The sequence below is a fragment of the Colossoma macropomum genome, unplaced genomic scaffold, assembly GCF_904425465.1.
Source record: "Colossoma macropomum unplaced genomic scaffold, Colossoma_macropomum, whole genome shotgun sequence".
Taxonomy (NCBI): Eukaryota; Metazoa; Chordata; class Actinopteri; order Characiformes; family Serrasalmidae; genus Colossoma; species Colossoma macropomum.
This window is the reverse complement of record NW_023494793.1, coordinates 15,045,248-15,189,426: the sequence shown is the minus strand read 5'-3', so window position 1 is coordinate 15,189,426 and position 144,179 is coordinate 15,045,248. Positions and strand designations below refer to the sequence as shown.

The 144,179-nt window shown below is 38.7% G+C and overlaps 1 protein-coding gene and 1 long non-coding RNA gene across 6 annotated transcripts; both read right to left on the bottom strand.

Moving 5' to 3' along the window:
* Window positions 1-10,127: 10,127 nt before the first annotated feature.
* Window positions 10,128-12,793, bottom strand: LOC118812900. The gene is made up of 3 exons (XR_005007588.1): window positions 12,749-12,793; window positions 10,826-10,895; window positions 10,128-10,334 (listed from the first exon to the last, which is right to left on the bottom strand). It is a non-coding gene; the product is annotated as an uncharacterized LOC118812900 (long non-coding RNA).
* Window positions 12,794-46,454: 33,661 nt separating this feature from the next.
* gapvd1 (GTPase activating protein and VPS9 domains 1) lies at window positions 46,455-114,603 on the bottom strand. 5 transcript variants are annotated; one of them, XM_036578617.1, is made up of 29 exons: window positions 114,286-114,603; window positions 102,369-102,582; window positions 100,287-100,554; window positions 99,520-100,095; window positions 93,154-93,240; window positions 92,848-92,982; window positions 91,792-91,984; window positions 91,005-91,085; window positions 87,422-87,579; window positions 84,847-84,976; window positions 84,424-84,549; window positions 82,997-83,170; window positions 71,528-71,665; window positions 68,621-68,755; window positions 66,727-66,846; window positions 66,357-66,434; window positions 61,941-62,290; window positions 61,548-61,635; window positions 61,192-61,224; window positions 60,600-60,671; window positions 58,006-58,140; window positions 55,155-55,281; window positions 54,826-54,938; window positions 53,043-53,202; window positions 52,711-52,898; window positions 52,376-52,589; window positions 52,172-52,244; window positions 51,426-51,623; window positions 46,455-48,771 (listed from the first exon to the last, which is right to left on the bottom strand). In XM_036578617.1, the coding sequence occupies exons 2-29, from the start codon at window positions 102,551-102,553 to the stop codon at window positions 48,631-48,633; spliced, it is 4,476 nt and encodes a 1,491-aa protein (XP_036434510.1). In that variant the 5' UTR covers window positions 102,554-102,582; window positions 114,286-114,603; the 3' UTR covers window positions 46,455-48,630. The 5 variants fall into 5 exon arrangements, with proteins under 5 accessions (XP_036434510.1, XP_036434511.1, XP_036434512.1 ...); XM_036578618.1 differs by having other exon boundaries at window positions 66,357-66,431; XM_036578619.1 differs by lacking the exon at window positions 61,192-61,224 and having other exon boundaries at window positions 114,286-114,601.
* Between the last annotated feature and the right edge of the window lie 29,576 nt (window positions 114,604-144,179).

Genomic DNA, 144,179 nt, shown 5'->3' with positions numbered 1-144,179 from the left:
TTTATTTACGTGAGAGCACATATTGCATACAAGTAGTATGAGGTAGTTTATAACAAGAGTTTAAACATAACAAGGAACAGCAGCAGTATTTACAGTCTGAAGTGCATAGTATAAGTGTCATTACAGTAGTGGTTATGATATATTGCACAGGGTGTATTAAAAAGAGAGGTGATGTAGTGATGTGATTCAGCACAGTTCAGGCAGCAGGAGGTCAATACCACCACCTCTGCAGGAAGAAGACTCGTTGTAGAGCCTTATAGCAGAAAGATCTTACCCACTGCTATAAGGCTTTATAAGAAGTTTCCTTACTGCAGCCTAGCAACTGCAGTTTTAATTTTAAATAGAAAACTGTTTCTCATTTCTCAAACTGAAGACAGAAGAGGAAATGTGTAAGGTCTTCGTTAATGGAAGACTGTATTACCATTTCAACTAGAACAGAGCATTTCCAGAAGAACTGTTAAACCAAACTTTTGTTACCATTGAAGCTAGCATCAGTGCAGCTAAAGTGAATGAGTTAGCAGCCAGCCAACATGAGACCCCCTGAATACAAGGGGTTTTTTTCACACACTGTATCAAACCATTTATGTGCATGTAAACACTGATATAATGTGCAGTTCTACAGTCTGACTTTTGCATAAGAGTCTTGAGTCTTTGAAATTTCATAACACCTCTTTAAAATGCATTATATATTCTTATGAAATGTTAAAACCTTCTTGAATTGTGTGCTATATAGACAATGTTAATGAAGTAATTAAAAAAATGATAATACGCAATATTAATACTATTATATGAGAATCATATTGTGGACAGCAAGCATCTTGGACATGAAAGAGTTAATCAAAGGGCAAATTCGTGTAAAATTTGCAATGAACAATTTCTTAAATAATTGGGACCCAACTGAAAGATTGATTGCATAAAAGCTGTTTTCAGTTGAAAATCCATTAGTGGAAGCCATTTCTCCTGCACACTTTGACATCCTGTGATTTTATTAATTTTTATACCCAAAGATGCATGATTCTTCCACTCTGGTCCTTTGCCCTTTTGCAAAGAGCACAGCAGAGAGAGAGGGAGAGAGAGACAGAGAGAGAGGGGTAGCGAGAACGAGAGAGAAAGAGTAACCAATGCTGTCAATGCCGTCATTGAGCCCTAGAATATAAAAAGCCCTAGAATATAAAAAGTCTCCATTTGAGAATTGAGAAATCTCCATATGCTTGCCTCCACTTGCTTATGGAGCCTGCTGCTTGATTCACATTAGTATGCATTAATATATTAACTGTTGAGGTGGCAAAGATGGTGATTGAACGTGAAAGCTAAGGTGTATCAAGTGGTCCCCATGGCAAAGAGAGGAAAATTACAGAGACAGAAGAGAGAGGGGAGAGAGAGAGAGAGAGAGAGAGAGAGAGAGAGAGAGAGAGAGAGAGAAAGAGAGAAAGAGAGAGACAAAGAAAAAAAACAAGGAGGGAAGTCACCTATTACCTCTTCTCTTCATCACTATGGGAATTAATGGTTTGTGTACCATAATGACGCTTAATTGGCATAATGAAAAAATGCCAAGGTATTGGCACCCTAACCAAATAGATTTTTTTAAACGCCTGTAAATATAATTGTCTGTTATATATCTAAAATAAATAAAATAGATTTGCATTCATGGCTTTCACAGAGGAACATCTCAGCGGTTTTGGCCAGAATCATTGTTAGGGCTAATTTACTTTGTCATTACCAGTGTCACCCTTCACAATTTATAAATCAATCAAGAATAGGCCTACAGAAGGGATGGGTAATATGGCAAAAATATAATATCACAACACATACTTGAAGATATTTTCACTATACGCGATAAACAATATTTATTTTTTCAGTGCCAACTATGGGTGCAATGATTTTTGTTCTGTGTTTCATACACTGCCCTATACTAAATGTTTCACATACTGCACTACAGTTAAACAGACCAGTTCTGCTCATTTTTTAATAAAACCTTAAATTGCATTTTTTTTATGAAAAATGCAATACTTTAGGCACTGACTGTATTCACAATATGCTCAAGAAAGCATACTGTGATTTAAGTTATCATGATAATATCATCATATCACCACCCCTAGATGCAGTGACATTTCTCCATTCATGAGTTTAATCCTATTCAAACTTTTGCTTGGGTTATTGGCAGAGATGTCCAGGTTTGACTTTCAGTAGCAGCTTTTAGCATTTGTTTTCAAACACCAACATCATTTGTTTTCACCTCTCAAAAAATGTCATTTTAAACCTCTCTGTGATAATATGTGAAAGGAGGTGTCTTCGCTTAGAGATGACCCCTGAACACACATTCTGATGATTAATTTAGCATTCCAGTATTACTGATTAGCTTGAGTAAAACTCTTATTAAAACCTGAACTGCCTAGTAGAAGTCACAAATTGAGACCCCCTCCCCACCCCCCACCCCCAAAGCAGCTGAAGCTCTTGCCATCTTGCGGCCCCCGTCTGTTGTTCTGAAGGGACGGGGGCCACGACCATCTGTTCCCCATCCTCCTCCTCCTCCCCTTGGCTTCAGCCCCCATGCCTGCACTGCTCTCCCTTCCTTTCCTCACCCCCTCCATCCATCCACCTCCCCGACAGCCCCTCCACGCACATTGTCTTTGCCTTCTCCTTGTAGGTCATGCAATATTCAGACATATCTCAGCAATCATGGACTACACGCCTCTCCACTTTGAGGCCGACATTTGGCATGTTGGTAAGATGTGAACTTGAGGAACGAGTGCTGCAACTCACATCGGTCCCACCGAAACAGTTCATTTTTTCTCAATTTAACAATATTGGGAAAAAAAAAGTATGGCCTGTGCAAATGGCACGTTTAAATCACGTTTTATTTTTTTCCAGTATGTTAAACAAGCAAATAAAAAGAAATTGTGCACTTTAAATTGCTATAACTGCCATGTTTAAGTTTAGAGGATATGCTAACTTATTTTTCTCTTAAAAAATTAACAAAGTATGTAAATTGACCAGTGACGTTCAAAGTTTTGCATACATACTGTCTATTCATGTTGATCAATGTTGAGCTAAACAAACTTAATAATCTTAAAGGGAGTTATTTTGCCAAAGCTTATAGAACATTAGCCATTCATGGTGAAGTGCTAAAGCTGAAATGATTGTGTGACAATTGTGTGTTAAGATTTGTTTTGTTAATATTTTTTTAAATGCCATTTTCTAATGATTTTTTTTTTAAATTGGAGTGATATTTGCTTGTTCTGGTGGGGGAGGGGATGCACTGATCAACAACAAAATTTCTCTATATGGACACATAAACATAAACTGATCTAAGAGTTGTTGAGTGCTACTTAATGTGAAACAAATCTTTCAAAACCAAAAAAATATGGATGAGATAATATTCAGACCATGTAAGAACTATAACTTTATATTTTACCTCATTCTTTGGCATTTTTACACAACTGTGATTTTGTCAACATTAGTTCAGAAAGAAGCATATATTTTATTAAAAGAGCATTAAAATTGAATTTGTTTATTATGTAATTATGCATAACTCAAAGATTAAAATGACAAACAAATTCATTCAGAGTGATGATGTGAAATACTGAATTGGAGAGAAACTTATCAACTCTGATTTCTTTAAAATAGTAGTGACAGGAACAAGGGATTACAACACAACCATAGCCACTTTATGTACTATCCAAACTGACCAGTGAACCTACATGCGCCCTCTAAGTTTTTATATACATATAATATGTTATGGTTGATAATGGCAAAATAGTGGTAAATTAAAAAATAAAGTTTTCTTTGGGTATTATTTTGCCTGGCAAAATTCTTGCAGGGACGTCTGGTTCCTATCACCACCACTGTTAACTATTCTAACTGAAAAGTTTCTCCAGAATGAAGCATTTCAACTCAAACCACTCTGAATGATGTTGTTCACATCTTCACTATTTAATTATCCAGAAATGTAGAAAACCTGATCTGAGTATTCTGTAATAGTGTTAAGTGAAGATGGTTATGAGGTTGTATGCTAAAATCTTTCTTTCTTTCTTCTTTTCTTTCTTTTCTTGTTTTTTCTTTCTTTCTTTTTATCCAGGGTATTCAGGCAAAGAAAATGTGTTGGACACTTAGCAATGAAATGACACTATATATTGATTAATTGATCCTCTCTGCTGTGTTTATTTTGTGAATAACTATGGGGATTGTAGAGGTCAGGAATGTCCTGGTAAACATTAAAATTTTATCTGGCTATGCATATCTGACAGCAAAAAAACGCACCGCCTTGCACGTGTGCGTGAATATAAATTACTCACGTAGCTTTGCATAAACCGAACCTGAAAAGTGCACTGGGATGCCATTAATAATAAAAGCAGCAGCACTCCATTTATTAAAATAGTGAAAAGTCATGTTTTCTCTGATGTGGCCTATTTAGGAGGCAGCAAAGCTGGGAATAGCCCAAACCAGGCCCAAACCCTGAGAGGAAGCCAGAGAGAGGAACTAGTGAAAGGAGATTCAGCATCGGGTAGCACTCTGGAGACATGTAAAAGCCAAGAGAGCATCGAAGAACAGTTTCAGTTCAGAGTCCTCAGCTTTATCTTGTCTGGAATACAAGTGCTCTCTTACTTTCTCTCTTTCTCTTTCTTACTCAGCTGCTCTCTCTCACGTTTTCTCTCTCTCTAGTTTCCCTCTTTCATGCTTGGATCCAAGATTTTATTATCCATGAAAATATTCTGTATATTTTTATGCCTGAAGCTATAAAATGTAATGAAAGAGGAACACCCCACAGTGCATAAAATACCCTTGAGGTTTTTTTTTTTCCTGCAGCACTGTGTATAGTGTTCTTGGATAGAACGCCAAAGGCTTTGGATTTTATCTTTTGATTTTCATATTAACCTTCCATTAAAAATTATCTATATTATCATCATCTCAAATTTGGACTCATAAATCGCTGCTTTATGAGCCATCCTAAAAGGGAGAATTATCATGATGTTATAGTATATGTAACATATGTTCCACTTTACTGACATCTTAGTTTGATGTGACACCAACCATCCATTCTTATGGTGGTACTAAATTGACCCTGTGGAGTTTTATTTTATTGAATTAATTAATTTATTTATTTTTGCAATCAAGCAGCACATGGCACTGGAAATTAATAGCCCACGGCCTTCATGATAGAGACACAGCCAAATCCAGCTTTATCCCAACATTCATTCCCATAGTCTGTCCCGTATGGTGCCCATTTTCTATTCTATTTTTTCTTATTATTTTGAAATGGCATGTTTGACATTTACTTATATTGTCATGAAATATATATACGACTTAGTTTTCCACAGTTTTCAATCTGTTTTCTTCATGCTCAGAAAAATAAGATTATCTTCAGTACAATAGTGCAAAAATATGTTTAAAAAGAAAACAAATTAAATAAAGATAGTATTTATAGTGATATTAATTGATAAATAATATTGTAATTAGCCATTTATTAGGGATGCACAAATATATCAGAATCATATTAGCATTGCCAGATAAGTGATTACAAATAATTACTAGACAAATGTTTAAACTTGGCTGATATTTCAAACTGATATTTGATGACATATTTATTGTACTTTGAAAGAGCAGAACATTTAGACAACTGCGCTAAAATGGCTGCATTTTATTAATTTTACTGCTTTTATAACCCCATAGAAACAAAATAGTTTATATATATATATATATATATATATATATATATATATATATATACATATATACTCCTTGTTTCTACGCTCATTGTCTCTGTGAGGGTACATGGGGGTCCTGACCACTAGCTTTTAGCCAATTGTTTGAAACCTGTGAAGTGATACAGGACTAGCATATTACTTTAATTTTATACATGTATCTGCAACCAGCCTTCCGCCCAATGACTGCTGGGATAGGCTCCAGCTCCCCCTGCGACCCAGAAAGAAAAGTGGCTTAGAAAATGTGTGTGTATCTGCAATTGCTTTGGTTTTATATTATTGAAAGCATTACAAACTTTTGGATGTTAGTGTAAGTATTATTAACTGAACAATACTGCATACAAATAAAAATCTATTTGTAATGGGGAATCTGAAACTAGCAAGGTTAGGGGGTTCAAAGGTTGGAGTCAACCCTGCCTGTTTCTCTGCCCTAATCAGCCAAGCAAGACAGAGGGATAAGAGAGCCAGTGAGGTAGGCATGAAGTGGAAATAAACCCTTCTCAGACAGCTGCAGCAATAACCTGAATAGATGTCGTCCCCAAGTGCAATTAAAGTCTCCCTGATTACGCCTCTCTAGCTATCGATTGGAAACTTTCACTTAATAACCACCAGCATGGTCTCTTATCGTAACCTCAGGGCCAAGGCTTCAGAAACCAGACTACTAGAGATTTATGTTTAAAGATTTAGTCACTCCTGGGGGAGTCTGTGCCATTTCTGTATTCCACTGTGCAAAATAGTAGAAAGCTAGCTTTTCACAATGTATTGTTAAGAGCTAGAGGACCTTTGGAGCTACAGCCAGTAGCAGAATACTCCATTAGATGGGTTATAATCAGAGGTGGGCAGTAATTAGTTGCAATCACTCAGTTACATACACTCAATAAAAAAGTGAGTATTTTTAAGGAATAATGTTTTTACTTCTAAAGAGGGAGTGCACAACACCGGGTTTTGCACACACCTGTTCTAAAGTATATTTGAGGCTATAACAATCTACCATTTTAGTTACATTTTAGTTATTGACAGCATCTGGTGCATTTGTGCTTCTGCTCAAGTTGTTTTTAATAAAGGTACTTTGAATGTTGCTTGAGTTACTATTTCACAAAAGTAATTCTAGGATACTCTACCCACCTCTGTTCAGCTTACAGGTTTGAGACATAAAATTAAATTCATTTTTAGGATAGAGATAGGAATTGGTATCAGGCTGATATCAGTAGAAAACACCTGAATTGCTTATCACTGGGAAAAAAAGAATTAATATCATCCAATTTGGAAATCTAGCCTAAAATAGCACACACTCTGACTGTGTAATGTTAAGATGTTAGCTGTGTATTTCTTCCTGTGGGGTAGTAGAGTGTCTGAGTTGTTTGAGCATGTTATTCTAACTTAAGTACTTATCTTAAATGAAGTGCTTAAATTAACAATAGCTCATTTTAAAGCTTATAAGTTTCTAAAGAAAAAAATATTAGATTGGTGTCAGATGAACTTAAGGTTTCGGTATTGGTACCAATATCGGAAAAGAAGAAATGGATCATGCCATCTCTAATTTAGGGTATTGCAAATAAATTTTTGTTTTTCAAAGTATTTCAGTCAGTTATTCTTATTGAAACGTACGTTTACTCAAACTGCTCAGTGAATTGATCTCAGCCATGAAGATATCATGTAAAGAGAATGGATAAATCTGCATTTAATTTCATGTAAATTCAGCCTCTGCACTCAGCTTTTTTACTGTGGACTTGTGAGATGTGTAAATGTATGCTGGGTCAGGTTCAAACAGCGGGATAGACTCCAAAAGCAGGGCTGCATTGACGCAAGAAAAACTTAGCCTTCGCAGCCTGCACCTTCTCGCCGTACACCTGTTTGTTTGAGCATGCCAGTGCGGTTCCCCGGACCGCTTGCTGCTCACTCATGTGAGGCGAGCACAGGTTGTCCACACCGCTGCCCTCGGGCATTGCAATGTGTTCACAGGCTTGGCTGGGGAAATAGAGAAGAAACAAAGGGGGGTGGGGGTGGTACAGGGTGGGTATAAGGGAAAAAGTAATGAAACAATGCCATGGCATTTCTCTCTCTGTCTGTTTCTTCTCTCTGTTTTTGGGGAAGGAGCTTTTAAGAGATGTTCATGTTTCCAAGCTAGTCACATGAAAGGGGATGTGTTCCTTAAAATCCCAGGCCTACATACTAAGGCTTACTTTTCAGTAACTACAAGGACAACAATGCAAACCGGAGGTACACTTGCCAATTGCTATTGTGTCCTATGCCAATAAAAATAACAATAACAAAACTATTGTGAGATCATCACCTCCTTGAAATAAAGTTAAGTTTGAATATTATAAACTGAAATGTTTCAAACTAGGTATTTTGCTAATATGCAGTGTGGAGAAAAGAGGGTTGAAAGATGAGGAAAAAAGGACTGCACTAAAGAGAACTAGACTTCTTTGGGTAAGGCTTGCCCTTTGTGCATGAGAGTAATACTGGCTCCTCTTGTGTCGGAGATGCTTTTCTTCAGCCTGGCAGTCTGGAGGCGACTGCTGCATTTATCACGAGGATCCATGGAGAGGGGAAGACAATAGCTAATGAGAACTTGCTCCCCATTGGGCTGGGGATCCAGACAATGCAACAACATCTGTGCTGGCGTGCTGATGTGCCCCTTCCCCAGAGTCAGACGAGGACAGGGTTGGGGGGATGCAGACTCACCTGTCCTGCTCTTCCAGACACCCTCCACCTCCCCTATCCTCCCTTTTTCCATCAGCCTACTGAGTAAGGAGCCAGGCTTGTCGAGGGGACTCCCAGGTCAAACCCATAAAGCATCTCCCACCAAGGTCACTGCTTTAACTCGAAACTTGAATCCCAGAAAAGAAACATTTAAAATGTCAGGAGTTTGAGTTAGCACTTCAAAGAGAGAGAGACGGCCAACAGAGGGAGAGAGAGAAGGGAAAACCAGGTGTGGACCTCACTTCAGCTTACAGTGATGTTTAATGAATGGGTCTCCAGGGTGGTTTAACACATGAAACCATGAGGTAGTATGTTTCCTTTTTCCCGTATAGAAATGTGCTGGACATGTACATGATTCAGAGCCTGTGGAGTGAGCGCAGTAAACATGTCTGCTTCTTTCACAGTTTAAGGATAACTCATAAATCTCACTTGGAAGAATGTCTACAATTTGTACTGTTAGTCTCAGCTGAAATGTAATGTAACATAATTTTCAGTTTGACCACACAAATTCTCATTGATAAAACGTTTGACAGTTAAACAAAGTCAACTAACTAGTTTTAGCAATCATTCTACCTAGAATCTGATGGATCCATCTCATCCATTCATAAATGGGTAATTAATAAACCTTTAACCTCAGGGTACACACTTACATACAGGCCATGTTTGGGGTGGTCCATGAGTCGCATGCTTTTGGTGTGTAATCACCTGTGCTTTTTACCATTTTATGCACTTTACACACACACTGGCCAAGTTGATGTGTGCAGCGTTTAACGACTGCTCTATGCACTGCTCTATTTATGAGCTTCACAGTAAGCCACTCAACCCCTTGCAGTATACTAAAGTAGTGCTAACAAACTTATATACTTAAGTCATGTGAGTTTGGATCCACTGAATTGTATTAAATCACTACTAATATGTACTTGATATTTAAGCTATTCTTTATGTATACTAAGTATACTAGTCATGTGTTATTTTCACCACTCTTATATAGTATAATACAGTATAATTTATCTATACTAGTGTGTACCACCCAATTGAACTCATTAAACTGTACATCAAATGTACATCATACATTTAAACTGTGACAAAAGTATGTTTGTAATACTAACTACCAATAATTAATATATTCAATATATAAATAAGTTATATAGTTATGTATATTTTATATAGTCCCAGAAAATAATTAGTATATTTACAAATACAGACAAGTATATTTGCTGAATCCTCCTTGTGCTCTTGCAATACTGGTTCAGTACACTAAAGTATGTACTTTAAGTATTTACTAAGGTGAACTCAAATACATAATTAGCATTCTGTGTCATTTATCTCTAATATACAAGTATTTTACCTGTAGTACGCTATAACAATATTTGCAGCATTATATGTGTAACGTTCTAACACTACTTGAGTGTACTGGAAAATGTAGTTCAGGTGTCCAACCACTCTATTCAAATGACTATTTATTTTATACTTATTTGTAATTTGTAATTTGTAATACAGTATGGTCATAATGGTTAAATGGTTCAAGGCTTTTTAAATATTTTACTTAATGTGTTAACAGTAGTGCAATTACTGTATTAACAACACATAAATAATATTTCTTAAAAACTTGTAGGTAATACACTTAATATATTAATGTAATCTTGCAATACTTTTGAAATACATTTTAAGTATTTGAAATTTGTTTTAAAATCACAATGGTTAAACCACAGTCAGAGTTTCTTGATTAGGAAAGCTTCTCTGGTGTCAGAACACCATCAGGGGTTTGATGCCTTGACAAATGTTAAAGTGTGTCCAGTATGTTTGAAAGTCTTTAACATGGTTGGTCCTGGTGCTGTGCTGGACTGTCATGTTGTAGTCCATGTTTCATGAGGTCTCTTTTTCTACAAAGGGCAGTGCTGTAAACTCTGCATGAGTGCTAGATTACTGAAACAAGAGAAAAAATAGAAAAATAAACTTTCTCACCTGTATTCAGGCATGCAAACAAGTAATCAAATCAGAAACACAGGATAGAAAATACCTACATAGTAAGAAGTTAATATATTAAAAATGTTCACACTACAGGATGTTTATATATATATATATATATATATATATATATATATATATATATATATATATATTGCACACAGGAGCCGATTGCTAAAGGCACTTTATCAAACTGCTTAATACTTAAGTAGTGCATAAAACTGCTACTGAAAAAATAGCAAAATTAGACAACGTCATGCCAAAGTAGCAAAACATTCTGTACTGAAGGAAGGGTTTTAATGAATGTAAGAGAAACAAAGAGATAGCTTGGATGAAGGAGTTAGAGGGATGGACAGAGTGGCTCTGGCCACACCTGATAGATAACTTGGCTGACAACCCAAATTTTCCTGCATTTTCCCAAATTTCCTGAATATAATTGTTCTACTTACCTGTCTGGGAGACTGGCAAACTCAGTGCACATTTTCTCTTCTCTCTCTCGCTTTCTGGATATCTTGTGCACTGATTATAACAGAGTAAAAAAAATAGTTAATGGTGTGACTTTTTTGCATTTGTGCAGACATTCTTGTCTTTCCAGCAAGTTAATGAGGTCAGAGCTGGCTAGCAGATAAAAGTGTTCCATAATTACATGAAATCCAACAACGATCCAGTTTTCATCATTCAATCAGATGCTGTCAATCAATATAAGAACTTCCAAAAGCTCATATAATTTGAATAGCTTATTAGCCAACTTGACTTAAAAATATAAAATTATCTAAAAAGGTTCTTTAACTGTGGGTTTTTGATAATTCATCATTTTGTGTTCATGGTCTTTGGAACCTTTAAGGTAGAATTATCTGGACTCTGGACACTCCATTTACACAGTCTAGAAACAACACTCCATGGAGCACAGAAACATCAGGCCAATAATTCTGAATGTGAATGAATGCTAAACTGTCTAATTTCATTACCCAAACCAGATGAGCTGCTACCATTTCATGTCTCTGAATAGTGCAATGAAGATTTCAGTATGTAAAGTTAACTGGTGGGGGAAAAAAAAAATGAAAAACAAAAAAACACAACCATTATCATTACTAGCAGGAAATGTACATAAAAGTATGTTATTAGAAACATGCTATATCTCATTACTGAACAAGTGCACACAGTGTCTTTAGCTGGGTTTCCATCCACCTATTTTTATGCACATTTTGGCATATTCAATAAAAAGGCTTCATTAAAATGGCAAATTGTTGAATGGAATTACCAATAAAAGGCATAAAATGTGCATGCTTTCTAGAGGTGGATAATTTTATTTGCCTGGAAAAGAAATGTTTATTACAATGGAAACACATATACATAGTTTATTTGGCACATAAGAACAGTATAAAATCATATAACTGATCATGTTTCAATTTTTGTACAGAGCATGTTTCGCTCTGAAACATGACAGAAAGTACAAAGTCCTGATTATAAATTTCTTAAAGGGAAAAAAACAAACATTCTTAACACATTGTACGAAGTACATATTTTCACATTTTATAAGCAACTATGAATAGAATTTTGCAAGAGGTGTGACAAAGTAGGCAAGCAAAAGTATTACTATAGCATATGAAGTTTCTTAAATGAAATAATTACTCAACCAGAAGCCTAACCTAAAAAAAAACAACCTCAATAGGAGGGGTAAAATGTTTTACTATGAACTTCCAAAAGTCTTAAGAACTTTAAGTATAATTAAATATTAATTGCAGAACTGCAATTGAATTTAATACATTCAGCATTTATCAGTTTGTTAGATGTTATTTTCTATTTAAGATCCTTTTGGTCAAAAATGAAATGTTAAAGCTCTAAAGTGAGAGGTGTGAGCAACAGTAAAGCAGCTCAGGAACTGACCCTACACAACAGAATGAAAACCAGAATTAAGATTTCAGTGTGAAGTGCTGAGTAAAAAAGAGACTGTTTTCTTCACACATATAAGCTACTTAAGTAACTGACCTTTGAATTAACTCAAATAATTTCAAATCCATAGATTTTCTTTTAGGTACATTCAACTGAGTAAATGTAACTAACACTCTTTCTGTAACTAAAGCTAACTGGCTAAGCTTTGAACAGCTCAATAGATTCTCAATTAGAGATTTTTCAGCATTAGCAAACCAGTATTGTTAATACTGGTAATCTTTATACTTGGTAAAAGAAAGCTGTGTCTGACTTTGTGTTAGCTAGCTAGCTAACAATCTTAGCTTATTTGAGCTGGGAGACTTGGAAGCAACGCTAGCAATACGAAACTGGATATTTAGATTTTTATCGATGCGAAAAACAGCTGGATAGACAGTCAGTAGAGAGTTTCATTACATATACTTCATTGTAAGATAGCTTACCATCAAGTCCTTCTACTTCAGCGGTCTGAGCCGCGATGGCAAAACAGAAAACAGAAACTCCCTCACAGCGTTGTTTGAATTCCTGCAGTGTTAGATTACAAGATCATCACGCACTGCAGCACAGACTGTTCACTTATAATATTTATAGTCCACTTAAATGTAACTGAAGGTTGGCATAATTTTATGCATTTTTCTGAGTCCACTGTGGTTTTATTGTGTTGCACACAATACTATATTTTATGTAAAGCTAAAACATTTCCAGCTGATTTCCATGAGTGACATTTGTTGAGCCAACACAAATGCATTGAAATTCCTTAGAGAATATAGAGATTATTATTGTGATGAGTTGGATCAGGTATGTTAGGAGCAGAAAAACTATAAAGTGTGCAGGGCAGGGTGTTCAGAGTTACTCCAATCCTGTTATTAACGTTGTCATTAATGTGCACTTAGTAAAAGGCACAGTGTACTACAGTGTAAGTTGGTATGCTAAGCATGTAATTGAGTACACTGTAGTATGAGTAACCACAAAATAGTTCTGCAAAAATATTTGATTGTACAGTGTTTGCAAATATACCAATTATGTACTGGGACTATATGAATTAAATCAATATATAAAGTTATTAATTATGTGATTAAAGTGGACATGGGTAGTACTACAAAATAATTTTAGAACACTTTTTAATATATTTTAGAGTTCAGTTTGGCAGTACAGAGAAGTATACTAAAATTATATGTTATATATATGAGTGGTGACAATAACACGTGAATAGTATACCTAATATACATAAAGCATGATTAAATATATATGAAGTACACATTAGTAGTGATTTAGTACAAATTAGTGGTTTCAAAATATATATTTATTATATATATTACATAACTTCCATATATAACTTTTTAAGCATTACTTAAGGGACAGTCATGTTACAATATTTCTGGTGGTGTAAAATCTATTATTTATTACCTGTAACAGCATGTTACAGATGAATACTCTTTGATGTAAGTATTCTTACATCCTACTGACATGATGTGATGTTTTTTTCCACTGTTAGAGCTACATTTGAAATAAAATTGTATACAATTAATTTGAAGTGTACTTTTATTTTATATTTACACTTTCAATATGGCCACACATCACATTTATCAATAATAATACTGCTAATACAGAATATTTAATTGCAAGTGTTGTTTCAAGCACAAGTCACTGCAATATAGGTTTAACATAAATTATCCATATTGTTTAGAAATATTTTGTTAAAGTATAATTTTGGTTTAGAATAAGCACAGTTTAGTGTAAGCATAAATTGATAAAGCATCTTTTCAACACAATATTCACCTTTCTCAAGTATACTTTTTCAAGTAAACTTCTAAAGCACAAAAATTCTCTTTTTTGTGAACGTGTAGTTTAAGCATCAAATCAAAATATTATATCAGTGCCAAATTAAAGTGAAGTATACTAAAATATAGATCCAGGAAAGATATAGATATAGGGAAAAAGGTTAATTATAAAGTCAAAAATATACTCCCTACATCCTGTACATAGTATAAGTAGACTAAAATAATATTAAAATATATGGCTTTTACACAAGGGACACTTGGCTATGACTGCAGCAAATTAAATCCAGTATGAGACCACAAAAAAAGTAGTACATACACATGTCTATATCTTAAAATTAAAGGCAGTCAGTCATTTATTACCTTAGCTAACATTACTAACCTAGTCTCTTTGTAATTTATTTCGCATAGTATCTTTTAGCTCCAAAATATGAGTTTGTGAAGAGTTTTTTGATAACAAACATGATAAATTCACTAAATGATGTTGAAAGTTTTATACCATTAAATTTACACTATATGACCAAAAGAATGTGGACATCTGACCATCACAGCTATATAAACCAGGGAGAACAGAGTGCTGGATCTTCTGTATGCAAATGTTATGGATGCAGTTCATCTGCCCCTCCTCCACTGGGAAGATTGGACCACGACCTGGTTCTACTAACTCCAACATACCAGCATGTAGTCTTAAGACAACCAGTGACAAAGAAGACAATAAGGAGGTGGTCACCAGAGGTAGAGGAGGCTCTGCAGGTCTACTTTGAGACCACAGACTGGGGGGTCTTATGTGAATCAGCTGGTGAGGACATTGAGAAGATGACAAACTGCATCACTGTTTATATCAATTTCTGCGTGGACATTGTTCCAGTCAGGCGGGTACATTGTTTTCCCAACAACAAACCATGGGTCACCAAGGATCTGAAGGAATTGTTAAACAAAAAGAAGCAGGCTTTTAGACTGAGGGATAAAGAATTACGAAGGAGTGTGTAGAAAGAGCTGGAGGTGAGACTGAGAGAGAATAAGGAGGCCTACAGAAGTAGCTGGAAGGAAGACTTCAGCAAAACAATGCAAAGGAAGTGTGTGCTGATATGAAGAAGATCACTGGCTTCAAGACAAAACTGTGGGGGGCAGTTTTGGAAACAAGATGAATGTATTGTTTAACAGGATCAGCATGACACCACCCCCCTCCATTAGCAGCAACATTCCCCCCTTTCCCTTGCAACCTCCACAACTTCCATACTCCTATTCACACCTCCTCAACCCCCGGCCATTATCAATCAGCCCAAGAGTACTGAAGGTTTGTACCACTCAGCTATGTGGGATTCTTTAGCATCTCTTCAACATGAGTCTTAAGCAAGAGCATGTGCCTGTATGTGAAACATCCTGCCTGGTTCCTGTTCCAAAGAAGCCATCTACCTCCTTTTTCAATGCCTATAGACCAGTGGCCCTGACATCCCACATCACGAAGGTCCAGGAGAGACTAGGGTTGTCACATCTCAGACCTCAGGTCAACCCTTTCCTCGACCCCCTGCGGTTTGCTCATCAACAGCAGGTTGGCGAGGATGATGCTGTTATTTATCTACTGCAGAAGACGCATTCCCATTTGGACCAGAACAACACCACAGTAAGAATCACTTTCTTGAAGTGCATTCAATACCATCCATCTGGGGGAGAAGATGGATAAAAATCCATGGTTGCCTGGGTCTTGGACTACCTGTCTGGAAGACCCCAGTATTTGTATCTGGGAACCTGCCATCCTGATCGTCTGGTCAGTAGCATTAGAGCATCACAAGGTGCTGTGCTCTTACCCCCTACCTCTTCACCATGTCTACCACTGACTTCCAGTACAGGTCAGACCTCTGCCACCTTCAGACATTTTCTGACAACTCTATGGTAGTCGAGTGCACCAGGGATGGGCAGGAAAGAGAATACAGAGACCTTGTAAACTTCTTTGTCAAGTGGTGTATAAGGAACATTCTGCTTCTCAGTGTGACCAAGACCAAGGAGATGGTGTTGGACTTCCGAAATAATAGGACCACAATCAGTTTAGTTACCATCATGGGTCAGAACGTCGAGCTGGTTAACACCTACCTGTCCAGTTTGTTGTCAAGCAGGACATCCAAAGGCGGTGTACAGGAAGTGGATGGGCAGACTCCACTTTCTGAGAAGGCTCAAGTCATTTAATGTGTGCAGCAAAATGTTGGTGATCTTCTACTAGTCTGTTGTTGCGGATGCTTTCTTCTTTGCAGCAGTCTGTTGGGGAGGCAGCATCAGAACGGAGATGCAAAAAAGCTTACCTAAATAATCCAGTGGGCTGGGTCAGTTTCAGACTGCTCACTGCATGGTTTTGAGGTGGTGGTAGAAAGGAAGTCACTGGATAAACTCACTACTATCCTGGACAACACATCACACCCCCTCCATGACCTACTGGTCAGACAGCAGAGCACTTTCAGCAACAGACTCATTCCGTTCTACTGTAGTAAGGAACAGAGATGACATCTTATGACATTGTCACAATTAAAGTCACTGAGCTTTTCAGTATGGCTCATTCTACAGCCAGCGTATGTCTATGGAGACTGCATGGCTATGAGCTTAATTTTTTCGACCTATTATCAATGTGTGTGGGAGCATCACCTGAACTGAATAATTCAAAGGAGTGTCTATATACTTTTGGCCATAAAGTGAATATGAGCAGATTGAGCTTGATGTTTATCAGTGCCTTTCTGCAACACTTCCTAGCTGTGCTGTGTACTATCTATTGCTATGCCACTGTCACGCATCAGGAAGATTAGGACTTCATTTCCCAGCATACATGCGGAGATCACGTGTCAGAACAACTTCCCTCAGACTCGGAAACCGTAACGGACTCCATTGCCCACAGTCCTTCAGGAGATCACATGACATCAGACAATCGCACGCGCACCTATCAGCGCTCCCAATCGCCAGAATACTAATTTTGTGCACCTCTGTATCTTGTCATATGACCATATTAGTTTAGTATATAAGCCCGGGCTTTAGGTTGAGACATTGCGAGGTATTGTTTCTCTAAGAACTTACTGAGCGTTACATTCTGATTGTCTTTGCCTGTTATGACCTGTTCTTTGTTTCCTTGACCTTGTTTTTTGCTTAGCTCCTTTGTACTGCTGCCTATCATTTGTGGATCTGTGTCTGGCCAACACCCAAGTCTGTCAAAGACCTGCAGCAATTTTTGGGTTTTGCTCATTTTTATCGTAGATTTATTAATAATTTTAGTAGTATCGCTTGCCCTTCTCACATCATTGTTAAAAGGAAACCCCAAAAGAATCACATGGAATGCATAAACAGAGAAAGCTTTCCAACGACTCAAAGAGGCGTTCACCTCCGCTCCTATTCTTAAACACCTTGATCCTGCCCAACCGTTTGTGGTAGAGGTGGATGCCTCGGAAACCGGCGTGGGCGCAGTTTTGTTCCAACGGACTGGCTCTTTTCTAGGTTTCGATTCAGCATCACATATAGACCTGGCTCTCGCAACACTAAGGCGGATGCCTTGTCCCGCCTTCATCAGGAGGAAAATACCACACCAGGCCCAGAGGACCCAGAACGCATTCTGCCCCCTGAACTCACCATATCTTCCATTCGATAGGAGATAGATGAAGAAATAGAAAAAGCCAACAGCGGTCTAGACATACCCAGCCACTGCCCCCCAGATAAGTTGTATGTACCAGAAGCTTTCCGCACACAGCTTATTACATGGGCTCATTCGTCTTTGACATCAGGACACCCAGGGGAAACCCACACACACAAACTCCTCGCACAATGCTATTGGTGGGGCTCTATGACCAGAGATATACATTCCTTGGTTTCTTCCTGCTCCTTTTGTTCTCAGTGCAAGACACCTAAAATGTTACCTGCAGGAAAGCTAATGCCATTACCCGTACCTCACAGACCGTGGTCCCACCTCGCTATAGACTTTGTCACTGACTTGCCAGAATCACAAGGGTTTACCACCATTCTTACTGTGGTAGACCGCTTCTCCAGAGGGGTACAGTTCGTACCTTTCCCAGCTATTCCCAGTGCCTTTCAGACAGCTTTAACCTTGTTTCAGACAGGTTTTTTGTAATTTTGGAATTCCAGAGGACATTGTGTCTGACAGGGGGCCTCAGTTCACCTTTCAGCTATGGGCAGCGTTCTTTGAGCAGATTGGGGTGTCAATTAGTCGTTCCAGCCATGGATGAATGGATGAAACGAAGTGAGCAGGTATGGGAGGATACCCATCAACGCATAGAAAACGCACTTCAGAGACACAAGGAACAAGCCGACTGTCATCGAGGACCGACGCTGCTATACCAGCCAGGGGATCAAGTGTGGTTGTTCACGAAGGATTTCTGTAATCCAGAGAAAAGTGGTAAAAAACTACAGCCCAAATACATTGGTCCATTCAAGATAGTTAAACACATTAATGATGTAACATATAGATTGGACTTACCCCCTCGCTTTCGAGTCTCACGATCCTTTCATGTATCTCTTCTTAAACCTGTTGTTACAGGGCCCTTGGACGAGGCTATGCCAGACGTTGCACCACCCCCACCGGAGGTGATAGATGGGACTCCGGTATACGCGGTCCGTAGGTTGCTGGACTCCAGGAGATGTAGCGAGCAGCTGCAGGACCTGGTGGGTTGGGAGGGGTATGGCCCAGAGGAACAATGCTGGGTGTCTGCTAAAGACATACTGGATCCAGCTCTGGTTGCTGACTTTCACAGCTGACACCCACAGAAGCCAGCTTCTCGCCCCAGAGGTCGCCCGCGTAAGCAGCTCTCTTCCTACCTGTCTACGAACATCTCAGGGAGAGGATCTGTTGGTCCAGCACCTCGGCCCCTGTTCAGAGATCCGGTGGTGCGCGTGGTGGTCATCCTGGTCAGCCTCCCGGTGGTCCGAGGCCCCCCCGGACTTTTGGGGGGGGGGCGGGGTTACTGTCACGCATCGGGAAGATTCAGACTTCATTTCCCAGAATACATGCGAAAATCACGTGTCAGAACAACTTCCCTCGGACTCGGAAACCGTAACAGACTCCATTGCCCACAATCCTTCAGGAGATCACATGACATCAGACAATCGCACGCGCACCTATCAGCGCTCACAAACACTAGAATACTAATGTTGTGCACCTGTGTATCTTGTCATATGACCATATTAGTTTAGTATATAAGCCCAGGCTTTAGGTTGAGACATTGCGAGGTATTGTTTCTCTAAGAACTTACTGAGCATTACATTCTGATTGTCTTTGCCTGTTATGACCTGTTCTTTGTTTCCCTGACCTTGTTTTTTGCTTAGCCCCTTTGTACTGCTGCCTATCGTTTGTGGATCTGTGTTTTTGACCTTTTGGCTTGTTTTTTGACCACAACTTTTGCTTATTCCCTTTGTTCTCGTCTGCCTGGTGTTATGATCACGATTGTGATCTGGTTGGCCTTTTTGGATTTGACCCACGCCTGTTTTCTGACCACAGCTTTGCCTGACGATAATAAAACTACTGTTGCACCTTTTATCTGCGAGCGTCTGAATTCTGTTGATTCGTTACAGCCACGCTACACATCTTGTCCAGTGTGCGGTAGCATGTATTCCTCCAATCACTGCTTAGCGACCTTTGCAGTCTGCCATTACTTTGGTATTTCAGCATTTACCTTCAGTACTTTTTTCAGTATTTCAGCTTTCAATTTGTCGATTTGTGAACCTCAACATCAGCTGAACACAAAAACTTTAACAAAGAACACCAATGTCTGCATGTCTCTTGATATGAGGGTTAGGCTATTTACAACCCCAATTCCAAAAAGTTGGGAAGCTGCGTAAAATGTAAATAAATGTAAATAGAAACAGAATGCAATGATTTGCACATCCCATAGACACATATTTTATTTACAATAGAACATAGAACACATATCAGATGTTGAAAGTGAGACATTTTATCATTTCATGAAAAATATTCAAATAATAACTCATTTAGAACTTGATGGCAGCAACGCATCTCAAAAAAGTTTGGGACAGGGCCATGTCTACCATTGTGTAGCGTCCACTCTTCTTTTAACAACGGTCTGTAAACGCCTGGGAAGTGAGAAGACCAATTGCTGGAGTTTTGGGAGAGGAATGTTGATCCATTCTTGTCTGATCTAGGATTCCAGCTGCTCGACAGTCCTGGGTCTTCTTTGCCAGATTTTACGTTTCATGATGCACCAAATGTTTTCTATTGGTGATAGGTCTGGACTGCAGGCAGGACAGTTCAGCACCAGTGATGGATGCAGTATGTGCAGCATTAGCATTGTCTTGCAATTGTTATGCAAGGCCTTCCCTGAAAGAGATGTTGTCTGGATGGGAGCAAAACCTCTTCTGTTAAGCATTGATAGTGCCTTTTCAGATGTGTAAGCTGCCTATGCCATAGGCACTAATGCAACCCATACCATCAAAGATGTAGACTTTTGAACTGTACAATAACAACAAGCTGGATAGCCCCTCTCCTCTTGAGTCTGTGATTTCCAAAAAGAATTTCAAATTTTGATTCATCTGACCACAGAACAGTTTTCCATTTTGCCTCAGTCCATTTTAAATGAGCTTTAGCCCAGAGAAGACAGTGGCGTTTCTGGATAGTGTTGACATATGGCTTCTTCTTTGCATGATACAGCTTTAGCATTTGTGGATTGCACAGCGAACTGTGTAAAATTTCACACTTTCAACATCTGATATGTGTTCTATGTTCTAGCATGAATAAAACATGGATCCATCAGATTTGCAAATCATTGCATTCTGTTTTTATTTACATTTATTTACATTTTACACAGCATCCCAACTTTTCTGGAATTGGGGTTGTATATTGTACTGTGGTATCCACCACAGGCAACACAGCCATGAGGACCTTAGGGTGTGGCCATGCAAAGTGGCTCTTGAGAGGAGCTACACTCCTGGCATAAGAAGAGACATTTGTTGTTGCTGATGCTGTCATTGTCATTAGTGAAGTAGTTGTTGTTTAGTAATTGTGTCTGAGGAGGGTGGGCTTTGTAGTGTAACTAGTGGTTAGAAGTGTCTACCCTCCTCAAATGTTGCATCCTCCCTCATTACCCCTCCCTGTGTCATCATTTTGGGATAGCTCGGGGCTGGGCATATTTGCTGCCTGTTGAAGCGCCTGTTCAAAATTAAAAAAAGCATTTGACTGTAACTACATGGCTATAAGCTTAATTTTATAAATCTCTTACCAATGGGTATGGGAGAAACACCAAAAATAAATAAATAGTGCCCACATGTGCAATGTTTTCTGCACCTTTGTGTATGCTGTCTATGCTGATGCCACACTGGTGTCAGTAGGGGGATGTGGCAGCCATGTTTCAACAAAACATATTATTTGACCAGGGATGTTCAAACATGCATACGACTGTATGTACATGAAATATATGGGCATTAGCCTAAAATTCCTATTCTATTTTTCAGTTCTCCTTACAAGCCACATATTTCTGCACAACCATCTTCCTGTCAGATTTGTCCAGCTTTTTCTTGTGTACATGACACCCAGAAACATGAAGGTGTTCTTGTGTCATGGTACTATGGAGCCATGTTTTCAGCCTCTGAGGAACACTGAAACGTTGATCAGTCTCAGTTAAGGAAAAGGAACAACAGAAGCAATCTGACTAATGTTTCTACCTGATTAAACACGGCACATACTTTTGGACACATATGTTGAAGAATATTTGCTACTTCACTGCTGGGCTGTATATTATACTTAGATCTGAACATTGGTATTTGTACTTCCAAGAATGCTTTCTCCAGTTCTGTGTACATGTGCACCACATCATCCTCCACTCTTGTTAATGACACGTTTCCTAGACTCCTTATCATATGTAATCCTTCCTGCTCAAATCGTTCTCTAAATTGCATATCCACAACATCAAGTACTATAAAAACTCTGCTCTGTAGTACTCAGATGGTGATGAATGAAACAACGTTATGTTTAAAAAAGCATTCAATTCTCAGAGTCACTGGCCAAGAATTGACCCTGACTCCCAGCCACATAAGAGTCAAAGAATTGATTCTTTTGGAGTTGACACCCCATCGCTAGTAGTAGTCAGTGAATTTTCGAGCAAAGCAAGCCTTCCTGAAAAATTTGTGCAAGACTGAAGTAGCACTATAGGTACACATCCTGCTGCAGAAATTAGAGTCAATCAGCTCACCAGTTAATCACAAACATATGGTGATAGTCCAAAATCAACCTTTCAAACTTTTTAGCTATGTAGCCCAGCTGGCCATGCTATCTGCTCTGAGAACACAAACCTATGGTGATGGTCCAAATGTAGAAGCTGACACATCTCTGATTGACTTTATACCAGAAGAAATTTGACATACACCTACCTATTTGTCAAGCCAAATCTGCTAGCCAATTTACTCCACTCTCTCAAAATCCCACTGACTCCCATTGCAATGTGTTTGTTCCGGTTTGTCCTACACTGCTAAATTGTGATTGGCTGGGTCACCGTTTAATTTCCAAAGTGCAAAATTACCCACACCTTTACAAAATGCTGTTCATTTTAAAAGGATGTTTTACCCTCAGTAATTTGTGATTGCCAGTCATGACTTCAATTCAGGAAAGGTGCAATGTGCAAAAAAGTGTGAGTTGACTGTGAGAATGCAGGGGCCATGTCCTCCACCTCCCCCACATCTGCTATGCCCTTGGGTGGTGGAGCGACTGGTATGCTGGCAGTGCAGGAAGAGTTAATACCACACCCTGAGCTGGTGGGGAGATGGAAGCCAGCCAGGAAGAACGGCTGTCACCATGGACTTTTGGTCAAGTGCAGCATAGACAGGAAACAGTTCAACGCCCTCAATGACCCTGGATTGTTGGTGTCGCTGCTGAGTCCAGGCATGCAACGAGAGCAGGGCACCGGCCAACTGGTAAGTGACACCCATCTAACTCAAGGCAGTCACAAGTGGCTAAATTAATGTGAGAGGAAGGAGGTGGCTCCCAGTTGTGGTAGAGGGCCTAAGCTGAGTGCAAGAGTTCTGGCTTGCGCCTATGCAAGATGCATGCATTCTTAGTTTGGAGGCAGCCGGGACCATGCTTGACCTCAGGAAGGAAACGCTTGGCTTGCAGACAGGACAAGAGAAGCTGGTTTAGGCATCTAGTAGCAGAGCTGAGAGTTGGGGTTCCCTGGCAGCATGGCCTTCATTCCAAGGGGGGAAGCTGGTAGCTCAGGAGAGCTGAACATGCAGCGTCAGAGCTGTTTGTTGATCTCTGGGGGCAGGGAGCACCATCAGGTCGAGGGCACCATGTCTTTTCACAGGTGAAGCCACCAGTGCTGGAGGAGCTGAACATGCAGCGACAGCGCCAATGGAATGATCCCCGAGGGTAGTGGGCAGTGCACAGGATGCAGTGGACGATGGAGAAAGCGGAAGTTGGCTAAGACTGGCTAAGAGTTGGCTAAGAGCAGACAACCCTCGGTATCTGTGCTGGCCAGGATGGTGGACAGGCTGTGACCTCACACATCCCAGAGACTTTGTTTAGGCTGTGTCAGTTCCCAGGAGGGCTAAATCTTGAGGGGGGGCTGTATTTTGTATGCCATGGGCTGGTGAACCTTAGAGGGTGTGGCCATGCAAAGTGGCTTTTGAAAGGTGCCACACTACTGGTATAAAAAGAGACATCTGGTGTTGTTGATGTCATTGTTAGTAGTGAAGTAGTCGTTGTTTAGAGTAAAAGTGTCTGAGAAAGGTGAGCGTTGTAGTGTAACTAGTGGTTAGAAGTGTCTACCCTCCTCGATTTTGTGTCCTCCTGCTTTACCCCCTCCCTGTCCTGCATGTTGGCATAGTGTTGAGCTGGGTAATTCTTGTTGCTTGTTTTGCCTTTATGTACAATGTTTTCTGTGCCTTCTTCTATGCTAATGCTATAGTATGTCACCATTATTGTGGTTTTGTTAACAGCATTTATCAGACATTTGATCAATCGAAATGGACAGTTTGAAAGGTCTGTATTGGTGAACTGAATTAATGTTTCTCTCATTACATGTAACCAGATGTGGTGTAAATATCATTGAGTTACAGTAATAGTTCTGTACTTTTCATATGATTGTTAGAATTTGAAAAATGCTTATTGGGTTTTGTGTTGTTGTGAGTTCTGTACTAGTACTGATGTTTAATACAAAGACATTGGTTTATACTAAAATTTTTACCATTATATCATAATATCCTTGGCTTCATCAGGTCTTGTTGAATGGGCCTAGGGATGGTTTGTTATGCCACTATGTACCACAGATGCTCGAAAGATCAGGAGAAACTGTCAAACCTGTAAACCTTCAAACACTAATCACACTCTCTCTCTCCTTCACTACAGACAGAAGCACACAATGACCGCTCTAAAGGACATAGGAGAAGTGACTGGTAATTAAAATGCCATCTCTGCCACCCTGGCCCCCTGGAGCGGACACTTAGAGCCAGTGGTGCTGCCCGGGAGCCCGAGGGCATGAGGTGCCACCTGCCCAGCCATGCCACCTGCGCCCATCTTCTTCTTTCACTGAGGTGAGTATTTATACCACTTCTTCTGTTGCCCCCACCCCTTCCCCGCAACAGCAGGTTTTCTGTGTGCCCTAGTAAAGTGGCACTTTATTAGAATTAATGCGGCACTGCAAAGACGAACAGGCAGGCCGGGAGTGGAGGTGCCGGAGGAGAGAGTCCCCAGCTCCTGGGCTGTCACATTGAATAAAAACGGCAGGGCAAGCCAAGTGAGAAGATGAGCGTGGACGGCCACATGACAGCACCGTTCTCTATGGGGCCAAGGGGAAAGCAAAGTATTTTTCCTGTACAATCTGCTCCCATGCGCATGATAAGCTGTTAAGTGTGCACAGAATAGATGACGGAGCAGCATACTGTGGGGATATTTAACAGGATGTATTGGGTGTAATGTCAAAAAGCTTTGAATTGACAAATGGTGTTGCAAGAGTGAAACTGAAATAACATTTAGATTCCAGTGTTCTGCTGAAAAGTAACACGTCACTTAAGTACAATTATCTTTTTCTTGAATATTCAGATGTCAGACCTCTTCATGACAAGACTTCTGGTTTTTACTGTTAACATTAAGGATCTTATCTCTGAAGCTCAGACTAAGAGAACTGATCAATGATCAAATCCCTTTATCTATATCATTTCATTCATTATTAGATCAAAAGCCAAACAATTGATAAACCAGTACTCTTGTATAGAGAATGTATGAATACAATCACAGCCTTTTGATGCTACTCCAATCACCATGTACTGTGATACATTGGATGCATATCAGCTTGCAAACAACAAGTGCTACTGAGATTTCACTCTAAAGATTTGAGAATCCTCAGTGTGGTGATTGAATTTGGGGCACACCAAAAAAAAATAAGAGGCCAAATTACAACCACATTTCCAAAAAAGTTCGGACACTGTGCAAAATGTAAATAAAAACAAAATGCAATGATGTGCAAATCATTTAAACCCTATATTTCTTTGAAAATAGTACAAAGACAACATGTCAAATGTTAAAACTGAGAAATTGTATTGTTTTTTGAAAAATACGTGCTCATTCTGAATTTGATGGCAGCAACATGTCAAAAAAGTTGGGATGGGGGCAAAAAAAGGCTGGTAAAATTGTGTAATGCTAAAAAAACACCTGGTAGTTAATTGGCAACAGGTCAGTAACATGGTAGGGTATAAAAAAAGCATCCCAGAGAAAGGCTGAGTCTTTCAGAAGTAAAGATGGGGAGGGGTTCACCACTCTGTGAAAGACTGACCAATCAAATAGTGCAACAATTCAAGAGTATTATTTCTTAATGTAAAACAGCAAAGAACTTTTGTTTTTCATCATTTACGGTACATAATAACATTAAAAAATTCAGAGAATCTGCAAAAATCTCTGTATGCAAGGGACAAAGCTGAAAACCAGTATTTGCTGGTCATGATCTTTAGGCCCTCAGCTGGCACTGCATTAAAACCTCTGTAGAGGAAATCACTGCATGGGCTCAGAAACACTTCTGAAAACGACTGTCTGTGAAAACAGTTCATCTCTACGTCCACAAATGCAAGTTAAAACTCTAAAACGCAAAGAAAAAACCATATATATAACTATATACATATATGAAACTGATATATAAACAGGATCTAGAAATGCTGCCAACTTCTCTGGGTCTGAGCTCATTTAAAATGGACTGAGGTGAAGTGGAAAAGTGTCCTGTGGTCTGCCAAATCAAAATTTGAAATTCTTTTTGGAAATCATGGACACTGTGTCCTCCGGGCTGAAGACCACTCAGCTTGTTATCAGTGCACAGTTCAAAAGCCAGTATTCATGATGGTATAGGGGTGCATTAGTGCACATGTCATGGGTGACATGCAGATCTTTCAAGGCACCATTAATGCAATTAAAGCAGAAAGTGTGAGAGAGGGTAGAATTATTTCAAAGACACTGTGTCTGCCCTCTGTCTACTATGTGTTGTTTCTTGAAGCCATAATGATAAGTATGGCCCATATCAAATGAAAAGATCACAGAAGCTGAATCAATTCCGTACTCACCAATAAAATACTGTATCTTTGTGATTGCCCCTGATGGAACAGTGAGATTATGTGTCAAATTCCTAAAAGACGGAGACCATAATCTTTCCATTACCTCCCAGATATCAATCAAACATGTTCAATGAATTTAATGTATTATTATTCCGGGTGAGTATGTACACACTATGGAGGAAATGTTAAGGATGCAGTCCTACTATTTCATTGCACTTCATTTTACCCTCAGATTATGGGCTGTTTTAATGTTATGGGCTGTTGAAAGTGATTTACATGGATTCTGTCTCATGCTAAAAAAGCTTGGTCCATCTCATCCCACAAATGTCTGTTTGAGGGGTAGACCACTGCATTGAAAAGCAGAGTAGTCACTATGGCTATTTTTAAATATCAGAAAAAGCTGTGTGATTCCAGAACACTGAAAAAATCATAGCTTTTTAGAGAAACAGCAGAAAAAAATGCACCAGTAACACCATTGGTCTGCATTAAGCAGAGAGAGGACTCAACTCCCAAGAATCAATGCAGCAGCATGACAAGCATGGTTCAAAAGAAGTATAGACATTTTTTCAGCACCATATAAAACATCTCTTAAAGGTTCATGGATTAATGGGCTTCTAAAAGGTTTCACTACAACTACTGTTAATTAGCTGCCTAACACACAGTTATCCAAGCAAGCTTTTCAACAAGGCAGACAAAAAACCAGGCCAAATGTCAAACTCTTGTCAAAACAACCATTTTTGCAACAGAAATACTAAACTGCCATGTTCATAATAGAAACCAGTTATGTTTCTAAGACATTGGTTATGTTCTCATATATTAAAATATCTAGCTAACTCGCAATGAATTGGTGACAATAGCAAGCTAGCTAGCTAGGTATCAACCATCACCTTCCATTTGAGTCACATTAGTTAACAATTGTGGACATTTTAAAATGAATTCACTGAAAGTTTCAAAACTATTTGTAACAGTTAGTAGACTAGATATTCAAATAGTGCCAACAGGGTTTGAAACTGCCACAACATGTCAGTTAAGGTTGAATTTGAAGCATCCTTCAGATGTGGCTGAGAAATGCAGATTAGACTTTGGGACACACCTAATATCTAGCTGGCTCTAGCAGAGCACCAAGGCACCAAGGCTTGTGCACCATGGCACTGTGTCAATTTGTTATCTAAAAGATGGGCAAAACTCAGACAGGTCCTAAACTGTCTTACTCCATTCATTTGAAGTTGTGATCATTTGAAAAACATTTTCTAAGTTAGAGAACTGTAGTATCTTCCTGACTGGTTGCCCTGCTGTTTACACTGCCCTCCTGTTAAGTTCTGCGTTGACTACAAGGGAGTGCTTATGACATTTAAAGCCATTAAAGGCCTTGTTGAAGCATTATAGCCTATTCAGACCGCTTTACTCAGCTGAGACAAGCTTACTACAAACCCCTAGGATCACTCACAGCTCAGTTGGTGGAAAATAATTTTCTTATATATTGTATCTCCTAAACTCTGGAATAATGAGAATATTATGAGAATATTACACTTGATAGTTGTCCAGCCAAATTCAACTCGTATTTGTTTCAGCTAGCATATAAATACAGTATTGGGTTTCGTTTACTTTTGTTGTTTGCTGTTATTTAATTTAAACCATTTTTTTTCTTTCCAATGTTTATAGTCACAAGTAAAGCAAAATTTGCAACTAAATGAAAGGTTTTATATAACAATTTTCTGTTAGCTTGGCATTATTATTATTATTAGTAGTAGTAGCGGCAGTCATAGTAGTACTGTTGTAATGTTAATAAGTACTTTCATGAACATAATGTGAGATGTTGTAAATAGAAAATATTTTTATAAGTAGATATATCAATTCATTCACTCTGTAGCCTAAATAAAACATTCCCCATTGGTACGTGAGCACGTTCATTTAATCAGTAGCAGGACGCAGGTGCAGTGTTGAAGAGTTTGTGAAGTGACGCTCCTGCTGTCCTTTCCCACAGAGGCCCCGGGGCCATTCCGCTGCTGTCCCCCTCCGCCAGGCGCCGCCAACTCAGCAGAGAAAAAACGGCGCGTGATTTGTGAACTCTTGCCCGTCTTTGTAATTTCATCAGGGTAATGGAATTATATTTCAAGTCATCGCTCCTTCCTTCATTATGCCTCTAAGCTGCTCTGACAGACAGAAAAACTTGAATAAAATGTGCGCTGCAGAAGCGCTCAACTTTGCCCATCGCGTGCACTTGATTAGACAAACAGCGCGACGGTCGCTGCGCTGGAACAGGGCTGGGGAAATAATGTGCTCATTTATTCATTTTTGCCGACGAGTCACAATAGATTTTTAACGACCAGTGTCTGACCTCCCTTAGGTCTCCCGTGCTTAGGAGGGTTAATAAAGTTGAGCAGTCTGGTGCTGAGAGGAAGCGCGTAAGAGAGCGGAGGGGAGGGAAGGACTAGCGCAACATAAAAAAGGGAAGGGAAGACAAGGGCCTTAAACAAACCCCTCCTTCCAGCGACCACCACCCCCCACCTTCTGTCGGAACCAGCATCAGAGCTACCCTAGAGAGGCAGAGGAAAGAAAGAGAAGGAGGGAGAGACCAAGAATAAGCTGCTATTCCACTTAGATTCCAATTCTAGCGGTCTCCAAGGGACAATTAAAGACAGTATGGTAGAGGCAGAGTCTTTTCCGCACGCTCTCTGGCGTGCATATTAAAGCTGTCCCCATGACAGTCCCAACACTGAGGCAGAGAGAGAGAGAGTGAGAGAGAGAGAGAGACAGAGAGAGAGAGAGAGAGAGAGAGAGAGAGAGAGAGAGAGAGAGAGAGAGAATCAAGACAAGCAATAAAAGTTTAATAGAAGTTAAAGTTGGTAATTTTTTTCAATAGACTGCAAGGCAAGGGAAATTGCCTAGTGATTGTGATGTGTCTTGGGCAAACTACACTTAGATTAGGTATATGTGCGTGTGCGTTTGCTTAAATGCATAAGACTTGTCTAGCGCACCCTCTCTCACTTTTTTGTTTCAGTTTGATATCAGTCTCTGATACCTTGGGGAGTTTAACTATCACATATTTTTTTCTTGGATAATGCTAAGTGTCGATTGGAAATGGCTTGTGATTTGGACACAATGAACTTTAAAGGCCATTCATGAATCAAAGCCCATCTCCAAACTGGCAGCAAGTGTCCCAGCATGCCTACTGAAGCACACAACTGGAATTTCATCCTGGCAGTCATGGCATTTAGCCATGTTCATAGGCTAATTCTGATGGCACTGTCCCTACATTTGTTTTCTTGGTGGCAAAGATGTAACTCACATGATTCTATCAACTCTCTGTAGTCCCTTTTTGAATAACGTCCATTTGCTATGTATTTGAAATAAAAATATAGAAGAATATGTTTAATTATGGTGCTTTTTGCTAGATGACAGGAAGAAAAAATAGGCACAGTTAAGAGAAATAAGTAATTTGATATAAAAAAATACTCTTTTAGAAAGACATTTAAAAATGTGCTTGAAATGTATTAAAACTTGTCATAAATACAAATTTTGTTTTAATTTTTTTTTTTTTAATTCTGCAATTTAGACCCTAAGGAATCATAATAACATGACACACCAATTATCTTTATAATCCTTAGATTTTGTCTTTTTCATTAGATATGATGTGGCCAACTGTAAAAAAATAAGACTTTAAAAGTGCAGGTTTGTGGTGCACTGAAAATTTGGTATACTGTTGAAAGAAAATTCCACCAATCTTTCAAATTTCTGCATTGCTTAATTGCTGAAATGTAAACAGAGTGATTCAGAGAGTTTGATGTGAAATGCTGAATTGAAGACAAATATACTGACTTTGAGTTCTTTATGGTTGAATTGATAAAATGGAAAATGTAGCCATTTTATTTGTTATCCATAACCATTAGTGAACATGTTTAAATAAGAATATATTTCAAAGACACTGTGTCTTATATAACTCTATCTCTTAACTATTGTAAGACAATGTCTCAGGCAGGCTGTGTAACCATTTCATGTAGTAACTTCTGTGAGATAGCATTTAGACATTAAATGTTTCAGACATCTGATTCCTATCACCACTACTATGAACAATTCTGACTCAGTATGTTTCTCTAAGAATGAAGCATTTCATATCAAACCACTTAGAATAACATTGTTTTCAGTCTTTATTATGCAGAATTTTTTTTTTGAAAAATTAGTGGAAGTCCCCTTCCTCTTTGAGAAGTAGTACATAATATAATCAAATTTAAATCTACAAACATTGATCAAAAAAGGAAAATATATGACAAACTAGATTAGACAATAGGTAATTTAGACTCAAAGTGTTCATCATACAAGTTTGTATTTAATTTTCAATGAAGTTCGGATAGAGTCTAAACAAAAGGCTAAAAATTTGTCGTTAATATCTTCTGTGTTCCCCATGCTCTCAGTTAAGAGCTTGCCTTTCATAACTCCTTCACCTCTGAAGCTCATTCATGCCAGCCATGACATGATAACAATAAGTGGTTCATGGGCAGTCAAGCAGAAACTAGTTGAAAAATGAAATCTATCCATGTACACTTTTTTTAACTCCACCTGCATTATTTTTGTCTAATTGTTCACTCTTTTCCTGCAGCTCTTTGTCAGAGGCCACATGGGAGAGAAGAAAATTACAGACTACCTGATAATTAGCAAAGTTCAGAGCCAAACTCAGATCTGAGCTGCGCAAGCAGCTCCCCGCCACCGCCAGCTTTCTCTTAGCAACTAATTAAGGCTGCCTCAGAGGGCTCAGGCTGTGGAGGAGCTAGATGCTGCAACAGCACAATCAAAAAAGAAAGAGAGAAAGAGTGAGCAAAAGAGTAGCTTAGTGTTTCTGCCTCCCTCAGCTTTTGAACAGAAGCTTAAAAATGACACTGCCATTCCTAGAGGTTTGTTATTGTTTCACACATGAATGGATTTTTCCTAATGGAAATAGCAGTGGTGGTCACCATTACATGCCACTCCAAACAACAAGGTGTGCCTGGCTCGTAATAGACCTTCATTATTCTAATGTCATTATCCATATGCAAGGATGTGGCAGGACAGAAAGAACAGCAGAGCCTAATGAGTATTACATACTGGTTTTAAATCTTCTCTGATTGAAAAAAACTTCATTGCAAAGAGTTTTTGATTGTTTTCAATGCTATCCTCAGCACTAGAGCACATTATCTACCAGGACACATCATTACGTGCCGGGTGGTACCATAATCGTTTTTGTTTACAACCCAATTTCCAAAAACGTAAATAAACAGAATGTAATGATGTGCAAATCATTTACACCCTTTATTTAATTGGAAATGCTACAAAGACAACATATCAAATGTTGAAACTGAGAAATAGCATTGTTTTTTTTTTGTTTTTTGTTTTTTTTTAATGTATACCCATTTTGAATTTGATGTCAGCAACTTATTTCAAAAAAAGTTTGGATGGGGGCAACAAAAGGTAAAGTAGTGTAATGGTAAACACCAGATGGATCTCACAACTAGATTAGGTTAATTTACTAGATTAACCTAACTAGATTAGGTTAGAACTAAATTAGGTAAATCGGCAACAGGTCAGTAACATGATTGTTTATAAAAAGAGCATGCCACATAGGCTTTCAGAAGTAAAGATGTGGACGGGTTCATCACTCTGTCAAAGACTGCACAGATAAATAGCAATTCAAGAATAATGTTTTTTAACAGAAAATAGCAAAGAACTTGGCGATTTTATCATCTACAGTACATAATATCATTAAAAAATTTAGAGAATAAAGAGAAATCTTTGCAAGGGAAAAGGCCAAAAACAAATATTGACTGGCTGTGATCTTTGGACCCTCAGGTAGCACTACATTTAAAACAGACATGATTCTGTAGTAGGGGAATTAGTACATGGGCTCAGCAACACTTCTGAAAACCATTGTGTGTGAATACAGTTTGTCGCTCCATCCACAAATGTAAGTTAAAACTCTACCTCTGGGCCCAAGCTCATTTAAGGTGGACTAAGGTGAAGACAAATTAAATTTGAAATTCTTTTTTGGAAATCATAAATGTCACATTCTCCACAAAGAGGGACCACCCAACTTGTTATCAGCGCACAGTTCAAAAGGCAGCATCTGTAATGGTATGGGGGTGCATTAGTGCACGGGGCATAGGAGACTTGCATATCTGCGAAGGCACCATTAATCATGAATGATATATATAGGGTTTTAATCAACATATGATGCCATCCAGACGATGTCTCTTTTTTCAAGAAAGGCCCTTTTTTCAGCAAAACAATACCAAACCACATGGGTCTGTGGTTAAAAGAGACTGGGTGCCGAACTGGCCTGCTTGCAGTCTAAACCTGTCACCCACTGAAAACATTTGGTGCATTGTGAAAACAAAAAAATTGACAAAGAAGACCCCACATTGTTGAGCAGTTGACATCCTATATCAAACAAAAATGGGAAAACTTTTCACTTCCAAAACTCTAGCAATTGGTCTCCGCAGTTCCCAGATGCTTACAGAGTGTTGTTAAAAAAAGGTGATGCAACACAGTGTTAAACATGCCCCTGTCCCAACTTTTCTGATACGCACGTGGACAAAATTGTTAGTACCCTTCCGTTAAAGAAAGAAAAACCCACAATGGTCACTGAAATAACTTGAAACTGATAAAAGTAATAATAAATAAAAATTTACTGAAAATCAGACATTGCTTTTGAATTGTGGTTCAACACAACAAACTCACGAAACTGGCCTGGACAAAAATGATGGTACCCTTAACGTAATATTTTGTTGCACAATCTATTGAGGCAATCACTGCAATCAAGCGATTTCTGTAACTCTCAATGAGACTTCTGCACCTGTCCACAGGTATTTTGGCCCACTCCTCGTGAGCAAACTGCTCCAGCTGTCTCAGGTTTGAAGGGAGCCTTCTCCAGCCTGCATGTTTCAGCTCCTTCCACAGATGTTCAATAGGATTTAGATCAGGGCTCATAGAAGGCCACTTCAGAATAGCCCAATGCTTTGCTCTTCGCCATTCTTGGATGTTTTTAGCTGTGTCTTTTGGGTCATTATCCTGTTGGAGGACCCATGACCTGCGACTGAGACCAAGCTTTCTGACACTGGGCAGCACATTTCGCTCCAGAATGCCTTGATAGTCTTGAGATTTCATTGTACCCTACACAGATTCAAAACACCCTGTGCCAGATGCAGCAAAGCAGCCCCAAAACATAACCGAGCCTTCTCCATGTTTCACGTTCTTTTCTTTGTATGCTTCATTTTTGCTTCTGTGAGCGTAGAGCTGATGTGACTTGCCAAAAAGCTCCAGTTTTGTCTCATCTGTCCAAAGAACATGCTCCCAGAAGCTTTTTGGCTTGTCAATATGCATTTTGGCAAATTCCAGTCTTTTTTATGATTTGCTTTCAACAGTGGTTTCCTCCTCAGGCGTCTTCCGTTAAGTCCACTTTGGCTAATACAGCGACGGATGGTGCGATCTGACACCGATGTACCTTGACCTTGGAGTTCACCTCTAATCTCTTTGGAAGTTGCTCTGGGCTCTTTGGTTACCATTCATATTATCCGTCTCTTCAATTGGTCATCAATTTTCCTTTTGCAGCCACATCCAGGGTGGTTGGCTACGGTCCCGTAGACCTTAAACTTCTGAATAATATTTGCAACTGTAGTAACAGGAACATCATGCTGCTTGGAGATGGTCTTATAGCCTTTACCTTTAACATGTTTGTCTATAATTTTCTTTTTAATCTCCTGAGACAACTCTCTCCTTAGCTTTCTGTGGTCCATGTTCAGTGTGGTACACACCATGATACCAAACAGCACAGTGACTACTTTTCACCCTTTAAATAGGCAGACTGACTGATTACAAGTTTGAAGGCACCTGTGATGCTAATTACAGGACACACCTTTGTTTAACATGTCCCTATGGTCAAATTATTTTTAATCTTTTCTAGGGGTACCACCATTTTTGTCCAGGCCAGTTTCATTAGTTTGTTTTTTAAAATTATGCTTTTGAACCACAATTCAAACGCAATGTCTGATTTTCATTAGTTTTCATTAGTTGATTTTCAGTAAAGTAAAGTATATATATATAATATATATATATAATATATATATATATATTTTCAATAAGAAATAAAATTTCTCAGTTTCACATTGGATATGTTGCCTTTGTACAATTAAATATAGGGTTTTGAATGATTTGCACATCATTGAATTCTGTTTTTATTTAGATTTTGCACAGCGTCCCAACTTTTTTGGAAACAGAATTGTATTCCTTTAATTACTTTTCTTTTTGTTTAGAGCAAAATGTTGGTGTTAATTATATTATGTTTAAAAAGAGCTCTGAAAAATACTTAATTTCTGTCTAATATAGAAAGATGAATTTACATATGCATGTGAGCACAATAATAGACACAATTTGGAAATGTAAAGTCCCATTAAATATATGTGAATAAAATGATACAGCCAAAATAAAGACAACTAGGACAGAGTGAGAAGTCATTTATTTGAGCTTGACTAGTTAGAGCACCTAATTTCTGGAGAATTGGTGGGCAAGCATGAGCCTCTGGGATCTGTGGTTGACTCCTGCAGCTGAACATAAACAGTGCTTGATACAAGGATAGACAAGCCCTTCTTGCTGAGAGCCTGCACTGCAAGAGTATTTATGATGCAATCCAAGAGAGATGCATGTAGCTAGGGAGAGGCAGCAGAGACAGTCATTATTTTCAGAGCAATTAGGGGAAACCTGAAGTCCTTGATAACGAGTGCAAAAATTCCACATAATTAGAAATGCACCACAAACAGCATTATTGTCAGGAGAACACCAGCATATAATGAAGCAATTATAAATGAGTGGCTGAGCTCCTGTCATTAATTTCAGCTTTTAAGAGCGTGAATAGATGAGAAGAGGTTAAATGTCTCAGAGAGAGATAGAGAGAGGGAAGGGGAGAGAGAGAGATGAGAAGGAAGGTGCTTAAAGTAGTTGGTGCAGGTTAAGATGCTTGAGGTTTCCTTCATTGGCCTGATCGAGTCTTAATAGCTCTGTTGAGAGACTTCATTGCAAGATATAAGTGTATATTTGGGAGCTATTATTTCCTGCACAAGTGGATTACACACAACATAAATACACTTATGTTCATGAGCAAAACTTAAACTTGCATCCCTGACTTTATCTATGTTGAACTTCTAGATTAAACCTCAGTCAGCTATTATTTGAAAATTTTGCTTTCCTCCAAGAAAACATGAGAAAATTCTGGGGCGGAGTCCCAAGAAAATAAACCTATTGTGATGCTGTCTGTTAGGGAAAAATAGATGCTTAAATACAAATTCTGGAAAAGGTTTAGCTGCTTCACCCACAATTGGCCAGCTTCTGTCTTTTGGCAGCACTGGGTGGCGCTGTAGCAAACTGGTTCACCCAGTTGGTCCTTCATAGCCTAGTAACTGTAACCATGCCCAGAATACATCTGAAAAACTTTACAATATGCTGTATTTGTAAATCTAAAAACTAGTCCAATTTCCCAAGAGGAAAAAGTAAATTGTTACTCATTTCTGAAACCAAAGACCAAAGAAGATGTCACTTAATGTGTGGAAGAACACATTTAACAAACTAGAAAAGAGAAGCTAGCATCAGTGCTACTATGGCAAGTGAGTTAGCAGCCAGTAAACACTGAAGTAGCCAGCCAACATGGGACGCCCCAAATACCAGGGTTTACACACTGGATATACACTCTGTTTACACTCATTGTCCATTATATCAGGTTCACTTACCATATATGTGGAAATTGTAGTTCTAGCATAACAGAATGTTGTTTATAAGCCCCCTTTATACTGCATGCTGTGTGTTGTGTTGGTATAAGTGGGCAAAGCAGTGCTGCTGGAGTTTATAGCACCTGAAAATCCCAGGTTTATTACATACTGAGGCTTTTTATTCAGTAACGACAGGGACTTCTATGCAGACTGGCTGAGCTATTCTTAGGTTATGGAAGCGTGTAATAACGTTGGGCCCGCCGGGGGCCCTGGGGTTAAACACTGTGTACGTCTCCATATTATTACACACAGCCAGGGTTGGGTAGTAACGGAACACATGTAACGGCATCACGTGATTACGATACAAAAACACAAATGTAATCCATAACAGTTACAGTAAAAAAGACAGCAATCAGATTACAGGTATATTATAAAAACAGGGGTGATTACCTTTGGGATTACAATAAACCAAATACATGCAAACTCATCACTTTTAGCCTTAATTCTCCATTTTGTATGTCACAAAATTGTGTAGTTTTGAAGAGTTTTTATTTTTTAAATTTAAGTAAGTACTTTATTGGCAGAACCAAGATCTGCAGCATTTTCCCAAAGATACCTGAATCAGGCACTTTCTCTGGATTTACATTACTCATCGGTATACAGCAGTAGACTGAAATAAAACTCTTTTTTTCTCATTTTCTACAGACTGTCTAGCTATAAAACATTTTTCCTAATATTGACATGCTAACATGTAAATATGTAATATGTAAATATGTATAAATTATCACTATTTGTAGTGTTTTCATGTGAAATGAATGCTTTTAAACAGGTAGGACATGTTGATTTTTGTGGACTGCTGAAATTGCTTGAGAGTTTAGAAAGCATCACAAACAAAACCCCAAGCACAACAAAGTATAATGACCTAATTTAGACCTTTTGGCAGTTAGAACTCATATGATGATCAGTTAAGAGTTTTAGAATTGTCTCTATTTAATAAATATTAATGAAGCATCTCAAAAGAAGATGTCTACCAGACTGATCTTTTGATTTAGTAAGCAACAGATTAGTAATAGCAGCAGTGTAGTATTTTAACAAATTTGCATTTGCATAGTTGTTGATCTCAATGAACTGGATAATTCTACAGTTTTAGTCTCAATGTACGAATAGTTTTCATTTTCCTCAGCTTTTTATTAGCTTCTTTTGTCCCCACCTTCTCTGTAGTTCTAGAATACCTGATTTTTAAATGGAAGTGGAAATGTCAAACAGAAAGAGTGGCAATAAATCACCTAAAATCTATAATTTTGTTTTATAAACAAAATGGAAAAATGGCTTTTTCTCTTTTTTTTTGGTATTTATTTAATTATATGAAAGGACAGGTAATCCTAAAGTAAAAAAAAAAATGTAATCAGATTACGTTACTTTAAAATAGCAATCCTTTGGATTGGGTTACAATTACATTTTAATGAGGTAATCAGTAATCTGTAACGGAATACATTTTACAGTCAGTAACCCTCCCAACCCTGCACTTAGCTCATTGTTCCACCTTGTATATGTAAAGTTAGAGATGATAGCTCATCTGTTGCTGCACAGTTTGCATTAGTCATCCTCTAATCCTTCCCCAGTGGTCAGTTTCCGGACACAGAACGCTGCTTTTTAGATATTGGACTATTCTAAGCCCAGCTGAGTTGTTTGAAAATTCCAGCAACATCACCGTGTGAGGTTCATTTTGTGCAGCACTCTATACCATATCAGTGTCTTTGAGAATGATTCACCAACCAAATGATACCTGCTCAGTGGTGGTCCTCTGGTGTCCTGATCATTGATGACAAGTGGCTAACAAATTATGCAGAGAAACAAACAGACTGCAATCAGTAATTACAGAACTTCAAAGTGCACCTATATGGTAAATGGACCTGACAAAGTGGACAATGAGTGGAGATTTAAGGTAGGTGGTTCTAATAAAGTTTCTGGTGAGTAATTTAGTGTTATTTAATGAGTAGATTGTTTGCTAATGTGTGCTGAAGAAAGAGAGATGCAATGAGAGAGAGAGAGAGATCGTTATGGGCAATCTTGGATCTTTCAGCATTAGTAAAAAAAAACTCTTCATCCCTAGCCTAGAAAAATAATTCAAACGTATTGATGTTTCTTTGAAATTCACACTGCACTCTCTTACCAAACCATAGCAATTAAAAAAGAGAGACTGTATTTCATTAAAAAGCCACATGGTAGATATTCATCCCAACCACCCCCCACCCCCCCACCCCGCCACAGCCTGGCCAGAACATGGAGTGCATGAGTAGACGCAACTTTAAATTAAAAAGACTTCTGTTTCTTTGATTTCATCTCCCACCTCTAGACTAACAGAGACACAGAGACATCCACACCTCTCTTCAATATATATTATATATACATTGGATGGCTGCTTTAGAGGCTTTAAACAGATATACATGCAAACACAGAAAGGGAGAGCGATAGAGAAAGAGAGATGTCATTCTGCCTTCATAAGGTCTGGGGAATTGAACTCGGAAGATGTTGACATTGTCCTTCGCAGTTAGAAATACATTCTTATTAATAGGCAGACACATGCTAAAGGCATGCTACATCATTACTGTCTTGAGAATGCAGTGGTAGAGAAGGAGGCAATTAAACCAGGAAAGCTGCGAGGTTGCTATTATTTTAGCATTTAATGACCAGCCGCTAAAGTAGGAACTTGATGCAGAAATAAGGGTCTCAGCTCTAAAATTATGCATTATCTGGCAGATCCTAGCACACGCCCCCAAGACTCTCTCCCCTTCACCGTGAATAAATTTACATGGGAATGCTTATTTCTCTAATTTAGGCAGTGGAATTATAATATACAATACAAATCTACTTGTGGAAGACAACTATCTTTGTGCTGTTTTGTTTTTTAATGACCCTACACCCAACCCCCCCTGCCCCCCCCACCCCGCCCCTTTTTTCTTTCTTCTTTCTGGGGGTAATGGTTGAAGGATGGTATGATAACCTGCATGTACCTTTCTGCCTTTCTGAATGTATTAAAAAATACACTGGCCAAAACCTCATCACAAACCTTATCATAAAACATGTTTTAGGCACTAGGCAATATATTTGTAAACATTTTTTGTAATAACTTTTTGTGAAGTACCTTGCAGAGCCATTAAACACTTTGTCTGTCCGTCCATCACTGTGAACAATTCTGACTCAGAAATCTTCTCTAGAACAGAAAGTTTTACATCAAATCACTCTTTGTTTACACCTTACAAATGTAGAACAAACTACATTCCACTTTAGGTTCCTCTGATATTTGACATCGCTACCAAAACAGCAATCATGCTTTTTTTTTTTTTAATTCATAACTTGGCGCTTGAGATATTTCTTGGCATCAGGAAACACGGCTGACTTCTGCATTAGAGGCCCCAGCCATCCAGTAGAGTTAGGAGTTAGGAGAGGCTTGTCTCCACTGCTGAAAGATGTTCATCATTCTTGATCTGGCTCTGTCAGGCCCTGGTGTTTTAGTGCCTCTCGCCATTAGGTGGAATTGACAGGCCAAGAAGGCAGCGCACAGCAGAAACGTGTGAAATTAAGGAGGGCGTGGGGGAGTGTGTGTGAGAGGGGAGGGAGAGTAAGTGGAGTGTGGCCGTCATTTAATGTGCAATTTATCAGTTTAGGCTGCACCTCGTTACAATGGAGGGATATTGCTCCTGCTTTCAGGAGGGATGAGGCTGTGTCTTGTCTGTTCCTCTGTCTTTTCCTCTCTCTCTCTGTCTTTGAATGTACCGCTTCATGTCAGCTGACAGCAAGGCAGCCACATTTGAAGGAAAGAGAGATGGGGCTGGGGGAATTTTTATTATTATTAATATTCCTGAAAACCCTTAATTAATATATAGTGTTGTTGTCCCCTGTATGGGTGAATCATGCAGCTATGGCTGTGTGACAAAGTGAGTGGGTGCAGGGCCTCCATCACTGGGCCGAGGTCACACTTGTCTCAGATGTAGCAGGCATTCACACATGCATACACATGCACACACAAAGCCAGCACTATCCTCCATAGCACCGTTTTATTTATATTTGGGGAATCGATGCCTAATTGGCATTTTTTCCCAATAGGCTGTTTGTCTTTTCTATATCAGATTTGCATGAATTGTGACATGGTTTATTTTAGATTTCCCATTTTAAAAGCCTAATCGAATTATTTCACCATGCAATTGTGCTGGTATTTTTATATTCGTGACAATATAAAAATGACTTTAATGCTGTGTTTTCTAAGCAGATTGACGTGCATAGTGTATTATTCTTAGTACAATATCTACAGAAATGACAGACAATCCACTTAACCACGTTTGTATTTGTGGATGTTTGGAGATGAACTGTCCATCATCAAAATCAGTGTTTCCTTCTAGACTTTAAAATCCACAGCACAAAATTTCTAGGTTTCTGTATCCTACATATGAACCTGTTGCACTGTGCTTTCCTATATGGTTGGTCACCGCAGAATGTTACATATACAAGAGGAAAGGTCAGAGCAGAAGCAGTCCTTAGCACACTGAATACTGCATTTGCACTAGAGGGGTCCCTTTAACAATCTCACCTTTGTTAGCCTGCTGGATTGACAAAGGAGGGCAGGAAAGCCAGCTCTGGTCTCGCTCTTTGCCAGAGCCATGCAAAACAGTACTGCACAGAAGAGGCCAGGCCAGTGTAGGGCATACTCCAGGAAACAAGGGAAGACAGCAAATTGGAGAGAGGGGGAGAAAAGAACTGGGACATCTAACAAGAAGACAGGGAGGTAAAACTTCCACCTGGCATTTTTTGATGGCATATTTTGTTAGGCTTAACTCCCACTATATTTCATAACGGCAGAGGGTTGATCATAGTGTAGTTGTTCAGAACCACAATAAAGCCATATTTCAATTTCTGCTCAGTAACTATTTACCAGTACTCAAAAGCACCAGTTTAAGATTTTGACTACACCTTTAAGCCCAGGGTAGTTAAATTTGCTCTCTCTTCTATCTGTACGCTCAAGCTGTTTAACAGACAGTGTTCCTTTGGACCCTGCAGCTCCTGTTCTGGGTTACCCACTCTGCCTTGCAGTGGAGGCTGTAAACTATACCCAGCAAGCTCTATCCTACAGTGGCATTGCACAGAGAGGAGAGGAGCGGACAGGAGAGATACTGTGCAGGGTACATTTGAATGCAATGATTATGTACCTGCTTGTGTAAAGAATTAACAGAACCTGAGAAAGATGCATTTATTTTGCCCCATATCCTGAAAAAATAATATACTTCAATGGGATATCATTCAAAACTGAATTTGTTAGTAATTTAAAATAAAAGAGTTTGATATACTATGTAAAAATTGTTAAAGTATCAAGATGCACACTCAGTCAATAAATAAAAACTAAAAAAAGTAAATTCTGAACTGTGATAGTTATGTCACCATCATGAACATATTTGCATATTACCACCTATTCAACTACAATAGACACAATACAAGGCAGCTATTTATAACAGAGGTCATCTACATATATAAGTCTAAAAGGCACAATAACAAAGACAGCCTGTTCAAGGCTTGTCTATTTAAGGGATAAAGTGATGAAGTTGAAAATGCTTGTAAAATATGAATTATGACTGTTGCAGGTAAATAAAACCACACATTGTAAGTGGACTTCGGGGGAAGGGGTAAATAGAAGACAACTGTAGAATATAGCCCCTTTAAAAGTCACAAAGGGGTTATCAGAGTATCTGGTCACCAGTGGATATGAACTGATATCACATTTGCCTCTTCGTGACACAACAATCTTTCTTTCTTTTTTCTCCTCATATGTGGGCTGAACCTCTCTCAGATGAAGACATGACATGACATGACATTCCCTGTTCAGTGCATGTCAGCACCCAGACAGCTCACTTTTCCATCAGGCACATAGCCAGACAGGTCTCTCTGGATCGGGCCCTCAGAGCCAGGCCGCCATGGCCAGCAACACAGATTTGTTTGTAACTTCTGTCACCTGTTGCTCCAGTGACATGCAGTTTGGCCAAAGCAGGTCATGTTAGGACAAAGAAAGTGTGGAAGCCCTTATTTGTAATGGTGAGGTGACAAAAAGTGGGCCAACAAATTTAGGGCACTCAGTGAGTTCACTGATACAGCTCAGAGTTGATCTCCGATATTAATGCTGACAGAAATCAGTGTCACAAGCATCAAGCACACAGACACAGGCCAGATCACTCTCACTATGGAGCCATTAGCAACTGATGACACGTGAATGACTGGCTGTGGACTTTAGGGATAAGATGTAGCAATCTCTCAGGATGAATAGCAAAACATTTTGTTTTGAACTGCCAATGGGTTGAGATCAGTTCCTCCGATCAGCCAACTTTTAATTTATGTATTTCTCACATAGCATTATCTTTTATTGGTAAAATTATGCTTTATTTGTAAAATTATGCTAAGTTTTAGACCAAATGAAGGGGGGCTGGGTCCCTTGAAATCTTTTTTGGGCCCATCACATAGAAACTAACAAAACTGTACACATATCAGTTATGTTCCATTAACACTACGCTGACAGCCCTGATGTCTGTTTAGTTCCCTCTTATTAATATACATCACAAACTGCAACATGATATATTTATTATTTATCATTTTAAAATCTTAAAAATCAAAATGATTCCATTCAAATAACATAGCAAAATATGTATTTTGCATTTTGTCAAAATATGTATATTGCACCGCAGGTGTTCTCGGAAGGCAATCTTCTAATTTGGCTAGTGACATGTCAGACAGCTAACAATAACTATTGTAATCCAAATGTAAACATTCAGGCTACAGTTAGATGCTAGTGAATGGAGTACCATGCCTTGGGAGCATCATCTTGTTTGAGACATAACAATACAGAGTAAACAAGCAAATTACATTGTCATTTTTTTATTCATTAAATGTAATTTTGGTATGGGCCATTTATTGTTGTATTATTATTGTTGTTGTTAGCTGTAGTAGTATTTTTTGGTTGGTTGGTTGGCTGGTTTTAAGAACTTTGTTCTGCCACTGCACTGGGACACACAGAGCCAGTCAGTGTCTAATGGGTGTAGCATTTTGTGGCAATCATCACAGGATTCTTAGGACTGAGAAAGAAAGTACTAAAGTAGTGTCCCTTTCGCCTAAAAGGGGCTTTCAGTAGCCTAAGCTACTTTTATAGCTTTTTAGATTTGCTATTATTATTTTTCCTATTATTATTTTGTTTTTTAACTGTGGTAGTAGTATGCAAGTATTTATTACCCACTTGTTGAGAATCTGAACAGTGGGTTTTATTCTGTTACTCTGTTATAGATAAAAGGCTTGTAAATGCTCTGTGTGGCTAAACCAGTGCAGTTTTACTCGTGTTTAAATCGCATTTCCCCGTTCCCTTCTATTGTAACTGTGTATTTCATACAATATATGTTACATTAGGCTATACGAAAGTAAAAAACCGTAGTGACAGACACACATTCTTTGTTTGCTCTGTGCGGTCTTTGCATATGGTGTGACTGCCATCTGCTGTTTTTTCACGGAATTGCTTACAAACGCGCTCGAAATCTTTTCTAGCATAGACGTCATGATTTAAACTGTCTGGGACAGTACTGTGTACTGTCACGTAACCTGCTAAATCTTATCTTATTTCGTTTTGTCATCGTGGCCTGTATGGATAGACCTGGAAACATTGTTTTATTCCAGATTTTTTTGTTGTAAAGTGGATGTGCGTAGATGCACATCAGAAACCACTATTTCAAGCAAATCTTCCATCTACTGGAAAAGAAACGAAGCGAGAGTGTATATTTCTGAAGAGAGGGAGCAAGGGCTATGTGGAGAATAACAGTGTAGGTACTCATGCACAAATCTCACTGGACTGATGATCTATGATTTCAGTGCCATCTGGGCTTGGCCTCGGGCTGTTTAGATCCTCATGCAACAATCTGACATAAATATGTAACACAGTTGCATCAGATAAAGCTTATTCCAAACTCCACTCTGCATACTCATTTGCTAAACCAGCTGAATATTTGCTCCTAAACTGAGGAACAATAACACTACCACTAGGTACTTTTGGATCATTTCAATGGGATTGAAATAGGGATACGAATTTCATGATGTGCAATTAAAGATTATTCATAAATAGCTTATGTCAAATTTCGGTCTTCAGTGGGCTCCTTTTTTCAGTGGGTAGTCCATATCATCCCAATCTCTCCCACACAATAGCCATCCCATCTCCCAAACAGCGAGTCATTTTGTTTTATTAATACAACTAATTAAGTTTTCCTAGCCAAATTTGAATTTAAATGAACAATCGTAGATATCATCAGGAGATGCAAAGGCACCCCACTGTGTACTTTTTTTCCTGATAGAAAGATTACAATTAAAGCAGTGGAGTGCTAAGGGTGAGGGAGAGTGAAGCTATTAGACGGAGAAAATCTCCAATTACAAATCCGCCATACACTTGTCAGTGGTAATTAAATGTTTGGTGAGTGGGGGCTCTGCTATTTGTAGCTCGAAAATGAGACCGGTCTTGTTTTGTCGAACTTGAACTCAATGAATAAATTTGGTGGACATGCTCTTGTTGTGCCCAGAGAGGAGCTGAAACAGAGTGCCTAGAAAAGATTCTTTGTTGAAAGCCTAGCCTTAAACGGTGAAATTAAAATGCTATGTATATACGTTCTGATGTAATTTTTTTTTAAAGTGTTTTAAAGGAAATGTAAGGATGCATTACATTCACTGATGCTTTAGAGAACATAGAGAAGACTGCTTTTTAATTAACCAAAGCAAGTTAGGGCGGAATCAGCGAACGGGCATATGAGTCAAAGTCTGCAATACAGTTAAGAACAATTATGCTTGGACCACTGAAAGATAAACAACAACTGTTTTAATAGTTTCGAGAATTCTATACAAGTTTATATGAATTAAGTCACAAAACAGTATAGCTTCACACCATTTGGCTAATTGTGCAAGCTCTCTCTCATATTTTATACGTGTGTGTGTATTAAGACAGAAAGGGGGGACAGAGAGAATTTCTAGTATATATAGTTTATAGCAATTATTAAAGATTAAAAATTTGATAAAGTTTATAAATCTTTAAATGCAAACTGAGTGTATAGCAAGATTGGACTTAGAAACACAAAGGCAAATTTCTCCATTTTTTCAAAATTTCAACATAATTAAATCATTAAGGTGTAACCAGTGTCAGTCAGAGCGGTTTGATGTAAAATGCTCTGTTCTAGAGAAACTCATTGAAAATTAGCAGTCAGCATTATTCACAGTGGTGGTGACAGGAACCAGACGTCGGAAAAGTTTAATGTCTCTTAAAACTCCATCTTACAAAGTGATTACATGAAATGGTTATGAATATACTGACTGATGCCTCAGACAGTGGGCATCAATCACCAATATCTCAAGTTTTTCTTGTGCTTAAGTGTGTGTAGATTCTGTTCTTACCCAAGAACAAATCCCAAATGAACAAATCATTGGTGAATGTCGGAAATGTTTTTTAAGAAGAAATTCCTTCTTAAGAACGATTGGTGAACGAGGCTCAATGTTTATTGTTTGGTAGTCCAAGTTCCTCTACAATTTCACATCAAACCACTCTGAATGACTGCTTACATCTCAACAATTGAATTATGCAGAAATTTAATGGAAACAATTGTCTTTTAATATCCAAGCTGTGGAAACAGTACTAGTAACTATTTATTCAAAATTTCAGCCCTACAAATGCTCCGATTACTAAAGGCTACTACCACCAGGACAATAAATTTCGAAACTGATACTTTTTAAAATCTTTTGTTTCAGTTCTGGTCTAGTTAGCTGATCATGTGCTGCAAACACTGGGGCTAGGGTTGGGGGATCAACGCACCCACAATCTATGGTAACAGTATTGCTGACCAGTGCGGCCCAATAATCTGTTTGACTACAGGATTTCTTTCATGTACTTGCAGTTAATTACTATTATTAAAAAACTATTATAGGTGCATGTTTCAAAGTCATTAGTAAAATTTATATTAAATGGAGACAAAAAAAAATAACAATAATGGTGCCAAACTACAGCAGATTCCACAATGCCAAAGAAACGAGCTTAATCAAACACAAAAAAATGAAATACATGTACATAAAATCAAGGTGCATATATTGTATTTGTGTATACACACTTCAAATACACTTTCGTTTAAATTAGTTATATTAAAGAATTTTTTACACAGGCCTTTTCTTGATTAGAACTTGACTGCTTTTTTTTTATCTTACAATAATTCACTATGAAAACCAAAATACCAAACTGCTTTGGTATTATGCTCCCAAACAGTGAGACAAAATGCTATACCATGATGCGCTGCAAGTAGTCAGTATTTATGGACACAACACTGAAGAAAGATTTGATGGTCAATCATGTAATCCACAAAAAAAGATTTCTTTCTTGTATACTGCAAATAAGGGCTTTGGCTGTTAGTGCTGTATATGCGAGGACAGAGAATGACTCTACATGGCGTTAGTAACTATTAGCAAAAAGTATGCTTCATGCATCATTCAAATAAGGAAAAGGAAGAAAATACAGAAGTATAACGACAAAAGAACAGAAGGCATTACACTTTACAGTCCCTTTTAAAAGGACGAGGAGGTAGACTGGCCATTCAGCGTACATGGTTTAAACCAAAGTCAGCACTGAACCTTGGGTGGTGTTCTATTTTAAACATTCTGATTTCAAACACATGCAAACACTGATTGGTCAGCAAAATAGATCTAAAAACAAAAATATTTACTCTAGATGTAATTACTTGACCAATACACACAAAAGGATAGCACATAACCCCATCTTATTAGTCCCAGTGCACTACATAATTCATATAATGGTTAGGATGATTATGACTGATGAATATGTGAATATAAAGCATCTCTGACAATGTTGTCACGAGGTAGCTACAGTGAACAATATTACATATACAATATTAACTGTATTTACCCCATGTTTTGTAATTAATAATGATCATTAGTCCTTGATTATCTTGATAATGGATTTTTCCAGAATTTTCACAGCTGTCACACTTATCTGAACTCAAAATTTATCTAAACATAATTATTTTATAAAGGTATTTTAAACTTTTCAACAGTATACACACACACAGGTGAGCAAAAGAAAAAGGAGCCTCTTAATGACATTCCCCTGTTGATTTTATATTGATCTTATATCACTGTCCCTATACAACAAAGAACATAATGGGGAATCAATTAATTGCATTTTCAGTCCAGTTAAATCTGAAGTATCTTAAACACAGACCGATAAGAGCTTTCACAGAACTGACCGCACAATAAGGGCAGAAGAGATGGTTAAAAATCCAAACCAACACTAAAATTAGAAACTAGAGTAACAAAGAACTGAAATTTGAAGGCACTGATGTAGGCTCGTAAACAGAATATGCTATTGTGTTAACACAAGAACCCAGTTTTCTCAGCTCTTAGTTAATTTCAAATCTTTTTACTCCAACCTGCAACTTTTCTTTTCATCTCCACAGTGCATTAATTCCACTGTCATCTCCAATGATCAGTTTACTAAACTACATTATGTATAAAGAAAATGATTAAATACAGGAGGAAAGCAATAAATATACTTTTATTTTATATAAATATGTGGGCCCTTATTTCCAAATTGTCCACATGAGAATGACTTTGAAGAAATGAACAATGCAAACACCAGCTTACATTCATTTTTTAAGCTGCCCTGTTCAAACATTTGATGAGAGTAGCAATCTCAAATACTGTATTAGCATATTAATGTGATAACCAAACCACTGCAATGATATTTTGGCTTTCTCTACTATTCTGTACTGATAGAGGGTTTTAAATGAGAGAAGATTGTACAATTTACCTAAGAAGGCAGGTCCCTTTTTTTTTAGTTCATCCAGTTTTTTAAATAACCAAGCAACCTTTGATGATTAAAAAAAAAACAAACAAAAAAAAACAAAAAAACTTCTAGTAACCCTGCCACCACATCTCACAAATACAAGATGCAGTCCAAAATTCTGAAATCACTTACGGTCAGTCTGAGCCATTTCCCCCTCTTGACAGTAAGACACACCTGTTTCACCCCATGTAACTGTGTATACTTTATTTCTCCTTTTGAAATGTGTCTGCGGCTCTATGTACAGCTATACAGATTTGACTAAGCAAAGCGAGAGCCTGCCTTGCTGCTTGGGTTTGGTGAAGGAGAGAGCAGTTGGTTGGGATGTTTCATCTTTTTCTCTTTTTCTCTCTCTCTCCTTCCTACAGTCTGCCCATGCAGGTGGCTGTTCTGCTTCACTTGCGATCATCGATGGTTTTAATGAATTCCACAGCGGCCGTGAACTGCAGCCACCAATAGCACTCCTCCCCGCTCAGCCGGCTGGCATAGAAATTATTGATATACTGAATGGTGGACAGAAGGCAGGGCGGGTTTGCCTGGAGGGAGGAAGGGAGGAAGGAAGGGAAGGAGAGAGTGAGAGAGAGACACTTTGGAGAACCACATATGAATCTATGACACACTTCTAACTTGGCAGACACAGATGCATATATCGTCACTGTCAGAACCAAACCTCCAAAATGGTAACTTTACAGGAAAAGAGGAAAAAAAATGTGTAACTTTGGAAGAAGTAATTTCGGACCACTGGTCAACGCATCATAAAATGTTTGCACAATGTAAAGAGCGTTTTCAAATTCTGTTTATTAACAAATAAATAAAAAATGAATGGATGGATATTCAAGGTTTTGTCCTCACAGCAACAATATGCATTTCAGAACCAACACGCACATCTACACTATCCAGAGAATAGTGAAAACACATGAAGCACACTAATCAAACAACAGACCCTTTACTGGAAGCTTACACTCTTTTGTGGCTTTGTTTTGTTTCTGCTGCTGTCTACAAAGCTTAGCTCTAGCTCAAGGGGAAGGACCAATGCTGTAAAAGGGTCTTTCCTTCAGCAGCTAAGCCCCACTTAAGACTCTGACAAAGAACACAGAAAAGTGCTAGCAGGCCAGGTTCGAGACCAGACACTTGGCCCCATGTGCTGAAAGGACTGCTTATTTATAATACATGACGTCCACAAATGTGTGTATACATGGCTTTAATGACACAACCTCTTAATTCTTCTTAGCATGCATTATCCATAGCAATAACATTGGCAATGGATTTAGAGAGTGGCAGGTTTTTACACAGCAGAGCAGGTACAATACATGAGACTGTAAAGGTACACTCTTCTTTATACACAGATTAGCTAAATCAACTCTGTTAACAATGCACCACGTCTCATAAAAATGATCAACTGCATTATCATCACAAAAGATGCCTGTTCATAGTCAATACTGCCAATAAAAGGCAAATGGTTCTATTTGAATTTTATGAGTTCTACAACCCCAGTTCCAAAAAAGTTGGGATGCTGTGTAAAATGTAAAAATGTAAATAAAAACAGAATGCAATGATTTGCAAATTGAATATATAATATCATCAAAAGATTTAGAGAATCTGGAGAAATCCCTGTATGGTGGTCAATTTCGACGGTCAATATTGGATGCTTGTGATTTTCAGGGCCCTCAGGCAACACTGCAATAAAAACAGGCATGATTCTGTACTGGAAATGACTGCATGGGCTCAGGAACACTTCCAGAAATCACTGTCTGTGCACACAGCTTGCCAAGCAATCCACAAATGCAAGTTAAAGCTGTATCATGCACAGAAGAAGCCATATGTCAACATGATCCAGAAATGACGCCGTCTTCTCTAGGCCAAAGCTCATTTAAAATGGACTGAGGCAAAATGGAAAACTGATATGTGGTAAATTTGAAATTCTTTTTGGAAAGTGTGTCCTGTGGACTGATGACAGGTCCTGTGTCCTGTGGCTGGATGACAGGGACCATCCAGCTTGTTATCAGCGCACAGTTCAAAAGCCTGCATCTCTGATGGTATGAGGTTGCATTTGTGCCTATGGCGTGGACAGCTTACACAGCTAGAAATACTAAACAGTATATAGAGTTTTTAGAACGACACATACTCCCAACCAGACAAAGTCTCTTTCAGCGAAGGCCTTGCATATTTCAGCAAGACAACGCTAAACCACATACTGCATCCATCACAACAGCATGGCTTCACATGAACTGCAGTCCAGACCTTCCACCAATAGAAAATATTTGGCACATCATAAAATGAAAAATTTGGCAGCTAGAATCCTACATCAAGCAAGAATGGGACAACAGTCCTCTCCCAAAACTCCAGCAATCGGCCTCCTCGCTTCCCAGACATTTACAGACTGTTGTTAAAAGAAGAGGAGATGCTACACAATGGTATGACCCTGTCCCAACATTTTTGAGATGCGCTGCTGCCATCAAGGTCTAAATGTGTTAATGTTTTTCATGAAATGGTAAAATGTCTCACTTTCAACATCTGATATGTGTTCTAGGTTCTATTGTGAATAAAATATGGGTTTATGAGATTTGCAAATCATTGCATTCTGCTTTTGTTTAAACTTATTTTCATTTTACACACTGTCCCAAATTTTTTGGAATTTTTGGGGTTGTATATAGCATGCTTAAATAGTTCTTTGCAAAGTGAAATAGTTCTTCAGATTGATGGAGAATGTGTTGTATACAGGACCTTTTTGAAAATGGTTCAATGCAGCACCAAAAGGGGTTCTTCTATTGCTACGATGTCAAGCTTGTAATAACAAACAACCTTTTTGGTGCTATATAGAATTATTTTCAAACAGGCTTTATACAGAACCCTACACAACACATTCTCTATCATTCTAAAGAACTATTTCACCATGCAAAGAACCATTTAAGCATGAAATAAATGGAACTTGTGGTTCTAAATAGTACAATTTCCTTTACTAAAGAACCCTTGCAGAACAGTCTTTCTTCAGTGTGTAGGCCTGCCAGAATTATAAAATAACTGCCTGATCGCAATTATTCTAACTGACTTTAATTATTTAATTTTACACAGTTGTTAGCTTTCACAATCATATGTTTACATCAAGAATGTGATTTGGGTCTTTTCATCTGTTGGTTTGGGTTTGGGTTTCTGTTTGCAACAACGTTTGCATGCCTGTAGCTCAACTTACCCTGATGAGGACAAATACAAGCACAGGCACAAAGTCATCGGCTCCAGGCACAGCATCCTCATTGGCCAGGCTGAGCAGGTTCATGATAGTGGAGCACATGCGCAGGATGCACTGTACTTTGTCTCGTGGAGTTTTATATGCACTGATTGTCCTAATCTCAGCCTGTGCTGAGGGCCATGGAGCCTCCTTTAGATACACCTACAGAAACATAGCCAGGTCACACACAATCAGTGGCTGACACGTTTTTGGGTATATATCAGGCATCAGCTGAAAAAAAAAATGCCAACAATCACTACCAGATTTGCTGTACGTTTTACTTTACTTACTTTTTTTTACAATCAAACATTTTAGTATCTTTTTGATGTTATCAGTTATCAGGCTGGATATTTCTGGTTAGTGGACTACTATACATTTTAATATACATAATGACTCGGATATCTGCTCTGGGATGCACTGATCTTAAATATTTTTTATCTGATGCCAATTCCAATTTCTTCAAAGCCAATTTGACCAAACACTTATTTTTTAGGCTGAAGGTGTTTTTTTTTTTTCCCCAGAGCTCACACTGTTCTGATCTAAATTGCCCTTTATTAGCAAATGTTGGAACAGATTCACTCATTAACTGGCTAAACTGGTATTTTAGTGGCCCAGATCATCCTGTGGTCTAAAGTGCTACTGACAACTCTTTGGTCTGCTTTTGTGCTCTTGGGAGTAAATATGGAAGTGGAGTTCTAAACTGCAATTACCTCTGGGATCTGAAGAGCCTTATGGTTGGCAGTCACAACTTTAGACAGACGATTAATATGCTCTTGCAAGACCCTGGAGACAAGAATTTACAGTCATATAAACAAAAGAAAGGACAGTCACTCTTTTTTATAGTTATACAGGCATGTGGAAGTAAGAGACATAAAAAGAAGAGAGACAGTGCGGTAGATGTATAGTTCTCTCACTGGTCTCGAAGAATGTCTCCATCCTGATTGGGGTAGAAGGCTAGTTTGAAGATGCGGTTCATGACACTGCGTTCAATGGCCATCTGAGCATCCTGGAGCTGCTCCTCGCTGGCATATTGCCAGATGGCATCATGTGCCATGGCACCGTACAGGTAACGCAGGAAATCTTCCACGGCTGCAGTCTTATCATCAGCCGCTGTGAAGCCCTGAAATGCTACAGATGTAGCCATCATAAAACAAGAGTATGTCTTATAACTACTGAGATTCGTTGCTATTGATGGTATTTGGGGATAATCATCCTTTGAATGAGAAACTATGAGACAAAAAATACAAACCTCTGATGAAATCCTGCATTTTGGACTCCATGTGTTCCAGAAGCAGTCGGACACAGACTGTGGTGAAGTAGCGGTTGGCCACTTCTTTATCTCTAAGTACCCTTTGCAGCAACCTCTCTAGATGAGCCTGAGACGTTTGCAGCCCTTGCCGACATCGTGTCAGATATGCTATGTATGGAGCCCGCTTTCTGTCAGACACACATTACCCAACCACCAACTCAATGACAGGAAAATAACCACATGCCTACAAATTTGATCATATTTTTATTGAATGGTAGGGTACTTCACTTGTCCTCATTTAAGACTGTTAGCAGTTTTGTCTGTATGTGTACCTGTAGTCCTCTGCGATGGCAGTGAGCAGTTTTCTGCAGGTCCGGGGGTCAAGTCGACTGACGCAGCGCATGGTCTCCTGGATCTGAGCCATCTGGTTCTTATCCTGCAGGTTAATGGCCTCTGCCAGCTGTACTTTTAGAAAGCATACAATCTCATTGTCTAGAGAGAGAGAGAGAGAGAGAGAGAGACAGATTTCAGGGTTACAAATAATATATGAATTTAAATACTCCCAGAATAATTACTGGAGCAGCCACTATCTTTAAACTGAATATTGATTCTTACATTTTGTATCAAGAATAAACTGAAACACATACCTTGTGTTTTCAAATGCACTAATTAATAGTGAATACTGTAATTAATTAATAGTATGCTGATTTCTATTAGTTGTTTTTCAAATAACAAGGCAGTGACTACCATTGCAAATGTGACGTTTTAGTAGTATAATTTGAGTGCATTATTTCTACTACACAGAAAAGACTTAAATAGAAGTCACAATGCATGGCTGATGGTCATTATGTACACAACTACTATTTGGAAGTTGTGGGGGGAAGTTGTTTTTAGTACAGATAAACAGAAATCAAATACAAATGGTTGATTATTGTCAGAGAGCTATAAACGTGTAGAAAATCTGATATCAACCCCAGAGAAATAAGTTAATACAAAAAGAGTAACTGCAGGCATGATGTTACATGATTGCAAATTTGAAGACATAGCACAACACTACATCATAATTTAGGAGAGCTTTACAGTTTGCTTTTATCTTTGTCTTCTGGTAGTTTTCGAGAGAGGTTATTATATAGTATCCATAGACTAACAAAGTTCCAAGTAGGGCTGCAAACAATGATAACATAATCGATTAATCAGTTTATTATGGCTTTGATTAATCAACTAATTGGGAAAAGAAAAAGTACAGCTATTAGTCCAGCAGAAAACGTTCATGTAGGATATAACATATCTTCGGCACTGCCTTTTAAAAAACGCTACTGTAATCAGTGTGAAAGGTGCACAAATAAAAAATGACTCGTGAACAAATTTTACATTCACAGTACCATAGAAGTAGTTTGATTCTATAAAAGCTTTGCATTGCTATTATAATTTCTTCCCTAACAATAAAGCAAAGATAAACTAATCAGCTGTGTGGTCAGTAACATTATTATCAAATCTCATATTACCAAGCACACAGAATAAGCTATATCAGACATGCAATATCTTCAAGCATGGTGATTACATGTAAAACAGCAATAAACATGCATGTGATGTCAGCCTTTTTAAGAACATCCATCCACATAAAACACAGGAAACAGTTTAAAAATCTCCAACTTGGAGAGCATTTACCATAAACTCAGGTTTCAGTGACCTAAAACACCATCCGTATCAATGTGGCGAAGGAAGTCTGAGTGCATTAACGCACAAACACACTGCTAACAGATAAACGTAGTTTAGTCACACAGTTTAAATGAAAATGCAGCTCATCCCTTTAGCCAACTCTTTATTTTGCTAAAATGGAATGCAACTGAAAAGCAGACAACAACGGGCTATTTTTAACTTTTGACCATAGTTTTACTATGATTTAAGCAGTTACTGATCATGCTGAGGTTTTGCCATTTTGTGTCTGCTCACCCTTGACTGTCATACTGCCGTCCCAGGTGAGATCTGTTTTACACAATTTACAGAAACCTGTCTTTTTAGATGAAGTTAAAGTGAAGTGTTCCCATATTTTTAATGTATTTGCTGATTCTAAATTTAAGTGTCAGCTCTAGAGTGTGTGACTGTAATATATACCCTCAGGGTCTGTATGATCAGGGAGGCCATTCCGTGTAGTTACAGGAGGTATAATAGGAAAAACAACAGAATCTGCAGAGCACAGAGCCAACCGTAATTTCTTCTTAGCATCACTGCAGAGAAGAGAGAGAGGAGAGAGAGAGAGAGAGAGAGAGAGAGAGAAACACACATACTAAGGTAAGCTACTTCCTAAAACAAAACTACACTAACACCATCTCAGTGATAAATCTTAGTGTTGAACAAGTATAAAGGTGCAAGACAAGCCTTATATGCTTAAATCTGAAAGGAATACATAACTAAAGGGACCAAAAGATGAACGTTAGCCAGACCTGAAGGAGAACTTGTCCTGAGGTTGCGCTGTCTGACTGGCAGAGTCTGGCAGGTCATCTGTAGAGATGTTCTGCAGGCCCTCTTCTCTAGGGGAGTCATGTTCATTTTCACCCTCTCTACACACATCTGTAAAACACATTTATACATGGCACAATCAGGAAAATTGTTAAGGATTAGATTAAAAGCACACATGTACCCGACAAAGCTAAAATGATTATTTTAAAAAAGCAACATTATACGTGTTACCCCATAATGCTTTCTGTATTCTTTTTTTGTGAACAACCTTTTTATTTTTAATAATAAACAGAAAATAAGATGTACAATGACAACACAGACACAAATAAATGCTCTCCCCCGAACTCCCTCCCTCCCACCCCCAGTTGGAAATCCAACAAAATTGACACAGAAACAAAAGCTAAACACCATAAATCAAAGATAGCTTAGTATATATGTCTATATATAGATACACACACATCTATGCCAGCATACCTTTACTAACAAAAAAAATACCAATTATATATATATATATATATATATATATATATAGCTGGAGTTAACAGAGTGATGAGAGATTAATCTGATGTCCTGTCCCTTTATTCATGCATAGTAGTTCACTAATGTTACCAGCTATATTATCCCATATTTGGATTGTCAAAGCCTTAACATTACGAATTCTAGCAGTAGAGAGCTCCATCATAACTATTTCATGAAAGTAAAATAACCACTTCCTACTACACAATATGAGGAGGCAACGCTTTCTGTATTGTTGAAAAGTGACCTGGAATGCTGAACTGATTTCTAATGCTTGTGAAATCCCAACCATTTTTCAAGAAACATGACTAAAAAATGCATGGCTTTTTCGACAGAAAACAAAGTCTGTGATTTGATGCATTGTGTGACTGCACTGTACTCTTGCAAATATGCACTTGCAGATTTGCCCTTGTTTGATCACTGGACTTCATCTCTGGTGACACTTGAATCAGCAGCAGGGACTGAGCAACTCATACCTAGCTTCTACTATTTCTGGATGCAAAAGAGTCCTTCATTACAACGCTACATTAAAAGGGAAATATTCTGATTTTGCTACTATAAAAGAGAATTCTGTCGATTTTGCAATATTTATGCATAATTGTGGCAAAATTATTGACATGTAAGCAAAGTAAAAAAGGTAATTTTTTTCACAGTGGTGGTGATGGGAATCAGAGGTTGCAATGTGTAAGATAAGATAAGATAAGATAATCCTTTATTAATCCCACAACGGGGAAATTTGCGGTGTTACAGCAGCACAGAAGACAGAGCAGCAGGAAATATACAAACAATATATAAAATAGAATAAACAATAAAAATATAAAGATATATGTATATGTACAAAAATTACAAGAAAAATATACAAAGTATTAAATTTAAATTTAGAAATGTAGAAAATGTATGTACTGTAGTGAGTATTGCACAGTGAATAAAATAGCAAATAAATAAACAGTAATAAATGGAGAAATACAACATATATTTGTTTGCTACCCAAAACAGACAGTAAATCCACAAGTCTTCTGTTCTATAGGCAATGTTGGGAAACAGTGGTAAAAACAGTATCTTTCCTAATGATGTCCCAAATGTACTTCTCCCTTCTGCATGTATTCCATGTATTTTTTATTTTTATTTTTTTTCCAAAGTCAGGCCATGGCATCTCACCATGATGTTTCTCGTTTTGGTAATCTTTTCCTATTTATTTTAGGCAAACAGAAAAGAAGTTTCCAAGACTGTAAGGTTGATGTAATACTAAAAAAAAAAATCATTGTTTCTGGTGATGTCAATGTTTCATCTCTTGTTCTTGAAAAAGCGTCTTTACAAATAGCCAACCATGACAACACAGACATTCGATTTTAGTAGGTAGGGGACGGCATCTGCTGCACTGAAACTACCAATTTACATCTACCCTGCACTGCTCTGCTTCTGCATCAAATAGTTCAGTCTCTCTCCCTTTGGGTTCTCTCTCCATCAAGCCACTAGAAAGTCCATATGCTTGTCAAATTCAGTAAACTAATATGTAACTATAAACTATAAACAACAGTGTAAGCTCCTGCTCACATAAGCCATGTTGAATGGCTGTACATATAGGCTAGTAAAGACAACACATGAGTCTCATCTTAAAATGCAGATTATACCAAAACACAGAAATAAATTGTTCTAAATTGTTAAATTACAGTCTACTTAACAATTTAGCTTTTTTTCCCTCCCAACATAACTTTTGTGATTGTGGCCAAATAGTTTCATTTTTGTGGTTGTGGCCAGAGTTTCATTTTTACTTAATCAGTCTGCCTCTATCTAGATGTTTTGTATAATTAAGGCTCGAAGACAGATGTTGATGAGTTCGGGTAAGGTTTCCTTCTGACGACTATCATGCACATCATTTTTGTGCAAGCAGTGTTGCACAGCATAATGGTGGACCACCACTTGTTTTGCTTTTCTAGTCAGCATATGAGTAGTTTCATCACAGAGTTTTTTGGGTCTTCCAGATCTTGCCTTGACTTCCACAAATTCACTTACCTGCCATTTCTTAATGACATTTGAGTAAATTATGTGCTGAAAGTGCTCACCTTCCCTGCTTTGTACGCATCATTTTACTTAAATTATTTCAGGTTTTCAATGTTTACTCTTTTTTATTTATTTTTTCAGTTTCAGCTTACAAAAAAATACTAAAAATAGACTGTCACACTCACAAGTGCCACTGCTGTGGTTTTATGCCTTATTTTTGCTTGGGTTGTGACCACAAAAATAGGGCCCTTAATGTTACTAGGAAGTAATAAACAGTTATTAAATGCAGCAGTGACTTTTTCAGTCAAACTATCTTACCTTGTCCATCATAGGCCGCAGCTGTTGCCCCTTCACTAGGGCTAGTTCTCTTGATGTTCCGATATTTATCCAATATGTCCTCTGCTGCTTGAGCATGACAGCCATGCCTTGGTAATGAAGGCTCATCTGATGTACCTACCACACACCAACACAAAGCCAAATTGTATCAGGTCATAATATTAATTACAAAAGCCACATTTAATTTGAATGGTAAAGGCTGAGTTTAAAACTGATATACAGAGAAAATTGCAGTAAATTATGCTGTTTTATTATCTACCATTACACTGCAGCTACAGCTATAGTTTAAACAACACTGCACAAACTGTCAAATAGCCTTTTCTTCAAATGCATTGCTCAAAAGGCCTTTGATATAACAAAATCAAGAAATACTTCAGACCATTTTTAAAATTGGGTATGTATACAATGCTGTGTAACACGTTTAGGCATTATTTTAACATTAATTATAATTTCATAGCAATTTTGCTGGTGCTACTTTTAATACAGGTACTTGCGCCCACTTCGTGTGTCAGCATCAGCTAATTTATAATTTATATGCAATCAATTTATAAGCAATATGGCACCACTGATGTCATTTTTCCTCCATATGTGCGTGCGTGTGTGTGTATATTATATGTGTACGTATATATATATATATATATACACACACACACACACACACACACACACATACATATATACATATACATACATATATACATATACATATATATACATATATATATATATATATCTTAAAATCCACAATCAAATATTGAGTATCAAAATGTCATCAAAAATATGTTACAATACAAATAGTAAGAATTAAATCAAACTTAATTTCTCAAAAAGATTATCTCGCATTTTCACCCATTCGGATATACATTTATTACTCATTTTGCCAGTTTTTGTTTTAATTTTTTTTCTATTTCTTCATTTTGCTGAAATGTATTTTGCTTCTGGAATCGCTCTTTTGCTTCTGACTTTTGGCACTTTTTAACAGGGGGGCAGGTCTTAGAAAAGGGCATTCACCTGAACTCTCTATTGGTTAACTGATTTGGAGTGACAGGTCTTCTAAACGCGTAACCACTTGGCATGAACCACCCCCCAGCATGGCGGAACACACAGTACTCAGTGGTGCTGTGGGTCCAACGTTGTACTGGCATATCTGATATTATAAGCAGTGTGTACTGTGTCATATTCTTTTTGAATTATTAATGTAACACATGTTAATGGGTAACGTGTGTTTGTTTGGGCATTGACGAACGTAAACATCTGTTGTTTATGAATAAACAAAACTGTATCATCTTTCAAGTGTTGCAGCTGCTAGCACTAGCTAGCCTAGCAGTGTCCTCTTGGGAAAACAAGGCGAGCCATACTGGTAATGAAACTAAAGTTAGTTCACTGTATTAATGTGATTTGGAGCAGCACATTCTGTAAACTGGCATGCTGAAATATGAAGCCAGTTTCAGTGACTGACAGGGAGGCGCTCTATGGGTAGAAACATGAAGAGTGACATAACAGGCTTCATAACTCATTATAATGTATCGCCAACCATGACATACTGACTTTATTCCCTTTTGTAGTGATTAAACGTTACCCATCTATCAACAACCCAACACACCTGACCAGCTCATGAAGGGCTTGGTAAACAGCTGCAAAGCTCGCCTAGTTCACCCTTTTGTGTAAACTGCTAGGCTAGTTAGCGCTAGCAGCTGCAAATCAGAAATGCTACAGCTTCATTCAAAGTTTACCTAATACACTTCAATTTTCCAAATTATGTGTATTTTACACAGCTTGACACAGGATCCTGAGTGTGTTACAATAATGCATATGACAAACATTGCTCATAACGTTGGAAATATCTGCGCAATCCTCTTGGTCAATACTACACTCTGAGTCAGATCACAGCTCTCAAGAGTGAGCGTGGCTACGTGTTCTGAAGACCTGTCACTCCAAATCAGTTGATCAGTAGAGAGTGCAGGTGTACGCCCTCTTGTAATACCTGTTAAAAAAGTGCTAAAAGTCAGACGCAAAAGAGTGATTCCAGAAACAAAACATTTATCAGCAAAACTAGCAAATACAGAAAAAATTAAAGCAAAAACTGGCAAAATGAGCAATGCATTATCCGAATGAGAGAAAATCAGTAGTAACCTTTATGAAAAATTTTGATCTGATTCTCATTATTTATACTTGCAACATATTAACATTTTGATACTTAATATTTTGCTTGTAGGCTTTATACATTTATTTGACATTAAATTAACTCCATAGTCCTGAACATATGTCAAAGGCAGAATGAAAAGTTTAGTTGAAAAGGTGGTCTTTAAAAGAACTAAATTTTCAGAAATTTAACTGCTTTCAGAAAATTTACATCACTTACATGACAATGCTGCTGAAGATTTAGATATGGCACTGCCCATTTAAAAAGACAGCTTCTCTGAGGTAGCTAAAGTCAGAATTACATGAAACGGTAGCTGTCTGATAGTTTGGATTATTACTTACTGGACTATTACTATTAGAAAGCAGTATGAAAGTCATGCACCAAGTTTGTAAACAAGAATGAGCCAGAAAGGTGGAAATAAACAGCAGCAGACCTAGAGGGACCCTCTCTGCTGCTAAATCGTCTTTTTCCTGCTTGTCCCGCTTTCGGAACGCTGCAATTGGTGCTGTAGAGAAAACAAAAAAAGTCAGTGCACAAATCAGTACTAAACCGCATCCATCCTGGCAAGTCCCCTTTTCTGAGCGCATTAACACTATCTACTAGGAGTCCACTCTGACAAAGAGAACATCCAAATAATGAATAATATAATCCTTTAGGCCTGCAGCAGAAAGAGAATATTAACAACATACGACTGCACAAGGAACTAGTATGTTTAGAATAAAGGTTGCAACGTTTGTTCTTTAAAATACCACTAACAAAAAAATACCAATTTGCTTAAATGTATTTTACATTAAAACAAAGTAGAGCCAAATGTACCTGAAACTGGTATCTACCATCACACAACGAATAAAAAGCAAAACAACTGCATGGATGAGGATGCAAAGCTTCACTGAGGCATGTCACAGCTCCAGCCATCACACAGTGGGACGAGGAGTGAATCTACAAAATCTAGAATGGGACTACTGTATATATGAAAGACTCAGCCTCTAGCTTACAATGCTAGCTCATGAGAGATACTGGGTTACCTGGGATTTCACTCTCTGCAGTCCAATAGAGCACTGTGTGAGGAACACAAACAGCAACAGATACAATTGGGCTTCACAGACAAACATTTGCCTCAGCCATGCTTGTTGCAAGTCAGTGGAAGAGACCATTAGACATACATTCTGTGTAAGAAAAATGAATTCATTTTGGAAGACCACTAGCCAAATAAAAAGGGACCGCAAATGTGACTGAAAATACAATACTTGTATTTAAGTACTGGATAAAAGTTTGTGTAAGTATGACGTGTGAAACAGTCTCCAATGTCAAATGTCTCCAATCAACCAAGACCAAGCTAGTTTATAAAAGTGACCCTGTCATTCATATAGCAACTTTTCACCTTTAGGAATGGCAGGAACAAAGCGTTTCTTCCACCAGGGTCTGTTTCTGTCAGATTTCTCATCATCACTGTCCTTTCTGTCTTCAGCCTGAACAAATATACAAAACCATTCAAGCAATTCAGTATATTATATTAGGAAAAAAGTGGAATTAACCATACATTCTTGAGCAAATTACAGACTTAACTGAAAATAGCTGAAACAAGGAGTTGAGTCACTACGAACTTCCAATACATGACTCAATTCAAAATAATTTGTAGGATAAGGATTTAAAGTTGTGAATTACAAACACAGTCCAATCTAAGAGAAAAAAAATATTAAACATAATAATGCTCTCTTAAAACTGAGGCGTGCAACAGAATCATGACAACATGGAAACATCCCGCCTTGCATACCTCTACTCGTAGTGAGTCTTTGCTCGGAGAGGCTGTGGGTCCTGTTGAATAGACGCCCACCTGGTCCCTCTCCTCCATCATGGTCCTGCGGTTTAGGCCTGGGTCACTGTTGGGTCTGCGTCCTGCAGATACTACATCCGTGCTGCGGCTTCTGACCAGACGCTCAGGGTACGAGTGCCTTTGCTTGGTGTGCTCCAGCTCAGACTGGGCCAGGTAGTGGGGTGCAAAGAGTGAGGGACGTGGCTCAGATGGTCCCATGGCACTGGTCTCTGGGATGGGGGGGTCTGGGGGAGGGTGAGGGGGCCTGGCGTAGTGCACCTTGGGTCTAACAATGGTGCTAGTGCATGAGCCTGTGAGCGAGAGTCAAAGTATTGCTTCAGCTTGCACACAGGTCTAATTCAGCACTTCCAAGTTCATCAGGAAAACTGCAAAGAGCTGTGGTAAAAAGAGGCATCTCATTTTGCTGCGTGAACTGGTTATTATTGGAAGTTTGTTGGAAATGTATTATTGGAAAATACTAGATTTTCCGGTGAAAGTTTAAGTTTACCCTACAAAAACACAAACGCTCATGAAAGCTAGTCATGTGAATACAAATTCACATGAACACAAATGCACAGAGAGGGTAGAAAAGTACAAGCAGCAAAAGTGAACATAGGTGTAAAAGCTGTCAAGGAGACAGACCCTAAGTGAAAGTTGGCCACCTGTTTCAAGGGTACAGCATCTCTATTGACTGCATTCCAATGGCAGCCCTGTGCCACAACCTCAGTGGGGATGGGCCACTGTGCCAAAACACCTGCAGTGAGGTCTAGCAACCTGTCATCCCCTTCACCTTGTGCCCCACACACAAACACATACACAAATATGCATGCACTCACATTTGCAGTCATTCTCTTAACACTATCAGATTAGCCAACCATTGGGACAAAATTTTACACTGGCTTTAGAGTAGACCTGTGTAAAGCATGACATTTTTCATATAAATATAAATATTAAATATAAATATAAATTTCATCTAAATATTTGCACAGTCTTTTTTCAATGTATGCAGCTTTTAAAGTACAAGCTAGCCTAAAGAAATATGTTTTTAATCTGTATTTAAAAAAACCTATTAAGTTTTCTTAACTAATAACATTCCAATATCGCAACTGTGCCACCATTTTGGTAGGCAGCTTCAAGTTCATTCAGCAGTGCTGTGGCGGTCTGTATTGAGATAAAGCTATAACCGATCCAGCATTTTTAAAGCGTATTAACTGATATATTTCAGAGTATTGCCTTGATTTTGTTTGATTTGTTGCTGTAGTGATAACCAATGAAAGCTGAAATCTAAATGGCTGAGATTTCCTGTTGCATTACTACTGGCCTGTCCAAAACCACATACTAGCACACTAAATAGTGTGTAAAAATAGCGCACATATCATTAGAAGTGTACTGATTAGCAGGTAAAGTACCGAAGTGTGTGGTTTGGGATGCGGCATTAGATTAGCCAGTGAGATGCGTTCAACAGCTGCTTTGCTATGCTGCACGTTAGCTGCTCATTAAAAATTTCCAAGTGAAAGCTTAAGGTATTTGTTCATTAAGGATGCATTTTTTGAGATAAATTAAAGCATTTATTACGGTAAGCTGATGTTGGCTTCGTGTTCGCCAACCTCCGTAATTTGTTTTATGTTTAAGGCTCCTCAGTGTAACTGCAGTACCATTTAGGATAGAACACAAAATTCAAATGAGAAGCTTTTGAAGAAGAAGCTTCAGCTTTATATTTTGTATGAGTTTACTATTTAACTCATACACAAATATGCTTTGGTAACCACCTTTATTAGTTTTTGTAAAATCTAACGAATTGGAATTTCCTGAACTCTGAAGATATGCAGACTATATGGACTCAGCCCACCAATCCAGCTAATCATCTCCTTGCAGTGTTTTCCGGAGACTGCATCTGAAATGTATACATGTTTTTCGTGGTCATTCTAAACTATTTTTCTTTTGGTCTTCAGGTACCTGCCTGCCAACATGGCGACGTAGTCTTATTGAATAATATGCAATCGAATAATATGAATAGGCGTTTCAAATTAAAACATCTATTACTTTTCTCTGGAATGCTATTCCACATTTTAGGAGCTACATAAGAAAATTAACTTGCAACAAATGGTGTTTGCAGTAAGCCTGAGCTGAACGATGTGGTGAACGACTGGCTATAATTCTTCAGCAAATCAGTAATATATGCCAGAGCAAGGCCGTTAGGAGCTTTTAATGTCTAAAGCAACACCTTGTAGTCAATGTGAAACCTAACAGCAAGCCAATGTAAACTGAATAAGACCAAGGTAATACGTTCAAACTTTCTTCTCCTGGTAAGTGCACAGGTGCACTAGATTCTGAACCAGTTAGAGCTTATTTAGAGAGAAATTGTAGTAGTATCTAGCATTTATAAAAGCATGTATTAATTTCTTAGCATTTTGTAGGGACAGCGTGTGTCTTATTTTGATTATACCAACAGGCATCCACTCCAATCACCATACATGTACTCTTCAGGTCCATTTGTCATATAGGTTAACTTTGTAGTTCTACTATTACAGATGGTAGCCCATCTGTTTTTCTGTACATTATGTTAGCCCCTGATGAAGATGCTTGAGCAACGGTACCCCCTTCGTGACTAAGGACTTTTTCCAGGCTAGAGAGAAGGGCCCCGCATCTCTTCCTGGGGTATCTAAATGACTCTACACAGAGATGTGGGGAGTTTTCCCCCCCTGCCAGCTGGGGAACTCCATGAGTGTGTGTGTGTGTGTGTGTGTGTGTGTGTGTGTGTGTGTGTGTGTTGTTTTATTTATTGTTAAGAAGCTTGTAAAGCGTCCTTTTAGTTTGGAAAACCTGGTTTTAAATGCATTACATTGTCACATGCAAAACGTATTATCATCACTATTATTATTATTATCATCATCATCATCATCATCAGAATTTTAGTGGCAAATGGGAGGTTGATGGTAGCTTGCTGATTTATCTTTAACATTGTTACCTTTTATTTATTTATTTATTTTTTTAAACACAAGAAGTCCAAGAACAGGTCAGCAAAAATATGATAATGCAGCAGTAACAAGAGGCTCATGGTAGTTGAGGGAAGGACTAAATTTGAATTTGATTGAGGGAAGGACTTAATTTGTAAGCAGGTCCTAAAACATTCTAAGTAACATAAACCGGTGCAGAATAGAAATATATGTGACGCTTAATGGGTCATGATCAATCTGCACATGAACACAGAAATTTCCTACAATTATGGCCTTACCAGTAGACAGAACTAGGTTATATAAAGTTTCAGAACATGGTCCATGATCTATATTTTGTAACAAGTGTGTACAAGTTTTGCTTTTTTGGGAGTTGGTGAACTAGTAACATTTACAACCAGCAATTCAAAAGACTTGAACTGATAATGCATTTTATCAGCAATACCAAATGCCTCATAACACCCCCGCCCCAGCCATGTGCATGAGGATTATGCTTATAACTAAATCCAGGTGGAGTGCATTCATTTAAAAACCCATCATCACATGGTTTAAGTCATGTTTCAGTTAAACAGAGAAAACTAAAAATACTGTCCTTGAAAAATGATATACAATCAAAGCCTTCTGACTGAGATGTCTACAAACATTAACCACTGTAACCCAATAAAACCTCTAAAATCAGTAGCCAGTAAGTCAAGAAATTTCCGAGATTTCTGTAAGACCCATGTATTTACATGTATTTGCCTCAACTACACACTCAACTCACATTTTGCTTCAAGGTGACTTGTTTTCTAAGCTTGCAACTGTAGAACATAACTGCAGTCAAATAAATACAGTCAACTAAACTAACTGCGATCAATAATTGCTCAAAAAATTGCAACCAGACAATTATCTAAGAACTATGACAGGCCTACTATATAGTTAGACTGCAATGTTTGACAAAGCTGTCGGATATGAGAAGCAATAAATTATTACACTTGTGTGCCACTGACTGGATGCATCACCAGTACAGATTTTTTTTTTTGGATGTGTAAACAGAAATCCTGCTAACCTCTCCTTTAAGCAAATAAATAAAATTACCTATACAATTACAAAAGTAACTTTAACTACAGTGCAAATAATTATTATAATATTTATTTATTTATTTGTTTGTGTGTTGTGACCGTTGTGAGCTACACATATTTGGGCTATCAAGACAATTTGTTCCTTTCATTAAAGAATGAATCAAAGCATTAAGAAGCAGTTTTAGTCTGAATAATTTTTCCCCACTGGCAAGAGATGTGTTCTGATACTGTTAACCAAGCCAATACATTCATGTCATGTTATATGTCCACATTTTAAACAGCACAAAAATATTTTTAGCACTACACACCTATACACAACTTTAATACTGCCAAGAGCAGAGCAGGCTGGTGGTTGATATTACCTTCTCCAGAAGAAAGGGGATCAAACATGGCTAGCAGAGAATCTGCTTGAGCAGGGGCACAGGAAAGAGTGTGTGCTGCTGGAGACATGCAGAAAAGGAGAGGTAAACAGATAAAATGTGTTAACACCAGCCCAAAAAAAAGTCTCTGAAGTCCTTATAAACAGGATGATCTTTTACCTTGTGAGAGCATTCTATAGTGCTTGTATACTATTTCATCACTAAATTACCATCTATGGTCTCTGTACATAAACAGTTCCTTCAGAAACTCCACATAAGAAAAATCCTGACAACATGTTTAGTAATTATTTTAGACAGATGACAACTGTATTTTTCAACTGCATTCCTGTTAAATCAGTATGTGTGTTTGTACCATGTGTAGATTCCTCTCCATCAGGACTGGTCACAGAGTCTTTGCCTCCAAAGTCTGAGCTACATTCTGAACGCAGGTCCTCAATTTTGTTAGGGATGTCTTCAGATGTTGCACTGATACCTACACAAGTAACAAAACATTCACCAAAATCTAAAAGATAGCTCTACATATCAAAAAGAAAAAAGTTTCACTACTAATGCAAGAAAATAGAACCTTTTTTAAACTACATAGAGCACTTTTTGCTAAGGGTGTACGGCTGACCTACTATAATTGTCAGACTGGGGGGGGGGCGGTGGTACCACTTGCAATATCTTAAATGTAGCTTTTTAATTTTCAGTTTTCAGTGCAAAGGCAATGAATAACAAATCAAGCCATTTTAGCAAAACACTGCCTTCCTTGGACCTCCGACCTCGAATCGTTTTGAAAATGAATGAACGTTATTTAACTTGCCGCAAGACATGTCCTCTCTGCAGATAATGTAAACAAACAATATTCCTTAATATTACAATGTTTAATGAAATGGTACTGACTTTGCCAAGGTCTAACGCTCTGTTCAGTGAATTTTGTGATCTTATATTCTACACCAACTATTATTTTTTATTACAACGCTATTTTAATTTATTAATTTATTATTTTTTTATTTAAATTTACTTTACAAATACTTTTTGCATTTTGTATTTAAGATGATTTGTAAGAACGCACAGTCTAATGTAAGAATGAATGTTCTTAATAATTAATGAATTATTTTAAAATCATCTGAGACTTTTTATGCTCTCAAGGGATGTTAGGGACCTCTCTGCATTATTTTTTTGGCACTTTCAACATTCTGGAGGCAGCTTTCTATCGATATATCAGTCCTAATAGGAAAGAACATACATTTAACTCCAGATTTTTTAAAATATATTTTTACTTCATTTAATTTATTTGTCATTATGGCAGAGAAATCTACTGCAAGCTGCTTTTATAGCTGCAGAATTTTTATTAGTTAAATGCTGGAACCCCACATGTTTATTGTGTACGACATGTTTATTGACCCGACATGTTCGGGCCCTGACCTTACTCAGTATTGTTACTATGGACCTTTCAAAAGCTCCTATACATGAGGCCAAAGCTAGGACAATGGAAGGGTGGAATACTGACTTTGCGCAAGTGAAATTACTTATTTCCTCCCACTGAACTTTTATAAGTTATCATATTTTGCAGCATTATAAGCCCCTGTAGTGTAATTTACTTTATTTAACTGTCTACCAGGTGGGGTGAAGGGTAGGGGTCGGGATGGAAGGTTTATGGGTAAGACATTATCCTGTATTGATGGTGGTCAATTTCCTTTGTCGGGACAATAAACACAATTGTTCACAAAAAAAAATCTGAAACTTGTATAAGATCAGTGTGAGTTACCTTTTTCTAAATGTGTGTGTGAGATTTTCTGAGCCAAAGGAGTTGGTGAGTGAGCAATCTGAGAGGGTATAGGGACTCCAAAAAAATTCTCAGGGGAGCCCAGAGTGGGTGATAAAAGGAGAGAAATGGCAAGAACGAGCAAGGAAAGAAAGAAAATATGCCCCCTCTGCCTGAATCCTCCAAGAAAGGTTCACGAGAGCTACCTGTGAGCACTCTTGCACCAGGCCATTTGTCTTAATTTCCATTACTATGTCAGTGCTGGGGAGCCCCAACATAAAAAGAGCTGAAGAGGTGCAGCAGTGGCACTTAACTCTGAAGTGAGAAAATATGGGAACTGTGTTATGCAAACTGTTAATTTTCTTATACCTTTATTTTGTAATAAAGAATTGTTTCTGGCAAATAAGCACTGGAAGTAAACTCTGTGTTTGGTTGACTGAATGATGAGGATGTGATGAATGAAGAGAAAAAGCGGATGTGTATGTGTGTATGTGCATACCTGAGACAACACTTAGCCCTGGTGTGCTTGGTCGGGAGCTGACCTCTCTGACCTCAGTGTCATCTGAAGTGCTGCCCACCCCTGAGCAGCTCTCCAACTCCTGCAAACGTTCCTCCTGCTTTAAATCTGCAGTTTCTACAAAACATTTCACACACATCAACACTAAGCATTTTATGAAGCCTAAACAGATATATACAAACAGACTCCTGAAGGTTTCATTCCATACAAACCAAAGCATTTAAGATTCTATAACATGAAAACAGCAACATACAGCCATACCTCAAAACAAAAATTAAAATGCAATAATATTTTTTTTTGTTTGTATAATAGTACTAAAGTTTCATGTACACAGAAATTTGGAAACTTACTGATAAACTGATTGAAAACAAACTAATATGCTAAATGTGATGCAAAATGGTGTCAAAATGATAAATGAAATGTCATTTATCTTTTATGCATTAGCAATTTCCAATAATGCTTTTGAAATGTAATTATTGTTAGTGCCTAATCTTTTTGACATTGCATGTTATTGCCTACTGAGTTGATTCTGTGGCACAATGCATTTCCAGTAAATGGCATTTGTTTTCATAACTGTCTACCTGTTAGTCAGTCCAACAGGGAGGGCTAATTTACACTAAACAGAAAAGGTGCTTCATCCAACAGTGAATTAGGCATTTTGTTGATTGGATAAGCTGGTCTTTAACGTTATACATTCTCAGATGTAAGATTTTAGTGGAAAGCAACTGAGAATAAATTTTCAAGGTAAAAGGATCGGTCATTCTCATGTAAATACAGATTTACAAATAATGGCTTGGTATTTTATTTGCATTTCACATACTGTCCCAAGTTCATATTCTTAAGCTCAACAGACAAAAATGTAGTCACCTGTGTCTGAAACTTACCTAATAGCATGTAATACCTCCATGAGCACAAATAACAGCTGCGATTCGATTTGGCATGGAGGGGACAAGTTTTTAAATGTAGATGACATCAATGTTCAGCCACTCTTGCATCAAAGAATTGCACAGTTTGGCCAGATTTTGTGGATGCTTTCCTTAGCGTCTTATTGCTTGTTACAGGTAGTCCCACAGATTTTCAAGAGGATTCAAATCTGGGGATTTGCGAACGCGAGAATTGGTATCTTGGATTACAGGGATAGGAATGTTATGTTCCTCAGTAAGGTGATCAGCAAAAGGCAATACCTGATTGTCCAGCAGCTCAGTGTAGGCACTGTGGTTTAAATTTACTGTCACCTCAACCAAAGGATCCATTTCTGCATAGGTAAAACACCTCCAGAAAATCACAGAGCCTCCTCCAGCTTGAACCACACCTTGTACGTAGTCCTCACTGAAGTCTTCCTGAGGTTACGATGAACATAACGCCTACATCATTCACATACAGGCAGAAACAAGGCATCTGACCAGATAACACGTTTCCAGTCATGAACAGTCCAATTTTTTGTCTCTTTGGCCACTGTAACACTGTACAACTTTGTGAGCAGAAGTGAGCAAAGGCCTCTTGCACGCCACTCTGCTCCATATGTTCATGGTATACAGTTCCCTGCGGAGTGTTCTTTCAAAAATTGGTTGTGAAGGACCTGCATTGACTTCTAGAAGCAATTCTTACCTGGAAGCGAAGCGATTTTTATTGGAATTTTTGCCACTGGTAGATCCGTATGACCGTACGCTTCGATACACCAGCTACTTCCTTCACACTATGGCCTTTGACACGCCCAAATGCAATCACTCCTTTTTTTTTACCAATCATTAACATCTGCTTTGCGACCCATTTTCCACATGTCAACCGAGACATTCACTGCACTGTACCATCTCAATCTATGAGTCACGTTTCACACCTCGCAGGTGTTTATAGCCCGATCATCCTCGTGAAACACCACCTGCAGGATCCTAAAGTTACTACCACCTTAAACATGCAAGGTGACTAATTTTTGTCTGGGGAGCTTATTTTAGATTTCAATTTCATACTACTCTTGTTTAGTGCTTTACTGACTGAAATATTGGTCATTTGTCAACTGTGATATATATTAGTTGTTTCTTAAACTCAAACATCAATAAGGAGTTACCCAGAATGCTTTGAGGTTTTAGTTTCTGTCTATCACCTTTTAATTTTCTTACTTTACATCTGCAACTTCTCTTTATTGTAACAAAAGAAGTGCTTGTTTCAATAAATTACTCTCATGCCAATACACTCAAAAAACTTTTGTCAGTTCATTCTAAAACAAATAAATAAATACTTCCTATGGTAACAAGCAGTTTAACTGATTTTATTGAATAAATACTTTGAATGAAACATTACAAAGTAAAATAATACTTCAGATGACTAAGAGCGACTTTAAATCAATTCAATTTCACAGTGTACATTTACATATATATTTTTTTATCATAATGGTGTTGTGTACAAATTTAACAGTTTAGTTTGTATTGCTGTCATGGTCACAGGAGGTGCTTCATATGGGGTGCCTATATAAATCTCAAATTTTGTTTTGTATCTAAAAAAAACATGCAACCCAGGTGACACAGAAAGCATCAATAGTATACTGGTTACATGAAAAGTAGTCTTAAGAAAAGTAATTCCCAGCTTTCAGAAGTTCCAAAATAGCATTTACATTCAGTACAATTCCACCCTGTAATTGATGTGCCTCAAATACTGATTACCACGTGCAAAGGAAGAAGGCAGTAAATCTCACTTGGAATGTCTGCAATAACGTAAACTGCTAGAACATAACTAGCTTGTACTGGAAGCATGTTGCGGTGTCACACTACACCATCACTACACCTCACCTGCAGTTGTGTACGCTGCAATACCTCTGTTTCTCCAGGCAATGCTAAAGCCTGAAAGCCAAGGCCACATGAAGAGTGACTAATTTCCTTCTGAATGATCACTTACCTGAGTCACTGGGTAAAACCTCCACACTCCAGGCCTCACTTGTTGTCTCAGATATTGTAGACCCGTAGGGGTCCAAAAGAACGGAGCCAGGCCCTGGCAAACACAGTAGACTCCCCAGCATATTCTCAACAGCAGCCCCTGTGTAGAAAGAACACACCGAATGTGCATCAGCATTCATAAGGATCCAACTAAGACTCTAACCAGCAGGGAATAGGAAAGCCACTAAGAGTAGTTAAAGGTTAATGGCACCTCCTTATGACCCATCATGTGCATACATATGCACATGCACCCACAGTTGTCTAGGTCATGACTCTGAGGTGTAGAGTGAGCAGTGCATTACTCATATCCTTGTTACTCTCCCTACCAGTGTCCCACACACACGCTTCTCCCCAAAACTTTCACACCAGGTGCCATAAACTAACGAAGTAAAAGAACAGAAAGAGGTGCATGGAGTGGGTTATGAAAAAAGAGCTAACAAGTGCATGTGTATAATGGTCAGATGGAGACAGATGATGAGCACACTATGTGACATCAGTAGCACCTCTCAGCAGATCTCAGGACAAGCACAGTGTGTGTGTATATGTTTGGTTGGTGGTGGGGGTTTGTGGGGCAGCAGGAGAGCTTTCCCCTGCTGGCCATGTTTACAGTGAGTGAGGCAGGGGCTCTGGGCTGCTCATCTTTCAGGTGCATGATTAAATGAGTGGCACCCGCAGTAGTGCAACAATTAGAATTTCTGCCTCATTATCATGGTAATCTTATCAGTGGGATAATGAGGTATTAATGGATATTTAATGTGTATCTCATAAACCAATCCCTCAGAGAAAACACATAAGGAAATCGCTGTAAATTCACTTAATGATGGAAAAGTCCCCCAATGCCATATTCGGAGGTATGAAAAATGGAGGATGCAAATGAGAAGGAACCAAGGTCAATAAGACTGCAGGGACCATGTGAATGTGAGTGAGTGAGTGAGTGAGTGAGTGAGTGAGTGAGTGAGAGAGAGAGAGAGAGAGAGAAAGAAATACACAGAGAGAGAGAGAGAGAGAGAGAGAGAGAGAGAGAGAGAGAGAGAAAGAAATAGAGGGAGAGAGAGAGAGAGGGAGAGGGAGAGGGAGAGAGGGAGAGACAGAAACGGAGACAGAGAGACACCATGTGAATGTCAGAGAGTCAGTGAGGGTGTGTGTGTGTGTGTGTGAGTGTGAGAGAGAGGGAGAGACAGGAAGAGAGAGAGGGAGAGAGAGGGAGAGACAGGGAGAGAGAGAGGGAGAGAGACAGAAACAGACAGAGAGACAGAAGAAGAGAAAAGAGAAAGAAGGCAAGGAAGTACAAAGGGAGAACTGAGTTAAGTGTAGTAGTGGATAGTGGACTGGACATTTTACTTAAACGACTGAAAAAAGTCTTTATAACTTAAGCAAAGTTTATGGCAGATGCTGCAAATATGAGTGTCAGGAAAAGGGCAATAAATCACACATACATGGGTACTCTCAGAATGAGGATTACACTAAAAGAAACAAACTTCACTGAAACACACTGAATGTGTAAAATGGATTTATGGTACAATAAATGGCATAGGCTGAGAACAACACATTTCACAGGATACACATTTCTTCAAGCAAAAGGAATTTGCAAAAAACCGTGGAATTTGTGCAAAATTGTGTACGACACAGTGAAGCTATGTGGAAAAAAATGCAGTAAATCTCAGTTCAGTAGTACAGGCTGTATGAGGCACACTAGAGATAACAGTGGAAAAACAAGACGGAAACTTTTGAAATAAACATGTTAATAGGATTACAAACTGGGTAGTCTTTTGCGCAACTCATGGAAATGACTTGATTCAGTGGAAAAGATCTGCAGCAATCCTGGCCCTATTGGTTGCTCTAGCTTGGCGTCACTCACTGTGAGATAGAAGACTGAGGCCGATGACTTTATGGGCTCTTCTCATAATATGCTGCAGGTGGGTTTTGGACTTAGCAATAGTGTAGCCGAGACTTGAGGTAGAGATAGGCACCCACTCGAACACACTGCTTCCTGTTAGTCAACAAGATAACTTTTGCAGACAGACAGACTTGGCATAATTTCTGAAGGTTTGCTCAACAGTAAAACATTGTATTAAACTGCATTAAATGTTGATCTAAAATCAACAAACAAGCTTCTGGCATATGTGCACCTGAGGTTCAGATTTCGCAGAATGATGCGCAGGCCCATATTTACAGTCTTCAGGTAAGGGAAACTCAGATATTAAGGTCTGTAGTCACTGAGGTGGAATTTTTTTTTTTTTTCGAGACAGGTACAATAATGCAAGATATGAAGCAGTCGGGCACCATACATTGGGACAGTTACTATGTTTACATACAAGTCTAACTAAGTACTAGTCTAACTAATATCATATAAAACAGCACAGTTTGATTGTCATGGTCCGACTAAGGTTGATTAAACTTGGACGTGCACTGGCGGGGGGAGGGGTAAGTAGTCTTTTATACAACACATGTAAATTACTTGATCTGGTATAGTTTCATAGACTAAGAGACGTAGTCTAGCTATTGTGTGCAAGCAAACTTAGTGACTGGTTGAATATGCCTAAAGACCAGGGCAGGTTGCTTTGTGTGGCTGAAACTACACAATCAGATCCTGGCCCATTTGTAGCTTTCCCTGTCCCCACTTACATGGGTGGCTTCTTGAGGCATCTGAAAAACTGTCAAGTCCTTAGTGAACCATGGCTTAACATCATGTTTAACTGAATGCAGATCTCTTCACTGAAACTAATGTATAATATTACATTATATAAATTTGGATTTGTCCCAATCGAATCTGAAAGATCAGGATTGGATATGAATATAAGGATTTATTTAAATGGTTCGAATATTGGATATACTAAGCTGGATCACATTCTAATCCTTTGTTTCTATCTGTTGTTCTTTATTTCACCACCATCTTAGAGGTGCCATAAACTGACATTATGCATAACTAGTGGTAGTGAGGCAGGTTTACAAAAGCTAACAAGCAGTGTAAATGTCTGCAGTGTGAAAACAATATCTTCAATATCTGCAAAGTAAGGTTTTTGACAGTGGTCAAGTCCGTCACCTTTTGTTAAAACGTGTCAGTTAAAATTAGCTGCATGAGTGCATGACTAGAGTCCATGACTGCATCTGATTTCCGACTTCCATACTATACATTACGCAAAAGCAGGACGCAAGTTTAGTGTGTCTGAATCCATAGCGCTCAACAAAAGGTAAACAAAAAATCCCAGGATGTACTTCATTTGGAGAGATACTGAAGTATGCAACCACAGCACACTGTCCTATCCCACAACTGCACTGGAGCTGAAGAGCTGTTTGAAGCAGCAGGATGTTATTTCAAAATGGCGGAGCGGAGTCTGCTCTGGAGAGTGCTCTGCACAAGTATGAGTAATGTTAGCTTGAAACAAGCAAAAAACATACATTTTTGTGTTTAACACCAAACAGATCGAATTTGTAGTGAAGTACCAATCCATTATATCTGCCTTTTACAGTTTAAACATGCTGAAGTAAATACAAATTGTGCTTGTCTACAAGTAAATTAGCTACCAGTGTTTATATTTTGGGGTATTATAAGTAAATCATAATGTTGGCTTGCAAAAGTGGCCTGTAACTGAGTCCTTTATCAATGTACATTTGGTTAACGTTTGGAGTATGGGGTGTAAGTGTTTTTGTCTGAAAGTAGTGATTAACGTTGGCTCAGTGAAAGAAAACAGTCTGTGCATGAGAGTGAAGTCCACAACACCAAATGCAAAGAATTTTGCTGTGAACTACAACCTAATTTGTCTATCATTAACAGATTACCAACTAAGGTAAATACAAAGAGAGATGGTCCATGACTGGCAGTGTTAATGAGCTGAGCCAGTTTCAATTAGTAATAACAGCTTACTTGCCACCAATAGGACAGTGGTGATCTCATCAGTGGTGAAAATGCTACTGATAGAGTAGCAAGTGAGGCCCTGTTCACCACAAAAAAATCCTGCATTCAGAGGATTTAACTCAATACTGAAAGTCAAAATCTTCTTTAAATTTAAAAGCTATAGAACTTATGGCCAACATGCTATAGTTTTCCTTTTTCCACCAACACTGAATGATTCAAATGACTGTACAATTTATTTTAAAATCAGGGCTTACCCTGAACTTTGTTAACTGTTTTGTGTGCATTATGTGTTGCAAAGCCTTTGGGTGGAGCAGACATCATAGGGAAACTTTTTTTCCCCCCAGTTATGTAATGTGGGACAATATCAGACTAAAATACAAAGTAAGCTGCTTTTCTTGCTAAGGCTGCACACAAAAACGTTATCTGTATCATGTTTTTCTTTGTATTGTGATTGCTGAATAGTGATTCTGAACCTTCACTATTCTCAGTTGGGACAGAGAGCTGTCCCTGTAAGGAACAGCAGAACAGAGGTGGAATTTTGGGAGCTGGTAAGAGAGATGGAGGAGAGAGAGAATGACAGAGAAGAACAATGAATGGAAACCGTAAGAGAGGAGAGATGATGGAGAGAGACACTGAGTAGAGAGAGAAAAGAAAACAAAGGGCAAGACGGGGCGAAAAAAAAAAGAAATGAACAGGAGGTGAGTAAGAGAGGAGAATTAGATGCACAGAGAGAGAAGAAAAGAGACTGGCAGCTGATAGAGAGAAAGGTTTCTTCATCTTTTAAATATGGTTGTTAAAAAATAAAACAGTCAAATGAAACAACTACAAAGTTCACTGTTATGTTACATTTTGTGAGAAAACTGAATTGTTTGAGCAGATACAAATTTAGGGCGTACAATTAGATTTTCTTTACTCAGTATAATAGGATCAGTATAGCCTCATATTATTCTTGTAATCACAGGGATTAGCTTGTTTGTTTGTTTATATGTTTCAACTTCTTCTTTGCAGGAGGATACTCAAATGTTTGTAACTGATGCAGTAAGAACAAAATATCTGTCAGGTTTGCAGTGAGAATGGACCACTGGAAAAAGGCAAGCAATCTCCAGTGAAAAACACTGAGGTGCACTTAAAAGTCGCATACCAAGCTGAAATGATAAAGCAATATGAATGAGAGTACTATTTTGCATGTAAAAGATTAGAAAAACATGTGTAGCATGTGTTCCTTAGCTCAGTGTCACTGCTGGACTGAGAATAGTCCACCAACCAAAAATATCCAGCCAACAGCGTCCTGTGGACAGCGTCCTGTGACCACTGATGAAGGACTAGAGGATGACCAACACAAGCACAACACAACGCAGATGAGCTATCGTCTCTGACTTTACATCTGCAAGGTGGACTGACAAGGAAGGAGTGTCTAATAGAGTGGACAGTGAGTGGACACAGTGTTTAAAAACTTCAGCAGCACTGCTGTGTCTGATCCACTCATACCAGCACAACACACACTGACACACCACCACCACATTAGTGTTACTGCAGTGCTGAGAATGATCCACCACCCAAATACTACCTGCTCTGTGAGCGTCCATGGGGGTCCTGACCACTGAAGAACAGGGTAAAAGGGGGCTAACAAAGTATGCAGAGAAACAGATGGACTACAGTCTTTGTAGAACTACAAAGTGCACCTATATGGTAAGTGGAGCTGATAAAATGGACAATGAGCATAGAAACAAGGAGGTGGTCATAATGTTATGCCTGATCTGTGTATATACCATTGTTATACACATTTTGTGTAGGACTGTGTTGATTGGTGTAAGCTGAACCAACTGCAGCTAAACATCAGTAAGACTAAGGAGATGGTGCTGGACTTTAGAAAGTCCAAACCTGCCTTGTCACCAGTCACCATTGATGGAGTTGATGTGGAGGTGGTAGACACATACAAGTAATGGCTGTGCACTTGAACAACAAGCTGGACTGGAACTGTAACACTCTCGCAGTGTAGAAGAGAGGCCAAAGCCGTCCATACTTCCTGAGGAGGCTGAGGTTTTTTGGTGTGTGCTCAAAGCTCCTATGGACATTCTATCAGTCTGTTGTAGCGAGTGCTTTATTCTATGCTGTTGTGTGCTGGGGCAGCAGCATTAACAAAAGTGCTCAGAACAAACTAAACAAACTTATTAGGAAGGCTGACTATGTTGTAGGAGCCAAGCTGGACTCCTTGGAGGTTGTGGCAGAACAAAGGACTCTCAACAAGCTGTTAGCCATCTTGGACAACACCTCACACCCCATGCATGCTACACTGGAAAAACAGAGAAGCACTTTCAGTAGCAAACTGTTACAGCTGCACTGTGTTAGATCTTTTTTACCCACTGCTATATGGCTCTACCACAAGTCTCCTTACTGCAGAGACAGTACTGACCTCCTGCTGTCTGAACTGTGCTGAATTCACATCACTATATCACCTCTTGTTAATACACACTGTGCGATATATCATAACTGCTACTGTAATGACACTCTCACTGCGCACTTTACACTGTAATACTGCTGCAAACTGTTTTTAGACTTTGTCATACCACTTAGTGCCTGCTCTCATGTAAATACAACAAATCGGTCTTATGTGCTATGTAAATATGTAAATAGATATACTTTTATTCCTACTCTCTCATACTTGAACTTATGTTAAGAGAGGCACTCTGTGCTGTGGTGCAGACAGCTGCAGCTCTACATTCTCACCTAACCTCTTTAAGGAGATTTTCATTGTTACTGTTGAAATCTTGTTGCTTCTTTTTATTTATTCTTACCGAATTATTATTAAAACCTGACAGGCCTGTCAAATGAAGCAAAAGCCCCTGATAAAGGGCTTTAACCACAACGGCGTTTAGTCAAATTCGTTTTGATGAGTAAAGCTCTTTAAACTTTGGCGCTAGTGACTTTACAGTGTAAAAGAATGTTCAGTCATTGGTAAGATGGCAGGTGTTACATGTCCATGGATGTGTGGATACTGTGCACTCGCATACTGAAAGTACATAGTTTAACAGTCAAGTAGTACGTCCTGGATCGAGTTTAGTACGTAATACTTAATTATGCCACTTTGGATGCAGCCTTATATAACTATAATGATTTTGAGTCTATGTTTCGTTTTTTTGCTGTGAATGGCACAAATTACATGCCCACAATTTTTTTCACTCACCACTAGAGTAAAAACAAAAGCATGACACAAACATTCCACTTTACCGGCTGTGCCACACCGCTTCTGGAATGTACTAGCTACGAAAACACAAACATCGGAACAGTACTCAGTACTGCCAAATACTCTATATTAACGGACTAGGAAAATTAATGGGCAAAAAAAAAAGATCAGGAAAACCCTAGTCATCCACTGTTAAATACACCCAAGTCTGTTCAGGTCCAGACAGTCTCAGAGCTCCTCAACTGACACAGTAGTGTCCACAGATTTCTGATGGGTTTTGCTGTTTTCAGTTTTTGAATGTGCATATGCACCAACTATGCCACTGCACAGTACATTTACTTTATTTTTCTCAGGATATGATGAGAAAAGTTATTTGCCTATATCTTAAATAGTTACAGAAATATTGCCACCTGAAATTTTGTAATAAAATGGTCACATATAATCAGGTCAGTATATTCAGGCAACCCAAGATCCAGTTTAGACTGATGACTGTCATTCAGGAATAATAAGGAAGAGGTGGGGAAGTGAACAGATTGACAGTAGCTTCTACTTTTGCTGAAATAAATTATAGCCTATCATAAAAAGAAACTGAAAAGATCAAATTCTGAACAAATGAAGACCATGCTAACACATATTCAGAAGTCCAAGTAAGGTTGTAAATAACACCTGCTATAAAAGTAATCATTATAATTTATTATAGGATGACGAGAAGAAATAATAATTAATCATTTATTTGAATCTTCTCCACACTAGGCCTGGCTAACGTACTAATAATTAGCACAATATTTTCTAGTAAAAAAATAATTAATTAATTAATTAAATAAATAAAAATAAATAACACACACACACACACATATATATATACATACACATACATATTATAGCTACCACGTGCATCACACATTAAGAAAATAATGTATTCTCTGTCATTATAGCAAGTCAATTTGGAATGCCTTTGGAAAAGCATGTCATATTTTCATAATTTAACACATTTAACTTTAACTATTTAACTATTTTTATTTCTATTAATTTCTATTTATTTATATTCTTGTGTTAGCTTTGCTTTTCATTTTTATTGTGTCCTAAACTGAGCTACGGTTTAGCCTAATAAACAGAACTTGGCTTCCTTGGCACTGTTTTGAAAGCTTTCTGTCACCATGCCTCCACTTAACTCTTCAACTACTTTTGATGGCTGTGCTTGTTTGAGTCAAAGGATTTGACTGGAAGGAAAAATCTCCTTGCTTTACCAAATTAATGAGGATGGAGATCTTTTTGGACTCTTTTGCAGCACCCTACGCTACCTTCAACAAGACAAATGCTAGTACCCCCCTGTCTGGTCACTTCCCCAAGCCAGGCAGAAGATCCATGGTCTCAGCTCGGAGCAAAACTGAAACCATGTAAGCTGCTCTGCCAATTGGAGCCGTGGTCTGCTGGCAGTGGGAACATGCATTGTGGTAGGTGTTCTGCTTGTCAGCCAATTCAACTAAACATCAGACTGAGCAACAGGTTCTTCATCCTGAAAGAGCTGAAAAATGAGCTGGGAGCCTTTCTCTCCTGTTCACCTGGTGGCTACACAGCACAATGCAGCCAAGTGGCTTCTCCGGCCATTCACTTCACACCGACTCCCACATGGTTAACCATCGTGAAGCGGGCCCATCACTACCCCTCTTTCCACGTGAATCCACCGGTCAGCAGGAGCGTCGCACCACTCCACCAGATTTCGTCACATGGTCGCCCTGCCATGACTGTCTACTGGATTCAGCTGGGCAACCAGGCAGCTGCTCCCCTCCTCTGAGGATGATGGTACAGTCATCTTGCTGTTTACCGCTGCGGGATGTAGGCCAGCAGGCCCGCCACTCCACCGTCGTACACTACCTTATGGTCGGCTCACCTCACCATGCCGCTGGATTCTGTCAGTCGTCTGAGTGGCTGCTCCCCTCCAACCATCCTGATAGCAGGTGACTATTATCCGGAACAAACACCGCTCAGTCATCACATACTCTTTCTCAGGCGCTAAAGTCCGTGATATCACGCAGCATCTCCCCAGCCTTTTAGATAAGTACTGTTCTGTCCATAATACTGTTTTATACGTTGGTTGTAACAACACTAGAGATCAGAGTTCATGATGACTGAAAAGAGACTTCACATGTTTGCGGACATCCATAAAACACTGATGCAAATCTGTTTTTATAATAGGTCCAATCCCTCCCCTGAGAAAACAGGACAATTTAGTCTTACTGCCTATTTTCAGTCTTGGTTTTAGTAACCACAGCCCTATCAGATGCATTATAAATACTAGCATGAAAAAAAAAACAGTTTCACAGATAGTGGTTAAAAGAAATGTTAAACATTTTAATGAACAAGCTTTTTCTGACTCAGCACAAAGCCAAATTCACTCAATTTATAAAATTTTAGATGGCATCAACATGGCCTTAAGCATGCACTTTTTAAAAAATTCAGTTCGGTCCTGACATTTCTACTCTTCCTAAAACATGAAACAAAGCTTGGACCCTTGCCAGACAAACCAGGGATCGAGACCATTGGCTTACATTTAGGCAGTTAAGAAATAAATGTACCACTATTTGAAAAGCCAAATCAGAATATTACCTTTGCCTAATGACTGTTCTTCAAACCCTTGCAATTTCTGGAAGGCAGAAAATTCTCTTAAAAACAAATAACTTCCCATTCTGACCCATGATTTACTTAATGACTATTTAATTTCTGAAAGCTCTGCCAAACTTTCAATGCACATTTCTCTACTGCTGAAAATCTTTTCAATGTTAGTAATAACTTACTACCTTTAAATGCACCTGATTTAACCTCTCACACTTAACCCCTTCCCTCCACATGCAGTAGCTAAAGCACTTACTGCTATTAACCCTTGAAAAACCACTGGAGAGGAAAAATCAGACCCATTTTTTACATATGGCGGCACCAGTAACTTTAGAGCACATTATGCATTTTTAATACTCCCATTTTAACCTGTTGAATTCCCAGTATCTAGAAAACCGCTTGCGTCATTCTGCTACACAAGGAACGGGAAGCATCAGATCCCAATAATTACAGACCTATATCTAAATTGTCATGCTTAGCCAAAATCTTGGAAGCCCTAGTGAATGATCAACTCAAGTCATTCCTTTATGTGAACATGTGCAGCTATCAACCTAATTTTTAGGGAAAACACATCACCATTTCTTGTCAGACTCGTTTTAAATGACCGTTTTACTGCTATAGATAGAAAGAAGCACTGTGCTGCTCTTTTCATTTATCATTTCAAAGCTTTAGACACAGTTGATCATTCCCTACTTTTAAAAAGCTTACATTGGCTTTGATGCCAAAGCTACAAGCTGGAACCAGAATTACCTTTCTGGCAGGCACCACTGTGTGGCCCTGTGACACCACTGTGTGGCCTTGTTCTGGTAATTAAAGGTGTTCCACAAGGCTCAATTCTAGGTCCATTCTATATTCACATTAATGATATTTTCAACTCCATCTCAGACTGTAAAGTACATCTTTATGCAGAAGACACTATTTTATACTACTCTGCTGATTCTGTACAGGCAGCACTGGAAAAAAATGCTCTTTTGATGCTTTACAATCTCTATAAGCATAGACTTGTTGAATCCAGAAATGAAAGGGTCAGTGAGTACAAGCACCTCTGCATTAGGCTGGATGAAAAAATTAAATATAAACATATCAGTAAGCTAGTACGGAAATTAAGACAGAAGCTCGGTTTGCTGTATCGAAACAAAAATGTTTTTCCTAATGCATAGTAGAAATAATGCTATTACCAATAATTGATTATGGTAATGTAATATAAAGACACATGGCTGCCAATAACCTCAAGCCCTTAGACTTACTTTTTCACTTGGCTCTGAGATCTATCACCGGAAGACCCCTACAATGCTACACTTAAAAAAAGTATAAAACTTTTCTGAACTGGGATAACCTTCTTTTAGCTACAGTGCACCAGCGAGCTGGAATTCATTAAAGGAATCTCTAAAACTGGTGGTATCACTTGACCATTTTAAACTTTTAATCTCTAACCAACTCAACTCAGCCTGCAATTGTTTTAGTTGATTGTTTTTTACATTGTAAATGAGGGTCACTTTAAATGCAATCCAAGTTTAAATAAAAGCTGACTGAATGTCTGATTACATCAGCCAGTTGCCAAGGAATACTTCACTGATTATATTCTCTACAGAATTGTATATAATGATAAGGCTTCAGTACTCAGATGTAAGTGTTTTAAAAAAAAAATAAAAAATAAAAAAATAAAAAAAACATAAGATAGCTATTAAATAATTAGAAAACATGGCAAATCTCAACCCCTTTTATGTTCTTAAAGAAATAAAGGCTTTTTGTCTTGAGGAGGTTAAACTGCATCTTACCAGCTATTTCCTGGAGTCTGTCCTCATCCATATTGGGATCAAAATCACTGCCAAGGACATCAGTGCTCCAGGTTTCACTGACTGTCTCTGAAATATCTCGATCATCTGTCAGGCCCATCATGTCCCGAATCTCAAACTTGCGGAGTTTATCATCCAGATTATCCTGCGTGGTGGCTAAAAGATGACATAAATGACGATGGTTAACATGAGAAGCTAGTAGGCACACAAAACACAGAACCTGAGCCACAGCCAACTACACAGCCAGTACTTTTGAGTAGACTCATGGGCCCAAAGTTATATTATTACCTCACTGGCCACACAGCACACAGTGGCCTATCAGGAACAACTTTAAAACACGTTTCATTGTTTTATACCTCATATTTCGCGTTCTTTTCTGGATGTCACAGATCTGGTTTTGTTTATAATACTGTAAAAAAAATGTGTTGGATAAGGTTCCCATTGTCTAATATCAAATTCTGCTTCTAAGATCTAAAATTCACAATGACAAACATGCAATAATAGAGCAAATCAACTAATATAACTGTTATAAGTATAACTTTATTGCATTATCATATACAAAGGGTTATTTCTATGTTTTTTTTAAAAAGCAGAAATGATTTAGATGGTGAGATGCACAGTGTAAAAGGTACACTATCTTGGTTTAACCACAAAGATAAGCATAAGCTACTTTACAAAAAATGGTTAATTATTGAAATCAATGCAAATTACCATGATTTTGTTTGCTATATAGAATTACATTTTTGAATTTATTGATTCATTTGTGTGTATTTTTGTGAGCTTGACACTGCTGGTCCCAATACGCCCATTAACAAATTTTTATGGTATTTATTACTAGAGTTTAAATAATAATGTTTCACTATGTATCACTATAAATGTTGTTAAACTTGTTTTTTTACATTTTAAGCATGGCTACAATTTAGCATGATGTCTTACACTTACATTTTCTTACGCAGCAGGCCTACATCATATTTGAAGCTGTAATGTAAGTAACAGTTTAAAGAATTTACATTTCACCTTGTAAAGCTACATTTGTTGTCATTGTTCTGTGACTCATAGCAGCCTGTAACCATCGGGGGCATGCAGCCACACAAATGTTGCCATGGTGACAGAATCATTACCACAAATGGAGATTATCAGAGGTGAGCTTTGGCAGTGTAGATTGTTTAATTAACGTGGAAAAAGATGTACTGTACTCATTTTTTGATGTGTAATACTACTCAACAATAAGATGTTGTATTCCATGACTTGTCATGCATAAAATTTTATTAATAATGGTTCACAGTTTTAAATGTTTGTTATTAATTGTATCTTTTAATGAAATGAACAATCATTAAAATAAAAAAAAAAATGCTAAAAGTGCACAATATACAATTAACTAAGCACACACGAATGAGTGCACACAGTACCTTGCTCATGTTCTAGTAGCTGCAGAGCCTCAACACCATTGCTGCTTGATGGTCCTGGGCCTAGTTCTGACACAGATTCCCCTTCCAGGTCCAGAGATGAGACGGAGTTGGAACGATTAGATGGACCTACACAGAAATGAGAATTTCTCCTACCAGTTTTATTCTGCTGCTGGAGCTCTGCACAAACTATTGTCCTTACAAAATCATAATAGCACCAATTGGGAGTGGAGGTAAGCTCTCAATTTTAACTTTTAACTTTATTACAATGTAATACAACAGGCTATCATGAATATAGGATAACATAACACAATGTAATATGTAATTACTTCTTTAATATTATGTAAATGCCTTTTATGGTTTTATTTGCAGGTAACTATTAAAAGTGAGAGGGAGTCCTCTGCTGGTAATTTTGGGAAAACACACCCTCAGAGATACCCTCCAGATTGTCACTGCAGAGAGAAAAGCGCAGGGTTTTGTCAGGTTTTCCATGCAGTTTTGTCTCATCAGCTGGAGCGTCTCCTTGACCTCCATCTGACAGCTGCAAGTTTAGCACCTAGATGAGAGATGGCATATTCTTTATTTACTATATGCTCAACATTCAACTGCAAAAATGATCAATCTGCCACCACTCTTAAGCTTTTCTGTCTAAAGCAGACCTGATTGAATTAACTCTAAATTGATCATTACTTAATCTGCTGAACAGAAGTACTGACAATATAACTGACACCTGATACCAACTCTTAAGATGATTACTGGTGATTTACAAACATTACGTCTGGAGAGACGTAAAGAAAAAAATACTGTAGTGCACAAATTACTCAGAAGCCTCAACAATGATCCATGTACTCCCAAACACCCACACAGTGATATTGAGGGATGGGCTCTTGAGCTGCCAGTCCATTATTATAAAAAAACTACAGCAGTGTCTTTATTTGCTTTGTCTTTATTAGCTTTGAGATGCTGACAGTTTAGACCACGCTGAAGTGGCACAACTGTGACACAGATCAGATTTTTTCAGAGCTCTGCGGTCATGCACATCTGATTATTTCATATCAGACCCAAGCCACTTTCATAGCCACGCCATGTGACCTCAGAATGGTCAGATCAGAATTCATGGCTGTTTGAAATAGCATACTGTGTACTGTATACTGCATCAGTATATACTGTATAGTGCATGCTACTCTTCATCAGTAGTATACTGTACGGTATTCATTATGTGACGCCATCAGGGACCAAGCCAATTAGACCATCTCAAGACCTGCCCCATTTTTCTCAGCCCTACGTTCACTGCTTAGCAACCATTGCTAGCCTCTTTTCAGCATGTACGTTTATATTTTGGTCAAGACATGAGCCTGACTATGAACATGACTATTATAAGACACCCCAAATTATAAGACACAACAGAGTGAAAGAGGGGAGGGTGTTGTTTTCTACTCCAAAGCCACAAAAACTTTAAAAATGTCAGCTTTTGCCTGGTCTGTGTGGTTTCTCATCAGTTTGCGAGTCATTTTATTTTTATTACACTCGCAGTTGGTAACCTGAGTTAGTTTGAATAATAAACAGTGTGACCACACGAGTCTGAAAAGCTGATTCTGAGTGGATTGCTCAACTCTAGGTAGTTTATGAAATAGATCAAATAAGCAAATCCACCTCAAGAACAACAGAGGGGCTTCAGCGCAGCAGCATTTGGACAAATTTCTTTTATTTTGCTGTTATTAATGTACGGGAAATCTGAACCCAACGATTTTAATATCCAGGTGGTTGCGTCAGTGGTTACGTCGTCCTAAAAGCGCTATGTTGCATTTTGGGATACAGTATATCATGGAAATAGCGCTGGCTGTGTACTGGAACAATGTGCCAGAACAGTATGTCATCCGGGTAACTTTGGTGTTACCGAAAAAAACTCATGTTGGTCACCTATGGATACTACTTACTACTATGGGCAGAATAAGTATGCAAACAGTATGTAGTAGGTTATTTCGAACACAGCCCATGTATTTTTTTCACTGCACATATGCCATTATTCAGTGTTAATGAGGCAACAGGACCAAACCTGAAGTTAGTGCCAGTAGATGCTGCAAAAGCAACACAACTGACCCTTGTCCATCTTCATCTCGTCCTAATAATGAACATCTGAGAGATGTTAACAGCAAATTATGTTAGAGACAAAGACTTGTTCTGGTAGTTAGTTTGTTGTTTATTAAGTACATGGTAATTCACATGACCTCTCTGATTAGGATGTGCACAATGCAAGTTGTTTCAGGACGTAGATTTGTTCACATTCATGACAGACTTGAGTCACTTAACTACTGGAATGTGAACCATCAAGTTAGAAAGATTGGACCTGAGCAAAAAATCAGAATTAAAAAGTGAGATCTTTAATGTGAGCACAGTCTTCGTGGTCTACCAGGTCTTGTAATATTGCAACCACTGATCTTAAAAAAAAATAGCAAAAATCTTATACTAAAAAAGGGTTATTTAAAGTTATTTAACCTTTTAGAAAAGTAAAAAAAGAAACATTCTTAGCAAAGTGTGTCAGTTATTGGCACCCCTAGATGTGTTAGAGAGAGTCAGCGCTTGAACGTCTATTTGCAATCTCCTGAAACTGAAATATCAACATAAACATGCCACAAACACACAATTATGTGCTTATACGTGCAAAACCTATACTGAGTGTGACATTAAAGGCTGTCTTTTCATTAAGGTGCAAGTGCAGTCTAAAAGTATAATGCCAGTATATTGCCAATTTAGAGGCAGGTGTCTAGAAAGGATCTAGAGCAGGGATCCACAACCACTGGAAGGCCAGTGTCCAGCACAGTTTGGTGATTTATCTGCTCTAACACTCCTGATTACACTCATCTCTTAATTGACAAGTTTAGTGGGTGTGTCTGAGCAGGCAAACTACCAAACTATTCTGGACACCTGCCACCAGAAAATGGCAAAACTACAGGGAAAGCCAAAGCATAATACTGTAACTTTCATGGAATTAATTTGTTACCTCGTTCTCCGACATCATTCCAGGCACAGTTTGAGGGGAAGTTCCTAACGAGATGACGAGCACCTCTTCAGGCGTGACCTCCTGTTGAGAGTCTTGGGAGCTAGCATCAGGCTCACTGTCTTGAGCAATGTTGGAGCGGGATCGGCTACGTGAGGATGCTGGGGAAAGAAGCACACGGATGCACATTTAGTCTAAAATAAAAAGTAATTAAGTTTAAAAATAAAGTGATGACTAAAGTTGAGAGAAGTTAATGTACATTAATATACACTGAACTACACTTAATTTAGTGCAGTGGCAGCTCACAAAATACACACAGCTGAGGCAAGCTTGTTTGGAAGATTACAGTCACATAACTAAGGTGCTTGGGCTAAGCAAACACAAGCATACTGCAGTCTGGCACACTCATTTGAAAAAATATATACAAGCATTTTATTTTAAGATAGATGACTTTATCTTAAAATGTTTTTAAGTGAACGCTACTATTGTGAGCTCTTAATAACAGCATACAACACAACACAGGCTTACACACCTTTCTCGTAAGTCATACAATTATATTTATGCATGTGTAGACATTTGCAGGTTGTCAGATATAAACATACAGCTTCATAATATTAGGTTGCAAATGTAACCTGTTTCTCTGACAGTGTGAATGAGGTATCCTGCTAAGGGTACACCTCTTCACATAGTCCTCAGAAGAACTCATTTCATAAACACAGACCTCAACAAAACCTCAAGAGAAAACTAGACATATGTGAGGAGATCCAAGTGTCTGTGAACACCATTGACACATATGAATGACAATCACCTAAAACAGGACACTGGCACTGCATGTGGTTTTACAAACAACCCCTTAAACACTTGCCATTTGTCATCACAAGGAAACCAAGCAGATGAGGCCCTGGCATTCTAAATTGTTGTTGTTCATTTAGTTTCAGGCCACAACTAAAAAATGGGTGTCTCCAAAAGTAAACTAGATTATGGAATTGCCAACTTCTCTTCTGTCCATACACACTGACACTGAGAGCTGGTGTGGTCCCATCAGGATCACTGCTGTCTCAGTGGTATAGACGGATTTGCATTCACCACTGCCAAACTTTTGCACAGCAGCTGGTTAGTTACTGAAGAACCATATACCAGACAGTTAGTCACAGGCTAGCTAGCAAGATGATTCTGTCTGGATACAATGTAACCGTTCCCTCCTGTCTTGCCAAGCCAGTCCCACCAAAACAGAAGGGGCTGGTGCATTGAAATGAGAGCTTCTGAGGACTATACAGAGTGGCATAGCCATAGTGAAATACTAAAATTAATTACTGAGAAAGGAAAAAAGAAAACCGCCCTTGAGTAATTTAAATTGTAGCTTCTCAAACGGCAACGCTAACCTAACCATGTAGTTTAAAACTTAAAATGTTATAACTGACCCAGAGTTATCATTTAAATCAAACATAAATAATGTTCCGACATATTTCTTTCACCTCAGGAACATAGATTGAAAAAGATACTTGGTTACAGTGCTCTATGCAAAGGTGATTCATGCTATCGGCTAATTTACTGTAACACCCTATTTCCTGGATGACCTAAAAAGACTGTTGATACAAGTTATAGATTGTATAAAATGTGGCTGCTAGAGTACTTACTAAAACAAGTACAAGGAAAAATGCTACATCTATTTTTGCATCACTGGTTGGCTCACTGGTCTCTGTCTCTTCAAAAAAAGTAGAAAGGGAGAATACCACTTGTGTTGTTCCCATCAAGGTCTACTGAGTGTCACAAGAAATATGCACTATGTAACAGATATTGAGACTTTGAGACTTCAAACATTTGGGATGTGGTTTGAAGGCATTAATAAATACATTTGTTGAAGTGCAATTTACATTTAATTTAGGATAACTGATAATTAGGCAACAGCTTTTTAAAATTTGTTTATTGATGATCAGATAACAGGCATGTGGATTTGGAATGTGAGTTTGTGCAGAATTTTGCCAGGCTCAGGATGGTTACAAATAAAAAAAATATGATTCCTTGGGTTGGGTTCTGCAGATTTTTGTCAGGCTATTTTGTCAGCATTTTGAGTTTTAAGTCCTAACATCCCTACCTAGCTCTATATGGCAGCAGCACTTTTGTTAGGCTCTTTTGCCAGACATCACATTAAAAATGTAATAGAAGGAATGTAAAACAACAGGCTAAAAAGCATACTACTAGGTACATCCACTCCTCCATCACAAACAGTGGGACACCCCTCTAGATATAATTAACACAAAAGAAATTAAATAAATTAGTTTTGCTCTAGAAATTGTATTTGTTTTGCTCTAGGTCAACTTAAAAAATAAATACATAACTAAATAAATAAATAAATCACAATTTGACAATTTGATTGCCTACTTCAACTGGATATGTGTGAAAATCCCAGTATGGCAGCCTTCCGAATGACAGAACTAGCAAGCCTAGCATTAGATATATTGTTATGTTCAAAAGCACTAAGGTCACTGGTTTTGCCCATTCTGATGCTAAACTGAGTTAGTACAAATAAGGACAGACAACCAAGCTGTGACTATTAAACATGACTCAGACACAGCTGATGTATCATTAGACATAGATTATCATATTATTATTACAATTAAGAGGATATTTAACAAAACTAAAATCTAACGTATGGACCCAAGATGGTGCCATGGATAGTTGCCTCAGTGTGCTGTTCCCACTATTTTTTTGTTTTGTTAATGTCATGTATGGTGTGTCTAATTATTTTTTTTTTATTTTCCCTCAATAATATTCTGTTTTCTTATATAAACCTTATAATATATCTTATGCATATATTTTTAAATATTTAGTATATTTAGTAAATAGTCTGTGTACTTGTCTGGTCTGTTTAGTAAGTTACAGGTCATGCATGCATGCTCTCACCAAGACAAATTCCTTGTATATGTAACATACTTGGCAAAATAAAGTAATTCTGATTCTGATCAATTTCAGCTTTTTCAGTTTATTCTTTTTTGTTTTATTTGTCTTGTTGTAAATATTTTTCCACTGCATTTTCTATTTTTTATAAGTTTCATTATTAGCAATTATTACAAATAAATATATACTATATATATATATATATATATATATATATATATATATATATAAATAAATATTTACGGAACATTGGTGTATTTTATCACACTCGTTTCACCATTTTGTAAAAGCACTAAGTCACTAGAGACAATGTGCTACAGAGGATAACTGCTTTACAATCTCAAATTTACTGCCATTACAGAGTCAAGAAATAAATGCTCTGATCTTGAGTAAGTCACATGCACATGAGCAGACAGAAAACACATCTGCAGCAAGTTACATTAGCTTTATATTTACTACTAAAATACTGACATGAAATCTATAAGATGATCTTTTTTCACTATGCAGAGATGTAACGGAATTCTTCTACTTTCTATGAAAGCAGCGATACCCTGCCATTAGAAAAATGTCACAGAGCTGCACGTCCTGCACACACTTGAAATTAGAGGAGTTAATTTCATTGGCTATCACTGCAGCACCTGTGCCGCCAGACAAAAATAAGTTACATCTGTGCAACAGAGCTACCCACCAAATGGGGTTACTAAAGGAATATGAGCTGACAGGGCTGTGGCAGAGGAATCCCAACACGTTATGGCAGCTAACTGTTGTCCTGATGGTCATTGGCAGCAAAGAGGCGAAGAGAGAACATGATAGAGAAGAGGAAATGGGAAAGGTCATAAGAATTGATAGATAAAGGAGAGGAAAAAAAAATGAGGGCATATTAAAAAGAGGTGACTTAGTTAACAGAGCAAAAACTGTTAACTCACAATTTTATGGCTAATCATACACAATAACAACAGAGAGACACAGATACCGTCCGTTCTACAGCTTCATTGTGCTATTTACACAGACAGATGGGTAAAACCTTAAAAAATCCCTAACACAAAGTACATGCCTTTTATCTTTTGCCAACAAAACCTTGGAATTCCATCTGCCTGTGACATGATAACGCATATATTTTCTTAGTAAATAACCAATTTAAAATACGTTATCATTTATAAGGGTGCAACTTTGAAAGCAGCAGTTCTTTGCATGCTGTACATTTAAATTTCGGTACATGAGAGTTTAAGTAAAATGCTATTTAAATATTGTATAAATGTCAATATTGCTTAAATATCAGTTATTACAAAGAAAGGCTACATATTTTACAAACAACTTGTGAGAGTAGAGTAACAGTGTTATAATGAACAGTCAACTTATGAAATAAGGAATACAGGTTTGCAGATTTTATCATTTGATTTATATTTACTACTGATTAGTACTAAGTGCAGAGCTGCAGTAACTACTAAACTGTAAACTAACTATTATGCAAGTACCTATGGGTAGCCTGTTCTTCTTGTTGGCAGGTGTAGTAGCTGGGGAAAGCTGGGGCGTACTGGAAGGTGTGAGCTCCAAGCTGTTGCTCTTGATCGTGCGAGACTGTGGTACACTAGCTAGCAGGGTCTCCAGCGCTAGGTGGTCTTCCTCTCTGAGCTGGTCCCCTGCAGTCACACTCCGCACAAAGTCCACCTGAACATGGCACATACTGAATATGTCTCATTACTGTGCATACAGGAGTTCATTCCTCAATTTCCATGCTGGTGGGCTGGCTCCAAGCACAGTTTGGTGATTTCCCTGCTCAAAACACATTATTCAGGTCAGTTATTTGCCAGGTTTAGCTGGTTAGAGCAGGAAAGTAACCAAACTGTGCTGGACTGCATCCTTAAAGGTCCTGGACAAATAACCTCTTCTGTACATTTTGCCATGGCCACAGCTCACAAATCGTTACAAGCCTTTATGTGGGAGTATGTACACATGCAATCAAAATGGCAGAATCATTCAAATGAACTAAAAGTTGCAGATAAATACATGAAACTGTTCTATCATGATGCTACTACTTTAAAACTTCACATTATGTCAAATAATTAGCATGAATTTATTAGGAATATTAGATGTGTCAAGAATGATGTATATGTAAAACAGAATGAATTTACTCGAAGCATGGTGATCAACTTGCAGCTAGATAACTTATAAAGAAATTACTATAAATAAATAATTACAATATGTTATTAATTGTTTAATAACTTTTTGTTGTTGCCAAAAACTGTCAATGAATAGTTATGGAAATACTGAAAAAGCAGTAATTAGTAATATGACAAGTGATTTAAAAGCTTTGAAGGCTTTATTTTTATACATTTTGGGTATTGTGAAACTTTAGCTTTAAACTTTAAAAAGACATTTAAATTTGTGTTGTCTAATCAAATTTATTGCTTGTTATTGCTATGATACTGCCAGTGAGAGACCGATCACAGCCATATAAACAACAAGATGTAGATCTGTTGATGGTATAAAGTTTACACCCTTCTGTATTTAATTCCCAGTTTGTAACTTACCAATGCCAGGAGCTGATTATGTGTGATATAGATCACAGTTCGTGTGAGGCCTTCTAAAAGGTTCATTGATGACATGGGAGGGGTCTCCACAGCTCTTCCACCAATCACAACATCCAAAAAGGCAGCAACACAACTCTGAAGAAGTTAACAGAACAGCCAATAAAACATGAGTACTGTTGCACCCAACACAGGACATGTAACAGATTAATGAAAACCATAAAATCACATGTTTCCTTATCTAGAAAAAAGAAACAGATTATATGGCTTAAAAGTCAATAATAGAAAGGTACTGGAAATCATTCTTACCTTATCAAATTTTGATAAACCGCTTTTGCGTCGAGGATCTCCATCATCTGTGTCAGCCATGGCTAACTGCTGCAATAACTGTCCAACCTGAAATATTTTCAGATAACATGACAGATGAATATACCAAAGGACATTTGATACATTCACAACTTCTTAAAAATACATGAGGATGGCTGATATAGACATAAAATGTGTGACACAGTTGGGTATTGCATTCACATTAGAAGCTATAAATTATAAATAAAATGTATAATTTCAGTCTCTGTCTTTGACTGGATGTGCAGCATTTACAGATACTGGGAAATACGCATTGAGGGTGAAGGTGAATCTTTACAGAAAGTGTGTACTGCGCACTTGTGTACACCACTCCGGAGGTGGTGTACACAAATTTTGGGAGAGAATGGGAATTACTGGACACTCAAAAGAAGAGATACTGCAAAAGCAATTAAATGAACTGTGTTTTTCTTTTAATACACTTCTAATGGCTAATTTGTTTGGCACACACCAAATCCTTTGAAAATTCACTGTTACAAAGTGCCTAAAAAGACACACCATTCAAGTTTCATTATAATTGGTTAAAGATAAGCCTGTCAAATGCCAGCTGAAAGCTGACTGACTGATGACGACCATAAATTTTTATACACTGTCCTTACGTATTCACTTATAGTCTGTGTAATAGATGTTCCTTGCAAACTTTCAGCTTGGATGTTGCACGATTGGATGTATGGATGCTGAGAAACAGTTATTTAACAGTTACAGTGCCCCCTAATGATGTAGGCGCATCAGAATTGATAGGCTACCTCAGAATCTACTCCTAAAAAAAGCTGTTAAGTTTCTTGACGAAGGAGTCTTGAGTTATAGAACTTTTACATTTTTATGAATTATTTTAGAGAGATTAATTAGCATTTGGCAGCCATATTGTTTAAAAAGGCAACTTTTTAAAATAATTATTGAGCTTCAGGCTTTTCTGAATTTTTGACACCAATTACATGAGGATGGGGCAAAAATCCTAGGACCAGTTCACAAATGCAGGTTTTGCACATAAGGCAATTTTGTTAAAAATCTAAGTAGGTGAAGCAAAAAGTTCAAAATTACAAATTAGTTTGTCTTGACCCAATGAATCAGGAAAAAAAGCATTTTGTGTCTAAAACTGTTCATGTTGTGCTGTGCAATAGCATCCCCTTTAGGCTGATGGGGCTCATGTCCTGCACCTGAGTAACGAGAGGGAGTACTACCTACTGACCAAGTTCCATGTCCCTAAGACCTATGGTTTGGTCTGGCCAGATCACTTTAGGACAGAAAAATAATAAAAATCTTGACAATTCCAATAGGATTCTACGCACTGCGTGCTTGAACCGCAAATATGTGTACACTTCAGTTTAGTGGGAATTCTAGATACTTTTATACATATTCAACAGCACAAAAATTACCATTCACTAATGTGCAAATTGCAAAATGAAAATAATGAAACTTACGTAGAACACATTATTGCAATAATTCAACAACACCCAGAGTTGCAATAAATCGGTGCACTTAATTTCAAAATGTTTTTAGTTTCAAAAACGTAATAAAATGTAATGTACTAACTTGCATAAAAATGTACTGCAGGGTCTTGACTGTTAATCTAACACCTTTTTTTTTACCAATAATGTAACTCCTTCCTATGTTTTTTGGAATGTATTACATTTTATGTTGATTATTTGTACTGTTTTCTTGAGTTATCATCATACTCATGATTTTTTTTAATGAATAATGCAGGTTTTTATTTTGATGATGTAACACTATATTTATTTGCAGTCCATAAGTGAAGCTGAGAGAGCCCAATATGTTGTTCATATGTTGGTATTAAAAGTGTTAGTCAACTATGCCATGTCTTGTCTGTGCCATCTTCTTGATTTATTTATTTTTGACCCACAGAAATACTAATGTTGGAGTATTCTGTATTATACCACTATTAAAGGTTTATTCCTGAGAGAAATGCTGTGCTCAGATATATTGCAATACTGCAACGTGCTGCTAATCAGTTTAAATATTTTTTTTTTTCTACAATACACCATTTGCACACAGTTTATATTCTAAATTTTACAGAGAGCCAAAGACTTTACATTTCCAAGCATAACATTTTACACCAGTGGTAGTGATTTCACTATTAATTGCTATAACAACTTTTGCAAGGCTATGCATTTAAATTCTGCAATGGCAGGTGACAAAATAGCCAAATAAGAATGAGTGAACGTACTTGGAACAGATTTTATTCACAAACCCCATTTCCAGAAAAGTTGGGACATTTTGTAAAATGCAATAAAAAGAACAATCTGTGATGCGTTAATTCTTTTGAAACTCATTCTCGTTTGGGAACTGAGGACACTAACTGTTGGTTTTGCAAGTGAAATTTTTACCTATTCTTGCTTAATACAAGACTTCAGCTGCTCAACAGTCCAGGATCGTCATTGTCTGATTCTTCTCTTCACGATGTGCCATACATTTTCAATAGACAGATATGGACTGTAGGCAGGCCATTCAAGCACCCACACTGTGTCTACGATGTCACATTGTTGTAGCACATACAGAATGAGGCCTGGCATTGTCTTGCTGAAATAACCATGGACGTCCCAGAAAAAGACTTGATGGCACCACATGTCTCTCTGAAATCTCTGTGTCAATGGTACCTTTATACATATTCAAGTCACCCATGCCGTGGGATCACACACACACGGTAGTGGTTTCCGGCCTTGACCTACATGGACTCCCTGAATCGTTTCACAATTTTATTGTTTATGGTAGACTGTAAAAGACCTAGATTCTTTGCAATCCTGCACTAAGAAATGTTCTCTTTGAACTGTTTGACAAGTCTCTCACAGAGTTTGGCACAAAGTGGTGAGCGACGACCCATCTTTGCTTGCAAAGACTTTAGTGGACGCTGCTTTTATATCTAATCAGGATCCCCTTACCTGTTACTAATTCACCTGCTTAGTGTGGAATGTTTCAAAAAGGTGAATATTCTATTAACACTCTTATTTTGCCCTGTCTTAAATGTTTTTGAGTGTGTTGCAGGCGTCAAACTTAAAATGTATATATTAACAAAATACAATCAAGTTGCAAACGTTAAAATCACATTTATTTGTACTTTTCAGTTAAATAAAGGTGTAAGACAATAATATATATATATATATATATATATATATATATATATATATATATATATATATATATATATATATATATATATATATATATACACATCGCATTTTACAAAATGTCCTAACTTTTTCAGAAAGTCCAGCTGACCAGAAATGCTTAAAAGGCTAAACAACTAAACTGACTTTGTTAATACTTGATCATGACTAACCTACAGTTGTCTCAGAAAGCATTCACACTATCATCACTGCCTGTCATATAAAGGTAATGACTTCTGGCTGCCTCAGTGTTTTTGTCACTGGCTGTGTGCATGCAGGGTTAGTAACGTTAAAAGATAAGAAGTAAAGAATAGGCCTGTGCAATATAATCGGATATCGCTGATGATGGACAAGTAACCCAAGGCAATGTGTAAAGGGCGAAAATTGCTGTTTTGGTAAAGGAACAGAGAGAATTAGAGATGACTAATTTACCATAAACCACTTGAAAAATCTGTTGGTAAACTGGGGCTCATGTTTAAGACATGTGCAGGCTCAGGCACCAGTAGTCAGTTTCTCACACACACACACACACACACACACACACACACACACACAGAGAGAGAGAGAGAGAGAGAGAGAGAGAGAGAGAGAGAGAGAGAGAGAGAGAGAGAGAGAGAGAAGAGAGAAGAAAGAAAGAAAGAAAGAAAGAAAGAAAGAAAGAAAGAAAGAAAGAAAAGAAAAGAAAAGAAAAGAAAAGAAAAGAAGAGAGAGAGAGAGAGAGAGAGAGAGAGAGAGGTTTGTTAAGAAACTGCCTTTGTTATTTCTCTCTGCTATTGTAATGCTGTCTTTACCACACAGCTTCCCCTTTGTTTTCTTTATTTGAATGGAATCGAAAATGAATGCTGAATGCTGAGTTGAGCTCAAGCTACTTGCTGCAGTAAAAAAAAAAACAAGCTATTATGTTATCGACAATCGTGAGTTTTGACTAGGAAATAGGGTGCTAATTGTTTTATTTATCACCCAGGATTAGTGCAGAGTACTTAAGATACAGAATACTCTTAACTTTGGTACTTGCTGAAGGTACAGTGACAATATTCTCAAGTTTAATGCACAAATTGTAGAATGTGGACTGAAAATACACAAAGTTACATCAACAGACAAAGGTATTACATCATCCATTTGAAAAATATAGTCAACTTCTAGTCATATTTCCCAATAATGTAATAAGGTATTGAAAATATAATGATAACTTTGATAATCTATTAGATGTATTCAGATGCTTCACTGCTGCTACATCATTGATATATGTTACTGAGAATCTGTTAAGTGTTTATTTCATCTAAAAAGGACCACTCACAATAAAGTGTTGTCCTCTCCAAGAGACAAAGACAGTGACCACCCTCACAGCACTGTAGAGGGCAGCAGAAAACATTCAACCGATAGCCACCTTCCAAATATAGCTCCACTGAATATTTCTTGAAGCTGACAAGGCTTTCAAAAATTCCTCCACTTAATCTTCCTCAAAGCCATGTTTTTATGCCCATATTAGGAACTCCGGGTCTAAGCTCCATTTCTCTACGGCCAGAATGAACTGGGTTTTCGAAGAAAATCTCCTCTATCGTACCCTGTGTTAAATAAAAATGTTCAGAACCCGATATGTTTTGTTCTTTGTACATTTTTCTCCCGAATACCACTGAATCCTTCAAATTACGAGTCGTTAAAGAGTTGAAATATGAATATTGCTACATATAAGCTAATGCTACGGCACACTGAATTCACGTCATTAGACTGGCAGCCTCCTTAAGCAGGTTTTGGCAGAAAACATTTCTATGTACAGGCTGAGAGCAGATGAAAAGAAGTCAGAACAAAATCAGCAAGTTTTCCTGCAGTTCTCTGTTCTTCATCTGATGCTCACTAAAACACGATACATCTTTCCTTTTAGCTTGATTTGGAAAGATCTACAAACATACCTGCACTCAGCCTAATTCAGTACAGACTGAATGCTGGTAATATTTTTCTGTGGACATTTTCTCAGTACATTAGCCAGATTTTTGTTCGACTTTTCCTATTCCACCTTAAGTGGTGCAGCAGTTGGAGGATCCAGTGGCATTCGGGAGAAAAATGTACACAGGACAAAACGCATCGGGTTCTGAACATTTTTATATAACACAGGGTCCGATAGAGGTGATTTTTCGAAAACCCTATTCATTCTGGCCATAGAGAAATGGAGCTTCGACCTGGAGTTCCTAATATGGGCATAGCGAGGACTACAGAATGACGCATGACAGTAGTCTATACAGATAGTGGTTGGTCATTGTGTATAATGAAGTTGAGTTGCCTTTGGGTTGTCTGCTGGAAGTTTATCACATTTCTGGAGAGCATCAGCAAGATTCTGCTGCTTGGTGGTGTCTTCCTGTCTGTTAGCTATCATGAACTCCTCGTACTCTTTCACATTAAACCTCTACAGGTGATTAAACTGACGCAGGCGTACTTTCACGCCTCGGCACCCCAGCTTCACACACATTACAAGTAGGGGTCTTGCTTTTTGGTGTCCCTAAAATAAAATATCTCCAAACAAACAACATTTTAGTCAAACAACAGCTAATGTCATTTGCTCACTCAGGTACAGACTGAAGCTGGCACGGGTTCATGGTATGATGTGGAATGGATCGGTGACGTGTCTTATGTTACAGTGGGTTTATGGTCCAGTGCAAGCTGCGGACTGGAATATGGATCGGTAAGTGGATCAGCCCTCGCTGTCCGATATCTAATGAGTGAATGACGCCAATATCAGACTCAATACCAATATAGGATCGGATCAGTCCCATCTCTAGTTTAAAACACAAAAGTTTCCTTTTCAGAAATGTGGTTTCTGTCTGGTTAATGCTGACAATATTGGGTAAGGTTCTTTTTGGTGTAATTTTAGTAGAAGGAAAAGCAGCAAAATAGACCAGTCAAAACAAGATTAATCAGGTTTGTAAGACTTTTTTTTTTTTAGCATAGAGGAGCAATACTCAGCAAGCATGGGGTCATTAAGCTTATAAATTCAAACTTGTCTGACACCATGATATTTTGAGAATATTGTAATATTGAATTCTGATACTACTGCCACACTATTGCTACTAATGTTACTCTGGATAAGAACATCTGCTAAACAAATAAATGTATAGATAAAACAATGTTGCCTAAACACCTAGCAAAACTGTAACATATGATGTTCAGTGAGACACACTAGCATGATAAACTCTACCTGCATGAGATTAAAGCGTGCCACTTCATTGATGGGAGCATCAGAGATGATTCCATACTGTTCAGGATTCACAATGGCTGGGCAGATGAAGCAGGTCAGCAGCAGGTCTGTACACATGGTTTTTACCTCGCTGACATCCAGCCTCTCCACCCGTGCTAGTGTCTTGTACATCTGAGACACAATCCACCGCAAACTCTGAGGGAAGCAGTAGGTATTCTGCTTCAGGTAGCCAATAAAGGAGTTGACCAGGGCCACTAGCTTGGCTTCGTTGGCTTCCACAGCCGCCTGTACCTTTTGGCGGTAAGTATCGGAGCCCTTCTCCCCAAACAGGCGTTCTTGTTGGGCTGGAGTAAATCGCTCAGTCAGCTTTGCTGGGTCAGTTTCCAGGTGGTCCTCATCCTCCACCAGCAGCTGCATAATGGGCTCATGTAAAGTGGCAGTGAGGAAGAGTTTGGCAGAGTACAGGCCCTCAGAGAAAAGCTTGAAAAGGATACTAAAGGCACACGTGCCCCGTCGCAGCAGACGACGAGGGTTTTCACTCTCCTTAAGCTCAAATTCAATCAGGTAACGTAGGACCTAGGTATAAAGGCAGAAATCTTTTTCAGTCAAAGCAAATGCAATTTTCAGCCAAAGCTTTAAAGTTTTAAGCAACCAGGAGTAGTTGACTAGCAACAAAATAAACAACAATACTCATTCTCTATAAGACAAAGGAAAAGTGCACTGCATAAAACAACACACTCCATTTAAGGTGTGTACTCTGTACCTACCTGTAGCAGGTAGCTCTCATCCTCTTGCATGATGCAGTTGCCATAAAGAGAGGTAAAAACAGTATGGATCACTCCTTGTGTATGTTCCTGGTTTAGCCTCTCTCCGGCAACAAGACAGGAGGCTACCAGCCGTGGATTCTCCCTCAGCCGCCCAAGGAACTCTCCATAGATGCTCTCCTGAAAGCCCAGGGTCTTATAGCCATCCACAAATTGTGTGTCCTCTAAAACCTTGGCATGCTGACAGCATTCAGCTGGGGAGGCCTCCACACTATGGGCAAGAAATTAAATATGCCATTTACACTCTAATTTAAGCTATTACATGAAATGGTTACAATACAATGCCTGCTGTCTGAAACATTGAGTGCGTTTACATACACTTAATAATTAAATCATAATTGGATTTCTGTAGTTATCGATTACTCAAATGCTGACGTAAACAGTATAGTCCAATTTCTTAGACCAGAGTAAGGTCTAGATATTCAATTAAAAAATCTGATAAAGAGAGCTGGATTTTAGCTCAGTAATCAAATTTCTCAGCACATGCGTACTCTTATTCTGATTTCTTTCAGATTTCTCAGTCTGTACATGTTCGAAAACAGACCGCAGTACTGAAAATAGGCAAGCTGCGTTTAATGTAGCACCTGCAAGATGACAACGAAACACTTTTGGAGCCATGCTGAAACCAACTAAAACAACTCATGCTTAACAAAATGAAGAACTTCATCTTCAATATTCTTCATCTTGTCTGATTACTGCCAGTCTCACACAGACCTGGAGTTTGTCCATTATCTGAGTACCAAAGTGCCTTGGTGCAATTCCTCTTTAATAGGCAGAAGAACAGAACAGGTAGGAGAATGTTTTCAGTAGCTTAAAATATAAAGTGTTATTAAGCCTGTCATTAACTCAAAGGGAAAAAAAAATTAGTAGCTCTCACGATCGAAAGGGGCCGGAAATCCCCGATGCAAGGGAAAGTCAAGTTTAAATGAAAAAAATAGTCAAGCTTTTTGCTCGACAGAAACATCTTCAATATTATTTTTAATGCAGGAAATGCACTGGATTCAAGCATTTACTGAATGGTTTTAAAAATACATCTATGAATGTAAAAGTACCTTTTTTGTTTAAGGTAAGCCTAAGAGTGTACAGGTTACTGTAGAATGCTAACACCCATTTTAATATCAAAATTTAATGATTAAATTATGTTACAGAACAATGTTAAGATCAGTTAGCTTTTCTTCATTTAGCTGCTGAAAAGCTGCTGACTGAACAGTGCAGCAAACATGTCTTGAGCTTTTCTTACTCTCATACAATATTCACATATTTGCCTGCTGTACCAAGATGGATATGAGTATTGTCTAAAACTTCCAAGCCTTGGTTTTGGCTTTGAAACAACAGATTTTAGCTATCTCCAATTAAGACAATACTTATACGAGAAAAGAATTCAATTTTAGAACCCATAAATAATTGTATTATTAAAATAGTTAACAGCATATAACTCGCAAACACTTGAAAAGAAAATTGTCTCTAAGTTGTACAAAAGAATTTGCTGATTTAAAACCTGACTCTGACCTATGTATTAAGGAAAAATGAAAACATGAGTGTGGCAGTCATATTTCTAAAAACGATTGGGAAAATATTCACACACAAAAATGGAAAACCACTCACTTAATATTTTTGGGAATTCTGTTGGAAACTTTTTTTTTTTTTACTACAAATCAGAAAAGTAAAAGAATATTAAAAAAATTGATGATTGCAGCCCTATTTACTGCATTACTGTCATTTTTAAACTTTTTAAAGAAACTTAATTACAGCAAACATTAATGAAAAAAACATTATTGCCCAAAATTGTCTGTTATACATCTGGCTTGTTCTGCATCACATTGTGATGCATACTGTATAACAAGCGGCTGGCAAAACCCAGCCCTACTACACATGCTACCAGGTGACTATGGCCTGCGGCCAGCTGAAAGCTTGATGCCCATAACAGCAATAAAGTGAGGCAGGACTTGTCAGAATGATTGCAAATAGTTTTACATTTTCAGTTGTTCAGATTACTTGGTATTCAGTCAGTTGAGGTAGTTTTACCTGGTGAGGATGAGGCGGTCGAGGTTAATCCTCTGCTGCTTGGCTATCCAGGCTGCACGATACAACTTCTCCGCTGTCTTCAGCACCTCACCATTGAGCCGTTGGATAAGCTGCTTCTCTGAAGCCACATACAGCCTCTCTTGCTTCAGGTGGTGGGCCAGAGTGTGGATGTCTGGCTTCACCATCTTTCAGTTGAGCCACAGAAAGGAACTTACTGTTGATGGCAGAGTAAATGTGTGAACGTTACATACACAAAGAACTTTAGATGAAAAGAGCTAATGAAAAATAAGAGCTAACTGACAGAAGCCAACAAAACTGCTAAAAATGCTGGGAAGCAGAAGAAATAATAAAAATATTATTAAGATATTACTTGAGTTTAAGAAATGTGACAAGTGAGAACTCAATGATAATATTTAATAATTATCAGGACAGCTAACAATCTTATATGACAGAAAACAGACTAATGGAATCCAATATGAGAACAATATCATTACGATAACCGTAAAAAAAATGCTTATAGATGAAAATACATTTATATTATAAATAGGTATTCTGAAAGTAAACCTTGAATTACAGTAGGGACAACTAAAAATTATATTTTTCAAAAATAGCTTCTCTCTAACATTATATATTCCCATATTTAAAAACCATGTAAAATCTAAACTCTATGCTCCACCAGAGAACAGCGATCATCCAGCATCTTTTGGTTAATAAATGTAATCTGAAGGATGCATAGAAAGATAACCACAGCCATCTAGACGCTACAACACACTAGACAAAAACAAACAGTACAAAGTGCTATACCACATACAGGCCCTCTGCAAAACAGATATCAAATGTCTGAGACAAGAAAACGTCAGTGTATGCTTCTTATTGTTGTCCCTCTGTTGCATCCAGTGGCCTGTAGATGCAGTCTTTCTACAGTTTCCTACATTGGACTAAACAGATTTACAACCTCTGACCAAAACATAAGACGCAGGCTTTACACTACCCCCACTGGAAAACAGAGTTCAGACATTTAATGTTTCTTAAATATTATAATGCATAACGTTACAACAAAGCTAATAATCAAAAGCAAACTTTTAGACTTACATGACTGTTTGAATATTTTGACTCAACTGTTCTGGTTACTATGGTTTCCCTTTACAAACACTCTTCTTTGGCAGGTAGATAAAAAATAGAGTTCCTTTCTCTATATTTGATCGATTTACACAAAGCACAGAAATTCCATTTTATTTTACTATCTTGTCCTCCAATACTGACTTTAAAAAGTTAAACTAAAATTCATTGCACAGCGTGGCCACATGCCATGGATAACATCCAACAGTACTTCATGACATTTTAAAACGTATAAATAAATAAACGATTAGGCAAATAGAGACATTACATGTTTTTACAGGGCAGAAGGATTTAGAGGCTAGCAGAGTTCTCACATTCGTGCCTAAATACTCAGAGCAGTTTGGAGACTGAATGGAACAACGCAAGATAGAACACAGAATAAAAGAAAGCAGATTAATTACTGCATTTGGTCTTATTATGGTCTTATTAGAATAACAAAGTCTTGTCTCCCTTGCCTGCCACCATCTTTATACGTCATGAATGGCCAAAAAGAAAATCACAAAAGTCACCCTTTCTCTCACAAAAATACCTCAGAGGTTACAGGTTCCTTAACGATGCACCTCTCTAACATTACTTTGAATGCCATTACTTGCACTTAAATGGCTTACAAGTTAAGCACATGTAGATGATCAAACTCCTATTGCATTCTTGTCCGTGCTGAGTACAAACATGTGACAAATTAAATGAAAAACCTGAATAAATGAGTGCGGATGGTTCCAAACAAATATACTTCATGATATAACTACGCAAGTAACATTTGACAATGCACTGTGGCATGTATAAAAATGCTCCTTCATTTACAATTCATGACCATCTCACATTACAAGACTTGAGAACGTTGTAAATCATAAAAATCGAACGTGTTTGTGAATATTGGAAGCAATCACCCCAGAGCTAGATCGAAAGGCTAAAGAGTGACTTGTCTCCCCTCTAACTTTACAAGATTATCCGCTCCATCAACTGCTTCCATCCAAGCTCCCAATATGGCACATCTTCGTACTGAGGAGCTTACTGACTTTCAACATGGCAAATTAGAAACTTTTAGGAGCAACAACAACACAGGGGCAAAGTGGTTGGCCAGATGGGCTTTACGAAACAGTCTGTCACCTGGAAGTAAGGCTAGAACAAGAACTATTCATCAGGAGCTTCATAGATTAGGTAGGTTTCGATGGTCAAGCAGTCGAAGATCACCTTGCGCAATGCCTAGCGTCAGCTGGGGTGGTGTAAGGCACACCACCACTGGAAACTGGAGCAGCAAATCTTTGATGAGTTCCAGGAGGATGTACAGCATAAACTGTAAAGTTTGGTGGAGGAGGAACAATGGTCCCGCACACAAAGTGACCCTTGTAACCTTAACCACAATACTGCAAAAAACTAATTACACCAACACTAAACAATTCTAAGTCAGTATGTTTCTCTAACATATAGCACTTCACATCAAACCACTCTAAATGACTTTACACTCCACCATCACCTTGGTCAGGCCTACAGTTCATTAGTGGTGCACTACTCTTTCCTGTCATTGTATTTTTTTTTAAATATAAAGCTCCAGATATGGTCATAAGATGTGCATGAGGACACAACACAGCGTGACGTACTGAAAGATATTTTTTTCCATTTCCAAAGATGTCAGCTTTGGATCCATCTGTGTGGTCAACCCAGTCAACCCACACATAGACTATACTTGGGCAGGCCTCCTAGGTTTATTAACGGCCACCAAAGTTTATTGGCAACCCGTTTCAGTATTTTTTATATTCATATTTTTGTCCATCCGAGAGAACAATGCTATTGCCTGCTGATAATCACACATGCTCTGCAGAGAAACGCAGAGAAACAGAGAGAGAGAGAGAGAGAGAGAGAGAGAGAGAGAGAGAGAGAGCGCGAGAGAGAGAGAGAGAGAGAGATGTTCTGTGGTATTACATAAACACAGTGGATATTTTACAAGCACAAACAAGGCAAAGCAACTCTATTTTCTCTCCTTATTGTGTAATTGGTCTCTGATAGTAGCATCACTGAAAGAAAGCGCCAACTATGCTGCGTTGGTAGCTACAAGATTTAAGAGTGTATTCAGCACATGTAACTTGGCCACAGCGCAACATGCTGTAAAGTTGTCCTGTTTTATACATCTTCACTTTAAAAATTTAAGATTGATCAGTTACAAAATATAAAAAGAAACATGCTAAACTTGCACTTTGTCTTTTTACATAAGTAAATTTGTGCACACAACTAAATATAAGGATGATTATAATTTGTTTTCTCTGCAGGCTATGGGAGTTAGAAAGGCATAGACTAATTTTAGCTGAGGTTAGACTACTCATTTTTCAGGCATTTTCTCAGTAGATATGAGTATTCAAAATATTTTAAGAGAATATGGGATGAAGATGAGGAAGAGATAATGAATATAATTTATATTTATATGAATTAATATAAATTAATATAAATTGATTTCTGTCTCATCTGTCTTGGCAGTTGTTTATTTTGACATCTGTTGTGCAAGCTTAGATCATGCAACTGCTGGCCAGTGGAAAAGATGAGCGCTACAGCAGTGCTGGTCATCCCTTTCTCCAATGTAAAGCGCGAAAGAGATTTTTCAAACATCAACAGGGTAAGTGAATTTTATCTTTCTTTAAGCGCTATACTTATATCATTTATTCTTATAGTAAATATAAAGCCAAGTGCCTGTTTTTCTTCTGTTTTTTTCTGGTCAAAAATTACCTGAGAAACAGACTGAAAAGGAAGCAACTGGCTACATGTCTGCAAATATCAGTAAATGGACCAGCACCACAGGCTTTCCCAAATGCACATGTGGGAGCTTTTCTTTAAAAAAAAAAAAAACTAGAGATTAAGAGCTCTGAGAAACAGCGCCAAAGATCTTCATTTTTTACTTACAGAAACAACATAAGTTTTAAGTGTAATCTAGCATCCATATGCCTACATAGAGGCAAAATTTGATAATAAATAAATAAAATAAAAATCACTAAAAATCCTCTGCCAACGTTCAGCTACACAGAGATGTTTTGTTCATTTTTATAGTTTACTTTGAGTCATGCTGACACCAAACTACACTGACAGTCCGTGTGACTGTAATGAAGACCTAGATGAAGTTCGAGCTGATTGAGAGAAGCTTTAAGGATGCATTTACTATTCCAGTGTTTGCTGACAACATTACTTGCATAGGCACTAAACTAAAACAGCAAAATTTGGACATCAAACATGTCTTGGCTGATTCATTACATCTGCGCTACACAGAAAATGTCAACATTTTTTGCAAATTAGAAATAAAAAAAAAAATTCACCAAACCAATCCTTTAAACAAAACTTCCATGTAACAATTATAATATACTAATAAAAAAATGAATGTGCAAATCAAAATATTAAAACTGGATCATAATTTACAGCTACTGTAAGTAATCAGCAATAGCTAAAGAAGAAAATAAATATTTATTTTAATAGTACAGATCTTTAGGTCACAGCATCATTCAATGTTTTAATGTGCTAGTCTGACATTTTAATAGACGAGCTCTGTGTGAACAGGAACAGTATCTTACTAATGTTTGTAACTAGGGGTGGGAATCTCTAGGCACCTCACCTCACGATTCTGATTCAGAGGGCTGCGATGCGATTATAAAACAATTATCTTTTTTTCTATACAGGATTTCTTTTTTTCCCTCACTGGTTCTCAATGACTAAGAACTGGCATGCAGACTGCAGGTCACATAGCAACGCAGTCTCGCCTAGCTAGTAGCTAACCAAAAGGCAAAGAGAGAGATTTAAGATAAACATTTGGAGATGACTGGACTTATTCGCATTAATAAGCACCACAGTTGGTTTTCTGGTACGTTAAATCTGCAACAAGAGACTGTCAAACACTAAAAAGTTGCGAAGATGAAGTCAGCTTCTCTTTTGAATTTTCCCGTTCCAATTCCAAAATTCGAACAAGAAGCTGGAGAATAAGAAACGACTGCAGCCTCATAAAACAGTTGAACATTGAGAGACATTTTACAAGACACTGTTCTACTTTTGAGGAAAAGTTTTCCGGCGGAGATGGAAGGAAAGCGACTATAGCTAAAGCTTAAAGCAGAGCAAAGTAAATCTGCATTTTCGTTTATATTTTTAACCTATATTAGGACATTAGCACATACTGAGACATATTGGACATTAAATGATGTAACTCCAAAGGTGGTTTGAATTTTGTTGGAAGGACAAAATGGCTTCTTAACATTTGGTTTGTCGACTCCTGAACTAACCTAGCTTTCAATGCAGAGGGTGCCGGTCGGATTTCTCGTTCATCCAGTTGTGTTTTTGTTATGTGCACGGCACAGAGTGTCCAGGCGCTGCACTTTCGCACTTCCAAGTTCCGCCTTTTGCGTTCCGTCAATATTACGCTATAAATTAAAATCTAGAAAATCGATTTTTGACATTTGTGAATCGATTCAGAATCGTCTGCATTGCGATGAATCTAAGAATCCATTTTTTCCCCCAGCCCTAGTACTGATGGTACTTCACGGTACCACCTTAATAAATGACAATGTCAAATACACTGCTTTGCACTTGAGCATCCCATTAACCAAAAACAGACTGTGACCAATGTTACTCGCACGCTGGCGATAGAGTTGCTGGACCAGAGGCACTACAATGTACAGCAAGTATTTCACAGAGCATCACCCCAGTGCATAGATTAATACTGTTTACAACGCACAACTGCATGGCCAAAACCCCTGAATCTTTTTTCTCTTTTTAGGTCCTAGAGGGGGCCTGTGCCATTTTTAGTCACCCAGTGTGCAAGGCTCACTTTCTAGAGGCACTGGGAACTAGATCAAGGTCCCCTTTTCACTTCTCCTTGTGAAAAGCTGAAGCAAATTAGAACAGACAGCACTACAGCAGGTAAATCACACAAGAGCAAAAAAGGAGCAATAGTATGTATGACAGCATTTGTGTAAGGAGCTTTGCATGGTTGAACAGAATGCACTGCAAGACTAAACATTCTACCCTCTGATACGTTCAGAGTTCTAGCAAAATTAATCAAATTTGTTATCAGTTCATAAATTCACAAACCCACATACTAATAAATGCATATATAGTGTCTCCCACACATTATACTTGGGTGACCCCGACTAAATATATGACTCCTGTCAAAGTACATTTTTTAACATTTTAATAATTTCCAACTGTCATTTTGTCCCATTTCAACACATTTTTAAAATTTTTAAACAAAACAAAAAAAGGACAGACTTTGCGCAATACTAGACCCAATATCAGCTGCTTATGTTGTGGTTCCGTGCAGCTTTGTTCAAGTTTTTTTTTATTTTTTTATTTATTTTTTTTTGTTCATTACAATGTTTTAAATACAAACACAGAAGCATTTTTTGAATACCCAACTAATTATGTGCAATGAATACTAAGATGAGTTTGTACATCAACATATATATCACAATTTCCCACACCACTAGATACACCCAAGATTTACTTCAGAGATGTGGGAAACAAAATCTCCAAATGATAGCCCCAGCCCAGAGCAGATCAGACCCAAACAGTCTTTCAGACTATTAGAACTGTTGAGTCTGAGCTGAGAAGGTAGCGACTAAATCATGACTGGAAACACAAAGACCCATCAAAATGACAGTGAGTAGTAATACAGTTGGACAAAGACAGTGGAGGTACACTCCTTAAACCAATAAAGTATATATAAAAGCACTTCTACCTCCACCTCAAACAGACAATTTGAGTGAGCAGAGGTAGAACATGACAAAAATATTCCCTGGTCAGAGAACTCATACTGAAAGCTATTTCAGTACCTGTGTTTGGTCAAGGACTCTTCCACTTTACTGATGACTGACTGACCACTGAAAATTTCACAAGTTATCGATTGGTAGACTTCTCACAGACCGGGCTGCACAACTTTATTAATTTATTTGTTTACTTATTTACTGACTTAATCACTTATGCACTTGTTTGTTTATTTAAACCATTTTGAAACAGAGTCTAAGCAACTCCACTAGCCAATTGTGAACTAATGGCACCAGTTAAGTTAAACTGCTCGAAGGGTTCCCCTCACATTCATTCAACAGCAACAGTTAGGGCACATTTTGCACAGCATGCTTGCAACCTTGCATGCTCAATGAGTGCACCAACCAACTAGGTTCAACATCTCTCCGTCGTAGAAGTCCTGACCTGCTTCAAATCGGCCATCATCATCCAAGTGCCAAAAGACTCCACAGTCACATGCCTTAATGACTACTGTTACTTTAAGTGCTTTGAGTGGCTGTTAAGTGCTTTGAGTAGTTCTTCATGGCTCACATTAAAGACTCCATTCCACCTACATTAGACCACCACCAATATGCCAACAAGCAAAACCACTCCACAGAGAATGCTATAAGCCATATCATCTGGCCTGGCACACTTGGACAATCAACTTCAGCTCAGTATTCAATAATATCACAGCCCAGAAGCTAGTCAACAAACTACACTGACTAGGACCTGAACTCATCATTCTGAAACTGGATTTGAGACCTCCTGAGCAACAGGCCTTAGGCATTCAGGATCCAGGATCAGGATCCTTGAACACTGGAACCTCCAATGGTTCCTGCTCACCCATGACTGCATCACCAGACATCACAGCAATAACATCATCAGGTTTGCTACACTACAGTTCAAGGGCTCATCTCCAATTACAGTGAGACAGCCAACAGAGAGGAGGTGAGTCCTCATGCAAGGACAACAATCTCTCTCAATGTCAGCTGATTGTGTTAAAAAATCACTACTGCCTCTGGTGGGCAAATTGTTTACTGTTGAAGTATGTCGAATTTCATATGCCTACCTTAGAAAACATGAAGATGCCTTAAAATAACTTGCAAGAGTGGCAGGAATAATACAGAAAGTTGAGGGTGTATATTATGTGACATTACATTTAATGCCTTTATGGTTTCATCAAATGTAATCAAATAACGCAGTGGCTTCAAACCTTTGTCCTGCTCTGGACATTTTAGTGTCCCTTCTCCCAACACACCTGATCCAACTAATCAGTCAATTATGGCTGCTGCTAATGATTACTGAATAATAAGCCTTGCAAAACGTGTCGAAAACTTTGTTGCACCACATCCTATTCATTTCAATGGAGTGTCGCACAATGCGAGGTGCAGCGCAGTGAATCGCAATGTCCGAAATGTTTTGAGAATAACTGGAGCAGCTGATTACAACTGAGGCTGGGAAGATACAATGTGCATCTTATCAACTGTATTATAAAATGTGAACACACACAAGCTGGCATAAACATGTCACTTCAAATTTCATACAGGCACAAGCAGATATCACCAATACCACAGTGGAGTTAACGGGGTGGGGTGGGGGGGGGGCTATTCGTAAAGCAGCTTCTGCATTAAGCACTGCTATATTTACAGGTGACAAAAATGTCTGCAGCATTTATGATTTTAAAACTGCATATGTTTAAATGCACAAACCAAATAAATACAAATACCTGTGATGAAACAGTGATAGTGATAGCTAGTAAAGTTAAGTTCTTCACTTCTATTATTATATTCTTCAACTATTCCATATGTTATTTTTTGTGAAAGTAACAATTCATTTTTGTTTCTTCACACACACATAGATGATGTACTTTGTGTGTATTTATATGTTTTTGTCTTCTACAAAAAATAATTGTTTGTATTAATTATGCATTCATCAGGCACTGTAGTCTTGTTTTGGCAAAAATCAAAAAACAAAAGCAAAGTGAATGCTGCCAAATCACAATCTCGCAAAAACACAATATATATAAAGAAAGGTATGTTCCTGCACACCTCTATATGAGTTTAGTTATACCTATGAACCAGTACATTCAAAATGAAAATGCACCTACCAACAAGATACTAACAGACTCATGTAGATCCAATTCCATAGTGGAACTGGTTCCCAGAACCCACTCCTATTCACAGAACAACAAACAAGCCATCAGTTAAAGACTAGTAATGGTATTTTTTGGATGCAATATCAGCAAGTAGCAGCATATTTATGCCCTACGCTTTAGTAGATGCATCTCTCCCATAAATACAGAATTTAGTTAGTTAGTGTTTGCTAGCACATTCCATTCCAGCAACATCTGTGTGTACTCTCCTGAGTTGTGCTAAATACTCACATAACAGTGCCAGGAAAAATCAAGTTGATGGTCACTGCTTCCCCTTGAAGCCTGTTTGGAGTGTGGGTGTGTGTGTGTGTGTGTGTGTGTGTGGGTGTGTGTAAGAACATACATGCACCACAGCCACATCCTCTTGGCCATCACACTTCCTAACTCTTGACTCTTTCAGAAACAAAGCCAGCTTGACCTCACCATCAGCTTTCATGCATAGGCCATACAGACCTCTGTTACATGACAAGAGAAAAAAAAAAACATGTTGCTCACTTCATTAACAGATGATGTATGACATTCTGTCTTCCATGTAAATGTTCTTGAACTGAACTCAGTCATTTCACTACATCATTTTACTGTTTTACTCTTCTTTAAAAGTCATCTATCCATCTGTGATTCCAGACATTAAGGAGTGAGAGAGAATAAGAAAAGAGAGGCAAAAATTAATGTGCCACACAAAGCTGTAGCAAGACTGACAAGTTTGTGACAACAGCGAAAAGAATGTGTAAACACCGCAGCTGTCCTTCACAAAATCTTCCAAGAAAGGGTTCAACATTAACAGCTGCTTAACTGTCCGGAGCAAGCAAAACACTACATTGGGACTACAGCGTTGAAAATAACTTGCCTGGTCTGGCAAGCTGAACTCCAGTCACAGAACAGTTTTTGTAAGACGTATGTGCTATAGCAAAAAACAATATATTGTGATATGTCACAATATTTATTTTTTCGGACATCTCATCAGTTGGAACTGAGAAAAAAAGAATTAGTAGTGCTACACTTAAAAAAAATACTAGCAAAACTATGAACACAATGATTTTTGTTCAATATTTGGACAGTGTAGCACTAAATTCATTAAAAAGGACTAATTTTGCTCTTTTTATTATGAAACATGTTGGTCAGTGCTCTATAAGTACTAACATAATTTATCACAATAACAATATTGTCATACTAGTGTCTGAAAGTAAACAACAATCTTGATATTGCCTTCATCTAATCCAGTTGTGTCAAGTTAAATCTAGTTATTCAAATTGTTTATTAATAATCATATGTAAATCAAGGTATGATTTAAAATGCCACTGAAGCAGGAGCATGCAACAAAGTGGTTAAGAATCTATATTTGTACGGAAAAATAAGTTCCCTTGGGTTGACTTTGATCTGTCCTCAGTGGAGATCTTTTGCATGATCGGTGCTACCTGTCCATGGCAGAGGTCTTTTGCACATCTGGTGTTACCTGGATTATTTTTTCGCAGATTCCGCTTTTTATACAAACAGTCATGTAATAAAACAACTGTTCTAAGAGATTTGTGATACAACCCAAGTTTCCCAACTAATAATACTACCATTAAAAAAACAAAAAAACATCTGCTTAAACTTTATTTTTTAACAACGACACAGATCATTCTACACTTACAGTTATGCTTGAGTCATCATGACATTAAGTGCAAAGCCAGCATTTGTGCCAGTGAATTCAATGTGCCGTACCAAACACTTTTCACTTAAGGAAACAGAAGAAGCGTTGCTTACACTCCCGACCCTAAACTTATTTCGTTATTAAACTTAACTCTCACGATCATTACGGTCGAAAAATACGCAGGCAATTCTGTGGAAGTTAGCCCCAAGAACGATACAGGAACGCATCCTGACATTTCAAACGCAAAAACAAGCAGCTAGGAAGTAGCTGGCTAGCTAGCTAGTTGATTCACTTACATTACGTACAAAATAAGCATTAAGACAGCCAAAATTAAGGACGCTGAACTAAACATCTTACCAGACAGGTATAAATGCTACAACCAAGCTCTTTATAAATCTTACCACTATCTAACTAACTAGCTGACAAAGTGGGTGACTAACTAACTAGCTGGCCGGCCATTAGCTAGCTAGCTAGCTAGCTAGAAGATTAACCTAGATAAGCTATAGTTTCTAGTGGGTTTCTTAATCCTTTAGTCAGACGGGGGGTGCGCATTAAATGGTAATCACGAACAGTACCCCAAAGCAAAAATGTCAGATAACTTAGGGTTCCTGAATAAGATGCTGGGCTGTGTAGCTGCAGAAATGGCACAAATGGTTAGCTACTACTTGATTTAGCCTTGCCTTGCGTTGTTAGCTATGCAATTACACTACGTTAGCTAGCTAAGCTAGCTAGCTAGCTACCTAACAAGCATTAGCAAGTAACGTAGCTACTATCAGCGACTGAAAACAACTTCACAATACATATCGACTAGCTAACCGGAAAACGGTTGATTAAATGTCAGCTTTTGCTTAGCTAAGAGTCATCTGGCGAGTTCGTGTATTGTAGCTAACTAACAAATTAGATAACTACAACATACGAACGCATTCAGTAGCTGATTAAAATGCACTTATTTTACGCGGAGGTGACATGGACAATAGTGCCACAGTACAGCAAAATGCATCTGCGTGCAGCAATTAAAACTCACCAAACAATGTTTAAATACCCCGTTAGGTTAGCTAACTAATTAAGGCTGCAAGTGCACTTATAACGTTGTTGTAACCAACAATGTTTGTATGTCACCAGCCACAACGACGTCTTTGTAAAAAAACATAATTTGCTAGCCTACTACTTAACTAGCTAGCTAACGCTACTACCGCTAGCAATGGTTTAGCAACATGACTGACGACAAGCCCTGCAAGCTGATTAGCACAAAAATCTTCACTTACCCAAAAATGTGACCGTTTATGATATGCTGTCGGTTATGTATTTACAGTTAGGTGTAATCCTGTGATCCGTATCCCAAGGTCCTACCAGAGCCCGTTTACAAACCTAGGTTTAGCCAAAAGAGCTAGCAAGCACCCTGTTACGCTACCAGCAGCAACCTCTCACAACTGCAAATGTCATCATTGGGAGACTTGTATCCGCATGCGTATACGTACCATAAAACAGAACCTGTTTGTTCATAAATAAAAAATCAAGTAACTGCGTGCGTAACTAAGTATCACCTATCTAGTTAGCTACCTTACTAAATTACTGGGACGACATTGTTTGGTTTTATGTTACTATTACAATAAAAGCAGGGTGATGAATAGGACCGGCGTCACTCATTCATGTGAAGTACCTTGCATTCATCAGCAAGTGGCGCTCAAGTCACACAGCAAAAATTTTAACGCTAAATCGAGCGTGGTAATTCATGTGAATTTAAAATGCAGCCTATTAATCTAGTAAGAAGTAAAAATATGTTATGATTATTTTTACTTTGATTTGCCAAATTCGAGAATGTAAATGACACTGCATGCCCTTCTGCTTTGACAACGTCAACGAAGTTAGACGACGTTATTTATTCAAATATTAAACCTGAGCCCTGATTGAAACTAACTTACATCCGCCATTTTAGCGATGACAGCACGCTAAAAGGCGCTCCTGAGAGAGTAATAAATAGGGACTAACAGAGCTGCTTTGCAAAATTGTAATTTGTAAATGGTTAATCCTTTTTATACAGAGAAACTCACACATGCAACATAGAACAGCATAAAATATTTTAACACTGCTGTCGTATTTTTGAAAGCTTTTCAACTCCTATTATAGGACTTTATGTGTTTAAGACTCTTTATTGAACAATGTAATATGTATATGCAAAGTGATTGGTTTAAAATCAACCGAGGGCAGAAGAGTTACAAAAGTTATACCAACTTAAAAGTAGTACAACGTACAAGAATACTATTTGCTTTTTTTTATTAAAAATTTAGGGTGCGTATATACAATTCAAGATCTTTATGAAAAAAATATCAGTGTTTTTTTTTTTTTATGAAAAATTACGATTTTGTATATAGACTGTTGCCAAAAATAACACTACTTGCAATTTTATGGAAAAGAAGAAAATCCTTCACCGAAACTTTCTTCCAATCTATGTAGTGACATTTGTTATTCCAAAAGCTTATACAAGCAGTCGCAGACAATTATTTTCTCATTTGTAAAATTATTTCTTATTAAATGATATTAATGATAAATGACTATTCATTTATCATTAATATCATTTAATAAGAAATAATTTTACAAAAAAAAATCACTCCACAGCAAGGCACAGGTAATCACTCTACAGCAATGCAAACAAAACAAAGCAAAAAAAAAAAAATGAAATAACTGAAATATATTGGGACGAACTAATGAAGGACCTATATAAGAAGAATATAAAAGAAAGAATAATCTGAGAAGAGAGAATATATATATATATATATATATATATATATATATATATATATATATATATATATAATATTTTATAATATTTTGACACAGGAACTGCACCAAAAACTGTGGAATATTCTTTACAGGTAACTAGAAAAGAGTATTTTTCCATAAAACTTGCACTTAAAAAACTAAAATAAATATTCAATTTTTTTTTTTTTTGCTGATGACACTAACATTCTAGGCCTTGTCACAGATGGAAATTAAACAGCCTACAGAGACAAGGTTAGCACTCTCTCAGAGTGGTATCATGACAATCTCTGTCTCAACATCAGGAAAACAAAGGAGATAATCATGGACTACAGGAAGTTGCAGAGGGGTGGTCACTCTCCCTTGTACCTGAATGGAGCCGAAGTGGAGAGAGTCAGCTGCGTTAAATTTCTCAGTGTCACCCATCACATGGCCTGTCCATACTGCCATCAGGCAGGAAATATCACAGCATCCAGGCTAGAACAACTCGGCTAATAAACAGTTTCTACCGACAGGCTGTCAGGCTTCTGAACAAGCTGTGAAGCTGTGAGTCCTTTGAATACCATTTCACTTTGTCACTTAGTATTATTTATTATTTATTTATTACATCATATCACTGCTACAGACAATATCACTGTCACTTAAAAAAATATATATATATAATCCTTTGTTTTCCTGATGTTGAGACAGAGATTGTCATGATACCACTCTGAGAGAGTGCTAACCTTGTCTCTGTAGGCTGTTTAATTTCCATCTGTGACAAGGCCTAGAATGTTAGTGTCATCAGCAAAAAAAAAAAAAATTGAATATTTATTTTAGTTTTTTAAGTGCAAGTTTTATGGAAAAATACTCTTTTCTAGTTACCTGTAAAGAATATTCCACAGTTTTTGGTGCAGTTCCTGTGTCAAAATATTATAAAATATTATATATATATATATATATATATATATATATATATATATTCTCTCTTCTCAGATTATTCTTTCTTTTATATTCTTCTTATATAGGTCCTTCATTAGTTCGTCCCAATATATTTCAGTTATTTCATTTTTTTTTGCTTTGTTTTGTTTGCATTGCTGTAGAGTGATTACCTGTGCCTTGCTGTGGAGTGATTACCTGTGCCTCACCACAAGCATTTCCATGCATGAATATCCAACAAAATAATATTATGAAAATTGTCAAATGCCAGTGAAAGTTACATTATGTTCTAGTCACAGTGTAGCTACTGAGTGCTGCTTTGGGTGCAGCATCTTACAACACTGTCACAACACAGTGGCGACATTGTCGGTACATTGTCACAACCATAGATATACATACCTAGATGCCGCGTTGTCTGTTGTTCTCTCTCTGAGGCGATACATCTGCACATCTGCCATGTTGGATCAGTCAGGATCCACTTGTGAACAAATTCACTTGTACTGAGAGGTGATGAGCTCTAAATTGGCCACAACTTCGTTACTTACCAATTTTCACCAAATTCGTTTTGTTATAATCCTCAGACATAGATTATTCTAGGTTGCACAGACTCTCTCAGTAGCTTTTAATTCTTTAATAACTGTGATCTTGCTGATTAGCCATCCGGACCAGCAGAAAAGTATTTAGTCTGCACCTGACATTAAAAACTCAGCATAGCGTGAGCTCTGGTAGAAACATTATCTCACACACATCAGCAAATCCATCAATGTGTGAATCACTTTAAATCTTAATAAACATAAAAATAAAATGCCCCCCCACACACACACACAAAGCATAGCAACAAGGACGAAACAGAAGTTGGCTTCCTATTTGCCGGTTTCTGGTGCCTGAAGCTGCACCATTTAAGGTGGAACGGGAAAATTCAAGCAAGAAGCTGGCTGATGAACCATTTAAGGTGGATTGGGAAAATTTTAACAACAAGCTGGCTGATGAACCATTTAAGGTGGAAAACGAGCAAATAAAAAAGCTAACTGGCAAATAAGAAGCTAACTTCACCTTCATGTAAGAAGGTGCTAATGTTAATCTATTATGAATACACAGACGAAGGAATGCTATAACTTACCTAGCTACAAAGCATTAACCATCATTGTAAATAAATAACTACCACATCAAGTTCAGTTCCCCTGAATAGACTATCAAATGAAATAAGCTCAATATAAAACCAGAGGAAAACAGGCACATAAGCAGGTTCTCTGTGCCTCACCAACCACATGGCCATAGGTCACGGCAACAGTTCTTTGAATCTGGCAGGAGGTTTTTTCCACTCTTTACTGTGTTTTACTTCACTATTTCCCTCGATCCATAGCACCATAAATTCAACGATTTCCAGACCCAACACACCTGGGTCATGGTCTCTCTCACACACACACACACACACACACACACACACACACATCATCTAAACTGCTTATCCTTCTGGGTCGTGGTGGGGTGCTGGGGCCTATCCCAGCTGTCATTGGGCAGAAGGCAGGATACACCCTGGACAGGTCGCCAGTCCATCACAGGGCAGACAGACAGACATACACATTCACACACACATTCATCCCTAGGGGCAGTTTAGCATGTCCAATTGGTCTGACTGCATGTCTTTGGACTGTGGGAAGAAACCGGAGTACCTGGGGCACTTGAATCTCAAAATGTTATGCACTGTTTTGGTACATGTAGCGGTCATAGCATATTGTACTGTTTTCTGTGCGCCTTACAGAGAGATAGTTTGTTTGTTTGTATTATCATAGGTGGTGTTGTGTAATCATATTTTGCAATTACAACGTTGGGTCTGTCAATGTTATGAGTAATAGCGACCTCTACTGTTCAAACCAATGAGCTGCGCTGAATGGGCAATGTGCTGTGGTTATGTGATCAGGCCGACTGGTTGGAGAAGGAAAATACGTAGGTTGGACCTGTGGGGAGCTGTGCACAGTGTTTTCGCCAAAAAAGAGCTCCAGTTCGACATTAAAATTGTAACGACTCCTAAATTTCTTGTCAGAAGGCGCACACGCTATGTAATTATTTGTTTTTTAGTCCACCTTTGTAATATATTCATTTATCGTTTCAGAAGTCAATGTAAACACGGGACTTGAGAGAGCATTGATGTTGGTTTAGTAGAATGGCTAACTAAATCTTCATGGACACCAAATGGACTTTGCTGAGAAATGCCTTTTAGCCAACAGAGACTCATTTTACACTGATAATGCAATTTGTTTATAAAATTCAATGTTTATTTCATTTTCATTTCAGCAGAAAGGGAGGGAAATATATGCTTGCCAAACATCAGAAGGAGCGTGGTCTCATCTGTACCAGAAGAAAATCTTTAGGACAGTTACAGTGAAAAACGTGGCCATTTGCGGGAGTGAACAACAACGTTCGCCAGCGTCCCTGCAAAGAACGGAGGCCCACGTTTCTCGAAGACCCCATTGCTGCTTTCCATGCAGAAGACTTAGAGCGTATCCAAGTATTCGTCTCACGCGACATAACGAACTTCAATCGCCGAATCCAACGCATGAGGAGTTGGAGCACAAGAAGATTGTGCTGCAATTGCCAAGAACAGCCACAAGGATGCAGTGTTACGACGTCCAAGGACAATTCAGTTTGCAATAATTCATAATACCTTCGGTATACCAGGTCAGACTGTATTTCTCAAGTTGGGATTTTTGCTTCTTGTCTTAATTGATGTTATTTAATACTTAATCTGTTTGACTTTCATTGTTTAACATTAAAAAGTACTTCATAAGTTTGTGTACTTGACCAAGTAATTGTGTCTCTAGAAGATGAGAAGGCACAATTAGAACAGAAATTAAAAACTGAAACCTAGAAAGACAAAAAAATTGAAGAACGCATAGCTGAAATTTATGCAGATCTTAAAATATACAGGGTAGGGCTCCAGGAACCAGCATCTGAAGTTGAACAAGAGGTAAGGCAAACAGAAAAGGTGAAACGCCCAACAGAAAAAATGCTTGAGTTTAGAAGGGATGAAATAGCAAGAAAGGAAAGGAAGTTTATGTTCACGTATGTAAACTTCAAAGCAGAGGTTTAGTTCATCAATCTAAACTTAAGGAAGAATGCTCTAAAACCGAGTTAGGTAAAATGATAATAGCTGCAGAAAAGTATGAGTCAGAACTAAAAGAAAAACATGAGAGTTTACATGCATTGGCCACCCTGCTTCAAGATATCAGAAGGAAAATGGATAGCTGCACTTCAGTTGCCACTGAAATAATTGCACTCCTAAAAAGGTGTTATATGGAAGCTGGTATCAAGGAGTATCAAGCACTGGATGAAGGGAGGTCATATCTAGGTTTTATGGAATTTTCAGACTTTGTGGCAGAGGAGGCACGAATTGCATGCAACCCGGTTTCTTCACTTCATGCACTGAAGCATGCAGATAAAAATTCAGGGAAGGAACAGAAGCGACTCAAGGCCAGCACCCTAGTGATGTCAACAAACGTGTCTCAAAAAACAAGGGATTCAAGTGCAACAGAAAGAGACAAAGGTCCCCAAAACAACCCTTCTGCCACTCAAAACAAAGGGCAAATAGAATGTACCTGCTGTCAACAAAATCACTTTATATACAAATGTGGAAAATTTGCAGCAATGCCTCTAAAAGAAAAAAATCATCATTGACAACAATATGTGCTTTGGTTGCCTCAGAGTAGGCCATGTCTCCAAAAATTGTAGAAAGAGGGCCACTTGCAACATTTGCAGATGGAGCCACCCCTCTCCACTTCATGAAGAACGTCCTCAAGTAGAAAGGTCAGAAGTACCAACCCATGAGGACAATGCTTCTACGGTCTTATGCAATGTGAAAGCAGACAGTGGCGATCGTACATCAATGATTGTTCCAGTATGGCTTTCCTGTGTAGCCAAAAACAGCCCAGAAACCTTGGTGTATGCATTACTGGACACACAGAGCAGTAATACATTTATTGACCAAGATGTCTGTGAAAAAATTGGAGCAGACAATGACCCTGTAAAACTGAGGTTGTCAACAATGATTGACAAAGGTACAATAGCGAATTGTCGAAGGGCAGTTGGACTAAGAGTGAGAGGGTATTTTTTGCAAGAATACATCGAGTTACCACCTGCATACACTCAAGAATACATCCCACTGGAGCAAAATAGTATTCCCACTCGTGAAACAGCAAAGGGATGGACCCACCTTTGCAGCATAGCAGAAGAGATGCCAGATCTATTGAATTGCCCTGTAGGGCTTCTAATTAGCTATGACTGTGCAAGGGCCCTGAAACCAAAACAAGTGATATCAGGTGAAGGTTATGATCCATATGCAGTCAAAACAGATTTAGGCTGGAGTATAGTGGGATCCATAACACCTCATTCTAGCTCAAGGGATGTAACGGTGCTGCCATCGCATTTCTGTAAAGGAATTCCCGTCTGTCACACCTGCATCTGTGTTCAAGGCATTGGAAGCAGATTTTATGGGACACAAACCCCAGAGAAAGGAAAATATCTCAAGAAGATATTTAGATTCTACAGCTCTTGAATGGGAAAATTCTACATAATAAGGAAGGACATCTAGAAATGCCTCTACCTTTCAGAGAGCGTCCTCAGCTTCCAAACAATAAACAGCTTGCCACAGTCCGATTGAAGCACCTAAAAACTGGAAACTGGAAAGAAACCCTAAGTACAAAGCAGATTATGTGAAATTCATGAACAGTGTCCTGGAGAATGGTGATGCAGAAGAGGCAGATGCCACAGCATATGAGGGCAGTACATGGTACATACCACACCATGGGGTGTACCATGCAAGGAAACCAGAGAAAATTCGAGTTGTATTTGACTGCTCTGCCAAGTTTGAAGGGACCTCCCTAAATGATCACCTACTCACAGGACCTGATTTAACTAATGCTCTAACTGAAGTACTGTGCAGAATTCGTGAACACCAAATCGCAATTACTTGCAATGTGGAGAAAATGTTCAGCTGCTTCCATTTTCACCCAGAAGATCGTGATTTCTTGAGGTTCCTGTGGTGGGAAACTGGGAACACAGAAAGGGAGCCTAAGGAATATCACATGCGAGTGCATATTTTCGGAGCAGCATCATCTCCAGGATGTGCTAATTATGACATGCAATACCTTGCCAGAAAATATGAAAAGGACTACCCAGTGGCAGCGAGCTTCATTCGGAAGAACTTCTATGTGGACGATGGCTTTATCAGTGTCGATTCAGCTGAGAAAGCCAAGCAGCTAGTTAATGAAGCACAAGAACTCCTTGCTAAAGGCAAACCACGCTTACACAAATTTGTGTCCAATAGTAAGGAAGTTTTGGATGCGATTCCACAAAGTGAGTGTGCCAGCGTAATGAAGGATGTACATCTGAACTACAATGAGCTTCAAATGCAGAGTGTACTGGGAGTAAAATGGAATGTGGATACTGATGCATTTTTATTCATTGTCGTCCTTAATAAAAGGTCAGCCACACGACTAGGAATCGTCACAAGTGTGTACGACCCATTAGGATTTCTCTCTCCCTACATCTTGATTGGAAAAAGAGTGCTTCAGGAGATGTGTAAACAAGGTGTTGGGTGGGATGAACCTCTACCCCCTGAACTAAAGCCAAAGTGGGAAACATGGCTCCATGACTTGGAGATTCTTTAAAAACTTCAAATACCAAGATGCTTCATTTCTGAGAACCTCGGCACAATTCAAAAAATTGAGCTGCATCATTTTTCAGATGCCAGCAATAATGGTTATGGGCAATGTTCATACATCAGGATTGTTGCTGATGAACAAGTACATTGTGCACTGGTTATGGGCAAAGCCAGAGTGGCACCCACGAATATCGTTACCATACCACGCCTTGAGCTCACTGCAGCTACAGTTTCTGCTACAGTAAGTAACATGCTTAGGGAAGAGCTTGAACTGACAATAGATGAAGAGTTTTTCTGGACTGATTCACAGGTGGTGCTTAGTTACATCATGAACGAAGCCCAGCATTTTCATGTTTTTGTCGCTAATCGTGTCCAGAGAATAAGAGACACCACAGATCCAAGACAATGGTTCTACGTTGAGACAGGTCAGACTCCCACAGACCATGCGTCTAGGGGTCTCAAGGTGGCAGACCTGATTGATTCAAATTGGCTCATAGGACTTAAGTTCTTATGGGAACGAGAAATTGTTACAAGCCAAAGATCCCTAGAGCTTCTTGTAGGTGACCCAGAAGTAAAAGTTCTGAAAACAGATGCTGTTGAAAGAGACAACTTCCTTGAAAGGTTGTCAAGATTTTCAGATTGTAATACAGCCCTTAATGCTATTGCTCGGATTCAAAGACTAGCTAATAGAGACCGGTCAGGGCCAATTAGTGTAGAGGAAAGAACAAAAGCTGCTTTTGCACTCATCAAGGCAGCACAAAAAGAAGTCTTTTTGAGAAGAGCTGAAATGGTTTAGTCAAAAGTCTACTAAACTACCAAAAACCCACAGGATGTACTAACTTGATCCTGTTCTTAAGAATCGGCTGCTCAAGGTTGGAGCGCGGTTGAGAAAGTCTTCCGCATCACTCGAATTGAAACATCCATTAATCCTTCCTAAGGAAGGCATTGTCACACAACTAATACTTGACCACTGTCACAAGAAAATTCAGCACCAAGGTCGAGGGCAAACATTAAATGAACTTAGAGCCAACGGATATTGGATAATGGGTGCCAGCGAGGTAGTGGCCAAGCATATCAAATGTTGTGTTACTTGCAGAAAGATGCGCAGACCGACCGAAGAACATCGCATGGCTGATCTGCCTGTTGACCGAGTTGATCGATCACCCCCACTTTCATACACCGGAATTGACTGTTTTGGCCCCTTCTACATGAAACAAGGTTGGAAAGAATTTAAGAGGTATGGCCTGCTGTTCACATGTCTTAGCTCCAGAGCCATCCACATAGAAATGTTGGAGGATCTCTCGACCGATGCCTTCTTAAATGCCCTAAGATGCTTTGTAGCAATTAGAGGACAGGTAAGACAGATCCAATTCGACCAAGGAACGAATTTCATAGGGGCGAAGAATGAGCTGGAGAAGGGTCTGATGGAACTAGACAATGAAAGAATATCTACCTATATAGAAAGCAGTGTGACTTCCTTATGAATGTTCCCGAAGCAAGCCACAGGGGAGGCATTTGAGAGTGCCAGATACGGATGGTCAGGAATGTGATGAGCTCTGTCTTGGCACAAGCTAAAGGAAGATTAGATGACTCCTCATTGAGGACATTTTTCTATGAAGCCATGTCGATTATAAATAATTGTCTGCTTACCACAGACACAATTCATGACCCCAAGAGTGTTGAGCCTTTAACACCCAATCATCTACTCACAGTGAAGTCCTCTGTGCCCCTTCCGCCACCTGGCAATTTTATCAGAGAGGATGTGTACTCCAGGAAAAGGTGGCAGAGAGTTCAATTCCTATCAGAGCAATTCTGGAGCAGGTGGCGCAAGGAATACCTGGCATACATAAGCCTGAGACAACAGTGGCATGCGCCCGAAAGAAATGTGCAAGCTGGGGATATAGTAATTGTCAAGGAAGACAATATTCCCAGAAACGAGTGGAAATTGGGCAGAGTTGTTGAGATCAGTAAAGCTGATGATAATTTGTAAAACAGTTTGGGAAGGTTGAGAGTTGTTACATTCAATTCCGTTTTCTCGCAAAATGCAATGATGCCAGTGGAGTTAGCTGACAATGAAAAATCAGAATGTCACATGCAATATACTCACTGTTTAATACACATAATATCAAGAATCTTGCACTACATTAAACCAAAAAGCTAATAAAAACAAAATAAACACCACAGAAGTAAATAAAACCAATCCTGAAATAAAACTTTAAGTTTTACCTAGGATTAGAGATAGCTACTAAAACAAGAGTCATCCCTTTGCCCCCTGGGCCCTTTATTTGCTCATTAATACTTAACAATTCTATGTTCAAGAGCCCCAAGTTCCTCAGGCCCTGTGTTACCTTTTAGTAACTTTGGAAACAGCCCTGTTACTGGAGCCCTACATTCCCAGGGCCCTGTGTTCAATTACCGAACATTGCTGGGGAACAACTCTGCCTGTTTCAGTATCAGTTTTATCATACCCTCAACAACCGGGTCTCGCCTTTTCCTCTCAAGAGAATCCCCATTGCCATTTTTTGGCCACTTGCCTCGAATTCATTGTGACCCCTTCTAACCAGAAAAATCTGAATTAATCTATTCATAGCAGTAAACTACTTTAAATTGTTGAATATTTCAAAACCATAACATTTGATTACTTAGGTTGCAAACTACTCTCTCAAACTAATCTCTTAAATGACTACATGACTGCTGAGACAACTTCACCACTAGCTTACTAGTTAGCATGCTAAAGGCTGCACAGTTAACAACATTGAAAAAAAAGCCAGCACACCACAGTTCTAAACTAAAGTTCATGCCCAGGTAAAGCAATTATTTACGAATTGTTATGACTCCACAAAAATGTTTTTTTTAATGCAAAGTTTGCATAACTAGTCATTCAGCTCACTGAGCTCATGTTTACTCAACCTGAAAAATAAACTATTGTCCATACATCTGTCACTTTAAAAAATATACATATTTTGACATTATATATTCATTAATAACATCTGAAATTGGACATGCTGTTTTCAAATAGATTCCTTTTTTGCAATTGCAAAACATTACCAAAGTTAGCGTTCATACTCAGATGGCATCTTTGGGCACATGCTCTGTGATAACATCTGCCTTACATATCAAGACTGTTTTAAATGCTCGTGAACTTTCCCTCACCATTCCCCCTTGGGAAATGCCTCAACGCCATCTTAAGGGCCATTCTATTAATGTATTAGCTCAAGTGACCCCTTGGGGCAGCAAGTGATTGAGTGATCATCAATAGACCCTACACCCTCTACAAACTTCAGCAGACGAACATACCCAAAAATCAATGCCACTATGTCCATTACTGAATTTTTAAAAACTGTAACATTCAATTAGCTACAAATGCCCATCAGACCATCAGTGAGCATTAGGGACTGACAGCCGCTCATAGTTTGTGCGGTGTGTCCCTAACCTTTGGCTCTATTCGGATCTTGTCAGTACTGTTTTGGCCAACTAAGCATGTGAAATCCACGCAGTAATACTAGTGAAATATATTTTAAAAAAAGGAACCTTTGATAGAAGAAGGTAAAAACACTCTTTCAATAAGTTGAGGTGGTAGTATCTAGGAGTGCCCTATGTGCTCTGTTTGTGCAGGGGCTAGGAATGTGAGTTGGGGGCCCTTTGCTCCCATTGGGAGAGGGCCTCTCACTTTCTCCCTTCTTCTCTTAGGTCCAAATAGATGAGATCATGTTAAAAAGAACCATATGCTCTGTCTCCTGTTTCAACAACAAGAACTATACATATATATATATATATATATATATATATATATATATATATATATATATATATATATATATGCTGTTGGTCAGTCTGTTCGGGAGGGGACATTTAGAATTGACACAGATCCTCTCTCAGGTACTCTATAGTGCTTGATATGATACTGTTTTACTATGTAATAAACCTTTTACTGGCAACTCAGTATCGGCGGAGTTTTTTCTTCACAACATCTAAACACCATCGCCATTAAATAAACAACACTAGCTAGAGTACAGACTCTTTGCAGGCTTTTATTATGGTACAGAGAGTTAAGGAGTGTGTTAGAGATCTGTGTTAGAGATAACTAATTACTGAATTAATTGTGATGTGTTATTAATGCTAAATCTACACTCAGGAGTGGCTCTAACTAAACGCCAGTGGCACCTGCCACTTAGAAGAGGCACTAACCAAATTCCAGTGGCACTTGCCATTTACTTACAAGAGACAGCCATCAGCTTCTGCCTCTCAAAACAAGAAAAGCAAAGTTTTGATACCACCTTAAGCTGTTTATGGCCGTAAAAATGAGACCTCTAAAACAGATGGTGCAGGACATATTGTGAAGGAGAGTCACTTGAGTTGCCCAAACGCTGAACTTTTACCTGTTGATTTACGTTTGTACTATGTGCCGAGGGAATAGACTATATGTGCACTCTTTTCCGCATTCCGATTCAGCCAGTTTCACTTCCAACGCTCGTATCTAACAGACTAGCCGTGGCATTTTTCACTCGGTTGCTTCAAGATTTACCCAGACTTACCGTTAACAACGTTGCTCGCTTAATTCGAGCATCATGCTAAACATCTTGAACTAAGAAGGAGAAGGGCTTAAAGCTAAACTATCCACAATTATGAAGGTAAGTAATGTTAGCACTTAAAATGTTTGTGTACTAGCAAACGCTAATGTAGCGATACTACTAACGTTATGTGTCTATGTGTCAATCACTGCTAAAATGTTCCTAACATTATTGTTGATCTCTAAAAATAATTAATTCGAGTGAACGTTTTGCAGTTCGTATGCACGTTTTCTTTTATTCGTGGTCACGATTTGTTAAATTGTTCCCTCGTTTTCTATTAATAATGCACACGTTTTCTCTACTTCATGGGAGCGTTTCATTTTAAACCGTGATTACGATTTTCTAATTCATTCTCCCTCTTTTGGGGCTCTTTTCTTTTAATCATGGTCATGTTTTATTTTTAACTGAACGCACGTTGTTTGTTTATTCGTGCGCAAACAAATAAATGTAGTAGATACAGGCCGCTAACAGCTCCCTGACACTGTCTGATGGGTTTTGATGTGTTAGATTGATGAGATAATGAACAGAGATGCTCATTAGGTTTGATTTAGATTTGGGTGGTTATGAGGACACTGCAGCTTCTCTTCACAGCAAATGCCCCACATGTTTTCTGCTCCCGCGTCAAGCTGCGGTATTAGGGACCATCACACAATTACAGGAAGAAATGATCAGCGTTTCAACATCCTCACATTAATCTACATCCATATATCTATTAAACTCTCTTGGCATTTGACCTCATGCCACTTGAATATTTCTGTTTCTGTTTGATTTGAGTTTGTTGAAACAAATTGATGCTGATCATTTCTTCCTGTAACTGTGTGATGATCTCTAACACCGAAGCTTGTCGTGGGAGCAGAAGCAGCGCTAAGCGGCTGTGCTACGTCTGTATCTCTGTTAAATATAATCAAGTGCAGTTTAGTGAAGATTGTTATTGTAGTTTATTGCCTTTCTTCATTTCACCACCAAACTGCAGCTGCACTGATGAATCTGTGGGCTGTTTGCTGTGAAGAGGAGCTACAGTGTCCTCATAATGCCCCTAAATCAAAATCAAACCTATGAGCATCTCTGTCCATTATCTCATGAATCACATGAACACATCAAAACCCATCAGACAGTTTCAGGGAGCTGTTAGTTACTTCTGCACAGGGCAAATAACACAACCTGTATCTACTACATTGACTTTGCGCATGAATCAAAAAAACAAACAACGTGCATTCAGTTAAAAATAAAACATGATCATGGTTAAAAGAAAATAAGAGAACGAATTAGAAAATGGTGATCACGAAAAAAAAGTACCCGCGAAGTGAAGAAAATGTGCGCACGATTAAAAGAAAACGAGGGAACGATATAAGAAATCGTGACCACAAATAAAAGAGAATGTGCATACGAACTGCAAAACGTTCACTCATACCTCCGTCCTCTATGGGGCTCTGTAGGATCTCAGTTTCAAACAAGGATTCAAAGACAGGAGAGATAACTATTAGGACTGAGAGCTTTTAAATCAATGAGGAAAAGCCAAAAGCCTCACAGATTGAGCCTAAGGGAAAGTTATCCTGCAGGTTCAGAGCAAGCTGTTTTGTGAGACAGGTTTCTCTTTGTGAAATTAAATTTCTGTGAATCATATCAAATCTATGAATCTAATACTGCTAAATGCTGCTAATACGGCTGCTTTATGCTTTGTATTTCGTATGATATCCTATGAATAATACTAGTGTGTAAAAATCTGTAAAACCAATGGGATTCACAGAAACTAGATTGAGTTGTCACTTCTTTTACACATGTTCTGTGTTCCTTGTTATTATAAATGAGTAAGGTGAGATTAATAATGATTTGGCTACAATTTTAGCCATTATACATTTTGTGCATATGAACTGTTATTTGTTTCATATTTGCTTTTTTTTAGACTTTCTCACTGTACTCATGTGTTTTTCTATATAACAAAAGCTGTATGAACTAACTGAACCGAGCTGACTGAATTAACTAAACTAACTGAATTAACAGAGCTAACAGAGCTGAGTTAACTGAACTAGGGAAAGTTATCCTGCAGATTCAGTGCTGGCTGGTTCGTGAGACAGGTTACTTTTTGTCAAATCAAGTTTCTGTGAATCATATCAATGCTGTGAATCTAATACTGCTAACCCTGTACTCATGTATTCTCCTTAATAATAAAAGTTCACTCATTTATTGTTTAAAGCATAACATTTTAATGTTTATCTGCACTTCACAAATTTTTGTATTTTCACAGATTGTGCTTAGGGATTCCCATCCTGTAAGGCTACAAAGCTGCCAGTGTACCTATATGGCAGGTACAGCTTTGTACAACCATGTGGCAGCACTTTTGTACCAGACTGCACATTATTCTGAACTGAAGCTGACCTCTGTTCCCCCAAAGTTGACCATTTCTTTTTTTATTTTTATCTCTACGCTTCCCTGTACAAATAGCTTGAGATAGAACTGACAATAATGAACAATATAAAACAGATTCCATCTCCACATGCACCTGAGATGTGCAATGGCCTGAATTGTATCAGCCTCCTCGCCCCATGTGTTATCCTCCGCCGGTCACTTTTTCCTCTCCCAAACCCCAGCTCTTGAATGCGTACTGGAGAAATTGTTCAACTCAAACAATGTTGTCTTTTTTAAAATTGCGACTACAAACGCAGGCATGGGGACTAACAGTAAAGTTCTCCCTCTGGATAGCGACAGTCCATTTTCACCTGGTTTCCACATTGGAGGGAAACGTATGAAAACTAAGTACATTGTTGTACTTACTGGAGGCTTGAGACAAAGGCACACAGAAATGTTCAGCTCTTTCGCGTTCGGGTTATTGAAAGCACCTCTGTGTGCATATAGCCCATTCACAATCGCCATGATTGTCATTGTTACATCCCACTGGCAGCTCACATGGAAGTGGCGCATGATGTCATACTCTCGGCTATCACAAGACTTCAGACTTGGTACCCGAACTCTTTCATTGCCAGCTCTGGGGATTTTAATCTTGTTTCACTCCCCACCACTTTACCAAAGTTCCACTAGTTTCTTAAATGTGCAACCAGGGAGAACAGAGTGCTGGATCTTCTGTATGCAAATGTTAAGGATGCCTACAGTTAATCTGCCCCTCCTCCACTGGGAAGATCCACAACCTGGTTCTACTAACTCCCACAACAACCGATGATAAAGAGGTCAATCAGGAAGTGGTCACCAGAGGCAGAGGATGCAGGTCTGCTTTAAGACCACAGACTGGGGAGTCTTGTGTGAATCAGCTAGTGGAGATATCAACAAGATGACAAACTGCATCACTGATTATATCAGTTTCTGCATGGACACTATTGTTCCAGTCAAGTGGGTATGTTGTTTTCCCAACAACAAACCATGGATCACCAAGGACCTGAAAGAATTGTGGAACAGGAAGAAGCAGGCTTTTAGGTTGAGGGAGGAGGAATTACTAAGGAGTGTACAAAGAGAGCTGAAGGTGAGATTGAGGGCTGCAAAGAGGTCTGCAGAAGGAAGCTGGAGGGAAAACTTCAGCAAAACAAGTGTGGGCTGGTATGAAGAAGATCAATGGATTCAAGACTAAGCAACAAACTGTGGGGGATATATTGTTTAACAGGTTCAGCATGACACCATCAGCCTCTATCAGCAACGGTACCCCATCCCCCCCCCACCACCACACACACACACACTCTCCCAGCACCTTATCTATCTATCTATCTATCTATCTATCTATCTATCTGACAACCAGCCAGGTGATGAAACAACTGGAGAAGCTGAAAGTGAGCAAAGCTGCTGGACCAGATGGGATCAGCCCGATAGTCCTGAAGGTTTGTTCTTCTCAGCTATGTGGGATTCTTCAGCATCTCTTCAAACAGAGCCTTAAACAAGGGCATGTGCCAGTGCTATGGAAAACATCCTGTCTGGTTCCTGTTCCAAAGATGTCATCTGTCTCCTCTTTCAATGATTACCAGTGTCCCCTACATCCCACTTCATGAAAGTCCTGGAGTTTTGGAGTTAGTAATGTCACATCTCAGACCTCAGGACTTTCCTGGTCCCCCTGTAGTCCATGATTGCATGGGTCTTGGACCACCTGTCTGGTAGACCCCAGTATGTGCGGTTAGGAACCTGCCAGTCAGATCATCTGGTCAGCAGCTTTGGAGCACCTCAGGGAACTGTGCTCTCTCCCTTCCTCTTCACCCTGTACACGACTGACTTCCAATACAGGTTGGGGTCTGACCTTCTTTTTCGGATTACTCTGTGGTGGATCGGGTGCATCAGGGATGGGCAGGAAAGAGAATATAGAAACCTTCTGGAAAGCTTTGTTGAATGGTGTGGCAGAGGAGCTTGAGGTGGAGACAGCATGCCACATGGCTCCCAAGCTAGCAGTAACACAGCGCAAAATGTCAGAGGAGGTTGCGGACTTGACAGTGTGCCGGGCGACCCCTGAATGAGCAGCAGCACGGCGACTAGTATACTGGAGACATAGGAAAAAGGGACACCACACCAAGCACCACACCTAAAGGCTGGATTATATTTCCGTTACTAGTGTTGTGCAAATGAAGACGTGTTTTATACTCGCGGCATGTATCAGAAGCACGACAATATTCTCTTATCTGCAAGGTGGCCCTCTTTAAAAGTCTCCATGTTGCTGTTTTACATTTGGAGTTGCAAGGGTCCACGTGGCTAAAATTATGCTTTCGCGCAGGGGCATGTCTGAAATTTTTCTGAGAAGTGCTTATTCATTTTAAAGGATGTGTCAATTTCATCAAATGTGTGTTTGGCACTTTCAAACTCATTAATGAGTGAACAAGTTCACTACATTTACATTTATATTTGCGGCATTTAGGAGACACTCTTAGCCAGACCGACGTACAAAAGTGATTTGTTGTCTACACAGAGAATGTATCCTAGCTAGTACAAATAGGTTAGACTACAAAGTACTCTTGAGCTCAGATACTGCCAGAAACAAAAGCCAGTGCTGATACCTAAAAAATACAGAATTAAACACAGTGCATAAGTGTATAAGTATAAGTGCAATACAGTACATTTCAATAAGTACTTATACACTGATCAGGCATAACATTATGACCACCTCCTTGTTTCTACAATCAGTGTCCATTTTATCAGTTCCACTTACTATATAGGTGCACTTTGTAGTTCTACAATTATAGACTGTAGTCCATCTGTTTCTCTGCATACTTTGTTAGCCCCCTTTTGCCCTATTCTTCAGTGGTCAGGACCCCCATGGACCCTCACAGAGCAGGTACTATTTGGATGGTGGATCATTCTCAGCACTGCAGTAACACTGATGTAGTGGTGGTGTGTTAGTGTGTGTTGCGCTGGTCTGAGTGGATCAGACACAGCAGTGCTGCTGGAGTTTTTAAACGCTTTGTTCACTCACTGTCCACTCTGTTAGATGCACATGCGTTGTTGGTCCACCCTGTAGATGTAAAGCCAGAGACGATAGCTCATCTCTTGCTGTACAGTATGAGCTAATCATCCTCTAGTCCTTCATTGGTGCTTCATTGGTGGATGGACTATTCTCAGTCCAGCAGTGACACCTTTTCAGTGTATGTTGGCATACATAACGAGTATTTCAGTATTGTACAGTTTTGGTCACCCAAGTTAATGCCTTAGTGTTCTTTCTCATGAAGAGGTCAGTTCCTTTGGAGACGAAGGGTGTTTTATGGCAGAAATGTGTGTTTATGATCATTATAATGTGTTGACGTTAAGAGAATAGTGTTATGCATAGCGTTTCTAGCCTTCCTGAAGCGTTTGAGCGCTTGTGGAGTGCACTAAATGCCTTTTCAGTGTAAAGAAATGCTTAAAACCACGACTTCATGATTGTACAGGTGTAGTCACCCAAGTTAAAGTAGTCATATTTTTTTCTCAAGAAAATGTCATTTACAGTCTGTTCCATTACAAATGAAGGGTATTTTATGGCACAGATGTCTTGGCCTTGTCTGGGCCTGTATATAAGAGCTCATGTCCCATTTTGCTCTTTCAAAATGAAATGGCTCACGCTGGGTATCAGAGATTTCATTGCTATTTCTTTTCATTGTTCACCTCATGTCAGAAGTGCAGTTAAAAGACTCTGGGCTTTGGCTTCCAAATGACCATTCAAATATTAGAGTTCCTATTCTAAGAGGTTGTGTATTGGCCTTGTTCTAAGGTATTTTCTTTTGGTGATATTATGCTGGGACCTGGCCTCCGACCTCCTATTCCAAATGGCTGGCTCATGCTACTGGACCATTGCCTGGGTGTTAGGGCATTCATTTCAACATTATTGTCCCTGTCTTAAGGTTTGGTTCATTGTAAGTGTGCTACAGAACAGAGCCAAAGAACACAAATCCTAGTGTTTACTCTTTACTTTTACTTTACTCTTTCACCGCTAAACAAATGAAACTTGAGAATGAGACACTGGGCCTGGGCTTCAGCAAACCCAACAAAAATTCTTGGCACTATTCTAAGCTTTTTATGTTGGTTGAGATGATAGTAGGCCTTGGTTCCTGTACAAATTTTTAATCTTTAGAGACTGAATGTCTGGGTCATGGGTACTTGTCCTTTCCCTGGGTTTCAATATGTTTTTCCCAATTTCTTATCAAACATGGCAACTAGTCAGGGTTATGTTATGTTCCCTATTTTTAAATGGGGGTTTTACATATTGGGCTCTTGGCCTTTGTCTCAGAGCCATGTCCCAGATTTCATTCTGTTGAGGCAAAATGGCAAGGTTTTGAGTATATGACTCTGGGCCTTTGTCAAAGACAGACTCCTCAGACCACAATACATGGTTCCACTATGCATCAGTCCATTTCAGATGAGCTCATGCTCAGAGAAGTTGGCAGTGTTTCTGAATGTTGTTAATATGTTGCTTGAACTGGGCATAGTTCAATCTTAACTTGCATTTGTGGTTTTAGCGATGGGCAGTGTTTCTTGATGGTTTGTCAAAGTATTCCAAGCCCATGCAGTGATATCCATCAAGGAAGCATGTTGGTTTTTAATGCAGCGCTGTGCCGTCTGAAGGGTTGAAGGTCATGGGCAATCATTTGTGGTTTCTGGCCTTTTCTTTCACACACAGAGAGTTGTTCAGATTCCCTGAATCTTATTGATATATTTAAAGGGTGAAATACCTTAAAATCCCTAATTGAGTAACATTATTTTCAAACTGCTGGGATTTCTCGTCAGTGCACTTTTGGCAAACTGGCAGCCTCAATTTATCTTCAGTCATATGTGAACTGTACTAGGCTTTTCCTGGATTTTCCTCCTTAACTCCTTTTATATTCAAGCTTGGCCCTTTCCCAACTTTTTTTTTGGAATGTGGTACAGGCATCAGTTTTAGAATGAACAGATCTTTACAAAAACAATTAAGTTGATGAGATAAAACATTAAGTACCTTGACTGTGGTGTTTTTGTTCAGATACACATCTGAGTAGATTTAAAAGTCACTGGTTTCTGTTTTTATTTGGATTTTACTTACTGTCCAAACTTTTTTGAAATTAGGTTTGTATTTGATCAAGTGAAATTGGGATACACAAAAAAATGTGTAATTACTTGTAAACACGTGGTTTTGGCACACTCCACATGTGAAATATGTGTGACTTTTCTCTAAGGGTAAACATTAATCTATCAGAAAGTGAAGTGTTGAAGATCTGTTAGCTAGCAAGCTAACATTACCTTGTAGGGCCACCAAACTCACCTTGAATATAGAGTGAGGAGTTACTGTGGCGTGTGCAGACTGTGTATTCCAAGTCTGCTGAATCAAAATGTTATTAACACTAACATTGGTTGTCTTAGGAGTCCTATGCTCAATTGTTCTACAGATTAATGTGGACCTTTCTCAACCAATCACTAAAATCTATGTATTTTGATGAGTTTAATTATGAACACAGACTTATAATTATATTATTATTATTATTTATTATTATTATTATTATGGAAAGAACCCTGTGCATAGTTAAAGGGTTCTTTGCATCATGAAAGTGTTCTTCAGAGTGATGGAGAATGTGCTGTAGATTCTACAATATAGTCTTTAAGTAATTGGCAGCCAAAACTCTTGCATTTGTCAACTGTATTTTAATGAATAGGTAAAAGTAAAAACAGTACAAAATGGTCATTTCTAATATGTAGTCCATAAAAACAACAGATATAAGTTCATAGTTTTATATACCATGTACATATAAATTATGAAATGATTCTGCTGTAGACGCTTTAAGTAATTGACAGCCCAAATGCCCACAATTGTTCATATATTTTAATTGTAAGTAAAACTAACAACATTATAAAATGATATAAAATGATGTAGTCCATAAAACCAACAAATGTAAATAAAACAATGCAATGATGTGCAAATCATTTAAGTCAAATCAAGACAGCAAATCAAATGTTGAAACTGAGAAATTTTATTGTTTGTTTTTTGAAAAATAGTTTTTATTTGATTAATTCTGCCTTTCACTTTCACCAGAATGTCCTCCTCAACCAGTATCTGCTTTAGTGACTGCAACTCAGGCTAACAAGGGAGTTCCTTAGTTGGTGTAGAACCCTTTCTCCCAAATACAGTTTGGAATAAAACGATGGTACCAACCGACCAGTCCTAAGAAGGATCGCACCCTTCATTTTGTGTTCGGCGCTGGACTATTCCTTACCGCTTCCACCTTGTCGACCTGTGGGCGGATGACTCCTCCCCCGAGTACATAGCCTAGGTAGGAAACCATACCTCTTGCCAGGTGACACTTGGCTGGATTTGCAGTCAGTCCCGCCTTGCTGATTCGCTGTAGTATCTTGATGACATGACGCACATGCTCCTCCCAAGTCTCACTGTATATGACTATGTCATCTCTGTAAGCTGCAGCAAACTCTTCTGTACCCTTCAGTACACCGTCCATCAGCCTTTGGAATGTCGCAGCGGCTCCATGCAACCCGAAAGGCCTTACAGAAAAATGGTATAATCCTGAAGGTACACGAAAAGCTGTAAGTTCTTTAGCCTCTGAGCTCAAAGGAACTTACAAATAACCTTTGCAAAGGTCTAGTGTTGACAGGAACTTTGCTTTGCCCAGTTTTTCAATCAGCTCGTCCACTCTCAGCATTGGATAAGGATCAAAAGCTGATACAGAGTTCAATTTGGAGAAATTGACACAAAATCTCAGTCCTCCATCCTTTTTCGGGACCAGGACCACTGGGCTGCACCATTCGCTGGTTGAAGACTCTATCACCCCCATCTGAAGCATGGTCTCTACCTCCTCCTTCAGATCTGGGATCAGACACGCCGGTACTCTGCAGTTGGTTTACTGAATTGGCTCACTTTTCAGCAGTTTGATGTTGTGCTGGATGTCATCTGTCCTACCAGGGTCTGCTCTGAAGAGTCCTGGAGGGATGGCTCTCTTCAGTTCCTCACGCTGTGTGTTGTTGAGGTGAGACAAATCACATGCTGAGCTGCTTTCACTGGCTGTTGGGAAGTACTGCTCTAGGTTTTCTTCCTCGTCCTGAACAGCTCAAACCCACAGTTGCTCTGAACTGTTGTGGTCTGCCTCTTTCCATGCCTTCAGCATGTTGATGTGGAATGTTTGTGTCTTTTTTCTCCTGTCGGGGAGAGATAACTTATAGGTCGTCCGATCGACCCTTCTGAGCACCTCATAAGGCCCGTGCCACTTTGCTAAAAGACTGGTGTTAGACGTTGGCATTTTGAGGACATGTGAGAGAATGTTCAGCCTTTGCGCTGTGTCCTTGCCTTCCCAGGCCTCTTCCAGGATGTCTACTGGTCCTCTCACCTCTCTACCATAGAGAAGCTGGAATGGTGAAAATCCCGTTGATGCTTGTGGCACCTCCCGGTATGCAAACAGGGCATACGGGAGCCATGTGTCCCAATCTGCTCCAACCTCAGAGACAAAGCGGCATAGCATGAACTTCAGGGTCTGGATAAAGCATTCAGTTAGCCCGTCAGTCTGAGGGTGGTATGGTGTGGTTCTGATACCCCTAACCCCCAGTAGTTTAAAAACATCAGTGAGCTGCCTGGACGTAAAATTAGACCCCTGATCCGTTAAAATCTCTTTTGGGATTCCTACCCGCGAGATAAGTTGGATTAAGCCATTGACAATCTGCCAATCAATCTTCACCTTTCTCAATGCAAACGCCTCTGGGTACCTCGTTGCATAATCACATATTACCAGGATATAGCGGTTACCCCCACAGCAATACGCGAAAATGGATCTACAATGGACAAGTTAATCATGGGAACTTTGCCTGCACTTCTCAAAGGGGCTGTAAGTTGGCATTCAGGACATGCTTTACAATGTTCTACCACATCTTGGTATTGACACGGCCAGTAAAACCTAGTGACTATCCTACTTAGTGTTTTGATTGTCCCCATATGACCTGCCCAAGTGTGCAAGTTTAAGTACTTGCTGCCTTAAGTTTTTGGGTACTACTAGCTGTTCATACTTGCCCTTGATTCTGTATAAAATGTCTTTTAAAATGAACTGTTTGTCACCTTCAGCTGTAGCTTCAGTACATTTTAAAAACAGGTTTCAGCATAGGGTCTTCTGCTTGCTGTTTGGCCATGTCAGATATTAATCCCTCTGCATCTAGTTCTGGAGGCTTTGCACATTCCTCTATGGGTGTACCTCTGACTTTTTCCTGCCTTCTGACAGCTTTTTTACTCTTTTTAGTGATTTCACAGAATGGGAGTTCTACCAGAAAGACTCCAGAGACGAACATGAAGGAAGAAAAATAGTTTAATGTAATAGTATTTAACAATTCCATAGATAACAAGAATTTGTAAGTTAAAGTCCTTGGCGCGGGCCCCATCATCAGCCCAGGTACTTCAATGTGTACAGCTTCGCAGATCCTGCCGTACGGGGACGGCAGGGGCGGAGCATACCCCCTGGGCAACCGAGCGGGGACCAACTGGTGACGGCGGGGAGGAAGGAGGGGAACGACGAAACGTCAGCATCTGAAAGCAGCAAAGCAGGTGTGTAAGTCGAGTCATTTTAAAGACAGGTGGAAGCTTGTGATTGGTCAGAGTAATGAGTGACGTAGCATTGGAGTCTCCCTGGCAGAACTTGTGCTAAAGCTTTCATTTCTACCAGAAAGACTCCAGAGACGAACGTGAAGGAAGAAAAATAGTTTAATCTAATAGTATTTAACAATTCCATAGATAACAAGATTTTGTAAGTTAAAGTCCTTGGCGCGGGCCCCATCATCAGCCCAGGTACTTCGACGTGTAGAGCTTCGCAGATCCTGCCATACAGGGACGGCAGGGGGTGGAGCATACCCCAAAAGATTTGTAAGAGATAATGGATACCCACCGGGAAAGGCTTTACCTGGATTGACTAGTCTGAAAAGGAACATAAGAGATATTAGCAAGATGCATCAGTATATATCCAATAAAAGTACAGATCGTGGGTATTAGTAACAAGTTCAATTAAACTACTGATTAAGTGTGCTAAGTGCTTTTAATTATTGCATATGCTAAGATGGAGTGATAAGTGAATGGGCTCATCATTCTAAATACCATTGTGGTGGTAGAACTTAGTGACAGAACTTAGTTGTTCTAATGCATAGATCACCTGGAGTACATAAGGCGGCTTTAAGCTTAAAGTTTTCGTCAGGTTAAAAGAAAACTCAAGTTTTAGAGGCCGAGGCCTCGACGCTGTAAATTGTTTGCAGAGAGCAACAATTTCATGCTTACATTAGGAGCACTGCTGTATTTATTATGTAAACATTGGATACAAGGGCTGCTATACATGCACCATGTTTGCTTGGGCGACGGGCCCACACATGCACCATGTTTGCTTGGGCGACGGGCCCACACATGCACTATGTTCGCTGGGCAATGAGCCCACACATGCACTATGTTCGCTGGGCGACGGACCCACACACGCAGTATGTTCGCTGGGCGACGGGCCCACACACGCACTATGTTCGCTGGGCGACGGGCCCACACATGCAATATGTTCGCTGGGCGACGGGCCCACACACGCAGTATGTTCGCTGGGCGAGGGCCCACACATGCACTATGTTCGCTGGGCGACGGGCCCACACATGCACTATGTTCGCTGGGTGACGGGCCCACACATGCACTATGTTCGCTGGGCGATGGGCCCACACATGCAGTATGTTCGCTGGCGACGTGCCCTCAAATGCATAGCGTTCGTTAGGGCGACGCGCCCTCACATGCATTGCGTTCGTTAGGGCAATGCACCCTCACATGCATAGCGTTCTTTAGGGCGACATGCCCTCGCATGCATAACGTTTTTGCTTGGGCGACGGGCCCGTACATGCATAGCTTTCATTGGGGCGACATGCCCTCACATTAATTGCTGCGTTTTGCACAGGTTATGAGCCAAAATAAGCATAGTATTTTGCTCAGGTTACGAGCCCATGTGGCGTTTGCTCAGGTGACTGGTCCATATTTGCAAGTGTTTGCTATGATGATGGCCCATTCATGTATTGAGATTGCATGGCATTTGTTCATAAGCTCATATAGGCATGCAGTGGCTTGGCAGATGAGCTCATAAATGCAGAACAAAAGCACCGATTGCCATAGATTAAAATGTATAACGTTAAAGAGGTATTGCTTAGAGAGCTAAGCAAAGATTTTTTTTTTTTTTTAACTTAAATCATGCAGTATTCATTCAATTGCAAAGATCAGTAGCCGCCACCAGTAGTTGCAAGAAATATAATATACCTTGATAGATTTTGAGAGAGCCAACTGAGCATCCATGATGAGTTGTGCATCTAGCCTTATGTAGAATTTATAAGCAGACGAGGACCATCTCCCAAGCAGCTTGATTGAATTGATGGGTAGACCAAGTTTAGCTGTGGTTGTAGCTGCTCCTATTCTAAAGGAATGGCCTGTGTAGCGAGATGAGGACAGTCCACATTTTGTAATGACGAAGGCTAGGTGTTCCCTGAACCATTGTGCAGTCACAGGAAGGCTGTTTGGTAATATAAACAGAGGTGAGTTGAGAGTAGGTGGGCAGAGTTTCAGATAACAGGTCATAAAGGAATAGGGACAGAAGGAGGTGTTTAGTCTACAGATTTTAATAGAAAAACCAGCTTCAGAGAAGTCTGTCTTAGAGTGTTTAAGGAAGATGGTAAAGAAGTGAGGCGAGAAGTGTATATCAGACAGTGTAAGACCTTGTGTGGAATCGAATGACTGAGTGTTAGAAGTGAAATCCCCTGGACGCATTAAACCCCAAAACGCCATGAGAAAAACAGCCTCAAGTAAAGTGTTAATGAAAGGTGCAAAAAGACCTTCGCGTAGAGCAGCGATAAGCATCTGCAGTATTTCAGGAGTTATGGGTAAATGTTTATCTGAAACTTGCATTGTAGATTTATTTAAACCTTTAAGAAGCAAGTGGATAGCTGGGTTGGAGTATAAACTAGGATAGTCAGGGTCATTACATCTAGCATGGAATTGGATACCTGCTAACATTCGCGAATTGAAGGGGCTTTAAGATTGCGAGTCTGATAATTATGAACGATGAATGTGCAAAAAAAAAATGTGGGAAAAAAAGGAATTTGTAGTGAAAGACAGAACAGAACAAACCAAGACCACGTGGAGTTATAAGCTTTAAGAGTGGAAGGGGCTAAGCCTTTTGACATAAAATATTTGGCTGAATCTAGCAAGGCGTTATAATAGTTATTTAGTCCAAAATGAGTAGGGTGAAAGGAGGGCAAGGTGTTGGATCCATGTAGGCCGAGGGGCAGAGACGTCTGAACTCCTGTAAACGAGATCGAAAATGGCCAGGAATATGTTCAGCTGTCACAATAAAGTTATGAATGACTGATTGCCATGTTAAACGTCTAAGTAAGACATGACTGTGCTACATGACGACCTTCCTTTGTTAATGCTGGCAACCACGGCTTCGTTGTCGCAAAAAATATTAATATGTTTCCGTGACCAAGCCTCACCCCACAGAATGCTAGCGACGACGATGGGATAAATCTCGTGCAGTGCCGAGGAAGCAGATCCAAGGGCAAAGTCAGAGAATTCGGCTGGCCATTTCTCTTGTGAACCATTGCCCTTGGAAGCACCCCCTAAAACCAACAAAGGGAGCGGCGTCAGTGAACAAAGCAAGAGAATCCGAGGACTCAACCACGTCAGAGTAAAAGGAGATGCCGTTCCGTTGCTCGAGGAGCTGAGACCAGAACCGCAGATCGGACCGGCAGCCATCGTCAAGGGCAACGACATCACGCAAATTAACCACGGAGTGAGCAAGAAGAAGCAAGCGAGAAATAAAAGAACAACCACGAGGAATGGCGCGCATAGCAAAGTTGAGATGAACGGGAAGATAGAGAACGTCACGCTTAGAAACAGACGAAGCCGAGAGAAAAGCTCCTAAAATTGATCTAATCCTAGTAAGCTTATCTGCGGGGAGAGACGCAGGCTTGTCAACAGAATCCAAAACAATGCCGAGAAAGTCAAGACTGGTAGAAGGACCAACGGTCTTTTCAGCAGAGAGTGGAACGCCCAATTCACAAAAAACGCCCCTGAGGACATCCAGCACAGAACGGAATCCAAGAGATGGAGGACGAAAGGCAAGTAACAGACGTTCAACAGGATCCAACACAAAGCCTCGGAAATACAATCAAAAATGCGAGGGCTACTCCTGCAACCGAAAGTAAGCCGGACGGCAAAATGAAACCTAGACTCCCACTTAACGTCAAAGAGAGGCCAAACCGATGGGGGAATAGCCAATATTTTAAAGGCGTCCGTAATATCTGCTTTAGCCAGTAGAGCGCCATGACCCGCCCGCAACCTTAATAAACTGGATAGCATCATCAACAGAGGCATAATACAGGGAGAATGGCTCGAGAGGAATGTATTCGTTAACACTAGCAACCAGATCTGAATGAGAAGACAAATTAAAAATAAGCCGCTTCTTGCCAGTATACTTGCGAGTAGCAACACCAAGGGAATTGACTCGAAAAGGAACGACGAAACGTCAGCATCTGAAAGCAGCAAAGCAGCTGTGTAAGTCGAGTCATTTTAAAGACAGATGGAAGCTTGTGATTGGTCAGAGTAATGAGTGACGTAGCATTGGAGTCTCCCTGGCAGAACTTGCGCTAAAGCTTTAATTTCCTTCATTAATGCTGCCCTGTGTTTTTAGTCTGTGTACGGGTCATTACCATAGCTTCAGCTTTATTTTGCTTCTGAATTAAAAAATCTACCAACACTGGTACACCTCTGCCAAGGATTACAGCATAAGGGGCCTCTTGCAAAATACCCACATTCAGTAAGTATGTCTGACCGTTAACCTTAATGTTAATCTCTGCTGTTGGGTAAACCTCATCCGCTCTCACAGCACAGTCTCTGAAACGCTGCCTATACGTCTCTTTGTTAATTTCGTACTTTCTCAGCACTGCGTTCTTTACTTTTTCATAGTGACACATCCTCAGCGTCCACTGCAACATAAGCTGCTCTTGTTGTGCTTTCTAACAAAGGGATCGGGTGAAGTGCCCAGCTCTCTACAGGCTAAGCGTTCGAATGTAGTCAGTGTTCAGTGTGTTCAATGTCATCTGTCTCTTTCAAAGTAGGCATTCTGCGAGCTTGCCATACCATTTGTGCTGTAGGTCACTCCTCCTGCCACTGTCTTTGACTCGCCGCTGCCGTTTGTGAAGTCCTTAAAATCCTTTCCTAAGGTTGCACATTCTGCTCCTCGCTCCTCGCACTATCCAAACTCGCAAACTTTTTTGTGATAAAATCACAATCCCATATCGCAAGGCCTTAATATGTAATATTACTGGTAGGATATTTCATACAGTGCGCACATTTGTTAGCCTGTCTCACTCTGTTTTCTGTGACCTAGGTTAGAGACATCACCCCTCTCATGAGCTAGCCGTGGGCCCTCCGGCACGCTCATGAGTGAGCTCCGTCTGATCTGCCTCCCTTTTGTTGAGTCTACTATGATCAACTACTGTTGATAAACAGTCAACAGGTGAGTATTACAGGTAGGTGTTCAGGTAAGTATTACACACACACATACATACATACATACATACATACATACATAGTCTCAGGTGATGGGCAACATATTTGCCTCATCACAGGGTGGTACTGAAGCCTTTTCCCCATTGAAAGTAAAATCATGTTATAAATTTTCAGGTGGTGTAAAATCTATTACTTTGAATAACAACACATTACAAAATGTATGCTGCTGCTGCTGCATAAACTCAAACTATTTAACCATTGCTCCACCTGTTTTTCCTGTTTTTTATCCTAATATTTTATACTAATGCGGTTTGCTATCCGGTTTCGACCAGAGGAGGATGGGTTCCCCTTATGAGTCTTGGTTCCTCTCAAGGTTTCTTCCTCTTGCTCTTAGGGCGTTTTTCCTTGCCACTGTCGCCTTTGGCTTGCTCATGGGGGCTTGGACCTGGATTTTTCTGTAAAGCTGCTTTGTCACACGTTGTGATTTTCATAAGTGGCACCTCATCCTGTACAATCATTTATTTTCTTTTCCTGGATAAACACGACTATCATCCAATCAGCGATTTGTGACATCATCAGCCTGCGCCTTTGCTGTTTTTCAAATTCCTGCCAGTGCCTCCTGCTCGTGCAGAGCACCAGGTAACTCCACAAATACATTGTCTATGAGCTATTTCTACACTGAAATGTATTAGAATAAAACAAATGGGTACAAAATTTTACTAAAGTCATTTCATCAACTGACAGATAGTCAGTGGATAGTGGATAGATAATGTTGAGTCTCTCATACAGGCTAGTCAGTTATCTTACCATGTAGCATTGCTAACTGGCTATCTGGCTAGTTAGGTTGTGTTTAGCAAACAGTAAAACTAAGAAAAGTTTTTTTAAGGATATATTTGACAACATTCACAAATACCTAACAGATCAACTTATGAGCTACCTAAAGCTTATCTAGTTAGCATGCTAGCAAACTTAGTAGTACTTTTCACAGCATGATGAGCTGCTTGTCCAGGGTAGCCAATAGTTGCTGATCCTGGATAGTCAATTAATGACTGTGTTAATCTGAGATAGCAAATTAATCCTTTTATTGACAGTATTGATCCTGGAAAGTCATTAATCCTATTACTGATGGTATTATTCCTAGATTGTCAATTAATGTAGTTGATGACTAGATTTACTGAAGAGTCAATACAGTCATAAACTGTTACAATCCAGTTAATGACTGTATTGATTCTGGATAGCCAGTTAGTCATATTGTTCACTGTGTTGATCCTGGATAGCCAGTTAATCTAGTTCATGACTGTACTGATCCTGGATAATCAGTTAATCCAG

Bases quoted from the DNA above. Each gene is read 5' to 3' on its own strand.
- gapvd1 (XM_036578617.1), bottom strand. From the start codon at position 102,553: ATGGTGAAGCCAGACATCCACACTCTGGCCCACCACCTGAAGCAAGAG. The intron at 87,580-91,004 runs GTGGGTAGCTCT...TTCTTTCCCCAG, and splicing joins TCCTTTAGTAACCCCATTTG to CATCCTCACGTAGCCGATCC. The intron at 48,772-51,425 runs GTAAGTTGAGCT...TCCTCCCTCCAG, and splicing joins TTGTATTTGTCCTCATCAGG to GCAAACCCGCCCTGCCTTCT.